The sequence below is a fragment of the Oncorhynchus mykiss genome, chromosome 15 (genome assembly GCF_013265735.2).
Source record: "Oncorhynchus mykiss isolate Arlee chromosome 15, USDA_OmykA_1.1, whole genome shotgun sequence".
NCBI lineage: Eukaryota > Metazoa > Chordata > Actinopteri > Salmoniformes > Salmonidae > Oncorhynchus > Oncorhynchus mykiss.
The window spans coordinates 25,717,353-25,853,639 of record NC_048579.1 but is presented as its reverse complement, the minus strand read 5'-3'; the positions used below and the strand labels follow the sequence as shown (position 1 = coordinate 25,853,639).

Sequence of the window (136,287 nt, the reverse complement as noted above, 5' to 3'; positions counted from 1 at the left end):
TTTTAATTAAATACATTTCCCTGAACTTGGCCAATTTAACAATTGGAAAGATAAAGTAACAACCCAATTCTAAACTTCCAGGTAGTTGATATAAATTGGTGGCGGATAAAGTGAGATACATTTGACAATTTAAATTATGATGAATAAGCCTTCTGCAAAGTTAAGTAAGTTATAATGCAATCCATTTTTTTATCTTGCGAAAAAAAAGGAACAGTGTTCCTATGGTCACTGTGATATGCTATCTTCATTCAGGTCTTTCTGTGAGAAGTACCATGTAACGGAATTCTTCGTCCTCCTCTGACGAGGATTATGAAATGTCGGACCAATGTGCAGCGTGGTATGTGTTCATGATGTTTATTTTACTGAACACTGAAAATACAAAATAACAACGTGAAATAAACGAAAACTAAAACAGAAACACTAAACAGAAAATAATCACCCACAAAACACAGGTGGGAAAAGGCTACCTAGGTATGATTCTCAATCAGAGACAACGAACGACACCTGCCTCTGATTGAGAACCATACCATACCAGGCCAAACACAAAACCACAACATAGAAAAAAGAACATAGACTACCCACCCCAACTCACGCCCTGACCAAACTAAAACAAAGACATAATAAAGGAACTAAGGTCAGAACGTGACATACCAGTAGGCCTACACATTAATACACATGGGAAAACCATGAACATTTAGTATGGAAACACACAATTCAAGTTTTTATATAATGCCCCTTGTGGATTGAAGACATGAGGCTGCTTGGCATTGTAAACTCTGACATCAACACAAGACTGTTGGTTCACAATGGGTTTGAAGTAGCCTGAGTGCCAGTCTGTTTGTGCTGTCATGCCAACTCCTTGTCACATTGTCACGCCAATGAGCAATGGGTTTGTCAAGAGCACAAACAGATCTGGGATCAGGCTAGGTATGAAGTGATACTGACTTTTAACCATTGGAATGTGGACCTTTACCGGCATAAGCAAATATCTGAAAAAGATCAAGATAGAGCATTGTGACTTCTTCTCCTTTGGAGCGTCATCCCATTTTCGCTGGAGCGATGTCCTATCTTCTGAATGATACGGTCGGCGATGGTTTGTTGTTGGCTGAAAGCATTCTTCTTCCTGGATGGACAATACACATATTCACACATATTTACAGCGTTTAAGTACTACACAGAATTACAGGTTTTCTACTCAGCGTTTAAATACTACACAGAATTACAGGTTTTCTACTCAAAGACAGCAAATATATGGTAAACAATTAAAAGGGCATAAATACACTGTCAAAATTGTGTAAATGGACAAAGATCGGCAAATGTTATCAACAAATGTAATCAACAATATTTTATTGCCAATTCCTCACACTCAGTAGTTATTACGGTTGATTGTCTGTATCACTGACAAAGAAAGGAGGAGGATTGGGTGTTAATTAAGACCTTAATTACTAACATATTCCAGACTATTCAGGTAGTCTAGCAGTTAAGTCACTCTGGTTAAGAACATCTGCAAACAATATTCACTTGTGGTGTACAAATCATGACTTTATGAGATATACCTTTTTCTTTTTTTTTTACTTTGACCTCAACAACTAGGGAGAACAGTTCCTGTATGTTTGGCCTCATGATTGGACGGCAGTGTAGGTTGGCAAGGTTAGGGAATCCAAAGGATGATGAGTGTAGAGGGAGACTGGTGCCTCAGCAGCACTCACCCATGCACAGAATCTTCTGCATAGCGGAGAAGATCTTGATCACCGTCTCTGGCTGTCTGTTAGAACCCAGCTCACTGATGATCATCAACTTCTTTATCTCTGCAACAAAGAAATGAAACACACATTGTCTATGTTTGTATTAGCTTGTGCAATATCTGTTAGATGCTATACCTAAGAATAATGATAAAATTATGTTCTGTTTTCGAATACTGCTGCAGTCTGGGTATTACGCATAAGGCGCCTGCCTAGGGACTTTCTCCTGTCCCAGCTGTAGGCACACTGGGAGCAGTGACATCCAAGTGATAAAACATCACAAAAGTGTGTGGTGATGCCCAACTCGCCGCAGAAAAAACATCTCCTATAGTCAACCTTTTAAACCAGGGCTTCACAATCTTGGTCCTGCGGCCCCCGCTGGGCGCAAGTCTTAGTCTTAGTACTATACAGCTGATTCAAATAATCAAAGCCTGATGATGAGTTGGCTATTTGAACTAGCCGTGGAGTGGTAGTGATAGGGCAAAAACCAAAACTTGCACCCAGGGGGGGGGGGGGGGGGGGGCCAGGGCCGAGTTTGGGAAACCTGCTTTAAACAACGCTCAAGACGCTGCCAGACCGTTGGTGGAGTGGGAACACACACCGCTAGGTAACCCTTGCCCCTTGCTGATATATGCCAGAGGGATAGCCTCCACTATCCAGTGGGAGAGACGATGCTTAAAGAGCACCCTGCCAGGAGCTGGATTAGCGAAACAGACAAAAGGATGGTTACATAACTGGATAATCCGTTCAATATACGTTATTAAATCTTGCACCAGACACAGGGCATGTCACCTCTGTTGCTCTTCAGAAGCAAAAGGAGAAGCAAAAGGAGAAGCAAAAGGAGGAGGCGAAAAGATAAATACCTCAAAAGCGAAGGGCCTGAAGGACATAGCCATGAATTTCAGGGTGAAAGACGAATATGGACACAACTTCACCTTAGTCACTCAGGGGCGAACTGAGCACAGGAAGGGTGTACAGGTAGGATCCAACACGTTTAGCCAAGGGCAAAGCAATGCGCAGGGAGGTTTAACGGGTAGGTTTAGTAGGAGAGGATCTTCAGATCTACCGACTCCACCTCCTCCAGAGGCTCAAAGTGGGCCTCCAAAACCAAAATCTCTGGCCGGCCTCGCTTGCTAAACCTGCGCAACGGGAGTTGCGAAGGATTCCTGCCTAAAAGCCCTCCAGGCGCTCCCTCTCCAATGTGAGCTAAATCAGAATCACTGGTGTTAACACATAAAGGAGGGTTTGAGGCCATTGGTTTCCCGCCAGAGCGGGCACTCTGGTCCCTCATCGAGAAATATATACGACACTGCAATTTTTCTCGCAATGCAATAAAGATCTATGTTTGCCCCCCAAAAAATGTCCCATACCTGGGTGTAGTCTCCACTCCTGAGAGAGAGGGTCCCACCTGGATTAAATATCTGCACCCGAGTTGAGTCAACTGGGGACATGTGTAGCCCAAAGCGAGAGCATGTGCGCACTGCTCCCCAGCAATAGGGAGCTAGCCGAGGTTAGGAGGGAGCAAGACGAAGTATCCAAATACCCATACTACCCATGCAACAAAAAAAAGTTTTATAGTATGTGACATTTCGAAAATGTAGTATACATTAAATGCCATGACGTCATACTAATCTAATTTCGGCTTTGACAACAGCGGATCAATTAGATATGGGGATGTGCTAGCGGAATTAACCAATAACGCGAAACAACGCAATTGCGCATAACGCATTCTCAGTATGAAGAAATGTGCTGAACAAAAATACAAAAGCAACATGTAACAATTTCAGAAATGTTATTGTGTTACAGTTCATATAAGACAATTTGAATTAATTAATTAGGAGTGGTATACAGATATGCATCTGCTGGTCATAAACTCAACAAAAATAGAAACGTCCTTGCACTGTCAACTGCGTTTATTTTCAGCAAACTTAACGTGTAAATATTTGTATGAGCATAACAAGATTCAACAACTGAGACAAAAACTTAACAAGTTTCACAGATATGTGACTAACATAAATGGAATAATGTGTCAAGGAACAAAGGGGGTCAAAATCAAAAATAACAGTCAGTATCTGGTGTGGCCCCCAGCTGCATTAAGTACTGCAGTGCATCTCCTCCTCATGGACTGCACCAGATTTGCCAGTTCTTGCTGTGAGATGTTACCCCACTCTTCCACCAAGGCACCTGCAAGTTCCCGGACACTTCTGGGGGGAATGGTCCTAGCATTCACCCTCCGATCCAACAGGTCCCAGACGTGCTCAATGGGATTGAGATCCGGGCTCTTCGCTGGCCATGGCAGAACACTGACATTCCTGTCTGGCAGGAAATCATGCCCAGAACGAGCAGTATGGCTGGAGGGCAATGTCATGCTGGAGGGTCATGTCAGGATGAGCCTGCAGGAAGGGTACCACATGAGAGAGGAGGATGTCTTCACTGTAACACACAGCGTTGAGATTTCCTGCAATGACAACAAGCTCAATCCGATGATGCTGTGACACCATATTAGTTAAAGCAACTCAATAGTCAACATAGCTTATATAACTAAAGCATTAGTAAACCCGCTACAATCCTGCAGTACAGTTTAGTAGGCAGTTTAACTGTTACACCGGCAGGCCCTGGTGGCATTACATTTGTAAAACCTTGACTTGGAGAGTTCAAGTGTTGGATAGTCATAGCCAGCTAGCTAACATAGCATCCCTCTGTTTGAGGCGGGTGTTTGAGTAGGCTAAACTAGCTAGCTGCATTTGCTAGCTAAGTAAGTGAAACAAATGCAAGAAATATAGCTAGCTCTCTCTCTCTCCCTCTTGCTCTTCCTTCATTTTTGAAGAAATTAATCTGTTCAAAACTGTTCAACTATTGTCTTTCTCTTGGAGTCAACAACTCATCACATGATATGCAGTGCTAGCTAGCTGTAGTTTATGCTTTCAGTACTAGATTCATTCTCTGATCCTTTGATTGGAGGGACAACATGTCAGTTCATGTCAGTTCATTCTGCAAGAGCTCTGATAGGTTGGAGGATGTCCTCTGGAAGTTGTCATAATTACTGTGGAAGTCTACGGAAGAGGGTGAGAACCATGAACCTCCTAGGCTTTGTATTGAAGTCAATGTACCCAGAGCAGGATGGAAGCTAGCTGTCCTCTGGCTAAACCATGGTGCTACCCTACAGAGTGCTGTTGAGGCTACTTTAGACCTGTAAAACAGTGTGTTTTAATAAATTATTTGGTGACATGTGAATGTATTTTGTACAGTTTTACCTAAAAAGGATCATATTTTTTATGTTTCACTATATTTATTTTAATGTAAATCACTGAGGAGGATGGTCCTCCCCTTCCTCCTCTGAGGAGTCTCCACTGTCATAACCCCACCGCCACCATTCACAACGTTGACATCAGCAAACCGCTCACCCACATGACACTCACCCACATGATGCCCGCTAGGTCTGCAGTTGTGAGACCGGTTGGACGTACTGCCAAATTCTGTAAAACAACGTTGGCGGCTGCTCATGGTGAAGAAATTAACATCCAATTCACTGGTGATAGCTCTGGACATTCCTGCAGTCAGCATGCCAATTGCACGCTCCCTCAACTTGACACATCTTTGGCATTGTGTTGTGTTACAAAAATTAACATTTTAGACAACTAAGCTAGGCTATTTAATTGGGAAGATGCAGTGGTGTTCAAATGTAGGCTAAGTAGTTTTTGTTCTCCGTAAAATGATCACAAGTATTGCATCACAGGCTACATGTTTGGTTTTTTTTAACCCAAAATGGATTACTGTTTTCTCATTAAAAAGTGTTTATTGTTTTATTGGCCTTAGTCAGAGCTTTTAAACTAAATACTAAACCATCTTTTGATTTCTGATTGTGTCGGTACCGGGGACTCGGAATGTGTCGGTACGGGGGACTCGGGATGTGGCTATGTTATTGATGTCATGTTAATCAGGTCTTTTTATTTGAACATATGGATTGTTTTAGTTTTTTAGGCTAGAATACCTAGCTATTTTATTATTGAATGTATGGCTCAAGCCTTAGCAGTAACTCTGATCAAATTCCTAATGTTCAGTGCTTTAGTTTATTATGTTGCTGTCAATTGTATAGAATTTGTGATGTAACCAACTGTCCATGTTTTTCAGTGCAATATGCTTTTAATTTGAACATTTGAAAAGTTTTGGTCTGTGTACTAGGTTATCTGATTTATTTTGTACTGTATATGTTACAGCACTTTGGTTTCACTAATAAATATGTTTAAATGGAAGCAAATTATCTGTTTCTGTTTCAGTTCTTTTTAAATAGGATGGATGGGCTAGATGGTCTAAGGCCGTTATTCTGAACTGGGGGGGTCGCAACCCACATAGGTGTCGCGGGAGGATTTTAAGGGGTTGAGGGACTTGTGCATGAAAAATCAAATCAAATCAATATTATTTTGAAAGGTAACCGTAGCACCGATACTATATTTTGAAAGGATACCGCAAGTACCCCTTATTGTTGTTGACTTTCCACGTGCAGTGCGTCGGCAGTTGTGAAATGTCTAGCTAAATTCGGACAGAGGGTTTTCGCGCTGCACTTTGACCAATACAATAACGGGCGTAAGAATTAAGAATTCCTAATGATAGTTGTTTTTTCAATTTTAAACAGGTATGTGTTACAGTTCATTAACATAATTGGACTGGTATGTGTTACAGTTCATTAACATTATTGGACTGGTATGTGTTACTGTTCATTAACATTATTGGACTGGGATGTGTTACTGTTTATTAACATTATTGGACTGGTATGTGTTACTGTTCATTAACATAATTGGACTGGTATGTGTTACAGTTCATTAACATTATTGGACTGGTATGTGTTACTGTTCATTAACATTATTGGACTGGGATGTGTTACTGTTTATTAACATTATTGGACTGGTATGTGTTACTGTTCATTAACATAATTGGACTGGTATGTGTTACTGTTCATTAACATTATTGGGCTGGTTTTGATTTCATGTTCTGAGTCTGATAATTTATTACACCCCACTCCTGAACTGGTCGCCTAATTTAATGGCTTCTTCTCTTGAATTGATAATAAATGTTTTCTCAGTGAATTTTTTTAAACCTTTATTTAACTAGGAAAGTCAGTAAAGAAAAATTCTTATTTACAATGACGGCCTAGGAACAGTGGTTTAACTGCCTTATTCAGGGGTAGAATGACAGATGTTTACCTTGTGAGCTCAGGGATTTGATCTTATAACATTTTGGTTACTAATCCAATGCCACCCCAGGTGACATGGCTGTGTAATGACTTCATTAACACCATAATTGAGACAGAGTCTATTTTGCAAGTGAAACCTGCCCAAGAAGGCAACTGCAATACAACATTATAAAATGTAATCAACAATAGTCCATAATATTGGGTCGTCAAATTTGGGTTTGACGACCCAAATTTGGGTCCCCATGCAAAACCAGTTGAGAGCCACTGGTCTACGGTATAGGGCCAATGTGATAGTCTGCCTATAACCATCCTGAGTAGGCCTAAAACTCCATTCCTATTCTATTTAATGTTCAAAGAAATTAAACAAATTAGAAATTAGCTACTATAAGTCTGGTTAATACGATGCATGTCTGTTGAATTTGGAAAAATACACCCACACTCAGCCCCGGCCCACCTACTCAGACATCAGGAGCCTGTCGTTGAAATTCAACACTAAGGACTCAAAGTCAAAGTAAACGAAGCAATCTTTATTTAACATGCAGAGAGGTTCACAAACTCAGTACAAGCATGATGAAAACTCGGAAAGGGGGCGTTCCCTATCAGTCCTTTTATACTGCTACACAAACAAGTTATAAGCATGATTTACATTATTCATTATTGACGTTGGTTCCTGCATGTGACTGACTGATACCTCACAAGGCTTCTTCCCTCAAAGCTGAGACCTTGTATCACTTATCTAGTCCCAAAACAATATTCTGGGCATAATGCCAAATTGCTTGGGAGTGCTATTGTGGTTTCCTCCTTTGTGCAAGCAATCAGTCACTCACATGAACCCAACCAAGACAAGTTATTACAAAAGCGTCTGTCGTGATACATCTCAACCCATGGGAGCCCCCTCACAATAGAAGAGGGTCCCATCGATGGGCCATGGCCCACACAAAGCAACCGGCTTAGGCTGCGCGATGAGTCAAGGTGAGTGGCTAGCCCTCAGTGCTGGAAGGGCCGCATCAACATTAGCCCCAGGGAACGACTTCTATCACAGAAGCCATCACCCCCAGTAGGAGTAGGCACTGTTGAAAACACATTGTGTGACCAAGACGAAATTTGGCTAAGCAGAGCCGGAACCCGAACACTCTCCATATGGATAAAAAAGCTTTATAAGCGAGTGTCTAGCTCGAGACCCAGAAGCGGAATGCGCTGAGTTGTTGCGTGTATCCCAAAGTCACTGTTCGCATAATCCAGGGCCACACTGCGCATGCGCGCCATTGGTCGGAGCGGAGCGTGAGCCTCCCATGTAATGCCATCTGAAGAGGCGGTACGCCACCTTGTGGATAGAGAGATTGGAAATGGAAAAATAACCATCATTCTTGACAACCGTGGAGAAGCGACACTTTTCATCTTGGAAAAACTGTGTTTATGTGCCACCTGGGGGTACTGTTGTAACAACTAGCCTGTTGTCACAATGTTATCATGGAGGTTACCCTACTGACCAGCCATAGGCAGCCTACTGGCGACAAAGTGCCTTGTAACCTAGCTGGGAATGGGACAGACAGATCTGAAAAATAGACCCCTTCTGTGGTAACAGACAGGGGCAATTCGTAATCAACTCTAATTCCAAGGAATAAAAAGCGCAGAGCTGGAGGAAGACAGCTCATTTCGGGGTTCATATGAACCACAGAGACTGTGTATGGGAAAACAACAGGGTCGTGTCCAACCCTGCTAGTTCCCTCGACTCTGCTACCGACGACAAATCGCCTACAGGGTCCATAACCTGTATCACTAGACACCTACTTTATAGGGATTGGTGAGCTACAGGCAGGAATCAGAAATGTATCCCAGTAATGCGCCACCTATGGGGAGGGTTCCCCTGTGGACAGAGAGTGAATGGCCCAATGTATTACTCATACCCTGGGAAGATTGACAATGTGAACACCACGGAATGCATCCAATGACCCAAACCATCTCCGCTACCCGCAACTCAGACTCAGCTGTGGTATGGGCATCCAGGAGAGATAGTCGGAATCGGAACCACCAAGCCCCAAAAGAATGCCACACAATTGCCAACAGAACCTGTGCCGTGGATTAGTAGGGGAACAATGCCAGCTGTCCGCTAGTCTCACAAAGTGATTCGACCAAGGGCACCGAGCCGAGACATACAAGACAACAATTTTAATTAATTGGGGCATTGCCGCGAACCTGAACCTGGTTAGCCTTCATTGTTTCGGTCGCATTGGCCATCTTACTTTTTGGTATAGCCAGGCCAAGACATTCTAAGAATAACAAATTGTTTGTGATACGGAAACTTATGAGAGCCATACAAACTTCCGTACACAACATTCAGGCGGTGAGCACGCTCTACCACTCTTAGGGATAGTTTAGTTGGCGCCATGTTTGACAGTCTTGCGTTCCAATTGTTTATTTTAGTGGCGTGAATCGTTCCTGTTCACAACAAGATGAAGAGAGGAATAATTTAAGGAATGAATCCAAGCCTGTCAGGCGTGATTGTAGATCCTTTAACTGAAGTTGCGAGAGTGTGACTTCCCATAGTATGATGTACTGACGTTGACTGGTGGAAAGGGAATCGCCACCGTGATAAGACACTGTAATAAATGTAACACTTACAGAGTGACATTTTAGTGCAGTAAATACTGTAAACCTCATTTGATTTTGAATTTTAGGGGAAAAATATATATATAAAAAATATTTGCATAAATGTTGAATTTGGCTTTTACAACTATAGCCCATAGAAACATATTGAATCATTTACCATGTTCTACATTGTACAATAATAGTGAAGACATCAAAACTCTGATGTCTGAAACTCTGAAAAAAAGACATGGAATCATGCAGTAAAAAAGAAAGTGTTTTGTAACGGTTTTCTTGTGTCGAAGGAGAGGTGGACCAAAACGCAGCGTGGTTATTATTCATGGTTCTTTAATAAAGAAACTATACATGAATAGACTAACAAAACAAGAAATGTGAAAAACCTAAACAGTCCTATCTGGTGCAAACACAGAGACAGGAACAATCACCCACAAACCCCAACACCAAACAGGCTACCTAAATATGGTTCCCAATCAGAGACAATGACTAACACCTGCCTCTGATTGAGAACCATATCAGGCCAAACATAGAACTAGACAAACTAGACACACAACATAGAATGCCCACTCAGATCACACCCTGACCAAACAAAACATAGAAGCATACAAAGCAAACTATGGTCAGGGTGTGACAGTGTTAAACAAATCAACATATATTTTAGATTCTTAGTAGCAACCCTTTGCCTTGATGACAATTTTGCACACTCTTAGCATTCTCTCAACCAGCTTCACCTGGAGTGTTTTTCCAACACTCTTGAAGGAGTTCCAACATATTCTGAGCACTTGGCTGCTTTTCCTTCACTCTGCGGTCCAACTCATCCCAAACCATCTCAATTGGGTTAAGGTCGGGTGATTGTGGAGGCAAAGTCATCTGATGCAGCACTCCATCACTCTCCTTCTTGGTCAAATAGCCCTTACACAGCCTGGAGGTGTGTTTGATGATTGTTCTGTTGAAAAACAAATGATAGTCCCACTAAGCACAAACCCGATGGGATGGTGTATTGCTGCAGAATGCTGTGGTAGCCATGTTGGTTAAGTTTGCCTTGAATTCTAATATCAGGTATCAAGGCAAGACCCAAGTGCAGACTGTGTGAAGTAGCAATGTTTGTTGTAACAACAGGGGCAGGCAAACGACAGGTCAAGGCAGGCAGGGGTCGATAATCCAGAGTAGAAGCAAAGGTACAGGACAGCAGTCAGGCTCAGGGTCAAGGACAGGCAGAGTGGTCAGGCGGCGGGTACAGGGTCAGGACAGGCAAGGGTCAAAAATCAGGAGGACAAGAAAAAGAGAAGCTTGGAAAAGACAGAAGCTGACAGGACAAACACTGGTAAGCTTTACAAACAAGACAAACTGGCACAGACAGACAGAAAACACAGGTATAAATACCCAAAGGATAAGTAGGGAAGATGGGCAACACCTGGAGGGGGTGGAGACAAGCACAAGGACAGGTGAAACGGATATGGGTGTGACATCTAAATAAATCACAGACAGTGTCACCGGAAAAACACCCCACGCCATCACACCTCCTCCTCCATGCTTCACGGTAGAAATCACACATGCCGAGATCATCCGTTCACCTACTCTGAATCTCACAACGACACACCAGTTGGAACCAAAAATATCAAATTTGGACTCATCAGTCCAAAGGACAGATTTCCACTGGTCTGATGCTCGTGCTCGTATTTCTTGGCCCAAGCAAGTCTCTTCTTCTTATTGGTCTTATTGGTCTCTTAGTAGTGGTTTCTTCTCTTAACTTCCGGCGCCGACAGAGATGGCCGCCTCGCTTCGCGTTCCTAGGAAACTATGCAGTTTTTTGTTTTTTTACGTGTTATTTCTTACATTAGTACCCCAGGTCATCTTAGGTTTCATCACATACAGTCGAGAAGAACTACTGAATATAAGATCAGCGTCAACTCACCATCAGTATGACCAAGAATACGCTTTTCGCGACGCGGATCCTGTGCTCTGCCTTACAAACAGGACAACGGAGTGGATCCCATGCAGCGACCCAAAAAAACGACTCCGAAAAAGAGGGAAACGAGGCGGTCTTCTGGTCAGACTCCGGAGACGGGCACATCGTGCACCACTCCCTAGCATTCTTCTTGCCAATGTCCAGTCTCTTGACAACAAGGTTGATGAAATCCGAGCAAGGGTAGCATTCCAGAGGGACATCAGAGACTGTAACGTTCTTTGCTTCACGGAAACGTGGCTTACTGGAGAGACGCTATCCGAAGCGGTGCAGCCAACAGGTTTCTCCACGCATAGCGCAGACAGGAAAAAACATCTTTCTGGTAAAAAGAGGGGCGGGGGCGTATGCCTTATGACTAACGTGACATGGTGTGATGAAAGAAACATACAGGAACTCAAATCCTTCTGTTCACCTGATTTAGAATTCCTCACAATCAAATGTAGACCGCATTATCTACCAAGAGAATTCTCTTCGATTATAATCACAGCCGTATATATCCCCCCCCAAGCAGACACATCGTTGGCTCTGAATTAACTTTATTTGACTCTTTGCAAACTGGAAACCATTTATCCGGAGGCTGCATTCATTGTAGCTGGGGATTTTAACAAGGCTAATCTGAAAACAAGACTCCCCAAATTTTATCAGCATATCGATTGCGCAACCAGGGGTGGAAAGACCTTGGATCATTGTTACTCTAACTTCCGCGACGCATATAAGGCCCTGCCCCGCCCCCCTTTCGGAAAAGCTGACCATGACTCCATTTTGTTGATCCCTGCCTACAGACTGAAACTAAAACAAGAGGCTCCCACGCTGAGGTCTGTCCAACGCTGGTCCGACCAAGCTGACTCCACACTCCAAGACTGCTTCCATCACGTGGACTGGGACATGTTTCGTATTGCGTCAGACAACAACATTGACGAATACGCTGATTCGGTGTGCGAGTTCATTAGAACGTGCGTTGAAGATGTCGTTCCCATAGCAACGATTAAAACATTCCCTAACCAGAAACCGTGGATTGATGGCAGCATTCGTGTGAAACTGAAAGCGCGAACCACTGCTTTTAATCAGGGCAAGGTGTCTGGTAACATGACCGAATACAAACAGTGCAGCTATTCCCTCCGCAAGGCTATCAAACAAGCTAAGCGTCAGTACAGAGACAAAGTAGAATCTCAATTCAACGGCTCAGACACAAGAGGCATGTGGCAGGGTCTACAGTCAATCACGGACTACAGGAAGAAATCCAGCCCAGTCACGGACCAGGATGTCCTGCTCCCAGGCAGACTAAATAACTTTTTGGCCCGCTTTGAGGACAATACAGTGCCACTGACACGGCCTGCAACGAAAACTTGCGGTCTCTCCTTCACTGCAGCCGAGGTGAGTAAGACATTTAAACGTGTTAACCCTCGCAAGGCTGCAGGCCCAGACGGCATCCCCAGCCGCGCCCTCAGAGCATGCGCAGACCAGCTGGCCGGTGTGTTTACGGACATATTCAATCAATCCCTATACCAGTCTGCTGTTCCCACATGCTTCAAGAGGGCCACCATTGTTCCTGTTCCCAAGAAAGCTAAGGTAACTGAGCTAAACGACTACCGCCCCGTAGCACTCACTTCCGTCATCATGAAGTGCTTTGAGAGACTAGTCAAGGACCATATCACCTCCACCCTACCTGACACCCTAGACCCACTCCAATTTGCTTACCGCCCAAATAGGTCCACAGACGATGCAATCTCAACCACACTGCACACTGCCCTAACCCATCTGGACAAGAGGAATACCTATGTGAGAATGCTGTTCATTGACTACAGTTCGGCATTCAACACCATAGTACCCTCCAAGCTCGTCATCAAGCTCGAGACCCTGGGTCTCGACCCCGCCCTGTGCAACTGGGTACTGGACTTCCTGACGGGCCGCCCCCAGGTGGTGAGGGTAGGCAACAACATCTCCTCCCCGCTGATCCTCAACACTGGGGCCCCACAAGGGTGCGTTCTGAGCCCTCTCCTGTACTCCCTGTTCACCCACGACTGCGTGGCCACGCACGCCTCCAACTCAATCATCAAGTTTGCGGACGACACAACAGTGGTAGGCTTGATTACCAACAACGACGAGACGGCCTACAGGGAGGAGGTGAGGGCCCTCGGAGTGTGGTGTCAGGAAAATAACCTCACACTCAACGTCAACAAAACTAAGGAGATGATTGTGGACTTCAGGAAACAGCAGAGGGAACACCCCCCTATCCACATCGATGGAACAGTAGTGGAGAGGGTAGCAAGTTTTAAGTTCCTCGGCATACACATCACAGACAAACTGAATTGGTCCACTCACACAGACAGCATTGTGAAGAAGGCGCAGCAGCGCCTCTTCAACCTCAGGAGGCTGAAGAAATTCGGCTTGTCACCAAAAGCACTCACAAACTTCTACAGATGCACAATCGAGAGCATCCTGGCGGGCTGTATCACCGCCTGGTACGGCAACTGCTCCGCCCTCAACCGTAAGGCTCTCCAGAGGGTAGTGAGGTCTGCACAACGCATCACCGGGGGCAAACTACCTGCCCTCCAGGACACATACACCACCCGATGTCACAGGAAGGCCATAAAGATCATTAAGGACATCAACCACCCGAGCCACTGCCTGTTCACCCCGCTATCATCCAGAAGGCGAGGTCAGTACAGGTGCATCAAAGCTGGGACCGAGAGACTGAAAAACAGCTTCTATCTCAAGGCTATCAGACTGTTAAACAGCCACCACTAACATTGAGTGGCTGCTGCCAACACACTGACACTGACTCAACTCCAGCCACTTTAATAATGGGAATTGATGGGAAATGATGTAAATATATCACTAGCCACTTTAACCAATGCTACCTTATATAATGTTACTCACCCTACATTATTCATCTCATAGGCATGCGTATATACTGTACTCTATATCATCGACTGTATCCTTATGTAATACATGTATCACTAGCCACTTTAACTATGCCACTTTGTTTACATACTCATCTCATATGTATATACTGTACTCGATACAATCTACTGTATCTGCCTATGCTGCTCTGTACCATCACTCATTCATATATCCTTATGTACATATTCTTTATCCCCTCACACTGTGTACAAGACAGTAGTTTTGGAATTGCTAGTTAGATTACTTGTTGGTTATTACTGCATTGTCGGAACTAGAAGCACAAGCATTTCGCTACACTCGCATTAACATCTGCTAACCATGTGTATGTGACAAATAAAATTTGATTTGATTTGATTTGATTTTCAGCAATTCGACCATGAAGGCCTGATTCACGTGGTCTCCTCTGAACAGTTGATGCTGAGATGTGTCTGCATTTATTTGGGCAGCAATTTCTGAGGCTGGTACCTCAAATGAACTTATCCTATGCAGCAGAGATAACTCTGGGTCTTCCTTTCCTGTGGCATTCTTCATAGCACTTGATGGTTTTTGCGACTGCACTTGAAGAAACTTTCAAAGTTCTTTACATTTTCCAGATTGAATGACCTTCATGTCTTAATAAAGTAATGATGGACTGTTGTTTCTCTTTGCTTTTTTGAGCTGTTTTTGCCATAATATGGACTCTGTCTTTTACCAAATAGGGCTGTCTTCTGTATACCACCCATACCTTGTCACGGCAAAACTGATTGGCTCAAACGCATTAAGAAGGAAAGAAATTCCACAAATTAACTTTAACTTCTTATGGCTGCAGGGGCAGTATTGAGTAGCTTGGATGAAAGGTGCCCAGAGTAAACGGCCCGCTCCTCAGTCCCTGTTACGAATATAAGCATATTATTATTAGCATTGAATAGAAAACACTCTGAAGTTTCTAAAACTGTTTGAATGATGTCTGTGAGTATAACATAACTCATATGGCAGGCAAAAACCTGAGGAGAAATCAAAACAGGAAGTGAGAAATCTGAGGTTGGTAGGTTTTCAACACAGTTCCCATTGAAATCCCCTTGAGATATGAATTAAGTTGCACTTCCTAGGGCTTCCACTAGATGTCAACCGTCTATATAAATATGAATGAGGCTTCTACTGTGTTGTGGGACTGAATAAGAACAGAATGAACAGGTGTCTGGCAGTCAGCCATTTTCTGGTCATGCGCATTCCAGATGATATCCACTTGCATTCCGTTGCTCCTCAAGACACAAAAGAATTCTCCGGTTGGAACTTTATTGAAGATATATGATAAAAACATCCTAATGATTGATTCTGTACTTAGTTTTAAACGTTTCTTCAACCTGGGTTTATAACTTTTTAAAGTTTTTGTCCGAAGTAACGCTCGACCAGAACGAGCGTTTGGATATGTATACCAAACACGCAAACAAAAGAAGGTATTTGGACATAAATAACGGACATTATCGAACAAAACAAACATTTATTGTGGACCTGGGATTCCTGGGAGTGCATTCTGGTGAAGATCGTCAAAGGTAAGGGAACATTTATCATGTCATTTCTGGTTTCTGTTGACTCCAACATGGCGGCTAATTTGACTATTGTTCTGAGCGCCATCTCAGGTTTTCTTTTTCCGTAAAGTTTCTTTGAAATCTGACACAGCGGTTGCATTAAGGACAAGTATATCTATAATTCCATGTGTATATCTTGTATTATCATCTACATTTATGATGAGTATTTCTGTTGAATCCATGTGGCTATCCAAAATCACTGGATGTTTTTGGAACTAGTGAATGTAACGCGCCAATGTAAACTCAGATTTTTTTATATAAATATGAACTTTATCAAACAAAACATACATATGTATTGTGTAACATGAAGTCATATGAGTGTCATCTGATGAAGATCATCAAAGGTTAGTGATTCATTTTATCTTTATTTGTGCTTTTTGTGACTCCTCTCTTTGGCTGGGAATATTGCTGTTTTTATTGTGGTTTGGTGGTGACCTAACATAATCGTTTGTGGTGCTTTCGCCGTAAAGCCTATTTGAAATCGGACACTGTGGTGGGATTAACAACAAGACTACCTTTAAAACGGTATAAAATACATGTATGTTTGAGGAATTTTAATTATGAGATTTCTGTTGTTTTTGAATTTGGCGCCCTGCACTTTCACTGGCTGTTGTCATATCATCCCGTTAACAGGATTGCAACAAGGCACACCTGTTAATTGAAATGCATTCCAGGTGACTGCCTCATGAAGCTGTTTGAGAGAATGCCAAGTGTGCAAAGCTGTCATCAAGTTAAAGGTTGGCTACTTTGAAGAATCTCAAATTTGTAAAAAAATATATATATATAAAAAATTGGTTACTACATTATTCCATATGTGTTATTTCATAGTTATTTCATGTCTTCACTATTATTCTATAATGTAGAAAATGGAAGAAAAAAATGTTTTACAGATATATAACCCCTTTTTGGGTACGCACAATGCTACGTCCATACTTCCATTTATTTTTTTCAGATGAACCCCGTGACACTTTTGGGGGTTGAATCTCCCCTTTCCATAGAGTGGTCATAATAGGCCAAACCGTTCAGACGCTACAGATGTGTCCATGAGAAGACCGATATTTGGGATGTCTCATGGTCTGACAAACACAGCTGTAGCTCGGCCACCACCCACAACAGATGCGGAAGGTTGCCATAGGCGAATTGAGACGCAGCCAATGCAAAAAAACAGACATCTCTATTTTAAATTGACAGATTTTGATGGAGATTATTTTATTATGTTACTTAGATAGATGAATCGGTGAGTCAATTGACTAGGGGGATAATCATTCAGCATGATTTAAAAAATGTGAACATTTCCTACAACAATATGCATTATAAGGGGACAATCATTTAGCACGAGTATAGTAAACTGAGCAATACATAAATAGTTGCCTCTTTATTTTTTGAAATGTAACCTTTATTTACCTAAGCAAGTCGGTTAAGAACAAATTCTTATTTACAATGACGGCCTACCCCGGACTACGCTGGGCCAATTGTGCACCGCCCTATGGGACTCCCAATCACGGCCGGTTGAGATACATCCTGAAATTAAACCAGGGTCTGTAGTGACGCCTCTAGCATGGAGAGGCAGTGCCTTAGACCACTGCACCACTCTTTGAAGAAACGTTTCAAATTAAATCATGATGCCAGATTATGTAGGGTTTATGGTAAATGTTGCACTTTGAACAGCTCTTTTCACTATGAAAATGTTGAGAAAGATAGGGCACAAAGGGTTGACTATTAACAGGCAATATCCACCCTGTTACAATAAGCACTGTTGCAACTGCTATCAGTGATTGGGCTTACCATTAGTAACAAGCAGGAATGGTTTTAGAATTGTTCACTTAATGAATTGCATATTAATTTAATTGTATCAGTTATAGGTGTGAACTTTGTCGTGGAAATTTCCTCTATTTACCAAATCATGAGAGCAAACCACACACAAGTCAGAGTTAGTTATCAAAGTCCATCTTTAATTATATGAGCTCTATCACAACCCTGTGACTCTCAGATCAATTCAGTGTCTATCAATGCATTCTCTGAGAGTCCCTTACACATTGCAACTGAGATCCTTTATAGCAGAGACACACAGAGCCAGACAGCATAGGCATAATTTATCGTTCAGCTTTGTCTCCTAAACTATGTTCTTTTCTCAAACTCAGAACCATAAACAAATCCTCCATATACAGAGCCATATATCAAATCCATCCTATCTTGACAAGATCACAGAGACACACTGACTGGCTCACAGACATTGTGGAGCCAAGAGATACATGCTTGACCTCTCCCCTTTCTCCGGCCCAAGTAACTTAGTCTTGACATAGAATAGATACTGCAACCCCGCCACAGTATCATACATTCTGATGAGAAGTTGAGAAGTAACTTACAAACATATGATGAATATAAAACATCTTACCTATGTTACCAACTAATTCTGATTATTCCCCAACAACTTACCTGTTTATTGACAGCAAAGCCAATGGACACCGCTACAAATGGAAACCTTAACATTCATAGCGAACCATCAACACAATATCTAATGACAACTAATATCTGACCAGTAGCTACAGTATCATATGTTACAAAGTTCTAAAAGATAGTAGTGGCTATAGAGAGATCTTACCAATGTGAAAAGTTTGTGGTGCCATCCACAGGGTTGATGATCCATTTGCAGTTGTTTGTATACACAAAGGCCACTCCAGCTGCTACTGACTCCTCTCCAATATAGATGATCCACAGAAAGACGGGGAAATAATACATAAAAAAAACTAACATAACGGTGTGTGGGGAACTTCTCCTTGACAGAAAGGATGATGATTTTCTCCACCTTATGGTCTGTCTGGGTGACGAGATCTATAGAGGAGCTCTTCGTCATGATCTTCACCTTGTTCTGTAGAGCACCCTTGATAACCTGACACAGAGAATCATCAGCACACAGGGCTCTAAAGTGAGACCATTTTGGTCTCATCTGCTCCTAAATATTTGTGCGAGTGCCTTTTGAATTTTAACAATGGTAAGCCAACATTTGTCTGGACTTTTATTACCATGACTGATCAAAACACGTTTTATCATGGCTCTCTCTTGTCCCTCTGCAGCATATGAGCATTTTGAGCAATTTGGTGAACAATTTGTTTGGAACATCAAATCGCAATAAAATGTCAGCATCGAATCGCAATGCATATAGAATTGTTCGAATCACAATACATACCATTCAGTCCCTGGCCATTTCCAGCCTTAATTAGTAGAAAGAAAACAGATTGTTTCTAGTGCAAACTGAAAATAGTGTTTTTACACAATGTAGAATCATAATATTCCACAAAGGAGTTTGTAATTCAATCAACCTTTTAGATTTTTAAATAAGCAGTGTCTTTAAAGGATTATAAGATTCTAGGGCACAGCATGTGTTTCAAAAGTAGATAGAATTCATGTAGGCTTTATCTAACAGAATGGCGCTGGAATGTATAGCGGTCGTTTTACGGGCTCCTGACAAATTCTTCTATGTTGTGTTTTTTGTTGTTGTTGCTGATCTTAACTTTTTCTTAAAACATAACGTTTCCGCCACCGTTTTCATTTAACCGAAAAGAGCTTCGGGACATCAGAACAGCGATCACTAACCGCGATTTGGATGAAGATTTCTACTTCAATGAGTCGACTGCGCAGGACATACTGCTCACCCCGGACTAGACCCTAATGACCAACAACTGGAAGAGAAAGAGACAGCGATAAAGAAGCTGACGTGCAGGCACCCTGTTGAAACTACGGCGCCAAGTAAATAAACCCCCAATGTCCTCTGTTCTGTTGGTGAATAAACAACCACTAGAGAACAAACTGGACAAGCTCCGTTCGAGACTATCCTATCAACGGGACCTGAAGAATTGTAATATCCTATGATTCTCTGAAACTTGGCTGAACAAGGACATGGATAATGCACATCTAGCTGTTTTTTCTACATATCGGCAGGACAGAACTGCAGTATCGGGTAACATCAAGGGGCGGGGTGTTTTACTCTTTGTTAACAGCTCGTTGTTATTAAGGAAGTCTCAAGGTGCTGCTCACATGAGTTAGAATACCTCATGATAAGTTGTAGACCATACTATTTATATTTTTCATAGCTGCCTATTGACCACCACAAACCCCACTCAACGAGCTGTACAGGGCCATAAGCAAAGAAGAAAAGAAAATAAGAAATGCTCATCCAAAAGCGACGCTCTTGGTGACCGGTGATTTCACAGTTTTTCTCAATTGCTAAAACACTAAAAACCCATTGGCTGAGCAAAGTTCTCAGTTGCCTGGACTCATTTAGCTAATTATGCAGTCTGTTGTCAATACCTTAAACCATTTCACATGGTAAAACACAATTTGGAGATCTCACTTAGACATTTCAGCAAAACTCTAAACACATTCTCATTCTCAAAACACATTCGTCACTCTAATGCACATGTCATCCATACTGGTAAACACAAGTGGCAACAATCGAATACAAATAGAGAACACATGTAATTGATTGAACACAACCACTCAAAATTTATTTAACCTGTTTCAAATGATGCGACACGACCAATATAAGCCAGTTCAGAGAGCAAACAGGTTGTTGAAGGTGGGAATGAGAAAGTCTGAGAATGGATAGAAGAAGCAAGGTGGGCGACGAGGAGGAGGAGGGCAAGAAAGGGGAAGAGGAGGACGAAGAGGAAGACAAAGAGTGGAAATATCTGATGAAATTCGAGCAACCGTTATAGACCATGTTCTTGTCCATGGACTGACAATGAGGGAGGCAGGACTTAGAGTGCAACCCAATTTGAGCTGATTTTCTGTGTCCACCATAGTAAGGACATTCAGAGAAGAGAACAGGTACAGGATACTACTGTATTTTTGCAATTGCAAATTTACTGTACTACACTATATGCAGCTGTTTCAATAGACATTTGTAAAGTTAATCACTGTATGTATTGTACTGCATGAATATGTTTTGTAACTGCACAACTACTTTTTGTAGAATTGCAAGGCTGCCACATGCAGGTGGAAGGACAGCTATATTCACTCGGGAGCAAGAGGCCGTTATAGTTGGCATGGTCCTTCAAGATAATGCAATACGACTCAGAGAAATCCAGGAAATAGTGATACAAGACAACACACACTTCCAGGGAATCGACAGTGTGAGCATTTCCACAGTTGACCGTGTCCTCCATCGTTAAAGGATGCGAATGGAACAAGTATACAGAGTACCTTTTGAGCGCAATTTACCAAGGGTGAAAGAATTGCGAGCTCAGTATGTGCAAGTAAGTGTACATTCAGAAACATTTACTGTAATCCAGATTGTCTACAGTACTAACACATACTATGTGAATGACATTACTCTTCAGTACATACAATGTATGTGAATCAGAAGCCTAATTGTACTCTACAGTATAGCACTGTATCTGTACGACTTACAAAATCCTACATACAGTATATTGTATTTCTACACAGACAATATTTGACTTGGAATCCTTGGACAGACCCCATGAGTTCATCTTTGTCGATGAAGCAGGCTTTAATCTAACAAAGAGGAGAAGGAGAGGCCGAAACATGATTGGACAGCGGGCCATTGTTGAAGTCCCTGGTCAACGAGGTGGCAATGTCACAATCTGTGGTGCTATCAGCAACCATGGTGTTTTACACCACCATGTTACACTCGGGCCATATAACACCCAGCACCTTCTAAGATTTATTGCCAATCTAAGATATATTTTATTTGAGCAGCAGGTTCAAGAGCAGCAGGATCAAGAGCTAAATGAGAATCCCATTCCCACCTATGTGATAGTGTGGGACAATGTCAGTTTCCACCGAGCTGCTCAGGTAAGGGAATGGTTTAACATCAATGGGCAGTTTATGAACTTGTACCTCCCTACATACTCTCCTTTCCTGAATCCGATTGAGGAGTTTTTCTCCTCTTGGAGATGGAAAGTGTATGATAGACAACCCTACACCAGAGTAAATCTGCTGCAAGCCATGGATTTAGCCTGTGGTGAGATAGGTGAAGACTCATGTCAGGGCTGGAAACGGCACACAAGAGGCTTCTTCCCCCGTTGCCTCAGGAGGGACAATATTGCTTGTGATGTCGACGAAGTGCTCTGGCCTGACCCAGCTCAAAGACAAGAAGAAGCACATTGATCACATGTTTACTCCTTTGATTTTTGTCCCTTTTAGTATTGTATACTGTAGTACAGTGCATTGTAGGCTGTATACTGTGCAATGGACAAATTGTATGGCCCTGAACATTGTGCTTTCCATTTATTAACAATACTGACTGCTCAATAGATTTTGACTGGTTGCAGGTTCATATCAACAAAGAACAAGAATTACAGTATCACAGAGACAAAGGACAAGTTTGTGAGATGCAGGGTACAGTACTGTAAAAATAGGGGTACAAGGAGGAGGAAGAACAAAAAACAAAATTGCAAAGAGCAAAGCAGAGTAGTAATTTCTGATCAATTTTGAGCTACTATGATAGAACATGTTTTCGTTCATCAAAAGACTGTAACGCTTTTCGTTGGTGGAAGGAGAGGAGGACCAAAATGCAGCATGGTAAGGTAAGTGTTAGTCATGTTTTAATAGAACAAACTGAACACTACACAAAATAATAACGAAGAGAAAACGAAACAGTTCTGCCAGGTGAACAGACACTAAACAGAAATTAAACACCCACAACCAAAATGGGGAAAACAGGCTACCTAAGTATGATTGTCAATCAGACAACGAACGACACCTGCCTCTGATTGAGAACCATACTAGGCCAAACACATAGAAATATAACAACCTAGAAAAAAGAACATAGACTACCCACCCCAACTCACCCCTGACCAACCTAATACAAAGATATAAAAAAGGAACTAAGGTCAGAACGTGACAAGGACAATGACGGAAAATATGATTTTTTTTTTTTATTCAAAATTTACTTCTCCCTAGGAATTGAATGTTTTGAACAATGTGTTTTCTATTTTTCGGTGTATTGTTTACTGACTGCTTGAGAGTGTATATCATTTTGATTACGTGTTTATGATTTGAGAGCAGTGTTTGATTTTAAACACAGGTAAAACTGTTTTGAGGCGAATGTTTCATTTTGCGAGAGGAGTCAGAGGTTATGTAAATACTGCTTGAAGATGAGGTTTTGTGTTTAATGTTTTCAGGAAATGGAGCAATGTTTCAGCAATTGTGTTTTAGCAATTGAGAAAAACTGTAATACAGGAAAACTGAAATCTGTCTTATCTAATTTCTACCAGCATGTCACCTGTGCAACTAGAAGCTACAAAACTCTAGATCAGCTTTACTCCACACACAGAGACGCATACAAAGCTCTCCCACGCATGCAAATCTGACCATAACTATCTTCCTGATTTTTGCTTACCAGCAAAAACTCAAACAGGATGTACCATTGACGTGCGCAATACAGAAGTGGTCCAATTAAGTGGATGCTAAACTACAGGACTGTTTCACTAGCACAGAATGGAATATGTTCCAGGTCTCATCTGTTGGCATTGAGGAGCATATCACATCAGTCACTGCCTTCATTAATAAGTGCATCGACGACGTCATCCCCACAGTGAAGTTCAAATACTTAGGTTGGAGTCATTAAAACTCGTTTTCTAACCACTCCACAAATTTCTTGTTAACAAACTATAGTTTTGGCAAGTCGGTTAGGACATCTACTTTGTGCATGACGCAAGTCATTTTTCCAACAATTGTTTACAGACAGATTATTTCACTTATAATTCACTGTATCACAATTCCAGTGGGTCAGAAATGTACATACACTAAGTTCACTATGCCTTTAAACAGCTTTGAAAAATCCAGAAAATTATGTCATGGCTTTAGAAGCTTCTGATAGGCTAATTGACATCATTTGAGTCAATTGAAGGTGTACCTGTGGATGTACTTCAAGGCCTACCGTCAAACTCAGTGCCTCTGCTTGACATCATGGGAAAATCAAAAGAAATCAGCAAAGACCTCAGAAACAAATCGCAGTCTGCCCCCAAGTCTGGTTCATCCTTGAGAGCAATTTCCAAATGCCTGAAGATACCACGTTCATCTGTACAAACAATAGTACGCAAGTATAAACACCATGGGACCATGCAGCCTTCATACCGCTCAGGAAGGAGACGCATTCTGTCACCTCGACATGAATGTACTTTGTTGCGAAAAGTGCAAATCAATCCCAGAACAACAGCAAAGGACCCTGTGAAGATGCTAGAGGAAACATGTACAAAGTATACATATCCACAGTGAAACGAGTCCTATATCGACACAACCTGAAAGGCCGCTCAGCAAGGAAGAAGCCACTGCTCCAAAACCGCAATAAAAAAGCCAGACTACGGTTTGCAACTGCACATGGGGACAAAGATTGTACTTTTTGGAGAAATTTCCTCTGGTCTGATGAAACAAAAATAAAACTGTTTGGCCATAATGACCATCGTTATGTTTGGAGGAAAAAGGGGGAGGCTTGCATGCCAAGAACACCATCCAACCATGAAGCACAGGGGTGGCAGCATCATGTTGTGGGGGGGCTTTGCTGCAGGAGGGACTGGTGCACTTTACAAAATAGATAGTATCATGAGGTAAAATGACGTGGATATATTGAAGCAAAATCTCAAGATATCAGCAAGGAAGTTATTAAAGCTTGGTTGTAAATTGGTCTTCCAAATGGACAATGACCCCAAGCATACTTCCAAAATTGTGGCAAAATGGCTTAAGGACAACAAAGTCAAGGTATTGGAGTGGCCATCACAAAGCCCTGACCTCAAGCCTATATAATTGGGAAGAACTGAAAAAGCTTGTGCTAGCAAGGAGGCCTAGAAACCTGACTCAGTTACACCAGCTCTGTCAGGAGGAATGGGACAAAATTCACCCAACTTATTGTGGGAAGCTTGTGGAAGGCTATCTGAAATGTTTGACCCAAGTTAAACAATTTAAAGGCAATGCTACCAAATACTAATTGAGTGTATGTAAACTTCTGACCCACTGGGAATGTGATGAAAGAAATAAAAGCTGAAATAAATAATTCTCTCTACTATTATTCTGACATTTCACATTCTTAAAATAAAGTGGTGATCCTAACTGACCTAAAACAGGGACTTTTACTAGGATTAAATGTCAGGAATTGTGAAAAACAGAGTTTAAATGTATTTGGCTAAGGTGTATGTAAACTTCCGACTTCAACTGTACATATCCCAACCAGAGGCCATGGATTAGAGGGAACATCCCCACTGAGTTAAAGGCTTGAGCTGCCACTGTCAAGGAGCAGGACACTTACCCTGATGCTGATAAGAAATTCCGCTACGCTCTCCGACGAACCATCAAACAGGCAAAGCGTCAATGCAGGACTAAGATTGAATCCTACTACACCGGCTCTGCTTTGTAGATGTGGCGGGGCTTGCAAACTCTCTCGAATTACAAAAGGAAACCCAACCGAGAGCTACCCAGTAATGCAAGCCTACCAGATGAGCTAAATGCCTTCTTTGCTTGCTTCAAGACAAGCAACACTGAACCAGAATGCTGAGAGAATGTTCCTTGATCTTTGCTAAAGTAAGGTCCCTGGGACTAAACATCTACCTCTGCAAATGGATCCTGGACTTCCTGATGGGACGCCCCCAGGTGGTGAGGGTAGGCAATAACACATCCACCAAGCTGACGCTCAACACGGGGGCCCCTCAGGGTTAATACTTTTATTATTATGTTTTTTACTTTTCTATTATTTCTCTATTTTTTTATCTCTGTATTGTTGGGAAGGACCCATAAGTAAGCACCTGTTGTTTACAAAGCATGTTAAAGAATAACATTTAATTTGATCTAAATCCATTTTTTTTTTAATCTGCTTTTCTGGTGCTCCTGAATTTGAGATTGTGATACTAACTTTTTTAAGTTGGGAGCACCAGTGCTATCTATGAACAATTCCAATTTAGCACATCACTAAACACTCAACATAAATACAGATACCACTACACACTCAACATGGTAGTCTTGGCTATCCCATGTCTCCATTTGGTTATGTCCCAAATGGCACCCTATTCCCTATTTAGAGCATTACTTTTGATCAGGAGACTAGGGTGCTATTTAGACACAAGCTTATAACTTTGAGCTTCTAGCCAACCTATGTTAATTGGTATGAGGTTGCAGATTTCCCTTGAGGACCACAAAGGAAACTATACCACCAATGATTGTACTTATCATGTTGTGCTTTTATGGGTTTTGAAGTGGTCTTGGAGGAATTTACATACTGTATCACATGTTCAGAAGGCTATGTACCCAAGTGGAAAAAAATATTTTAAAAAAATGATATACTTACATCATACTTTATTAACACATTTTAATATATTTAGAATTCTCTCAATTGAACTTTTTTAAATACATGTAATGTCAATTTTATTTGTATTTTATTAGCAATTAAAATACACTTATAATTATCTAAATTGGGAAACTTTTGTATTTAAGTATATTCTTAGTTTTTTTTAGATAAAGAGCAAAATGAATATACTTTGAATTACACTAAAATGGTATTTGAATGAGAATTTCTGTATTTTTCTTTGCAATAAAAAGTGTATTTACATTGTGTTTTCAGTATACTTTTACAAATACACTTCTACTAATTAACCACATCAGCTGTTGTAATTAGCCATGTAAAAGGTTAAATTTATTGACAAAGGCATTTTCTCAATCAACATTAACATGCTATTTACAAAGCAGTTGACCCCAGGGCAGTAATTTGCAATTAACACGTTTGAGAACTGTGCACCATTGGTATTTCACACTTTAGTTGTTCACATTATGGTAATAAATTAACATTTAAATAACATTTGTAATTAAAAGTACATTATTCAGTTTGAAAATTAACATCAAAACATTTGAGTAAGCTAAATATGAGGAACTGTCACGATCGTCGTATGGAGTAGACCAAAGCGCAGCATGGTATGTGTTTATGATGATGTTTTAATTAAAGAAAGCACTGAACACTGAATACAAAACAATAAACTAATAACAACCGTGAAGCTATAATAAGAACTGTGCTGACACAAGCAACTAACATAGAGAATCACCCACAAAATACCCACAGAATACGGCTGCCTAAATATGGTTCCCAATCAGAGACAACGATAGACAGCTGCCTCTAATTGAGAACCAATCTAGGCAACCATAGACATACAATTTACCTAGAATGGACCCAGCCCCATAAACATACAAAAAACCCTAGACAAGACAAACACATACATCAACCATGTCACACCCTGACCTAACCAAATTAACAAGGAAAACAAAGAATACTAAGGTCAGGGTGTGACAGGAACAATATATTATAAATCAAAACCTCAGCTGCAGAAAGTTGCTGGGTAATATGCAAATGTTTGTGCTCATTCGCTTTTGAAAATATACTTCTTGGGCATTTACAGTTTTTTACAATTGCCTACACATGATTTCTGAAACTATGGCTCCTTTTCTCTAGACTCTACACACAAAACCCCAACACACACACACACACAACATGCAAAACCAAACACTTCATTCAAAACTATTTTAACTCTACTCAAAATTTTGTTTTTGCATCAAAACTCTACAGACAAACCATCAAATGATTAGCTCTTATACACGCCAACTACACACAGATGTGACAAATGTAAAACACTACCATCTTGTGTTTTTTGCATGTGCAGTGGAGTCCTCAGCAGTTTGTACATGTATGTGCACAAATATATACATTACGTGTGCATATTCAGTATATATTTACACTATAAACAGAAATGCAAGGGGGGGAAAAAATCTAATGCATTTCTTTCTCAAAACATTGTATTTTCATCCTGAATCCTGGATGAATAGTAACAGACAAAACAAATACAGTTAGAAGATAAATAAATAGGCTTGTCCTTGTCCTCTTCCCCCTTGTCCTCTTCCTCCTCTTACTCTCACTCCTCTTCCTCTAACTCGCTCTCCAAAATTGGCCTCCATTGTTGTCCAAACCAAGAAAGCCAACTGAAGCCTATTTATAGTGCTCAAGCCCTGATTTCTAAGTGAAGAAATTAGCTATAAGTGTTTTTACACGTGAGCACTGGGTGCAGGTAATCGGTAAATGAGTGTGGCATTTGGAATGAGTGTTTTCCAAACAAAACACAAGACCTGTTAGTTTTGATTGATGTGTCTATGTAGAGAACTGTGTTTTACAATTGCAAACTGAGTGTAAAGCAGATAATGGTTCTTGCAGTTTTGCAGACTTGGTCTGAAGATCAAGTACATGAGTTAATGGTTTCACTGAGTGTGCCTCAAGTACCACTTTTAGTGTGTAAGCGATTGTAAAAATAAAAAAAAACTAAGTTAGATACTTTTTGATAATATACTGAAGTCTATTTTCTTAAGATATTAAATAATATACTCTCAAGGAAGCATGTTGACTCCTTATGTGGAATAAACAAACATTGTCAACTTTTTCTGCACTCTTCTGAACAGGAATTGAGAAAGTACTTCAAAACATATTGTTGGAACTCAAACTACTTTGCCTTGCAAAAGTATTCATTCCCCTGGAATTTGTTCACATTTTATTGTTACAAAGTTGGAACAATCTACACAAAATGCTCTAATGTCAAAGTGGAAGATTTCTATAAATGGTTTTGAAAAGATTGATAGAAATTTAAATAATGAAAATATGGTCGTTGCATAAGTATTAAACCCCCTGAGTTAATGCATGTTAGAAACCCCTTTGGCAGTGATTACAACGGCTTTTGTAAGAGCCAATTTATGCTTGATCCGACAAATGTTGCGGTCGGAGGCACCGTATGGATGGTGTGATGCAATTGCAAAGCCTCTGGAGGCACACAAAGGCCAAACTGAGCTCCGTACTGCATCACCGTGCACCTCTCAAATATTGTAACAATGCGAAGGGCTCCATATAGCTCCTTATCGGCATGATTGGTTGACGGTAGGTGAGGGCGGGAGGTTCTGTATAAACACCAACTCACTTCCTTGACAACTTCCTTCACAACAGCTCTGATCAGCTCCGTAAAGCACAAGAAGTATAAATGCCCTGACTTCTGCAGAGGCTGAATCACTGTAAATGCTGCACGGCCAATGCACACTACAGATTAACCATACCAACGTGTGTTGATCAAAAACAACTTGATCTGTGGAAGCAATAGTCCCATTGAGATTTAGATGTAATTTACAAGGCAGCCCTGCATACACACAGCACATAAATACAACATAATACACATATTGGTCATAGTGATTCAGAAATATCATTAAAACAGGTTAATATGCCCCACCAACATTAGACAACTATACAGAAAGCACTTAAATTGCTGAATTAAGTAAATCAAATCAATGATGAGAGTATAGTCAGATTAACTGATACCTGGTGGTGTAGCAGGAACATCAGAGTATCGTGAACCAAGAGGTTCAAATCCCACGTGAGGACATGTTGAATAATAATGACTGTATAAATGAACATGCACAATGAAATTATACATGTCAAAGTGTGTGAAATATGTATGTTAAAAGCACTGTGTGTCTGCCCTTAACACAGACAAAGAGCTATGAATGGATCAGTTTATTCACCAATCAGGGCCTTGATTTGCTTGGCGACAGAAACAAGGCATTTTCCTAACCCACAGAAAGCTGAAAACATGAATGTTCTTGCAACGTTCCTATGAAGCGTGTCTAGAACATTAATATCTTATATTCTGAGAACATGGCAACAATGTTCTGCGTATGTTTGGTGGTACGTTGATGGAATATTCTCCTAACCGTCAAAAAACAAAAGTAGCATCATATGATGCAAAATGCATCATACAGGGATGATTTCTGTATTTTGAAAGTCACATATCTTGAAAACCTGATTGCGGACTAATGAAACAACTACCAAAACATAGTTTTTTAGGTGGAGTTTTCCTGTAAAGGAATGGCCTCTTGGAAACAGTCGTTGCACAGCACTGGAACATTCCTATGAAAACGTTAGTGAGACTTAAGGGAACGTTCTCTTATGTTGTGGTAACATTTGTTGTTTGCTGGGCTGTGTGTGATGGTGAAGTCCTTGGTGTATTCCCTTCCCTTCCTACAGGGGATTATTTGAATCACCTAGGAGATGTGCTCTGCAGTGGTTTTACTGATGGCTATGATCAGCATCCTGGACATCAGGTCAAATGGTCCTCCAGGGTAGGAGAACAACAAAATATAAAGATGTTATAGCAAGTGGTCTGCAAGTAAAGCAAGTGCAACAGTGTTTTACTCACTTGGGAGAACTTTAAGATGGTGGAAATATTACTAAGATCAATAAAATTATTTACTCACTGGAGGCCTTGATCATGTACCATCTACAGTCCACACTTCTTCACAGAGGCCCGCCACTTCCTAGTTACAACTCAATGTCCAATATGTACTATCATAGTCGCAGTGCATAGTGACTCACCTCAGATGTCTATGACATGACTCACCTGAGGTGTCCATAATGGTACCCCCGGTTTCTCTAATGATGGCAGCTCCTCCAGCCATGTCCCAGCAGTGGATGCTCATGTGGGAGTAGGCATCAGCCGCCCCGCACGCCACCAGGCATATGTTGACTGGCGAGCGGATGCTATGGTAGTGTAGTGTAGCTGTGGGACAGCTTGTAAGGGATGACGTTAGAAAACTAATTTCTCACACCCGTGCCTGCTTGCAAGACTCTGCCCGGGACCCTGAGAAACTGATATAAGGCAGAGCCGAGAGCACAGGCAGGTCTTGGTGGGGTAGTTGTGCTTTGATGAACATTGGGCTTGTAGCCTTTGCTACTATCTGCATTGCACTCAATTTAACGGGGATGTTGTTGTTCGCTGCTGGGTAGGGCAGCCGGCGACGAAGACAGGTAGTGAGGGGGAATTTGGGGATCCAGATAAGATAGTGCTAGGAGTGCGAACCATCTCCCCGGCTTTTGGGAACAGACCATGTTCCATGTTGTAGCATGCTCTTGGACATGCAAATTATTTATCTAAGCTGCATGTGTTGGTAAACAGAGCGCACTGTGAGTGTAGTGCACTCCTCATTTTTACATAATTAATCAGGGTAAAACCTACGGTGATCAACCTGAATCCGAGTATAGCCTAGTTGTCGTTCCTGTCCAGTCCAGTCCAGTTTTTCATTGGGTTAGGCCTGGTTTGCAGTGAAGTAGTAGTAGAACCTTGGATGTTCAGTTCTCCTTAGCCATATACTTCACTAGTCTGTAGTGTCACTTTTAAGGGCGTTATTGCACTTAATAGCCTGTGTGCCTTACACCTTCTTCAGTTCAATGCAGCACTTCTGATTGGGTTACAGAGATTGCAGGTATTTACTAGGTCGCCTAGCATTGCATGCACACTGTTTTATGAAACGGTGTAGTTAATAAAGATCATTGTTTGCTGGCAGCTGTAGACAATGCCAAACTCTATCCCAGTTAAATACATAGCATGGAGAGGTTGACTTGAAGTGCAAATTTTCTACAAAGTCAAAGTTTCTACTACAGAAATAAGCCAACAAAGCCTGTTGAACTCCTGCTACAGATTTAATACTGTGTTATTATTGTGTTATAAATCTCATGATGTTCTCAAACACAGCAAAACTTTACATCACACCAAAACGAAGACACAGACGGGAATCTCATTCGCACAAAACTGAAAACGCGAACCACTGCTTTTAATCAGGGCAAGGTGACATGGAAACATGACCGAATACAAACAGTGTAGCCATTCCCTCCGCAAGGCAATCAAACAAGCTAAGCGTCAGTATGGAGACAAAGTAGAGTCGCAATTCAACGGCTCAGACACGAGAGGTATGTGGCAGGGTCTACAGTCAATCACGGACTATAAAAGGAAAACCAGCCCCGTCGTGGACCAGGATGTCTTGTTCCCAGATAGACTAAACAAATTCTTTGCTCGCTTTCAGGACAATACAGTGCCACTGACACGGCCCGCTACCAAAACCTGCGGGCTCTCTTTCTCTGCAGCCGACGTGAGCAAAACATTTAAACTTGTCAACCCTCTCAAAGCTGCAGGCCCAGACGGCATCCCCAGCCGCGTCCTCAGAGCATGTGCAGACCAGCTGGCTGGTGTGTTTACGACATATTCAATCAATCCTTATCCCAGTCTGCTGTCCCCACATGCTTCAAGAGGGCCACCATTGTTCCTGTTCCCAAGAAAGCTAAGGTAACTGAGCAAAATGACTACTTCCGTCATCATGAAGTGCTTTGAGAGACTAGTCAAGGACCATATCACCTCCACCCTACCTGACACCCTAGACCCACTCCAATTTGCTTCCCGCCCCAATAGGTCCACGGATGACGCAATCGCAATCACACTGCACAATGCCCTGGACAAGAGGAATACCTATGTGAGAATGTTGTTCATCGAATACAGCTTAGCATTTAACACCATAGTACCTAGTACCCTCCAAAATCGTCATCAAGCTCGAGACCCTGGGTCTCGACCCCGCCCAGTGCAACTGTGTCCTGGACTTCCTGACGGGCCGCCCCCAGGTGGTGAGGGTAGGTAACAACATCTCCACCCCGCTGATCCTCAACACTGGGGCCCCACAATGGTGCATTCTCAGCCCTCTTCTGTAGTCCCTGTTCACCCACGACTGCGTGGCCATGCATGCCTCCAACTCGATCATCAAGTTTGCAGACGACACTACAGTGGTAGGCTTGATTACCAACAACTACGAGACGGCCTACAGGGAGGAAGTGAGGGCCCTCTGAGTGTGGTGTCAGGAAAATATCCTCACACTCAACGTCAACAAAACAAAGGAGATGATCGTAGACTTCAGGAAACAGCAGAGGGAGCACCCCCCTATCCACATCGACGGGACAGTAGTGGAGAGGGTAGAAAGTCTTAACATTACGGACAAACTGAAATGGTCCAACCACACAGACAGCGTGGTGAAGAAGGCGCAGCAGCTCCTCTTCAACCTCAGGAGGCTGAAAAAAAATTCAGCTTGTCACTAAAAACACTCACAAACCTTTACAGATGCACAATCAAGAGCATCCTGTCGGGTTGTATCACCGCCTGGTACGGCAACTGCTCCGCCCATAACCGTAAGGCTCTCTGGAGGGTAGTGAGGTCTGCACAACTTCTATCTCAAGACTGTTAAACAGCCATAACTAACACTGAGTGGTTGCTGCCAACATACTGACTCAACTCCAGCTACTTTAATAATGGAAAAAATGATGTAATAAATGTATCACTAGCCACTTTAAACAATGCCACTTCTTATAATGTTTACATACCCTACATTACTCATCTCATATGTACAGTGGGGAGAACAAGTATTTGATACACTGACAATTTTGCAGGTTTTCCAACTTACAAAGCATGTAGAGGTCTGTAATTTTTATCATAGGTACACTTCAACTGTGAAAGACAGCATCTAAAACAAAAATCCAGAAAATCACATTGTATGATTTTTAAGTAATTACTACAATTTGATTTGATTTGAAAGAAAATCCTAAATGTGTTAAGGCATCAAATAAGTGAACTCCTATAGGAAGTAAGCACATGAGAATTCCAATTTCTACTAAATTCTAATTTTCCTCCAACCCTTGAGGTCACTCCAGGAAGGCTATAGCTGCTCTGGTTATGAGGACATCAGATGCTTTCATCGTATGCAAGACTACAATGCCTAGCAAAATAATCCAGACCCCTTGGTTTTCTTCATGTTTTTATTGTAGAGGAGGATCAAAATTGATTTGTCATTTTTTGTAACCCAAAATATTATGTAATGTCAAAGTGGTAGGAAAATTGTATTTTTTTATTAATAAAACCTGGACAGGAAGATCACCTCAGTGACTCAACCCACTCAAGTGACGCACCCCTCCTAGGGATGGCATGGAAGAGCACCAGTAAGCCAGTGACTCAGCCCATGTAATAGGGTTTGAGGCAGAGAATCCCAGTGGCGACAGGTGAACCGGCCAGGCAGAGAGATCAAGGGTGGTTCATTGCGCCAGTGCTTTTCCGTTCACCTTCACACTCCTAGGCAAGGTTTCTAATCAAATGTAATTCAACTTAAAAAATACAAAACAATTCAACCAATAAATAATCAAGCCAACTTAAATTAATCAAATCAAAAGAAAAACAAACTTTTACTAATAAACAACAAACAAATGCATTTGTACAAATAACAATCATCAGTCTGTCCATTTGTCAGTCAGGTTTGTTCTGGTGGAGTGGTTGATGGTGTGTTTGTGTCTTTGTGTGAGGTAGGGGGAGGGGTGGGGTCTGAGCTGGCAGTTGCTGGATGAAGGTGGCAGTTGTGGTTGGTCTGGGCTGTGTCCAGGGTTGGTGCTGGTGTTGGGACTGGTACTGGGATAACCTGGGTTAGAGATCATGCTGATACCAGGGCTGGCAAACCAGGGGTTGGTGCTGGGTCTGCAGATGGGAGGAAGGACAACCTGAGGAGCAAGCAGACCTGCAAGGGAGACCTAGAACCGGAGGTCAATTGTGGCACTCCCCTGTGGACTGCTCGCTCCGGGTGAAGGTCTGGTGTTTGGTCCCTCTGCCTTGTCTGGTGGTCTGTTGCTGGAAACCGGGATCTGGATTGGTGCTGGGTCTGCAGAGAGGAATGCATTCAACCCAAATGTGTTTTCTGCATTTAACCTAACCCCTCTGAATCGGAGAAGTGCTGGGGGCTGCCTTAATCGATGTCCACGGTACCCGGGGAGCAGTTGAATGGGTTAACTGTCTTGCTCATGGGAAGAATGGAATATTTCTTTCACCTTTTCCGTCTTAACTGCTCAGCTACCTGCCACATTCTACAGTGTTTAACTGTTGAAATTTCAGAAAATACTTAACATGTACAGTAAAACACATTTACGGCATTGTACTGTGCATTCTATTGTTTAATGATTGAAATGACAGAAAAGTTTTAGTGTAACAAGCCACATGGGAATGACATAAAACCTAAGGAACATTGCTACGTGTAAGCTCCTATTTCTCCTTTTCTATTATGAATCATTTGCAAGGTGTTAACAAAATTGTTCTCAATAGAAATGGATCAATGTCAAACATTTTAGACATAACCTAGCTAGCTCGCTAATGTTAGTGCCAACAACAAGCATGCTACAGTATAAGGTCTTCCCAGTACTGCACTGGCAAAATCAACAAGGACTCACAACAGCTAGCTAGTGACCAGGAACCACCCTATATACAGTGCCTTGTGAAAGTATTCGGCCCCCTTGAACTTTGCGACCTTTTGCCACATTTCAGGCTTCAAACAAAGATATAAAACTGTATTTTTTTGTGAAGAATCAACAAGTGGGACACAATCATGAAGTGGAACGACATTTATTGGATATTTCAAACTTTTTTAACAAATCAAAAACTGAAAAATTGGGCGTTCCATTGGTCCATAAGTGAAATCTCCACTCACCGAGATCACTGATCTCTGCCAAACTGTCTCTCCTGAACCTTGACAGTACGAACTGGCCATGACAGACCCAGCAGATTCGGACCAGATCCGCAATGCTGTCTCCTCTTGAGGAGCCACCATTAGAAGGCACGAGGAGTTGCTTCTTGGTCTTATGGAAGGGTTACAGACCTTGGCCGATTGCCATGAATGCGCATTGAACACATTTCTGGAGCAATTCCACGGGTTGTCTGTCAAGCAGCCTACCACAACGGTAACCCGGCTAGAAGCACGGCCTCCCTCTGCCACCTCGGTTTCCTGAGAACCCCGTTTACCTCCCCCGGAACGCTTTACTGGAGAGTCGGGAATCTGTTAGGCGTTTTTCGTGCAGTGTTTTCTCATCATCGAGCTGCAGCCCTCCTCCTTCCTGGGCTACGGCTGTATGGGAAAAACAATTGGCCGTATGCTTCAGTCTGGAGGAGTTCAAGGCGGAGGTGAAGAAGGTTTCGATTCTCCATTGTCCGGGAGAGAGGCTGCCCGGAAGTTACTCCAGCTCCAACTCCCAGGGTGTGGCAGACTATGCAGTGGTTTTCGATACATTGGCAGCTGAGAGTGCCTGGAACCAGGAATAGTAGTTCAACACGTTCCTGCATGGATTATCAGAGGAAGTGAAGGACCCACAGACAGCCCGGGAACTTCTGACGGATTTTGACTTGCTCATTGCCTTGAACATCTGAATCGATGTGTGGCTACGGGAGGTTTTCAGTAAGGCCCGGGCCACTTCACTCCCTCCGCACCGACCCTATGATTGCGGGATCAACTTTCTTCCAGGCACCACACGGCCCCGGGGACGACTGTACTCTCTGTCGGGTCCGGAGACCAATGCTATGGAGACCTACATTGAGGTTACATGGTGCAGGGTGTATGCGTCCATCTGCCTCCCCCGCTAGTGCAAGGTTCTTCTTTGTGGAGAAGGACGAAACCCTGCGCCCGTTCATCGACTACTGGGGCCTCAATGACATCACGGTGAACAACCGCTACCCTGGTTAATGAGGTTCTCCGCGACGTTTTGAACCGGTTCGTATTTGTCTACCTCGACGACATCCTTGTTTTCTCCAACTCAGCCCAAGAGCACGTGCTCCACGTCCGACAGGTCCTCCAGCACCTCCTGGAGAACCAGCTTTTTGTGAAAGCGGAGAAATACGAATTTCATCGCTCCACCATCCCCTTTCTTGTTTACATCATCACTGCAAGGAATGTACAGATGGATCCCAGGAAGGTGAGAGTGTGTGGTGGATTGGCCCCAGCCTACGTCCAGAGTTTAGCTGCAACGTTACCTGGGATTTGCCAACTTATGGCTTTATCATTGGTTACAGCACCCTGGATTCCCCCCTGTCTGCACTCACCTCTTCCAAGGTTACGTTCACGTGGTCCCCAGCTGCTGACCGGGAGTTCCGGGACCTCAAGCACCACTTCACCACAGCTCCCATTTTGGTTCATCCTCACCCGTCCTGTCAGTTTGTGGTGGAGGCCGATGCTTTGGATGTTGGAGTGGGGGCTGTCAAATCAAATCAAATTGTATTAGTCACATACGCCAACTACAACAGGTGTAGACCGTACAGTGAAATGCTTACTTATGGGCCCCTAACCAACAATGCAGTTTAAAGAAAAATACTGCTAAGAATAAGAAATAAAAGTAACAAGTAATTAAAGAGCAGCAGTAAAATAACAATAGTGAGACTATATACAGGGGAATACCGGTAAAGAGTCAATGTGCGGGGGAACCGGATAGGTAGAGTTATTACAGTGACTATGCATAGATGATAACAACAGAGAGTAGCAGAGGTGTAAAGGGGGGGAGCATTGTAAAAAGTCTGGGTAGCCATTTGATTAGGTGTTCAGGGGTCTTCTGGCTTGGGGGTAGAAGCTGTTTAGAAGCCTATTGGACCTAGACTTGGGGCTCAGGATGCTCTTGATGGTGCAGCTGCAGAACCTTTTGAGGATCTGAGGAACCATGCCAAATATTTTCAGTCTTCTGAGGGGGAAATAGGTTTTGTCATGCCCTCTTCACAACTGTCTTGGTGTGTTTGGACCATGTTAATTTGTTGGTGATGTGGTCACCAAGGAACTCGAAGATCTCAACATGCTCCACTGCAGCCCCGTCGATGAGAATGGGGGCGTGCTCGGTCCTCTTTTTCCTGTAGTCCACAACCATCTCCTTTGTCTTGATCATGTTAACCTCTCTGGGGTAGGTGGGATGCTACCGTCCTACCAGGCCAACATCCGGTGAAATGGCAGAGCTCTAAAATTCTAAATACACCATTCGTAATATTAAACATTTATGTAAATACAAGTATTTTACATCATTTAAAAGATTAACTTCTTGTTAATCCAGCCGGTGTTTCAGATTTCAAAATGGCTTTACGGCAAAAGCATATTGTCTGAGGACAGCGCCCTGCACACAGAAGTATTACTTGCATTTTCCAACCAAGCATTAGCGTCACGAAAGTCAGAACAACAATAATAACAAGAACAATCAAATAAATCGCTTACCTTTGAAGATCTTCCTCTGGTGGCAATGCCAAGTGTCCTAACTAGACAGTGAATGTTCGTTTTGTTTGATAAAATCAATTTTTATAGCCTAACACAAAACATTTGTAAACCGCTCGCGTCGTGATTTCCGTCTCATTCAACTTTGGACGAAACATTTGTGCTATCAAATATTATTAATTTGGGATTTTTTAAAGAATTTCTTATTTTGTTTGCAATATATAAAAATATCATTAGTAATGAAATGTGTAATGAAATGTGTAAAGTACACATTGGCTATGCAGTGTGTGTGTGTGTGTGTGTGTGTGTGTTATATTTTTTACATTTATTTTACATAAACATGGAATGGAACAGCACTTTGTGTGTGTTCTCTGTACTCTATATAATACATATCTGTATATTTTACGTGTTGATACAGGGCTCATACGTGAAAGTATTGTTACTGATTTTTTAAAATATTATTCACATTGGCAGTGATTCTGATTATGAGCCGCCAATGTCTAGGTGTCCATCTCCCTCTGAAGCTGGTTCATCCAGCCGGATCCCTGCTGTCTCCGGCTCCACACCTACCCGGCCATCTAGAGGTGTGAAGTCAGTGACAAAGAAGCGGAGGTGAAGAAGAGAGAAACCTGCAGACAGAGGGCCAGAGAGGTCGTTGGCACTCTGTGTTAGAAGATGATGTGGAACCAATTCCACCAGTTTTTAGACCCAAAAGGCAGCCAGGACCTCAACTAGACATGACTACAAAGTACAGCCCCCTTCAACCTTTTCAACTGTTTTTCAACTCGTCAGTTGTTGATTCCCTGGTGTCAAACACCAATAAGTACGGGGCTAAGAAGCTGGAAGTAAAGAAAGAGGTATGGAAGCCCATTTCCATGTCAGACCTTTTCTGCTACCTTTCAATGGTCATTTACATGGGGCTGGTGAAGTTGAAAACTCTAAAGGGACTACTGGAAAACGTCAGCTCTCTATCAACTGCCTTTCCCCATCACTGTCATGTCTTGTAAAAGGTTTCTGACTATCTCACGGGCACTTCACATCAGTGACCCAGAAGTTGATGGGGAGAATGACAAGAAGAGAGGCACAGCAAGGCACAGAATTTCCACAAAATTCAGAGTGTTTCCTTTCAAATGATACCAAGAATATGCATATCCTTGCTTCTGGACCAGAGCTACAGGCAGTTAGATTAGGGTATGTCTTCAGGTGGAAATTGAGAAGGGGGGATACCCCAAATAAGTTAAGGGAGAGGTTGTTGTCCTGGCACCACATGGCTAGGTCTCTGACCTCCTCCCTATAGGCTGTCTTGTCGTTGTCAGTGATCAGGCCTAACACTGTTGTCATTTGTAAAATTAATGATGGTGTTGTAGTTGTGCCTGGCCGTGCAGTCATGAGTGAACAGGGAGTACAGGAGGGGACTGAGCATGCACCCCTGAGGGGCCCCCGGTGTTGAGGATCAGCATGGCGGATGTGTTGTTACCTACCCTTACCACCTGAGAGCAGCCTGTAAGGAAGTCCAGAATCCAGTTGAAGAGGGAGGTGTTTAGTTCCAGGGTCCTTAGCTTATTGATGAGCTTTGAGGGCACTATGGTGTTGAAAGCTGAGCTGTAGTCAATTTTATCCAAGTGGGAAAGGGCAGTGTGGAGTGCAATAGAGATTGCATCATCTGTTGGGGCGGCATGCAAATTGGAATGGGTCTATGGTTTCTGAAATAACGGTGTTGATGTGAGCCATGACCAGCCTTTCAAAGCACTTCATGGCTACAGACGTGAGTGCTATGGGTCGGTAGTCATTTAGCCAGGTTACCTTAGTGTTCTTGGGCACAGGCACTATGGTGGTCTGCTTAAAACATGTTGGTATTACAGATTCGGACAGGGAGAGGTTGAAAATGTCAGTGAAGACACTTGCCAGTTGGTTAGCACATGCTCGCAGTACACGTCCTGTAATTCAATCTGTCCCTGTGGCCTTGTGAATGTTGACCTGTTTAAAAATGTTACTCACATCAGCTGCGGAGAGCGTCATCACACAGTTTTGCAGAACAGCTGGTGCTCTCATGCATGTTTCAGTGTTATATATGTCTTGAAGCGAGCATAAAAGTAGTTTAGCTCATCTGGTAGCCTCGTGTCACTGGGCAGCTCTCGGCTAGGCTTCCCTTTGTTGTCTGTAATGGTCCGCAAGCCCTGCCACACAAGCGTCAGAGCCGGTGTGGTGCGATTTGATGTTAGTCCTGTATTGACGCTTTGCCTGTTTGATGGTTCATCAGAGGGCATAGCGGGATTTCTTATAAGCTTCCGGGTTATAAGCTTCCCGCTCCTTGAAAGCGGCAGCTCTAGCCTTTAGCTCAGTGCGGATGTTGCCTGTAATCAATGGCTTCTGGTGGGTTATGTACGTATGGTCACTGTATGGTCACACAGCTCATTCAATGCTGTCTTAGTGCCAGCCTCTGACTGTGGTGGTATGTAAACAGCCACGAAAAATACAGATGAAAACTCTCTAGGATGGTAGTGTGGTCTACAGTTTATCATGAGATACTCTACAGTACCTCAGGCGAGCAATAGCTCGAGACTTCCTTAGATATCGTGCACTAGCTGTTATTTACAAAAATACATAGTCCGCCACTCCTTGTCTTACTAGACACCTCTGTCCTGCCGGTGCAGCATATAACCAGCCAGCTGTATGTTGATAGTGTCGTCGTTTAGCCACATCGCCGTGAAGCATAAAATATTATAGTATTGAATGTTTCGTTGGTAGTTTAAACTTCTGCATAGGTCATATATATTTTTGTCCAAAGACTGCACGTTTGCTAGTAGAATGGAAAGAAGTGTGGGTTTAATTGATAGCCTACGAATTCTCAGAAGGCAGCCCGCCATCCGGCCCCTTTTTCTCCGCCTCCTCTTCACGCAAATCACAGGGATCTGGGCCTGTTCCCGAGAAAGCAGTATATCGTTCGCGTCGGCCTTGTCAGACTCATTAAAGCAAAAAAGTGTTTTGCCAGTCCGCGGTGAGTGATCGCAGTCCTAATGTCCAGAAGTTCATTTCGGTTATAAGAGATGGTAGCGGCAACATTATGTACAAAATAGGTAAAAAATAAGTTACTAACAACGCAAATAAACAAACAAGAAACACAATCGGTTGGGGTCACGTAAAACTTCTGCCTTCTCCGGCACCATCTCAATCCCCTGCAGCGTTCTGCCCTGGTCCTCGAGTTACATCCCTGCACCTTCTTCTCCCATTGCCTCAATGCCACGGAGAGGAATTACGATGTGGGGAATCATGAGCTTCTCGTGGTGAAGACGGCGTTACAAGAGTGGAGAGACTGGTTGGAGGGGGCGGGACATCCGTTCATTGTGTGGACGGATCACAGGAACCTGGAATATCTCTGCACTGCCAAGCGTCTCAATTCCTGGCAAGTTAGATGGGCCCTGCTTTTCAACTGGTTTCACATTGTCACACCGCTATAGCCCCGTGGCTACACACCCGAGACTATCCTTCCCACCTCGTGCCTGGCGATGGCACTCAGCTGGGGAATAGGGAAGCAGGTCCATGAGGCGCAGCATTCCCAGATAACTGGATGTTTGTACCTGACGCTGTCCGCCACTTCAGTCCTGGAGTGGTCCCACTCCTCCAGGGCTACCTGCCATCTGGGCTCCCGTTGGGCCCTGACTTTTGTGCGGCAATGCTTTTGGTGGCCTACCATGGTTCCGGGCGTTCATTGTTCATCGCCGCCTGTATTACCTGTGCACAGAACAAGACTCCTCGGCTAGCTCCGGATGGTCTCCTTCAACCACTGCCTGTCCCTCACCGTCCCTGGTCTCACATATCCCTGGACCTTTTCACGGGTCTCTCCCATCTGAGGAAACACCCCTATCCTGACAGTAGTAGATCGGTTACCCAAAGCTGCCCATTTCATTCCTCTTCCCAAGCTACCCTCTGCAAAAGAGACGGCCCAGCTCATGGTGCAGCACGTCTTCCAGATCCATGGACTCCCAGTGGACATGGTCTCTGACCGGGGGCCTCAGTTCTCATCCCGGTTCTGGAAGGCATTCTGCACACTCATTGGTTCAATGGCCAACCTGTGCTCCGGGTTCCGAGATCTGCCCCTCTGGGTGGAGTCCCGCAAATTTCCCCCATTTTATCAAACCTTTCCCATCTTCTGTTGCTACCTACCCTCCATATGCAGACCACTTTTCATGTGTCTAGGATTAAACCTACAGTGCCTTGCGAAAGTATTCGGCCCCCTTGACCTTTGCGACCTTTTGCCACATTTCAGGCTTCAAACATAAAGATATAAAACTGTATTTTTTTGTGAAGAATCAACAAGTGGGACACAATCATGAAGTGGAACGACATTTATTGGATATTTCAAACTTTTTTAACAAATCAAAAACTGAAAAATTGGGCGTGCAAAATTATTCAGCCCCCTTAAGTTAATACTTTGTAGCGCCACCTTTTGCTGCGATTACAGCTGTAAGTCGCTTGGGGTATGTTTATCAGTTTTGCACATCGAGAGACTGACATTTTTTCCCATTCCTCCTTGCAAAACAGCTCGAGCTCAGTGAGGTTGGATGGAGAGCATTTGTGAACAGCAGTTTTCAGTTCTTTCCACAGATTCTCGATTGGATTCAGGTCTGGACTTTGATTTGGCCATTCTAACACCTGGATATGTTTATTTTTGAACCATTCCATTGTAGATTTTGCTTTATGTTTTGGATCATTGTCTTGTTGGAAGACAAATCTCCGTCCCAGTCTCAGGTCTTTTGCAGACTCCATCAGGTTTTCTTCCAGAATGGTCCTGTATTTGGCTCCATCCATCTTCCCATCAATTTTAACCATCTTCCCTGTCCCTGCTGAAGAAAAGCAGGCCCAAACCATGATGCTGCCACCACCATGTTTGACAGTGGGGATGGTGTGTTCAGCTGTGTTGCTTTTACGCCAAACATAACGTTTTGCATTGTTGCCAAAAAGTTCAATTTTGGTTTCATCTGACCAGAGCACATTCTTCCACATGTTTGGTGTGTCTCCCAGGTGGCTTGTGGCAAACTTTAAACGACACTTTTTATGGATATCTTTAAGAAATGGCTTTCTTGCCACTCTTCCATAAAGGCCAGATTTGTGCAATATACGACTGATTGTTGTCCTATGGACAGAGTCTCCCACCTCAGCTGTAGATCTCTGCAGTTCATCCAGAGTGATCATGGGCCTCTTGGCTGCATCTCTGATCAGTCTTCTCCTTGTATGAGATGAAAGTTTAGAGGGACGGCCAGGTCTTGGTAGATTTGCAGTGGTCTGATACTCCTTCCATTTCAATATTATCGCTTGCACAGTGCTCCTTGGGATGTTTAAAGCTTGGGAAATCTTTTTGTATCCAAATCCGGCTTTAAACTTCTTCACAACAGTATCTCAGGCCTGCCTGGTGTGTTCCTTGTTCTTCATGATGCTCTCTGCGCTTTTAACGGACCTCTGAGACTATCACAGTGCAGGTGCATTTATACGGAGACTTGATTACACACAGGTGGATTGTATTTATCATCATTAGTCATTTAGGTCAACATTGGATCATTCAGAGATCCTCACTGAACTTCTGGAGAGAGTTTGCTGCACTGAAAGTAAAGGGCCTGAATAATTTTGCACACCCAATTTTTCAGTTTTTGATTTGTTAAAAAAGTTTGAAATATCCAATAAATGTCGTTCCACTTCATGATTGTGTCCCACTTGTTGTTGATTCTTCACAAAAAAAATACAGTTCTATATCTTTATGTTTGAAGCCTGAAATGTGTCAAAAGGTCGCAAAGTTCAAGGGGGCCGAATACTTTCGCAAGGCACTGTATATCTCACAGCCCTTTGACTCCTGTTTCCACCTTAAGGTTGGTTGCCAACTGCCATATAAAGTCCAAAAAAGATGAAGCCTGAAGGAGGAGAGATTACTAGAAGCAAACTCGGTTGACCCTTTTATCTGTGGATTAATTGTCGGAGTAGAGGACCTTTTGCATTTCAGATTTGCAGCTGTAATTGCTGCAAAAGGTGGCTCTACAAAGTATTGACTTTGGGGGGGGGGGGGGGGGGGGGGGGTGATTAGTTATGCACGCTCAAGTGTTCTGTTTTTTTGTCTTATTTCTGGTTTGTAATACAAACCCTCCAAAAATCCATGTTAATTCCAGGTTGTAAGGCAACCATAATAGAAAAATGCCAAGCGGGTGAAAACTTTCGCAAGCCACTGTAGGAGAGATGTGCGCAAACATTTGACAACAAGAAAAAGACAAAGTTCTCACACATAGATAGAAAGTTCACGGTAAAAAAATTATCATGCGTGAAAGCAATTTGTAGTCGTAGAAAAAAGGCTCGTAACCATAGTAAACTATTTCTATAAATCGCTGGCAGCCTCTCGTTCGGCCATGTTGATGTCTGCCTTTCAACGCTGCAGAAATTATATTATGGTAACCATAAATAACCCTAGCCCTAGATTACTCTATTTGCAACACTATTGCGGTGTACACCCGTTCATCAACCAAATAGTTGAATTAGCTGGCCAGTGTGATAGCACCACTAAATGTGAAGGATACTGTATGGCATACACTAAGTGATTGTAATCCATCCGCTGTCTCATGTTGCACAGACGATGAGCATCAAGGAGACAGGTATTTCTGAGGCTTCTAACCATTTCTCCAGAGGCATGCAAAAGGTAGAGGGGAGGTGTAGGAAATGGGATCAGACATTGTAACAGTGCTTCAGTCCCTCTCCTCACCCCAACTTGGGCTTGAATCAGGGACCATCTGCACACATCAACAGTAACCCTCAAAGCATCGTTAACCATCGCTCTGCAAAAGCCACAGCCCTTGCAGAGCAAGGGAAACAACTACTTCAAGGTCTCAGAGCGAGTGACGTCACCGATTGAAATGCTATTAGCGTGCACCGCTAACTAGCTAACCATTTCACACCCGTTACACTCACCCCCTTTGACGACCTCCTTTTCCGCAGCAACCAGTGATCAGGGTTAACGGCATCAATGGGATCAACTTTTATGTGATCAACTTTTTTTTTACATGACTACAAATTGCTTTCTATGTGTGATAACTCAGTCTTTATGGCAGTCATTTTACTTAAGACCCCTGGAAATGACCTGAATATCTGCAGTTATAAAAAATTATAATGCAATATATTGATTTATAAATAAAATGAAAAGGTGTTTGTGGATAGCGAATTGCATTTGTGGATTGCGATTTACATTTGACATGCTATTGAGCCCATGCCTGTCTCTCACACACAGTTCTTTCTGAAGAAACTAAACCAACAGCACATAGAAAGGAACATTGGAACATGGAGACAGATATTTTACTGAATATATAAATGTGAAGCTTCCGGTTGGCGTTTCCAATCACTACCAAATATAATGGTGAGAGGAAGCCCAGTGACCAGCAGTGGGAGTAGATGGAGCGAGAAGGATTTTTGTGCCGAAATTTAAATTTGTTAATTTTCTTATTGATGAAACATTTGATCTCAATACAGTTTTCGGTTTCCAAAACTCAAAAGGCACTCGCACATCTGAGCAATCTATTTTGCTGGTGCATGGTAACAGTTGAATAAAATTAGAAAAAAGAAGGAACCTGCACACTGCTCTTTAATAAGCTTTACGTATCGGCCTCACGGCCTTCAGAGCTTTTGTGAGTTTTTTAAATTAGCACCCTTATGTAGACCTTGCCCCACCCACATCCGTTCCACTCATCGAATGGGGTTGGAGTCGAAGGGAAAAAAATAAGTACTACCAAATATAACAATATGCATTTCATAAATATTCTAATAAAGTGTCTACATAAGACGTATTAAACACGTCAGTAAAACCACAATGTGGACATCGACCTACCAAGCAAGTTTTCATAAACCATTGGGTACAACACAAGAAAAACATCAGAATAATCTGAAATAGGGGCATAATTCATTTTGAAATTAACATAACATACATAGGCATTTCACCAATAAAAGACCTTTAGGAAATCATGTCTGGAGGGTGAAAATCCAAAAACATTATCTTTTGCTCAGCGTATTAATGATATCACCTCACCTGTCTGATATCTTAACTTTCTCTATGCCACAAAATCTAAAAAGGTAGAAATGTAATGTTTTAGGACATGCATCCTCAGAAGGATTAGCCCCTATTTTTCAATTGCGCCTAAAATGACATACCCAAATCTAACTGCCTGTAGCTCAGGCACTGAAGCAAGGATATGCATATTGGTACCATTTGAAAGGAAACACTTTGAAGTTTATGGAAATGTTAAAGGAATGTAGTAAATATAATAGATATGGTAAAAGATAATACAAAGAAAAAAACAACCGTTCTTTTGTATCATTATCTTTAAAATGCAGGAGAAATGCCATAATGTATTATTCCAACCCAGATGCCATTTAGATTTTGGCCACTAGATGGCAGTGTATGGGCAACGTTTTAGACTGATCCAATGAACCATTGCTTTTCTCTTCAAAATGTTGTAGCAAGACTGCCCAAATGTGCCTAATATGTTTAATAATAACTTTATGTTCAAAATTGTGCACTCTCCTCAAACAATAGCATGGTATTTGTTAAGTTGTCTAGGTGTTATAATTATTTTAGCTCTGCCCAAACTTGAAAACGGCTTGCTCAACACGTGAAGGATGCAAAGGGACAACTCAATTCCTTTTTAGTGTTTTATTATGGTTTTGATGCCATTGTTGAAACAGTTGATTTGTTGAATAAAGTAGTTGAATGACAGAGGAATAGGGAATAGGTTGATAACCTTGAACAGAGAATAAACATGCATTATTTTACACAATAAACAATGCATGACACAGCAACAAAGCATGGCTTTGAAAAAAGTAAACGTTTAAACAATTTAATCTAGCACTTCAAGCAATTACTTCTGCAGTCAGAAAATATCCACAAAAAAGAAGTCACCACTCCTACCAGTGTACATGTAAATTGTGCTAAGCACTGGATGCAACATAATAAATAACTCCAAACATTACATACCAGTTGCGTCTTTAGGGTTGAACAATGAGCTGTTTGTATGTTGAGGACCCAAGCAAAGCTAAGCCCAAACATTTTATACCCATGCTTATCTGCCAGGTGCGCATGTAAAAGTAGTCCCTCCAGAAATCCTGGCTCAATTTTTGAGTTCCACCTGTGTTTTTGGGTTATCTGCCCTCTTGAGGCCTGGAGTTCTTTAAAGGAAGGATGTTTTGAGTGTTCTGTTTTTTGACGCAACAGTATTCTTTCACTATAATAGCTACTGTAAATTGGACAGTGCAGTTAGATTAACAAGAATTTAAGCTTTCTGACAATATCAAATATGTCTATGTCCAGAGAAATTGCCTTACTTACAACCTCATGCTAATCGCATTAGCCTATGTTAGCTCAATCGTCCCATGGAAGGGACACCGATCCAAAAGAAGCTTTAAAATGTACTGCGACTGGATAATACCTCTCGTTTCTCCTAATTTAACTTTTCTGTTCAATGATTCTCTGTTTGAGAGAACGAAAGGTTTTACCTAGAGTTGAAGTTGGAAGAAATACACTGCTCAAAGTAATAAAGGGAACACTAAAATAACACATTCTAGATCTGAATGAATGAAATATTATTATTAAATACTTTTTTCTTTACATAGTTGAATGTGCTGACAACAAAATCACACAAAAATTATCAATGGAAATCACATTTCTCAACCCATCGAGGTCTGGATTTGGATTCACACTCAAAATTAAAGTGGAAAACCACACTACAGGCTGATCCAACTTTGATGTAATGTCCTTAAAACAAGTTGAAATGAGGCTCAATGATGTGTGTGGCCTACACATGCCTGTATGACCTCCCTACAACGCCTGGGCAAGCTCCTGATGAGGTGGCGGATGGTCTCCTGAGGGATCTCCTCCCAGATCTGGACTAACGCATCCGCCAACTCCTGGACAGTCTGTGGTGCAATGTGGCGTTGGTGGATGGAGCGAGACATGATGTCCCAGATGTGCTCAATTGGATTCAGGTCTGGGGAACGGGTGGGCCAGTCCATAGCATCAATGCCTTCCTCTTGCAGGAACTGCTGACACACTCCAGCCACATAAGGTCTAGCATTGTCTTGCATTAGGAGAAACCCAGGGCCAACCACACCAGCATATGGTCTCACAAGGGGTCTGAGGATCTCATCTCGGTACCTAATGGCAGTCAGGTTACCTCTTGCGAGCACATGGAGGGCTGTGCGGCCCCCCAAAGAAATGCCACCCCACACCATGACTGACCCACCGCCAAACCGGTCATGCTGGAGCATGTTGCAGGCAACAGAACGTTCTCCACGGCGTCTCCAGACTCTGTCACGTCTGTCACATGTGCTCAGTGTGAACCTGCTTTCATCTGTGAAGAGCACAGGGCGCCCGTGGCGAATTTGCCAATCTTGGTGTTCTCTGGCAAATGCCAAACGTCCGGCACGGTGTTGGGCTGTAAGCACAACCCCCACCTGTGGACGTCGGGCCCTCATACCACCGTCATGGAGTCTGTTTCTGACCGTTTGAGCAGACACATGCACATTTGTGGCCTGCTGGAGGTCATTTTGCAGGGCTCTGGCAGTGCTCCTCCTGCTCCTCCTTGCACAAAGGCGGAGGTAGCGGTCCTGCTGCTGGGTTGTTTCCCTCCTACGGCCTCCTCCACGTCTCCTGATGTACTGGCCTGTCTCCTGGTAGCGCCTCCTATGCTCTGGAGACTACGCTGACAGACACAGCAAACCTTCTTGCCACAACTCGCATTGATTTTCCATCCTGGATGAGCTGCACTACCTGAGCCACTTGTGTGGGTTGAAGACTCCGTCTCATGCTACCACTAGAGTGAAAGCACCGCCAGCATTCAAAAGTGACCAAAACATCAGCCAGGAAGAATAGGAACTGAGAAGTGGTCTGTGGTCACCACCTGCAGAACCACTCCTTTATTGGGGGTGTCTTGCTAATTGCCTATAATTTCCACCTGTTGTCTATTCCATTTGCACAACAGCATGTGAAATGTATTGTCAATCAGTGTTGCTTCCTAAGTGGACAGTTTGATTTCCCAGAAGTGTTATTGACTTGGAGTTACATTGTGTTGTTTAAGTGTTCCCTTTATTTTTTTGAGCAGTGTACATTTAAACTCAGTTTTTCACAATTCTTGACATTTAATCCTAGTAAAAATTCCCTGTCTTAGGTCAGTTAGGATCACCAATTTATTTTAAGAATGTGAAATGTCAGAATAATAGTAGAGTGAAGTATTTATTTCAGCTTTTATTTCTTTCATCACATTCCCAATAGGTCAAAAGTGTACATACACTCAATTAGTATATGGTAGCATTGCCTTTAAATTGTTTAACTTGGATCAAACGTTTCGGGTAGCCTTCCACAAGCTTCCCATAATAAGTTGGGTGAATTTTGGACCATTCCTCCTGACAGAGCTGGAGTAACTGAGTCAGGTTTGTAGGCCTCCTTGCTCACACACAAGCTTTTTCAGTTCTGCCCACACATTTTCTATAGGATTGAGGTCAGGGCTTTGTGATGGCCACTCCATTACCTTGACTTTGTTGTCCTTAAGCCATTTCTCCACAACTTTGGAAGTATGCTTGGGGTGATTGTTCAATTGGAAGACTCATTTGCGACCAAGCTTTAACTTCCTGACTGATGGCTTGACATGTTGCGTCAATATATCCACATAACTGTTCCCCTCATGTAGCCATCTATTTTGTGAAGTGCACCAGTCCTTCCTGCAGCAAAGCACCCCCACAACATGATGCTGCCACCCCCGTGCTTCAAGGTTGGGATGATTTTCTTCGGCTTGCAAGCCTCCCCCTTTTTCCTCCAAACATAATGATGGTCATTAGGGCCAAACAGTTCTATTTTTGTTTCATCAGACCAGAGGACATTTTTCCGAAAAGTACGATCTTTGTCCCCATGTGCAGTTGCAAACCGTAGTCTGGCTTTTTATGGCAGTTTTGGAGCAGTAGTCTGGCTTTATTTATCGCGGTTTTGGAGCAGTGGCTTCTTCCTTGCTGAGCGGCCTTTCAGGTTATGTCGATAGAGGACTCGTTTTACTGTGGATATAGAAACTTTTGTACCTGTTTCCTCCAGCATCTTCACAAGGTCCTTTGCTGTTGTTCTGGGATTGATTTGCACTTTTCGGACCAAAGTGCATTAATCTCTAGGAGACAGAACTCATCTCCCTCCTGAGCGGTGTGAAGGCTGCGTGGTCCCATTGTGTTTATACATGCAAACTATTGTTTGTATAGATGAACGTGGTACCTGCAGGCGTTTGGAAATTGCTCCCAAGGATGAACCAGACTTATAGAGGTCTACAAAACAAATTCTGAGGTCTTGGCTGATTTCTTTTGATTTTCCCATGATATCAAGCAAAGAGGCACTGAGTTTGAAGGTGGGCCTTGAAATACATCCACAGGTACACCTCCAATTGACTCAAATGGGGTCAATTAGCCTATCAGGAGCTTCTAAAGCCATGACATCCTTTTTTGGAATTTTCCAAGCTGTTTAAAGGCACAGTCAACTTAGTGTATGTAAACTTCTGACCCACTGGAATTGTGATGCAGTGATTTGTAAGTGAAATAATCTGTCTGTAAACAATTGTTGTAAAAATGACTTGTGTCATGCAGAAAGTCTTATCCGACTTGCCAAAACTATAGTTTGTTAACAAGAAATTTGTGAAGTTTTAATGACTCCAACCTAAGTGTATGTAAACTTCCAACTTCAACTGTACATAGCACAGCCCACATGGACATTTAATAATGTAGATAACATGGGTGGTGGAGCACGTAATAATTTAATTTATTTGGAAACGTTTTCCTGTATGTGGATGGCAGAAATATTCACACTTCATCATATTGTTGCACTGTGCAGAACCTCCGCATTTATAGCTACCATTCGGAAGAGGGCTTAATAGAGCCTGGCTGATTTTCTTTTGCGGCTGGCAGTTGGCATGGACCAATTTATTGCGTACATTGTGACCTCTCCTATATACAATAAGTGGTGGATTCTTAAATTCAGCCTGCAAAGCTGGGTCCGATGATAAAACATGCAAGTGTTTCTTGACAGCATCTCCCACTTTCCGCGAGTTCAAAGTATATGTGGTTGTGAACATTACAGAGTGTTCGTTAGCGCTAGTGGGTCTTTTTTGTAGCAGTTCATCTTGTGTTTTCCCCAATGCCAAATTAAGAGCTTCATCCACACATTGTGGAGAATAGCCTCTTCTTAGAAACCTATTGCGCATCTCCGCTGCTTTTTCTAGATAGTCCTCTGTGGAGTGGCATATACTGTATTGTGCAGTCTGAAAAACTGGCTTCTTGTAAGTCAGGGTGGAAGCTGTCCCCATGTAATAGAGTGTTTCTGTCCGTTACTTTTCTATACAGAGTTGTAAACAGGGTTCTAGTCGATTTCTCAGTCCACATATCAAGGTAATGAACACGTTTAGTGTCACATTCAATAGTGAATTTGAGATTGGGATCCATGTCATTGAGTAATGTCATTCGATGCGTGGAACGGATGTGGGTGGGGCTAGGTCTACATAAGGTCTACATAAGGGTGCTAATTTAAAAAACGTACAAAAGGAGATAGTATTGAGTCGAGGGTCATGAAGTGTCGAGAAAGAAAGGGAAAATGGAGTCCCTAGAGAAAGCAAGAACAAGATTGGTGTCAGGAATGGAGCAGCAGTATTATCATAAGAAGACGTGTACTTGGAAAACGGAGGAGGAGTAGAGGGAAAAAGAGAGGGAGAAGATCAAATCAAATCAAATTTATTTATATAGCCCTTCGTACATCAGCTGATATCTCAAAGTGCTGTACAGAAACCCAGCCTAAAACCCCAAACAGCAAGCAATGTAGGTGTAGAAGAGCCCTATGAGAGAGAGGGAAGAAGCGGGTAAGCTTGAGTCAGATAAAAATTATGGAAAAAAAGATGGTTTGTCAAATAAGAATGGTAGAAGGTGTACACAGAGGGAGCTGAAGACAGGAGGAGAAAGGGAAGTGAATTAAGGTGAAGTATCAGAGGTGGTATTTGCAGTAAAGTTAGACCGAGGTATGCACTGAGGATCAGGATGAAGAAGAGTCTGACAGTAGGAGTGAAGTTTATGGAAAAAGTGGACTCTTGCCTTTTGGCTGATCCATTTGTGGTTTCACAGTGGGTGAAAAAAGTGTTGGGTCATGTGGAATCGGTGAGGTTAACTAGAAGTGGTCTAGTGCTAATTGTTTATGTTTCTATTGGGCAGAGGAAGAATGCGCTCAAAGTAAAATGAATTGGGGTAAGAAAAAATAATTGTTTTGTTCTGAAGAAAAGGGCACCAATGAAAGGAGTGTTAACCAGGGTGGCAATAGATATAAAAGTTGCCTAGCTGAGGGCAAAGATTTCCGGTGTATGTGATGCTCGTCATTTGATGCAACGTGGACAGGGTGGCGAGAGTTGGGGAAACAGAAGATTCTTTGTCTGTTCTTTTGAGTTTTGAAGTTGAGTCTTTCCCTGACAAAGTGAAGTTAGGATATATAAGTTATGAGCGTATGTTCCGAATACATTAAAATGTCACAGGTGTCAAGCTTATGGGCATGTGGCAGCAGTGTGTATAAAGGAGGGTCCAAGGGGTGAGAAATGTGCAGAAGGGCATGAGACAAGGGAATGTGTAGTATTGGGGAAAGTAGTGGAATGTGTTAATTGTAGGGGTGCCTATGGAGCTGGGGATCAGAAATGTCCCATGCGAGAGAAGCAGGTTGTAGTTTCCAGGGTTACAGCATTGAAGAAAGTAGAGGAAGGGGTTAAGGGGGAGGAGTGGTGAGAGTAGTAGAGATATACCAGTACAGAAGGTGGTATGAAGGTGGCCAAAAGGTGATATAAGTTTCAGTAAAATGGGATTTTTAGCATTTATAGCAATGGTTATTAATTGTACTGCAGGGATGGATCGGAAGTCTCAGAAAATTGAGGTTGTGGTGGCAGCTGCATAGCGGTATTTAGGTGTGCAAGACTTGACAGCAGAAGAACTACAGGGTGTGTTAAGTGGTGATGTCCCATCTTTTCAGGATGATGGCATGAGGTAGGAATACATTAAATGTAATGGAGTTGTACTCCAGTCTAGTAGGTGGCGGTAATGCAACAAATTGGATGCCAACCACCGTTAAACATCATAGAAGAAGAAACTCACAAACGCTCTGACGAAAACCGTGAGGCGGATACGTAAACTCAAATACACATGGTTAGCCGATGTTATTGCGAGTGTATCGAAATGCTTAATAAAGAGCAGTGAAACTATCAGGAACTGTGTGCGGGTTCCTCCTTTTTTCACTGTTTCCAAAACTAAAATATGTTACGAACAGAGTAGATTTTTTTGTTGTAGACTTTACCCTTTGCCAACGTTTCTAAAATCTCGTTCTTTAGAAGGAGTGCAAGTGCGAATTGAGTTATTGTACACGTTCACTTCAGAGTCGTTTACTAACGGAAATACGGAAACATATGCTAGAACGCGCCAATAGGCTCTCGCTAGCTCGTGTTTGGCTCCGCCCACCTCGTTGTTTGTTCTACCCTGACGTTGGAAACTACAGACAGTGGTCTATATTTTGGTACGCTAGCAGTACAAGAAACAAAACCAACAACTGCGCTGTAGCAGTACAGTGACGTGTTTTATTAAGAATGAACCGGAAATATCGTTCGTTAGTAACCTGCAGTGACTCAACTACTGTGGCTCAAACTATTGATATTTTGAATCAGAAAATAATTTAATTGTCTAATCTGTGTGGGTTTACTGAATCCGGTGAGAATTCCCTGTGTACAGAGTTACTGCAAATTATGTATTGGTAACTGGGATCAAGATGACCAAGGTAATCCTGACCAGATATGCTTCCAGTGCAGAGAGACCTACACCCCAATACCTGTACTAAACACAAACACAAGTTTGATGAAATTGAAAAAATAAAGAAGACTGGATTGCAAACGGATGACACTGGATCTGGAAACATAGTCATATACTGAGGAAACATACTGAGGAAATACTCAGCAAACATATGCTGAGAAATCAGCACCTGGTTAACAAGAAAAAGGTATGGATAATAACGTTTTCCTGTCTGCAGTGACTAAACTACATGGAGTATAATTGAATGTTTCACAGTATGAAATTAGCCTACGTGTACATTGTACTTTACATGTCATGTGAGTTCAGTGAATTACACAGGCCCCTCCCATCTACCAGAGAAGGCAAATACACATTTCTATCTATCACAATATAACATTCAGGAAGAGTGTATGTTGTAATACCACGGTAGTTATTGCCTCAATACCAGTGCGTGTTTGTCCACAGATGAAGATGAGTGGGACCAAGAAGACATGCAAACAAGAAACCCAGTCACCAGCTCACTCTTCCAGTGGACAGGCTGTGGAAAATCAGAAATTGGTAAGTCCAGAGTTTATATGTACACAGTAGGTACATGTGTGTTCAGTGATTCCCTCCTGATTAAATTGTTGGTGATATCATACTGCCCCCTAATTGTTTCTCTGACCTCCTTACCCTCTTTAACTTTGATGTCTGTCACTGCCTCACCTGTCCCCCAATTTATAACTTGAAGAAGGAGTTTCAGGATCCAGAGCCAGAGAAGACACAGGAACTGTATGCTCAAATGGATTACATCCTGGATAGGGTAAATCAAAACAACTTCCAGCAATCGATGTTGGCAATTACTGAGTTCACCATTAACACAGAGGCCAGACTGAAGGGCATCATTCACCTCATATATGAGAGGGCCCTGGCACATCCTACCAGGTCTGCGACCTATGCCAACATCTGCCACTGCCTCATGGGGGTAAGTCTATACAATTCTCCATCTTTGTCCATCATCATCTTTCTCCATCATCTTTGTCTGTTTCTCAGAGGTGATTGCTATTTTTTGTCAAATGCCAGTGACCACATACCAAGAACAGCAGGAAATCATACATATTGTGCTTTTAACCTGCGTTTTTTTTTCTCCCTTCTGCATATCTTCCTCCTCAGCTTAGAGTACCCACCGCTGCCAAACCAGGAGTGACAGTAAATTTCCGCAAGCTGTTTCTGAACCGAGTCCAAGCAAACTTTGAGAACATGGCGAGAAACGGTTGCGAAATCTTCCGGCAAAAACAGGAAATGGTGGATGCCATCACCAAGGTAGCACATCCATCCCTTCAGACACACTGACGACTACATTATAGACCAACATTTTGAAACATCTTTTTGAGATATTCTAATCTGATCTAAATTATATTCATTTTTCTGTATGATTTTAATGCTTTGATGTGCGATTGATTATGTTGCCCTAACTGTGCATTGGTAATACACTGCTCAAAAAAATAAAGGGAACACTTAAACAACACAATGTAACTCCAAGTCAATCACACTTCTGTGAAATCAAACTGTCCACTGATTGAAGCAACACTGATTGACAATACATTTCACATGCTGTTGTGCAAATGGAATAGGCAACAGGTGGAAATTATAGGCAATTAGCAAGACACCCCCAATAAAGGACTGGTTCTGCAGGTGATAACCACAGACCACTTCTCAGTTCCTATGCTTCCTGGCTGATATTTTGGTCACTTTTGAATGCTGGCGGTGCTTTCACTCTAGTTACCACATGAGACGGAGTCTACAACCCACACAAGTGGCTCAGGTAGTGCAGCTCATCCAGGATGGCCCATCAATGCGAGCTGTGACAAGAAGGTTTTCTGTGTCTGTCAGCGTAGTGTCCAGAGCATAGGAGACGTGGAGGAGGCCGTAGGAGGGAAACAACCCAGCACTGCCAGAGCCCTGCAGAGCCCTGCAAAATTACTCCATGAGGGTGGTATGAGGGCCCGACGTCCACAGGTGGGGGTTGTGCTTACAGCCCAACACCATGCAGGACGTTTGGCATTTGCCGAGAATACCAAAATTGGCAAATTCGCCACTGGCGTCCTGTGCTCTTCACAGATGAAAGCAGGTTCACACTGAGCACATATGACAGACGTGACAGTCTGGAGACGCCGTGGAGAACGTTCTGCTGCCTGCAACATCCTCCAGCATGACCGGTTTGGCGGTGGGTCAGTCATGGTGTGGGGTGGCATTTCTTTGGGGGGCCGCACAGCCCTCCATGTGCTCGCAAGAGGTAGCCTGACTGCCATTAGGTACCAAGATGAGATCCTCAGACCCCTTGTGAGACCATATGCTGGTGCGGTTGGCCCTGGGTTCCTCCTAATGCAAGACAATGCTAGACCTCATGTGGCTGGAGTGTGTCAGCAGTTCCTGCAAGAGGAAGGCATTGATGCTATGGACTGGCCCGCCCGTTCCCCAGACCTGAATCCAATTGAGCACATCTCGCTCCATCCACCAACACCACGTTGCACCACAGACTGTCCAGGAGTTGGCGGATGCTTTAGTCCAGGTCTGGGAGGAGATCCCTCAGGAGACCATCCGCCACCTCATCAGGAGCATGCCCAGGCGTTGTAGGGAGGTCATACAGGCACGTGGAGGCCACACACACTACTGAGCCTCATTTCAACTTGTTTTAAGGACATTACATCAAAGTTGGATCAGCCTGTAGTGTGGTTTTCCACTTTAATTTTGAGTGTGACTCCAAATCCAGACCTCCATGGGTTGATAAATTTGATTTCCATTGATAATTTTTATTTGATTTTGTTGTCAGCACATTCAACTATGTAAAGAAAAAAGTATTTAATAAGAATATTTCAATCATTCAGATCTAGGATGTGTTATTTTAGTGTTCCCTTTATTTTTTTGAGCAGTGTATATTGTGGTGCTAGTCCCTTCAATTGATAATTGGAACATGGTTTGTTATCTAACTAGTAACAATTTGTATAGTTTAACTTGTTAACTTTCCTTATTCCTTCCAGGAGGAGGAGCGCCAGCGAGTGTGGGAGGAGCTGGAGGAGGCCAAGACCGAGGAGCGGAGGCAGTCGCTAGGCAATATCAAGTTAATGTGTGAGTTGTTCAAGTTGAAGATGCTGACTGAGCACGTCATGCATGACGTCATCGTACAGCTGCTGAAGAACCAAGATGATAACTCTCTGGAGGGTCTCTGCACATTACTCTACACCATCGGCAAGGACTTGGACTTTAAGAAGGCCAGGGTACAGCATTTTTTTCTGTCCATCTGTCTGTCTGTTTTTGAACAAAATAAAAACATTCAATTTTTTATCCATGACGGCAAAATTAATGGCATTGCATCAATGGCATTTTTATTCCACATTTTGGGATTGATCAATCCAATAGATTCAGATCTATAAATCAGTCAACTACATTCACTTGGCCTGTCTATACTTCCACAGCCCAGAATGGATCAGTACTACAACATGATTGTGAAGATTATGAAGAATAGGACAACCTCCCCCAGAATCACAAGCATGCTGCAGGATGTGCTGGACCTCCGAAAGGTATGACCATTTATTTGTCTACCTCTTTAAACACCCATATCTACCCTCTTAGTTGTTTAATTTTCTTGTTCTAGCCTATTAAACCCATATTATGTAGTTTATATGCATCAATTGTAGGAATTACAGTTCTATCAATTCTATAATATTACAGATTATTGCATTGCCAAAATGTAATGTTTTAGATGAGTGATGTAATGTTTCTGTTGTGTGTGTATTTTTCTCTCCAGAAAGAAACGGCCCAGCTTGGTGAGTTGGTGGAAAAGATGGAGAAGACCGGGCTGCAAGCTGACAATGATGCTGAGAAACACACGGGACCTGGAGACACAGAACCTGTTTTGCGTCCTCACTATAAGTCATTAGCCATGAAGAATCAGAAGCTGATCAGCACATCTATACCACTACAGGAGAACACATGTCCTCATCATGATGATAAGCTGAAAGCTGAAGACTCAGCTGCTGCTCGGGGGGCTACCAAAAAGGTGTGGATGGGATACCATTATAGGCTTAGTATAAGAGGTACATAGATATGTGGCAGGCTGTTAATTGAAATGCATTCATGACTACCTCATGAAGCTGGTTGAGAGAATGCCAAAAGTGTAGAAAGCTATCATCAAGGCAAAGGGTGGCTGCTTTGAAGATTCTCAAATATAAAATATATTTTGATTTGTTTAACACTTTTTTTTGGTTACTACATGATTCCATGTATGTTATTTCATAGTTTTGATGTCTTCACTATTATTCTACATTTTAGAAAATAGTCCAAATTAAGAAAAACACTGGAATGAGTAGGTGTGTCCAAACCTTTGACTGGTACTGTATCTATCAGAAAGGGATGTGGTTTGATCCATTGTGTGATGTCAATTACAACTATCTGTATGTTTGTCCACAGAAAAAGGTGAATGTGCAGTTGACATGCCAACAGATAATCCAGGAGAGAGAGGAGGAACTACAGAAACTGAGACAGGAAGTGGAGTCTCTAAAGGTGAGACATTAGCTGACTGATGGAGTCATGGATAACTGCACACATGTAGTGTGTCTGAAAGTGGTCATGTCAACAGAAGTGGGAGGATCAACAGAAGTGGTTGTATGGAAAGTGAATCATCTAATTGGGCAGATTTGTAGCCACTCAAGACCATTTTGCGTGGCTGATTGGGCTGCACGATGAGTCGATTGATGACAACTGTAGCATTTTGGCTAAGCCTAAACCTGTTCCTAACCTTAACCTCATTCTCCTAACCTGACACGTTAATTATTCTAACCTGCCACGCATTTTAGCTAACCCTAACCCTTTTCCTAACCTTATCCTCATTCTCCCAACCTGACACTTTATTCCTAATCTGCTACGTTAGTTCTCTTCACCTGCTATGTAAACATTAAGCTGGTCTAACGGATAGTGGAGCACTAATGTTAGACCCATCGCAGTTGGTCCACACACTTCTTTTGCAACGCCCACTTTCAGAAACACTCCCAAGTATGCAGTCACCCACACTGTGTGATGAGCTGTTTTAGGGCTCGTCTATGGGTGAATCTCAATTGTGTTTGCTTTTTTTATTTGCATTTATTTCTGGTAACCAACATGCATGCAGTGCAAGTTTCCAGACCTCTTGACATTTTCCACTTTTTGTTACGTTACAAACTTATTCTAAAATTGATGAGTTTTTTCCACTACCCTATAATGACAAAGAAAAAAACGCTTACATTTTTTGGGGGGGTCATTTATAAAAAAGTAAACTGGAAATATCAAACCCTTTACTCAGTACTTTGTTGAAGCACCTTTGGAAGCGATTGCATCCTTAAGTCTTCTTGGGTATCATGCTACAAGCTTGGCACACCTGTATTTGGGGAGTTTCTCCCATTCTTCTCTGCAGATCCACTCAAGTGCTGTCAGGCTGGTGACCGATGTGGTAAACACCTCAATGTTATCAGATAACGGGTGTTGCAGCGATGGGACAAGACTGTAACTACCAATTTGATAGTACGAAATTGGGGAGAAAAAGGGGTAAAAAGTACCAATAATAAACACAAAAATCACTGACCACAAGAAGCGCTGCTTCTGGATGTGCATTTTTTTGTTTGCTTATTGCTCTATACAGCTTGTTGAGTGCAGTCTTAGTGCCAGCATTGGTTTGTGGTGGTAAATAGACAGCTACGAGGTATACAACTTAGAGGAGCAAAAACTAGAGACTTGCTAAACAATAGAGATCACGCACCAGCTGCTGTTAACAAAGAGACACACCCCCATCCGCTAGTCTTACCCGAGGCTGCCGTCCTGTCTAGATGATGCATGGAGAAACCCACGAGATATCTCTTATCCATGTCCTTGTTCAGCCAAGACTCCGAGAAACATAGGATATTACAGTTCTTTAGGTCTCGTTGAAAGGATAGTCTCAAACGGAGTTCATCCAGTTTGTTCTCCAGTGACTGCACATTCGCCATCAGAACAGAGGGAAATGGCAGTCTATTTGTTCGCCGACGTAATCTCATTAGCATGCCGCCTCGCCTGTCTCTTTTTAGCCGCTGCTTCCTCTTTCAAGTCCCAGGGATTAGGGCCTGGTACAAAGTAAGAAGAATGTCTAGAGCTGCTGACTCGTTGAAGTAGACATCTTCATCCAAATTGAGGTTAGTGATCGATGTTCTGATGTCCAGAAGCCGTTTTCGATCATAGGAAACATTATGTAACAAAAAGTTAAGATCAGCATTAAAAAACACAAATTATCAGTATTTGTTAGGAACCTGTAAAACGTCAGCTATCCCCCGGGGAGTATGCAAGTCAATACTTGGGGGAAGTGCTGGGGAAGTGCTGAGTATTCGGGACGCAGACAATGCTTACCAAAGTTTCTGAGCCAAATGTCTCAACAAGATGCCTCTTTCTCTCTCTGTCTTTTGATAGTGCTTATCACAGGCTACAATGGAGGACAGTGAGAGGTTCTTCACCAAGCTGATTGAGACAAGGTGCTCAGAGGTGAGAGAGGTGATCCAAGCTAAAGAGAAGGAGATGGTGAGTGAGGCTGAGGGACTCCTACAAACACTGGAGCAGGAGCTTGATGAGCTGAAGAGAACCGAAACAGAGGGTAGACAGCTTCCACACATAGAGGTCTACCCCCATTTCCTACAGGTAAAATCAATAGCGCTCGAATAAAGTGCTACATATGTTTACAAGCACATTTGAAGTGTGTAAAGTTTGAACACTGACATTTTATAAGGGGAAATGTTTGGATCAGTTTTGAACAAAGGTATTTATTTTCTCTGTATTGGTCAGTCAATATCATTCAGCACTTATACTATAGACAACTTCAGCTGGGGATAAACACCCATTTGGGAATACAGGAATACTTAACCCTATATCATCATTTACACTAGACCTCTTGTTTTGGATTGTAGAACACAACCTGGAAAAGGAAATCAGAATGTTGAAATTATTTGCGTTTGATTCAAAATTTAAACCAGGTATCTACGATAAAACATTTAAGGAATGCGCTGAGAGCGGCATGACAGCATTGTGTGCCATTGTAGAGGATGGAGAACTCTGTTTTCATTCCAAGGAGAAATGTGGGATGGAAAACCAAGATTTCTTCAGATACTTACAGTTAATGGACTATTTAGAAAAAGAGAAAAAAAAATGACAGAGCCTTCTTTCATACCACGTATGACTATCCATGTGATTCGAAATGCATATAAACAGGCAATGTCGAAGACAACCTCTTCACTGTGTCATGATCTGATACACTCAACTCGTTATATTAAAGAAAAATGGGGAAAGGAACTGAATAAGGACATCTCAGAGGAAGACTGGGACAATATATGCAGTACCCAACATACAGTGCATTCAGAAAGTATTCAGACCCCTTGACTTTCCACATTAGGTACATTTACAGCCTTATACTAAAATTGATTACTGTTTTTTCCCTCATCAATCTACACACAATACCCCATAATGACAAAGCAAAAACAGGTTTTTAGGCATTTTTTCAAATGTATTAAACATAAAAAACAGATCACATTTACATAACTATTCAGACCCACTACCCAGTACTTTGTTGAGGCACCTATAGCAGCGATTACAGCCTCAAGTCTTCTTGGGTATGACGCTACAAGCTTGACATACCTGTATTTGGGGAGTTTCCCCCATTCTTCTCTAAAGACCCTCTCAAGCTCTGTCAGGCTGGATGGGGAGTGTCACTGCACAGCTATTGTCAGGTCTCTCCTTTGATGTTAGATCGGGTTCATGTCCCGAAGCCACTCATGCGTTGTCTTGGCTGTGTGCTTAGGGTTGTTGTCCTGTTGGAAGGTGAACCTTCACCCCAGTCTGAGGTCCTGAGCGCTCTTCATCAAGGATCTCTTGATGACTTTGCTCTGTTAATCTGTCCCTCGGTTCTGACTAGTCTCCCAGTCCCTGCCTCTGAGAATCTTGTTTCTCATGGTCTGAGAGTCCTTTAGGTGCCTTTTGACAAACTCCAAGTGGGCTATCGTGCCTTTTACTGAGAAGTGGCTTCTGTCTGGCCACTCTACCATAAAGGCCTGATTGGTGCAGAGATTGTTGTCCTTCTGGAATGCTCTCATCTCCACAGAGTAACTCTGGAGCTCTGTCAGTGACCGTCGGGTTCTTGGTCACCTCCCTGACCAAGGCCCTTCTCTCCCGATTGGTCAGTTTGGCCAGGCGGCCAGCTCTAGGAAGAGTCTTGGTGGTTCCTAACTTCTTCCATTTAAGAATGATGAAGGCCACTGTGTTCTTGGGGACCTTCAATGCTGCAGATATTTTTTTTGTATTCTTGCCCCGACACAATCCTGTCTCGGAGCTTTATGAATATTTCCTTCGACCTCTTGGCTTGGTTTTTTCTCTGACATGCACAGTCAACTGTGGGACCTTATATAGACAGGTGTCCAATCAATTGATTTCACCAAAGGTGGACCCTAATGAGGTTTTCAAACATCTCAAGGTTGATCAATGGAAACAGGATGCACCTGAGCTCAATTTCGAATCTCATAGCAAAGGGTCTGAATATTTGCTAAGAAAAATTTAAACCTGTTTTTGCCTTGTTATTATGGGGTATTGTGTGTAGATTGAAGATGTTTTATTAATTTAATATATTTTAGAATAAGGCTATAATGTAACAAAATGTAGAAAAAGAAAGGGGTCTGAATACTTTCTGAATGCACTGTACCTCTTCAAACTCAAGAACATGGAGAGTTCTGTTGGAGAAACAAGTCGTTTATTATCACTCCTAGAATCAAAAGTCAACAGCTAACTATACAACAGCCATGCTGGCAGCTGTGTGGCTATGTAGATGCCAACCCCAACCATTTTTTTTTGTCCCAGAGAATGTGATGGGCAGTCACAAATACTTGTTAAAGGCACCTTGCTCCAAGTAAAAAAGCCATTACCAGGAACTGGTATAAAGTAGAAGCCCCAAAATTATAATCCAAGATATCTTTAATATGGAAAGCTTGACATACATATACCTTAAGACTCCAAAATCCTTTATTTGAAATTAACTGGGAGAAATTGATATCATTCACAAACCAGGAAGACTTGATTAATTAATATCTTGTGAACCTTTAGTTCATTGTTTTGATCTGTTTTTGATGAACTTTTTTGAAAAGGTATTATAAATATATATTTAAACAATAATATAGTAAACTTCTATCTCTGCTCACTACATATAACTATTTATATGAACACCTTATATGTTGACCTTTACCATGTTGCGGTGTATTAAGAAGTTTTTCTGAAATGGGTTTGTGGTATATCTGATGTCCTGCATGTTTCCTTGTCTGTTTGTAGAAATTGCCCAGCATCACTGAGGCTTTTGAAGAAGTGAGGACATGTGCCTCTGAAATGCAACAGAAATTTGAAGATTCCTCCAAGTTGCAATTTGTGGAGTTTTCTAAATCAGGTGCTTATTTTAGGTCTGCAAAATTCCAGTATTTTTCCCAACATGCCCATATTCTCCAGAAATCCTGGTTAGAGGAATTTAGATTCCCTGCTTATTCCTTCCTTATACAGGGAATCTTCCAACCTGGGAATATTGGTTACATTTCTGGGATTTTTGCAACCCAAGGCCTACTATTTCTGTGCACAAGCCAAATTCCTTCATACATTAACACTTTTTTTTCTCTATTTCTTTCAACAGTTGAAGAAAGTCTGGGACCATACAGTAAGTACCCAGCTAGCACAACGTTCTGAGAACCATATGTTTCTTAGATCGTGGTGAGAGCGTGGTTGTCCTATGGTTAGTTTGCGTACAACCTTCCCACCACGTTCTGGGAATGGTGCAGATTACCCAACTAGCACATAATGTTCTGAAAACCATATGTTTCTTTGGTGAGAATTTCAGTACTTCATCTTAACATTTCCTACAGGTTTCCTCATGGTTCTATTTCAAATAATGTTCTCAAATTGTTCAGAGAATGTTTTAAGAAACAACGTTTTTCTGTGGGAATTTCAGTACTTCATGATAAAGTTTTCTACAGGTTTCCTCAATGTTCTATTTAAAGTCATGTTCTCAGAACATTAAGAAAACTTTCTATAAAAAAAAAACACAAGAAAACATTAGTAACATTTAAAAAAGTTTCTAAGAATTTTATTTAAAAACATATTTCCTATCTTGTTAAGTGCGTTCATGTGTGTTGGCCGCACCCACTAATTGGCCACACCTGATTTTGATGAGTGCTTGTTCCCTTTGAATGTGGTCTGTTTAAATAAACTAAAATGAACAGTTTTGTGTGAGTAAAAAAAACATGGCGTGATAGCTCCGTCGTGGTGGCAATGTGGACTAATTCCAAGATCATAGGTTCAAGTCTCACTGACGGCATACCACAATTAAAAATGTGTTTGCATGATTAAAGCTTAAGCAAAATAATGTCCATGTGTCCTATCTATGCTTGGAATTAAAATCAGTTAAATAAAATTAGCAGTGTTGAAACATTCTCAGAACGTTATTTAATTACCTATAATTTTAGTTCTCAGAATGTTAATACCACCTCCCAGGAAAACTTTCAGGGAAACATAGTAAAACGCTCTCAGAACCTCCTTGAAAAAATGTATGTACGTTCCCTGAACAGGCTACGTTTTCACTTCCATTCAATACTTTGGGAGAAGTGTGGAGAATTTTTAAAAACGTTCAGTTTTACCAGTGGGAAGCCAAAAACGTACGTTCCCACAACTTCCAAGGAACCAAATGTGCTAGTTGGGTAGTACCATCACAGCACAATTACTGGAATAAAGTGAAGGACCTAACATACAGGACTGACATACAACCTCCTCTTTCTTCTTGTTTTAATTTCCTCTCTCTCTTTCTCTCTCTTCTCCCTCAGCTATCAGTTCACTTAGCACTAGCAGACAGGCAGTGGAAGAAAAGGACTTGGTAAGATCTGGTCAGATTAATATGTACATGTGTAATACGCTCCTGGTTGAATAACGATGGAGATAATATCTGTTGGTGATGCTGCCCCTTTATTATTTAACTCTGCTTACTCCCTCTTCTGCCCCCTTAACTTATTACTTGAAGCAGGACCTTGTGGACCTAGAGACAGTGAAGACAGAGGAAATGTATGAACAAATGGATAACATCCTGACCAGCCTGACTCCCAAGAACTTCCATCAGTCAATGAAGGTAGTGAGTGCATTCACCATTGACACAGAGGACAAACTCCAGAGCATCATTGACTCTATATATGAGAGGGCCATCTTAAACCCTACCAGCGCTGAGGTCTATGCAAAGGTGTGCAACCAACTCAAGGGGGTACGTATGCATCTGTACAAGTCTCCATGTGTGTATTTGTGTTTGCCTGTCACCAATAGCTGTTTATTGTTTTTAATACAATTTTACCAGCTCTTAGGGCAACATACACTGAGTGTACAAAATATTAGGAACACTTTTTCCATGACAGACTGACCTGGTAAAAGCTACAATCTTTTTACTTGTTAAATCCACTTCAATCAGTGTAGATGAAGGAGAGGGAAGGATTTTTAAGCCTTGAGACAATTGAGATGTGAATTGTGTATGTGAGACAAAACATTTAAATGCTTTTGAACGGGATATGGTAGTAGGTGCCAGGCGCACCGGTTTGAATGTGTCAAGAACTGCAACACTGCTGGGTTTTTCACGCTCAACTGTTTCCTGTGTATTGAGAATAGTCCACCACCCAATGGACATCCAGCCAACATGACACAACTGTGGGAAGCATTGGAGTCAACATTTTCAAGTATTGTGGTGGCAACATGTTATGGGTGTGCTTGTCACCGGCAGCAACTGGGGAGTTTGTCAAGATCAAAATGCATTTGAAAGGTTTAAGGAAAACCCGCCATAGTCTTCTACAAACTTAACCATGGGATAGAGTTCCCTTTTAGTGGGACAGTTAAGCACATTTTAATGCAAAAAACACACCAATGGCTTTCCAATAGGTATTGAGTGTTTCTGAGTGGTACAGTATCAACCCCCTGACTTAAATCTGCTTGAAAAATATATAGACAAGGTTTGAATATTGCTGTCCATCAATGATTCTCAACCAAATTTACTGAGCTTAGCAATTTTGACTAAAAACAATGCCCTAAGAGTTATGTAATGTTTGTAGAATCTTATTCAAAATGATTCACAGCTGTAATGGCTGCAAAAGGTGCTCCCACCAAGTATTGGGCTAACTCTGCGGTGTGAAGACATACGCAATCAATATTTCTTCACATTACAATTTTTATTAATTTGTCTTTCATTTTGAAAATGGGAAGTAGTTTGTGTAGATCTGTAGGAAGAAATCCAGATTTTTTTAAACCCTTCTGTTATTTGAAGGCAGCAAAAATGTGAAGACTGTGTGCAAGGGGTGTAGACCTTCACTAGTGACTGTATATCTACCAAATAAGTATCCAATACAGTAATGTAATAGTGGTCAATGTTCAGAATCTAATCCGAAATAATTCAAATCTAACTCTCTCTCTCGCTCCATAATCGGATAACCCGTTAATTAGTTTTTGTCTCCTACATATCCTGCCCTTTCAGCTCAAAATACCTGGAGTGACAGTAAATTTCCGCAAGCTGCTGCTGAACCACTGCCAGAAAGGCTTTGAGAAGGATAATAGAAGGATCTTAAAAGAAAAGCAGAGGGAACTCGACACCACCACTGAGGTAGCACCTCATACAGCAACATTTCATCTTCGAGATGTCAAAATCCACATTACATCAACTTTATTTCTCTTCATAATACCTTATTATTTTATAAACAATTGTAATTGATTAACTTTACATTGATATTACATTTAAAGTATTCCCTTCAACTGATCATTGTAACACTTGTACCTTGTTTAGTCCAATGCAATTTGTATTAGTACAAGGCAGGCTGAACAGACATCCTGATTTCCTTCCAGGAGGAGGACCGTCAGCGACTGATGGAGGAGCTGGAGGAGGCTAAGGCAGAGGGGCAGCGGGAGTTGCTAGGCAACATCACATTCATCTGCCATTTGTTCAAGTTGAAGATGATGACCGAGGGCCTCATAGACTACTGCATCGTAAAGCTAATAAAGGATGGAGATGATGATTCGCTAGAGGGTCTGTGCACAATACTCTTCACCATTGGGAAAGACTTGGACTCTGAGAAGAACCAGGTCTGTCTGTCTGTATGGATTTATTGAGGTGCGTCTGTTGTTTAAGTCAATAGCATTCACTTAGCCGGTCTATACTTCCACAGCCCAGAATGGATGAACACTACACCCAGATTAATCTGATACAGGAGAGAAGGAGGACCTCCCCCAGAATCCGCTATATGCTTCAAGATGTGCTGGACCGCAGAACGGTATGACCAGCTACCCCACAACCTCCACTACCTGTTATGTTTGTTCTGTGTCTTTGGTTGTCTGTCTGTCTCTCTCTCTCTATTTCTCCCCCTCCCTCTCACCTATTCTCTAATATTTTAAAGCACTGATATTAGATTCTTGTTCAAGTCTGATGTAATGTTTCACTCACAATTCCACTTTCTCTCTCCAGCTCCATTTGTACAAGGGCCAAAAGGAAGACCATTGAAGACCAGGACCATGTGTTTTTACAATTCCTCTGTCCTGTGTCTGTGTTCTTTTGCCCATCTTAATCTGTTTTCTTTTAATTGGCCAGTCTGAGATATGGCTTTTTCATTGCAACTCTGCCTAGAAGGCCAGCATCCCTGAGTTGCCTCTTCTCTGATGTTGAGACTGGTGTTTTGCGGGTACTATTTATTGAAGCTGCCAGTTGAGGACTTGTGAGGCGCCTGTTTCTCAAACTAGACACTCTAATGTACTTGTCCTCTTGCTCAGTTGTGCACCGGGGCCTCCCACTCCTCTTTATATTCTGGTTAGAGACAGTTTTCACTGTTCTGTGAAGGGAGTAGAACACAGCGTGTCTGATGCTCCAGATACTCAACTAGTCTAAAGAAGGCCAGTTTTATTGCCTCCTTAATCTGCACCACAGTTTTCAGCTGTGCTAACGTAATTGCAAAAGGGTTTTCTAATGATCAATTTGCCTTTTAAAATGATGAACTTGGATTAGCTAACACAACGTGTCAATGGAACACAGGAGTGATGGTTGCATATAATGGGCCTCTGTACGCCTATGAAGAAATTCCATACAAAATCAGCCGTTTCCAGCTACAATAGTAATTTACAATATTAACAATGTCTTTACTGTATTTCTGATCAATTTTATGTTATTTTAATGGACCAAAAAAATTGCTTTTCTTTCAAAAACAAGGACATTTTTAAGTGACCCCAAACTTTTGAACGGTAGTGTATAGAGTCCAATCACAAGAACTGAACATAGCCTGTGGTACACTCCTACTCTGTTGGAATGAGCGACTGGTATCTTTGTCCTTGCCGTTTTGCATTGAAATGCATGTTTCTTGTGGGTTACCAGGTTTCAATTCAACCTTTTTATGCAAGTATAGTACAGATGTAACTCCCGAGGGTCGCAGCGGTCTAAGGCACTGCATATCAGTGCTAAATGAGTTACTACAGACCCTGGTTCGATTCTAGGCGTTTCACAACTGGCCGTGATTGGTTGTTCCATAGGGCAGTGCGCACAATTGGCCCAGCGTCGTCCGGGTTAGAGTTTGGCCGGGGTAGGCCGTCATTCTAAATAAGAATTTGTTCTTAACTGACTTGCCTAGTTAAATAAAGGTTAAATAAATAAAAATAAAAATGTAGGATCTTAATTTGAGGCATTGTTATAGCGGAAAGATAATCCTGCAGCAACAGTAAATGTGGATTATAGTGGATGTTTTTTGTTGGAGTTGCTGCATTTTACGTTAGGGCAAATCAAGTCTGACATTTTAAAGTGGAAATTACAAACTTTAGAAAGCTTTTTAAACCTTGAATATGCTACAAGTTTGCACTGACTGCTATGCAAGAAATTCACTTATGCACTTAAATATAAGAGTACAAGCACAGAGGTGATTGGCATCTGTGTTGGCTCTAAGATAATTTACCACTTTAACTAAGGCTGTCTCTGTGCTGTGGTGGGCCTGAAAACCAGATTTGGATTTTTTCAAAAATGAAAAAAATTGATTAACTATAGATTGTACTTTAGATATGCAATTAAAAAACTATTTTAAAGGTGGTGGGAATAGGATCGAGAAGGCAGATGTTGCCAGGCCAGCTCATGGCTTAAGTTCTGATATCACTTTCCTGAGCATGTCTGTGTCAACCTGGGAAAATGAATCCATCGTGCCTTTGTGTGGTTGGCTAGGGCACATATCAAACTTCTCATCAGGTCTTGCTAAATGAAAGCTTGATTAACTGGCCCGGTGAGCTTGGCAGATGTTGCCGGGCCAGCAGGCAGCCCTGGATGTTGACCGCTGCAGTCTCTTTAGCTAATCCACTCCCTGCACTCTGTCATGTGCCAAAGAAAAAACACCACCTGCAGGAGAAGACACATTTTGTGCCCAGTTATCCCTCTCATTTCGCCTCTTCCACATTTCAGTTAATTATTATAGCTTCTGCCTTGGGCCAATCAGTGTAATTTTGTAAATGCTGGATCTCTATCGCAGGATGTATTATTCACCCAAGTTTTGTCGAAATTGGGCCAGTGGTGTCTGAGATCGTGTGTGACTAACGTTCAGATGGAGACCGATCCGCAGTCCCCTTCTCGGTTTCATCATGGGGGACAATAACCATCATATCGAAGTAAACTTGGAGTCACAACATGACATGCTGTCTGGTCCTCCCACTATGACTCGGGAAAGCATTGAAGTTTATTAACTTCATGTAGGTGAAAGTGCGAGGTGATGAACTTGATGCTCCTTTCCAATCAACATCCAGGGTCTTATTCTGACATGATGATCGATGCTTGGCTGTTTTTTGACAAATATCTCTTTTTGGCAAATAATAATCTCATGTAGGCTAAACCCCCACTGTATCTTCGAGCGGTTGGCTACAGTAGATACCACAGTGGGCACATTCGCTCTATAACGCAACATATTTTGTGGGAAAATCATCAGTAGAGTTGAAAATGCAATGGAAACCCATTTTACTTGTATTTTTCATTTGGTACATGCAGGAATTTAACTGCAAAAGTTGTATTTATGTGCACTATGTCATCACCCACAGCCTTTTATCGGCAACAAGTCAATTTGATGGAAACATCTCTGGTGGGAAAATGCAAATATTTAGAATATTTGCATGAAAATCTGTGCCAATTGAGTGGAAACCTAGCTTGTGTTGTAATATGACTTATTTCTACTTTAATATGCTTACACATAAAGTACCTGATGATATAAGCATAGTGGATACTGTGACTAGTCATTTACAGGGGTGACATCAGCGTTTATACAGATTAATTACAGGCATCGGTTCCAGAATGAACTTTCTAGTTCCATCCTTTAAAAATGATTTGCCAGGTAAGACCATCTGATAAAACAGTAGTAGTTCCCTTTAAGCTATTTTGGCAACACCTCTACACAGTAGAATTGGATAGAGGGCAAACTTGCCCCCAAAGTTTGTTTTAGCATGGACTAGTCAATTGGCTGGGACTTCCTATGGTATTTTTTTGTATCTTATTAGTATCCCCATTATCTGTTGTGAAAGCCGCAGCTATTCTCCCTGGGGTCCAGGGGCCGGATTAACAAAACTTTAAGAATACGTTTCTTAACTGTCATTTTTTCCCCCCTTATCTTCGGACTGAAGAAGAAAGTTAAGCAAAGTTGCTATTCCTCAATAAAATTGTTAGAAATGTTCTTAAAGTTTTACCTAAGTTTCTCCCTAAGAAAAAAGTTCAGAAGAAATGGTATTCTTGAAAATAATGCTTTATGATTTCTTCTTTTGAAATGTACTTAACTAGTCTTGAGACGAATAGGTACTTTTGTAACCATTCATGTTACAAAAGAAACAGTTGGCTTCAGGATATTTAAATACAGCAATAATACAAATTAAACTCGCATTATCTGGCTAGCTAGATATTAACAATATATTACAATCCTCTAAGTGTTAAATAGCTGGCGCTATCTCGTCAATTTGCAAAGAAGAACTTAGCTAACGATGTTAACGTTAGCTATGTTGGCTATAATGTCTTTACACGTTAGCTAGCTAACGAATTTAACAATCACGCAGTCCCTCTACCACCATCTCTATGATGGATGACACCTTCTCCTCCAGCTGGTCCACATGAATGGTCTCTCAGCTCCCTTCTTAGCAACCGACTTGATGTCGGAACACTTCTTTTTTTACTGCATCACTGTCCCTTGCCATACCCCTGATGGCAGAGACAGACTCGGTCACTCGCCCATCCTCTCTTTTTGGTCTCTGCAGTGAACCTGCAGTTATCAAGTCTCCCCAACAGCAACCATTTCCTGCCTGCTATTTCCTCCACCATCACTTACAGCTCTTGTTTACTGAAGATTGTATTGCGCTTTCCTTGGTTACACATGTTTGGTTTTGATGTACAGTAGCTAACGTTAGTCGGATGGCTATGTGTGAAAAATGTTTTTTTGTTTGTGTGTGAAGGGTTCGCGAGCCAACTAAAACATTTTATTCTCGAGACAAAGAAAAAAAATACATTTAATAAAATTGAAATATCAACACTTTATTATAGTGGGCCAAATCCTATCATCCCTGTCACATAGACGTATTTATTGGTTTCAAGCACGTCACTAATGTCAATGCCACATGAGAAGATATTTACGAAGTTCCTAAGAAAACTACACATTTCAGAGAACAGTTTGAGGAATTACATTTACGAACTACAGTTGAAGTCGGAAGTTTGCTTACACTTAGGATGGAGTCATTAAAACTCGTTTTTCAACTACAAACTATAGTTTTGGCAAGTCAGTTAGGACATCTACTTTCTGCATGACACAAGAAATGTTTACCAACAATTGTTTAAAGTTTATTTAACTTCAATCACAATTGCAGTGGGGGAAGTTTACATACACAAAATTGACTGTGCCTTTGAACAGCTTGAAGAATTCCAGAAAATTATGTCATGGCTTTCGAAGCTCCTGATGGGCTAATTGACATAATTTAAGTCAATTGGAGGTGCACCTGTGGATGTATTTCAAAGCATACCTTCAAACTCAGCGCCTCTCTTTGCTTGACATCATGGGAAAATCAAAAGAAACCAGCTAAGACCTCAGAAAAAAAGTTTTAGACCTCCACAAGTATGGTTCATCCTTGGAAATAATTTCCAAATGCCTGAAGGTACCACGTTCATCTGTACAAACAATAGTACGCAACTATAAACACCATGGGACCACGCAGCCTCATACCGCTCAGGAAGGAGACACATTCTGTCTCCTAGAGATGAATGTACTTGGGTGCGAAAAGTGCAAATCAAACCCAGAACAATAGCAAAGGACCTTGTGAAGATGCTGGAGGAAAGAGGTACAAAATTATATATATCAACAGTAAAACGAGTCCTATATTGACATAACCTTAAAGGCCGCTCAGCAAGGAAGATGACACTGCTCCAAAACCGACATAAAAAGCCAGACTACGGTTTGCAACTGCACATGGGGACAAAGATCGTACTTTTTGGAGAAATGTCCTCTGGTCTGATGAAACAAAAATAGAACTGTTTGGCCCTAATGACTATCATTATTTTTAGAGGAAAAGGGGGGACGCTTGCAAGCTGAAGACACCATCCCAACCGTGAAGCACGGAGGTGGCAGCATCATTTTGTGGGGGTGCTTTGCTGCAGGAGGGACTGGTGCACTTCACATAATAGATGGCATCATGAGGTTGGAAAATTATGTGGATATATTGAAGAAACCTCTCAAGACATCAGTCAGGAAGTTGAAGCTTGGTCGCAAATGGGTCTTTCAAATGGACAATGACCCCAGGCATACTTCCAAAGTTGTGGCAACATGGATTAAGGACAACAAAGTCAAGGTATTAGAGTGGCCATCACAAAGCCCTGTCCTCAATCCTATAAAAAATGTGTGGGCAGAACTGAAAAAGCGTGTGTGAGCAAGGAGGCCTACAAACCTGACTTATTGTGGGAAGCTTGTGAAAGGCTACCCGAAACGTTTGACCCAAGTTAAACAATTGAAAGGCAATGCTACCAAATACTAATTTGTGTATGTAAACTTCTGACCCACTGGGAATGTGAAGAAAAAAATCTAATCTGAAATATATCTCTACTATTATTCTAACATTTCACATTCTTAAAATAAAGTGGTGATCGTAACTGACCTAAGACAGGGAATTTTTACTCAGTTTTTCACAATTTCTGACATTTATTCTGAGTTTAAATGTATTTGGCTAAGCTGTATGTAAACTTCCGACTTCAACTGTATCTTATGAACTTCTTATTATCTTTCTTAAGCAGCTTCTTAATTTTTTTCGTAAGTAATGTTTCGTGAATCCGGCCCCAGGACATGAACAGTTCAAGAACAGATTTACATACATTTAAAAATGGCACACACAACCTACATGTCAATACATACACACAAAATATCTAGATAAAATAGGTAGAGGTGTTGTGCCGTGAGGTGTTGCTTTATCTGTTCCATGCAATAATATCTCTTTATAATAATACTGTAAGCTTTCTTGAATTTGTTCTGGATTTGGAGACTATGAAATGACCCCTGGTGGCATGTTTGGTAGTGTAAGTGTGTCAGAGCTGTGCGTAAGTTTTCTTATAAAAAGAAACGATGCAGTCAGTCTCTCCTCAACTCTTAGCCAAGAGGGACTGGCATGCATAGTATTTATATTAGCCCTCTGATTACAATTAAGAGCAAGATGTGCCTCTCTGTTCTGGGCCAGCTGCAGCTTAACTACATGACCACACGATTGGACAATAATCAAGATTAAGACAAAACTAAAGCCTGCAGGACTTGCTTTGTGGAGTGTGGTGCAAAAAAAGCAGAACATGTCTTTATTGCAGACATACCTTTCCCCATCTTTACAACCATTGAATCTATATGTTTTGACCATGACCGTTTACAATCTAAGGTAACACAAAGTAATTTAGTCTCCTCAACTTGTTCAACATCCAAACCATTCATTATGTCGTGACGTGACTATTCATTAATGTGAAGACTTATATCAAATCAATTCTCTTTGTAATTATTATTATTACGTGATTAAACTAATGTAACATTAATTAACTAAGAAGTCGGGGCACCACGGGAAAATGTTGTTTGAAGAGTTACTATTTCCCTAATTTAACTCTGTTCAGATATTTTCATATCTTAGCGATTACAGTCACTTATTAATGTACTATTACCTCATCAGCCATTCTGAATGTCCTAATTTCTTCTAGTCTGCATGAACCCTACTTTATTGATGAATCAGCGATACACAAGTTGGCTCAATTATTTATTTACTAACTAATTAAACAATTACAGAATACACAAACACACAATATCATTATACAGTAAATAGTCCCTAGAAGTCTAACAAAGCAGGACAGTTTCAAATCAAATCAAATCAAATTTTATTTGTCACATACACATGGTTAGCAGATGTTAATGCGAGTGTAGCGAAATGCTTGTGCTTCTAGTTCCGACAATGCAGTAATAACCAACAAGTAATCTAACTAACAATTCCAAAACTACTGTCTTGTACACAGTGTAAGGGGATAAAGAATATGTACATAAGGATATATGAATGAGTGATGGTACAGAGCAGCATAGGCAAGATACAGTAGATGGTATCGAGTACAGTATGTACAAATGAGATGAGTATGTAAACAAAGTGGCATAGTTTAAAGTGGCTAGTGATACATGTATTACATAAGGATACAGTCGATGATATAGAGTACAGTATATACGTATGCATATGAGATGAATAATGTAGGGTAAGTAACATTATATAAGGTAGCATTGTTTAAAGTGGCTAGTGATATATTTACATCATTTCCCATCAATTCCCATTATTAAAGTGGCTGGAGTTGAGTCAGTGTCAGTGTGTTGGCAGCAGCCACTCAATGTTAGTGGTGGCTGTTTAACAGTCTGATGGCCTTGAGATAGAAGCTGTTTTTCAGTCTCTCGGTCCCAGCTTTGATGCACCTGTACTGACCTCGCCTTCTGGATGATAGCGGGGTGAACAGGCAGTGGCTCGGGTGGTTGATGTCCTTGATGATCTTTATGGCCTTCCTGTGACATCGGGTGGTGTAGGTGTCCTGGAGGGCAGGTAGTTTGCCCCCGGTGATGCGTTGTGCAGACCTCACCACCCTCTGGAGAGCCTTACGGTTGAGGGCGGAGCAGTTGCCGTACCAGGCGGTGATACAGCCCGCCAGGATGCTCTCGATTGTGCATCTGTAGAAGTTTGTGAGTGCTTTTGGTGACAAGCCAAATTTCTTCAGCCTCCTGAGGTTGAAGAGGCGCTGCTGCGCCTTCTTCACAATGCTGTCTGTGTGAGTGGACCAATTCAGTTTGTCTGTGATGTGTATGCCGAGGAACTTAAAACTTGCTACCCTCTCCACTACTGTTCCATCGATGTGGATAGGGGGGTGTTCCCTCTGCTGTTTCCTGAAGTCCACAATCATCTCCTTAGTTTTGTTGACGTTGAGTGTGAGGTTATTTGGTTATAACACAGTGGCGAATTCAGAGAGGGGAGGAAGGGAGACAAAGTAGTTACTCTATCGGACGTTGGGAAGCTACGCTCACGAAATACAAAATCTGAAGCACTCTAATAACCGCTCATTTGAAAAAAGAGTATGCAATTTATGTATTTACGATTGAGCTGTCCTTGATCGTCCAAATCCTTTGGTCACGGAGATGTTGAGTGTACAACTCTGGTTCGGCCTTTAGTCTGCTTGGTCTATAGAGTGGTAGATTTCTCAACCATTTGTAACGTATTCAGCTGGTGCTGCACGTAACTGGTCTAATATGTTAATTCTTCAGCGCGTCCTTTTAAACACTTGGGGAAAAAGGGCGTTCCATTACATTTTGCATAATCTCTGTGCTCACGTGGGTGTGGTTACTGACTTGGTAAACTTGACATGAAAAAACATTTTCTCATTTAGAAGACTTAAATCACATTTCTATCTTTTAAAAGGTATTAAGATACTTAGTCATTCATTTTAAACAACATTCAGATGCATACCTCATAATTGAGAAGTGTAGACAGAGGTACAGTCTACATCTGGTTCTACCGTCTTTCATGATGTCACAACATCAAAAATTAATTTGACATGAGGTTTCTTCTAGTATCCACTGAACATTTCCACATTCTCAAAAATGTAAATATTGTTGCCTAGCCGGCACCCCCGATCTCCATCTCAGGACTGGAAAGTCATGACAATTATCAGATTCAACTGAGGTCTCCCGAGTTGCGCAGCGGTCTATGGCACTGCATCTCTGTGCTAGAGGCATCACTACAGACACCCTGGTTCAAATCCAGGCTGTATCACAAATAAAATAAAGCTTAGGGAATGATTTGTACCAAATACAATTCTCTTAATTTTAGAGATGTGGCATGTCATTGGTAAAAATATAAAAAAAAGTAGAGGGCCTAGAGAACTGCCCTGGGTACACCACATGTTTGACATTTAGAGAAGCTTCCATTAAAGAAAACCCTCTGAGTTCTATTAGATAAATAGCTCTGTCACATAATTTCTCAATTTACAATGTCAGCTAGTCAGATGTGCAGCCAGACTTATTAGCCACTCCTTTTGCCCCATCTCTTTCAACCATACCGTTTTTCAATTCCTCATCGATCCATGGAGCCTTACAGTATTTTAACAGGTGCATGTTTATCAATAATTGGAAGAAGCTATTTCATAAATTCATGAAATGCAGTGCCTGGATGCACCTTATTGATCACATCAGATCAACAAATATTTTTTACATCATCTACATAAGGGTCACAGCAACATACTTTATATGATCTCTTGTACACTATTTTAGGCCCAGCTGTTGGAACTTTGGTTCTCCTAGATATAGCCACTATATTGTGATCACTGCATCCAATGGATATGGGTACAGCTTTAGAACAGAGTTCTACAGTATTTGTAAAAATGTGACCTATACACGTGGATGATCTTGTTCCTGTAGTGTTTGTAAACACCCTGGTAGGTTTAACCTGAACTAGATTACAGGCATTGGTTACAGTGAGAAGCTACCTCTTGAGTGGACAGCTTGATGAAAACCATTCAATATTCAGGTCCAAAAGAAAGTAGACCTCTCTGTTTACATCACGTACACCATCTAGCATTTCACACACATTATTTAGATACTGACTTTTAGCACTTGGTGGCCAAACACTGTTAACACTTGACATGGGTTAAGGCATGGTTATTTGAATCAGCTGTGTACTGCTAGGGCAAAAACCAAAATGTGACCCAAGTCGGGCCCCAGGACCAAGTTTGGGAAACCCTAGGTTAAGGAAGGATCACACAGAAAATAACATCCAGATCAGCAGGAAGTATCAGCCTATGAGCAAACGTTCCAAAAAATGAAGGTGGCAGTGAATCACCAACCTTGGCTTAATGCCTGTTCAAACAACACAATCCAGGTGGCAGTATGCACCCTTTCAGTTTGTTTAGCGAGTGTCAATTAACTAATAGAAATAGAAGACAAAAAAATGTACTACTTTAACATGGAGATAAGCCTCAATGGTGCTGCCCATGCTGTCACAGAAGCCATAATGGCAAAGGTGTACCCTCTATTCAACTATGTTCTACACTTGCAGGTAAAGGCCGCTCTCCCACTGACTCATTGGGAAATTTTCAGAAATGTGCCAGCGTGGTTTTACTCAATACCCCATGTTGATCTTAGCCTGATTGAAGAAAGGAAACAGTGGTGTGAAGAAGATAATGTAGGAACAGTACTGGATCAATATATTAGTAATCAGTTGTATTATTATTGTCTTGCAGTGTTTACAGATGATTCAAAGGATCCCACAGGAGCAGGTGTATTAATTCCTGACTTTAATTAATGGAAGAGACTAACATGATTTATCTGTCTATGCGATAGAAGTGGTTGTGATAATTGTTGGATTGCCATGGATAGAGAAGGTGCAACCAAGAAGAGTAGTAATATGTTGGGACTGCATCAATTTGATGTAGTTTAAGATCTATAAAGTCAGAACATGAGAATTTAGGATTATAAATAATGCTGCTGTTGTTGGGGTTATTGGAATTGGTATTGAAATCCAGTTATGTTGGATTAGGGCTCATACAGGAGTGTATGGAAATGATATAGTGGATATAATATCAAAACGATTAGTGAAAAATAATATTGTGGATATACAGGTGCAGTTGGGTAGAGGGGAAATAAAAACATTGATTCTGAAAAATTGGTTAGATTGCTGGCATAGACAATGAGATGAAAGTAGAATGGGCAAAAAAATGTATAGTACAAGGAAATCTGTACGGGATATAATGTCATATAATGGAGATGAAAGGGAGGAATTGATGTTGTGTAGGTGAGATTAGGGTTTACGGGATTTAATTCATCTTTGAAATTGATGGAATCATGGTACTGGAATGTGTAATGGCTGTATGGTAGAGGAAACGGTTGAACATGTATTATTATTTTTTGAAATGTATGACGTAGAAAGTGAGATGTTGTTTGAAAGGGTTAGAGAGGTTAAATAAAGGTTAAATAAAAATATATATAAAGAGAGGTTGGACGGACATGGGGAGTGGCTGGTATTTTGTGTGGGGGTGATGGGAGTGATGAGGTTTGTTGGGAATTTTATTTTATTAGAAATGTAGGGTTAGTTAAGAGAATATAATGTTATAGTTACAAAGAGCTCCCGAGTGACGTAGCGGTCAAAGACACTGCATCTCAGTGCTAGAGGCGTCACTACAGACCCTGGTTCGATTCCAGGCTGTATCACAACTGGCTATGACTGGGAGTCCCATAGGGCGGTGCACAATTGGCCCAGTATCGTCTGGGTTAGGGTTTCGCCGGGGAAGGCCGTCATTGTAAATAAGAAACTGACTTGCCTAGTTAAATAAAGGTTAAATAAATAAAAGATAGGTTGTGACTGAACTCACACTCCAGTACAGTAGGTGGCGGTGTATGCACCTGCCAGTTTGTTGTGAAGAAGAACTGTTTCAGAGAAGTGAAACTGAATGTGACTATTCTCAGTGTTTTTAAGGACAGTGACCATGGCAGAGGCCTGTATTTCAGTGTCCCTGGATGAGTTTAGTTGCTCAATCTGTCTGGATTTACTGAATGATCCGGTGACTATTCCATGTGGACACAGCTACTGTAAAGTTTGTATTAAGGGTCACTGGGATCAGGATGATCAAAAGCTTATCTACAGCTGCCCTCAATGCAGACAGACCTTTACCCCAAGGCCTGTCCTGAGCAGAAACAACATGCTAAATGAACTAGTGGGGAAACTGAAGAAAACAGGACAAGAAGTTTCCCCTTCTCTGCCGTATGCTGGACCTGGAGATGTGCCATGTGACATCTGTACTGGTAAACAACACAGAGCAGTGAAGTCCTGTTTGGTGTGTCTGGCCTCGTACTGCGAGACTCACGTTCAGCTCCACTATGAGTCAACAGCGTTGAAGAAACATAGTCTGTGTAAAGCCTCCACGCAACTAAAGGAGAGGATCTGCCCTCACCATGGCAAACTGTTGGAGGTCTACTGCTGCACTGATCAACAATGCATTTGTTATCAGTGTGCTATAGATCAACACAGAGGTCATGAAACTGTTGTAGCTCCTGCTGAAAGGGCAAAGAAACAGGTATGCCCAACTGCCAGAAAGCTTTTGTCTTTCAGTGTAATCTTGTTGTTGTTGTTGTCGTCACAGCATTAACACTATCAAATAGGGTTTAATATGTATATTCACAGGAACAGGTGAGGAAGGTACAAAGGGAATGTCAGCAGAAAATCAAGAAGAGGGAAACTGTGATGCTGGACCTGCAAAACATGATGAGTTCTGTCAAGGTAAGTTTTGACCTGGAAAATATGGAAACATTAAAGGACAAAACACATCGCAAAGAGAAACGTCTAAAAGCAGAGGGTGGCTGCAGTGTGTCAGGATATCAACAGAAAATCATGTAATGAATTCTAATGTACTAGTCAAAGCTTTTAATGAACTGTTCGTCAGCACAGGCTGTTGTCGGTAAACATGTCAGGGGCATTTCTTGGCTCATTTCCGGGTGGCTCTCCTGTAGTTAGATTAGCAGAGAAATGAGTCACTCAACCTGTTTCTCACTGTGGGCAACAGGTTCATGGAGCTCAAGTAGAGCCATATTTTCAATGCTAAAATAAAACCACAGAATGTTTTCAGGAATTATTCAAATTTACAACCAGATAAGTTGTGAACCGCAACAATGTAGGTTGTAAACAAGTACATTACGTTAGCGGTTTCAATTACATTTCTACTTTCTGAATTCCCTATCAGTGCTCTGCACAGGAAGCTGTGGTGGACAGTGAGAGGACCTTCACTGAGCTGATCCGCTTCATTGAGAGAAGAAGCTCTGAGGTGAGAGAGATGATCAAAGCTAAGGAGAGGGATATAGTGAGCGAGACTGAAGGACTTCTAGATACACTGGAGAAGGACAATGTTGAACTGAGGAAGATTGATGCCAACATTATACTGCTGACACAGACAGAGGATCACATCCATTTCCTCCAGGTACTGCAGCATTAGTAACTCTCAGAACCATAGTAGAAATATATGGTTCTGGTAACTATGCTCCTCTGTAATTTTCATGTACACAGAAATATTTATGTTTTCTCTCTATGTACCATCCTGCATCTCTCTTTTATTTCTGTTTGAATCTAGAGCTGCAAGTCTCTGTTCGCCCCCATTGGATTTGAAGACATACCTAGGATTCCTGTTGGTCATGAAGTATATTTTCAGAAAGTTAAGATGTCCACCTCTACACTGAAAGAACAACTAGAGGATGTCTGCTCAGAGGAACTGGGGAAGGTCTCTGAAGCAGGTACTTATTAAATATGACTCAATGTGCCTCTTAATGGATTGTTCTGTGTAGAAGATAATTCCATTCTCTTTTTCCTTATGTCTTCATCTAGACAGCTGAGGATGTGTACAGTATATTCTATAGGTAGCAAAGCTCAGACAGTGAAAATGTACATTGTCTACAGTCTCCACTAGGAAACATTGATGTATTTGTTTTTCTGCTCTCTGTCTCTCTCTACTTATCTCTCTCTCTCTCTAATCTTTGGATCTGGTCTAGATATAACTGGCAATCTTGGCAGCGAGGATTCAGTAGAACAGAACCTGGTAAGTTCCTACTGTAGTTGTGTTGTAGTACCTTCTAAAAGGAATATTGACAGTGATATTTTGCCATGTCACCCATATCTCTCCTAAAGGGCTTGAAGGAAACCATGCAAGCTGAAGATCCACAGATGCAGAAGCTGTTTGTCCCTATGGGTCACGTCCTGGACAGGCTGACTCCTAAGAACTTCAGGGAGTTGATGGTGGTAGTGACTGAGCTCACCATTGACACAGAAGACAAGCTGAAGGGCATCATTGACCTCATATATGAGAGGGCCATTGCACACCCTGCCTGCTCTGTGGTCTACGCCAACTTGTGCCGCTGCCTAATGGGGGTAAGTCTGCAACTGTGTTTGTGCCCGTCTCCCGTTGTCTTAGCTCTTGTTTGCCAAGGACCACTTAAAACATTGATTCACGGGCATTTTGACTTTTGTAACATCCTTTTTACTCTTCAGCTCAAAGTGCCAACGTCATGTAATCCGAGAGTGACTTTGAATTTCCGTAAATTACTGCTGAATCGATGCCAGTCTGAGTTTGAGAATAATACATCTGAGCTCTTTGGAGGAAAGCAGAAGGAGCTGGACACCACCACCAAGGTACAATAACATATTTTAGGGAGTAGCTTAAACTGACATCTTGTGACCTTGGAAAGAGGTCTGGATCTCTTGGTTTAACAACTAAGGGGTTGGATTGACAGTTGCTAGTTCCTAGCCCTGGTTGTGATTACCCCCTGGTTTCCCTACAATATGTGTGTCATTAAAACAAATGTTCCTTGGTTACTCCATAGACAGAACACACTTAACACATATTTGATATACAGTATATGACATCGGAACTTGCTCCTTACATTGCAGTGGAAATAAATTGTGTTATTCCCAATTAAATTCCCATAAAGTGCTTAAAAAAACTCTGATGCAGCTTGTGAAGCTTGTCCAAACCTTCCAGGGGGAGGTCAGCCAGCGACTGGAGGAGGAGCCAGAGGAGGCCAAGGCCATGTGGTGCAGACGGTCTCTAGGCAACATCAGATTCATTTGCGAGTTGTTCCAGTTGAAGATGCTTACAGAAGCCATTATGCACAATTGCATCGTAAAGCTTGCAAAGGACGGCGACGATAACTCTCTGGAGTGTCTGTGCATAATGCTCCCCACCATCGGCAAGGGCTCAGAGAAGTTCAGGGTACAGCGCTGTATTGATTTATTGATGTGATCTGTTATATTTCTATGAGTACAGTACAGTGCATTTTAATTCCAAATGATTGGATAGATCAATCCAATAGATTCAGATCTACAAATCTGTCAACTACATTCACTTGGCCTGTCTATACTTCCACAGCCCAGAATGGATCAGTACTACAACGCGATTGTGACGATTGTGAAGAATAAGACAACCTCCCCCAGAATCCGCTATATGCTGCAGGATGTGCTGGACCTCCGAAAGGTATGACCAGTAATCCCTCAACCTCGTTTAACGTCTACATTAAAAAATGTTGTTTGCTTGCCTATTTGTCTTGCAAAAAAATAGCAAGCCATAGTACAGTTTGTATGCATCAATTGTAGGAATTGCAGTCCTTCAATTATTGTATTGCGTGATGACAAGAGTGATGTAATGTTTCTCTCTGTATGTATGTTTTCTGGTCTCTAGCTTCATCTGTAGTAGGGGAGAACATGTGCACAGGACAAGATGGAAACACACACACACACACACACATCAATATGTTATAAGAGTGAATACATGTATTGGATATAATTATTTGTGAAATTAAATATGATAATGTAAGACTATTTGCTGTTGATCTATACAATTAAACTGAAATTAAACATGTATTCCCTACAATATGTATATTACCCGAAAGTGTCTGTAGTTCTATATCAGAGTTCTGTGTAACCTGGTTTACCAATATATCAGCAGAAATAATGATTTGCATGAAACAGACATTAATATATGTGTTCATTTGACCAGGTAAATTGGCTGAGAGAAACCACAGTCTATTTTACAGCAATAACACGGGGGAAGAGTTCTAGGGGAGAGGAGAGGGGTTATAATCTACAAATTATAATTATAATCATGCAATTTTTATTATACTGTATGTGATGGAAGGATCAACTTCCTGGTAATGTACAGTCGTGGCCAAAAGTTTTGAGAGTGACACAAATATTAATTTTCACAAAGTTTGCTGCGTCAGTGTCTTTAGATATTTTTGTCAGATGTGACTATGGAATACTGAAGTATAATTACAAGAATTTCATAAGTGTCAAAGGCTTTTATTGACAATTACATGAAGTTGATGCAAAGAGTCAATATTTGCAGTGTTGACCCTTCTTTTTCAAGACCTCTGCAATCTGCCCTGGCATGCTATCAATTAAGTTCTGGGCCACATCCTGACTGATGGCAGCCCATTCTTGCATAATCAGTGCTTGGAGTTTGTCAGAATTTGTGGGTTTTTGTTTGTCCACCCGGCTATTGAGGATTGTCCACAAGTTCTCAATGGGATTAAGGTCTGGGGAGTTTCCTGGCCATGGACCCAAAATATCGATGTTTTGCTTTTGCCTTATGGCAAGGTGCTTCATCATGCTGGAAAAGGCATTGTTTGTCACCAAACTGTTCCTGAATGGTTGGGAGAAGTTGCTCTCGGAGGATGTGTTAGTACCATTCTTAATTCATGGCTGTGTTCTTAGGCAAAATTGTGAGTGAGCCCACTCCCTTGGCTAAGAAGCAACCCCACACATGAATGGTCTCAGGATGCTTTACTGTTGGCATGACATAGGACTGATGGTAGCACTCACCTTGTCTTCTCCAGACAAGCTTTTTTCCGGATGCCCCAAACAATCGGAAAGAGGATTCATCAGAGAAAATGACTTTACCCCAGTCCTCAGCAGTCCAATCCCTGTACCTTTTGTAGAATATCAGTCTGTCCCTGATGTTTTTCCTGGAGAGAAGTGGCTCCTTCTTGACACCAGGCCATCCTCCAAAAGTCTTCACCTCACAGTGCGTGCACTCACACCTGCCTGCTGCCATTCCTGAGCAAGCTCTGTACTGGTGGTTCCCCGATCCCGCAATGAATCAACTTTTTAAAATTAATTTTACCTTTATTTAACTAGGCAAGTCAGTTAAGAACAAATTCTTATTTTCAATGACAGCCTGTTCAATAACTGCCTGTTCAGGGGCAGAATGACAGATTTGTACCTTGTCAGCTCGAGGGTTTGAACTTGCAACCTTCCGGTTACTAGTCCAACGCTCTAACCACTAAGCTACCCTGCCACCCCAGGAGGTGGTCCTGGCGCTTGCTGGACTTTCTTGGGCACCCTGAAGCCTTCTTCACAACAATTGAACCGCTCTCCTTGAAATTCTTGATGATCCGAAAAATGGTTGATTTAGGTGCAATCTTACTGGCAGCAATATCCTTGCCTGTGAAGCCCTTTTTGTGCAAAGCAATGATGATGGCATGCGTTTCCTTGCAGGTAACCATGTTTGACAGAGGAAGAACAATGATTCCAAGCACCACCCTCCTTTTGAAGCTTCAAGTCTGTTATTTGAACTTAATCAACATGACAGAGTGATCTCCAGCCTTGTCCTCGTCAACACTCACACATGTGTTAACGAGAGAATCACTGACATGATGTCATCTGGTCCTTATGTGGCAGGGCTGAAATGTAGTGGAAATGTTATTTGGGGATTCAGTTCATTTGCACGGCAAGTAATTGCAATTCATCTGATCACTCTTCATAACATTCTGGAGTGTATGCAAATTTCCATCATACAAACTGAGGTAGCAGACTTTGTGAAAACTCATTTTTGTGTCTTTCTCAAAACTTTTGGCCACGACTGTATGATTGAAACAGAGTACAAGGCTGGGATGGGGATTGAAACCATAACTCGCATACAAACAAGACAATTAACACCATCTCCTGGCCACTAAGTGATACTGCACACACCGTATGTTGATTGGCAATCCACCCCTTTTCCAGCCTTAAAATAAATATAAGTAAATTCAAAAATCTTATCTTTATGTATTCATATGATATATGTGTGCTCGCCCCTGTCCCTGCATATGGTAAGTGTCCTTCCCCAGAGTCCTTTTCCTGCCCTCTGTGTGGAGACAGTAATGAGAGTCATGCGGGCCATCTGTCTGTGGCAAGAAAAGGCCTAGTTTATTCCCTCAGACCAGCTCTATGGGTTGGGATAGGGCTGTGTCTGTCTTGGGAGCCCAGCCCCTCAGGTTTCTTAGTTGCCAAGGGAGGAGGGTAATGTCCACTGCACAACCCCAGGACACTGCTACTGTGCAGGGAGGGACATGAACACCACTCCTACGGACATCCAGATGTTGTGGAGCTAACTGTTCATCAACTCATCAATGTTTGTGTCCCTTCTTATGTAGTGGTAAGCACTTCTTGGTCTTTGGCTGGTTTTTATGTATTCGTTTTTGGACTGAGTGTTTCTATTGAATATGTTTGACATGATTACTGATTTATTACCATGTTATTGTTTCCTGTTGATTTATTCTAATCGTAGGTAAGGTATTTGTGTTGAGTTGGTGAGTTTGAACTGTACTTTACTTCATGAGTGATAAGAAAATGGATGATTGGCTTTTAACAAAAAAAATGACCAAAACAAAAAATATCATTCATCAGTAATGCCTGCCTTATTTTGAGTGTGTGTGCTTGATGGACTGTTTACCCTTACATCTACTGTAAACAGCTGAAAGACAACCACCTTTATGACAGGACACAAAGACAGTGGGAAGAGACAGCCACATTCCCTTAGCTGATTAGATTTAACAGGCAACAAACCCAGTGTGTGTTCTCTTGAGAGTAGTGAGAGACGCAAGGAGCTCTGCCAGCCACTTGTAAACACTGTTACTCTACTAACCCAACTCATAAACCCTATCTCTAACTAAAGTCATACCCTCCGACATACCCTACCAACACCAACTCCTCACTATTACACACACTGACCAGAATCTTACCTGTTTGTATGTCTTTCTGCAAACTTCTAGTGGTTGACCTCTCTCCCATTGCACAAATGTGCTTCCTAGTAGTATAGTGTGAAATTATAATTAGAGTCACATTTGGGATAACACATGGGTTGTCTCTTCCTTTACCTCACACTTGAGGTCACCAAGCATGCAAACACCCACACACAGAGAGAGAGAGAGAGAGAGAGCATGAAATTATAATAACAGTGTCCCCCCTCTTGCACACTGCTGCTATTCGCTGTTTGTTAGTTACCTATGCATAGTCACTTCGCCCCCACCTACATGTGCAGATTACCTCAACTAGCCTGTACCCCTGCACACTGATTCGGTACCGGTGCCCCCTGTATATAGCCTCGTTATTCTTATTGTGTTACTTTTTATTATTACTTTTTATTTTAGCCTACTTGGTAAATATTTTCTTCTTCTTGAACTGCACTGTTGGTTAAGGGCGTGTAAGTAAGCATTTCATGGTAAAGTCTACACTTGTTGTATTCAGGGCATGTCTCAAATAAAGTTTGATTTGATTTGGTCTCTTCATTGACTTCACACTCGTGATGTCAATTGATGTCACCAAGCACGTGCACACACATACACACACGTCGTTACTCTCACTCACTATTTCTTTCTCTATTGACAGTGACAGGGCCTAACTCTGAAAGTAAGAGGGGTCTGGGGCGTACCTTGGAGAGCTCCATCCATGAGCTCTGAACACCATGACCTTTCAGAAGTCTTCGTCAACCTCTAGCATATTCCACATGCTCATATTATGTGAGTTATTTTCAATAGTACCTCCATAACCTGAGTGAAAGAACACCTTTGTAGACATTGATGAATACATTCAAAGAGGTATTGTACTTGTGTTATTTTCTTTCATCAGGGTTTGTCATTGTCCTGTTTTGCACTGATGGTTTGACAGCTGGGATGGGGACGACACCTAACCTGAAACACATTGTGATTGGTCGATGTTACAGCTACATAACACTAGTTTGGCCTAATTCCAGGTAAAGTGTGGGTAAGACATGAAAAAGTAGGCAGTTTGACCGACTTAGTGTCTTGACAAATCAAATGTATTTCTAACATAGAATCCCTTACGGAAAACCACATGATTTCACATGTGGAAAATAACCTGTTTCACATGTGGAAAATAACATGATTTCACATGTGAAAAAGTGTTTGTGGAACATAGGCAAAATAGCCACCTTTTATAATAAAGTATTGCAGGCTAACAATAAAATACAATTGCTTACAGTTGCCAAAGAAAAATCAAATCACATGTATTTATTTAGCCCTTCTTACATCAGCTGATATCGCAAAGTGCTGTACAGAAACCCAGCCTAAAACCCCAAACAGCAAGCAATGCAGGTGTAGAAGCACGGTGGCTAGGGAAAACTCCATAGAAAGGCCAAAACCTAGGAAGAAACCTAGAGAGGAACCAGGCTGTGAGGGGGGGCCAGTCCTCTTCTGGCAGTGTCGGGTGGAGATTATAACAGAACGTGGCCAAGATGTTCAAATGTTCATAAATGACCAGCATGGTCAAATAATAATAATCACAGTAGTTGTCGAGGGTGCAACAAGTCAGCACCTCAGGAGTAAATGTCAGTTGGCTTTTCATAGCCAATCATTAAGAGTATCTCTACCGCTCCTGCTGTTTCTAGAGAGTTGAAAACAGCAGGTCTGGGACAGGTAGCACGTCCGGTGAACAGGTCAGTGTTCCATTGTTACGGTGCGTGAATGAGGACCCAAAAGCGAATTAACATAAACAGAGCTTCTTTAATTACCAAACATAGGTAGGCTCAGACGGACCGGCAGATTCCGACAGGACAAGACAAGGTTACAGCAAACATGACGACAGTCTGGTTCAGGCATGAAACACAACAAACAAGAATCCGACAAGGACAGGAGCAGAAACAGAGAGAGATATAGGGACCTAATCAGAGGGAAAAAGGGAACAGGTGGGAAAAGGGGTGACGAGGTGGTTAGGAGGAGACAAGGCACAGCTGGGGGAAAGAGGGGGAGAAAAGGTAACCTAACAACGACCAGCAGAGGGAGACAGGGTGAAGGGAAAGGACAGAGACAAGACACAACATGACAGTACATGACAGTACCCCCCCACTCACCGAGCGCCTCCTGGCGCACTCGAGGAGGAAACCTGGCGGCAACGGAGGAAATCCTCGATCAGCGCACGGTCCAGCACGTCCCGAGAGGGAACCCAACTCCTCTCCTCAGGACCGTACCCCTCCCAATCTACGAGGTACTGGTGACCACGGCCCCGAGGACGCATGTCCAAAATTCTACGGACCCTGTAGATGGGTGCGCCCTCGACAAGGATGGGGGGGGGGGGGGGGAAGACGAGCGGGGGCGCGAAGGACGGGCTTGATGCAGGAGACATGGAAGACCGGGTGGACGCGACGAAGATATCGCGGAAGAAGAAGTCGAACTGCGACAGGATTAATGACCCGAGAAATACGGAACGGACCAATGAACCGCGGGGTCAACTTGCGAGAAGCCGTCTTAAGGGGAAGGTTCTGAGTGGAGAGCCAAACTCTCTGACCGCGACAATATCTAGGACTCTTAGTTCTACGCTTATTAGCAGCCCTCACAGTCTGCGTCCTATAACGGCAAAGTGCAGACCTGACCCTCTTCCAGGTGCGCTCGCAACGTTGGACAAAAGCCTGAGCGGAGGGGACGCTGGACTCGGCGAACTGAGATGAGAACAGCGGAGGCTGGTACCCGAGGCTACTCTGAAAAGGAGATAGCCCGGTCGCAGACGAAGGAAGCGAGTTGTGGGCGTATTCTGCCCAGGGGAGCTGTTCTGACCAAGACGCAGGGTTGCGAAAAGAAAGACTGCGTAAGATGCGACCAATAGTCTGATTGGCCCGTTCTGCTTGACCGTTAGACTGGGGGTGAAAGCCGGAAGAGAGACTGACGGAAGCCCCAATCAAACGGCAAAACTCCCTCCAAAATTGAGACGTGAATTGCGGACCTCTGTCCGAAACGACGTCTGACGGAAGGCCATGAATTCTGAAAACATTCTCGATGATGATTTGTGCCGTCTCTTTAGCAGAAGGAAGCTTAGCAAGGGGAATGAAATGAGCCGCCTTAGAGAACCTATCGACAACCGTAAGAATAACAGTCTTCCCCGCTGACGAAGGCAGTCCGGTGACAAAATCTAAGGCGATGTGAGACCACGGTCGAGAGGGAATAGGAAGCGGCCTGAGACGGCCGGCAGGAGGAGAGTTACCGGACTTAGTCTGCGCGCAGACCGAACAAGCAGCCACGAAACGACGCGTGTCATGCTCCCGGGTGGGCCACCAAAAACGCTGGCGAATGGAAGCAAGCGTACCCCGAACGCCAGGGTGGCCGGCTAACTTGGCAGAGTGAGCCCACTGAAGAACGGCCAGACGAGTAGGAACGGGAACGAAAAGAAGGTTCCTAGGACAAGCGCGCGGCGACGGAGTGTGAGTGAGCGCTTGCTTTACCTGCCTCTCAATTCCCCAGACAGTCAACCCGACAACACGCCCCTCAGGGAGAATCCCCTCGGGGTCAGTGGAGGCTACTGAAGAACTGAAGAGACGAGACAAAGCATCAGGCTTGGTGTTCTTAGAGCCCGGACGATAAGAAATCACGAACTCGAAACGAGCGAAAAACAGCGCCCAACGCGCCTGACGCGCATTAAGTCGTTTGGCAGAACGGATGTACTCAAGGTTCCTATGGTCAGTCCAAACGACAAAAGGAACGGTCGCCCCCTCCAACCACTGTCGCCATTCGCCTAGGGCTAACCGGATGGCGAGCAGTTCGCGGTTACCCACATCATAGTTACGTTCCGACGGCGACAGGCGATGAGAAAAATACGCGCATGGGTGGACCTTGTCGTCAGAGAGGGAGCGCTGAGAAAGAATGGCTCCCACGCCCACCTCTGACGCGTCAACCTCGACAACGAACTGTCTAGAGACGTCAGGTGTAACAAGGATAGGAGCGGATGTAAAACGATTCTTGAGGAGATCAAAAGCTCCCTGGGCGGAAACGGACCACTTAAAGCACGTCTTGACAGAAGTAAGGGCTGTGAGAGGAGCTGCCACCTGACCGAAATTACGGATGAAACGACGATAGAAGTTCGCGAAGCCGAGAAAGCGCTGCAGCTCGACGCGTGACTTAGGGACGGGCCAATCAATGACAGCTTGGACCTTAGCGGGATCCATCTTAATGCCTTCAGCGGAAATAACAGAACCGAGAAATGTGATGGAGGAGGCATGAAAAGTGCACTTCTCAGCCTTCACAAAAAGACAATTCTCTAAAAGGCGCTGGAGGACACGTCGAACGTGCTGAACATGAATCTGGAGTGACGGTGAAAAAATCAGGATATCGTCAAGGTAAACGAAAACAAAGATGTTCAGCATGTCTCTCAGGACATCATTGACTAATGCCTGAAAGACAGCTGGAGCGTTAGCGAGGCCGAAAGGAAGAACCCAGTATTCAAAGTGCCCTAACGGAGTGTTAAACGCCGTCTTCCACTCGTCCCCCTCCCTGATGCGCACGAGATGGTAAGCGTTACGAAGGTCCAACTTAGTGAAAAACCTGGCTCCCTGCAGGATCTCGAAGGCTGAAGACATAAGAGGAAGCGGATAACGATTCTTCACTGTTATGTCATTCAGCCCTCGATAATCTATGCAGGGGCGCAGAGACCCGTCCTTCTTCTTGACAAAAAAAACCCCCGCTCCGGCGGGAGAGGAGGAGGGGACTATGGTACCGGCTTCAAGAGCTACAGACAAATAATCTTCGAGAGCCTTACGTTCGGGAGCCGACAGAGAGTATAGTCTACCCCGGGGGGGGGGGGTGGTTCCCGGAAGGAGATCAATACTACAATCATACGACCGGTGTGGAGGAAGAGAGGTGGCCCTGGACCGACTGAACACCGTGCGCAGATCGTGATATTCCTCCGGCACCCCTGTCAAATCACCAGGCTCCTCCTGTGAAGAAGAGACAGAGGAAACAGGAGGGATAGCAGACATTAAACATTTCACATGACAAGAGACGTTCCAGGAGAGGATAGAATTACTAGACCAATTAATGGAAGGATTATGACAAACTAGCCAGGGATGGCCCAAAACAACAGGTGTAAAAGGTGAACGAAAAATTAAAAAAGAAATGGTTTCACTATGATTACCAGAAACAGTGAGGGTTAAAGGTAGCGTCTCACGCTGAATCCTGGGGAGAGGACTACCATCCAGGGCGAACAAGGCCGTGGGCTCCTTTAACTGTCTGAGAGGAATGTCATGTTCCCGAGCCCAGGTCTCGTCCATAAAACAGCCCTCCGCCCCAGAGTCTATTAAGGCACTGCAGGAAGCTGACGAACCGGTCCAGCGTAGATGGACCGACAAGGTAGTGCAGGATCTTGAAGGAGAGACAGGAGTAGTAGCGCTCACCAGTAGCCCTCCGCTTACTGATGAGCTCTGGCCTTTTACTGGACATGAAGTGACAAAATGACCAGCGGAACCGCAATAGAGACAGAGGCGGTTGGTGATTCTCCGTTCCCTCTCCTTAGTCGAGATGCGGATACCTCCCAGCTGCATGGGCTCAGCACCCGAGCCGGCAGAGGAAGATGGTAGTGATGCGGAGAGGGGGGCAACGGAGAACGCGAGCTCCTTTCCACGAGCTCGGTGACGAAGATCAACCCGTCGCTCAATGCGAATAGCGAGTTCAATCAAGGAATCCACGCTGGAAGGAACCTCCCGGGAGAGAATCTCATCCTTTACCTCTGCGCGGAGACCCTCCAGAAAACGAGCGAGCAAAGCCGGCTCGTTCCAGCCACTGGAGGCAGCAAGAGTGCGAAACTCAATAGAGTAGTCTGTTATGGATCGATTACCTTGACATAGGGAAGACAGGGCCCTGGAAGCCTCCTCCCCAAAAACAGATCGATCAAAAACCCGTGTCATCTCCTCCTTAAAGTCCTGATACTGGTTAGTACACTCAGCCCTTGTCTCCCAGATTGCCGTGCCCCACTCACGAGCCCGTCCAATAAGGAGAGATATGACGTAGGCGACACGAGCAGTGCTCCTGGAGAAAGTGTAGGGCTGGAGAGAAAACACAATATCACACTGGGTGAGGAACGAGCGGCATTCAGTGGGCTCCCCAGAGTAACACGGCGGGTTATTGATTCTGGGCTCCGGAGATTCGAAAGCCCTGGAAGTGGCCGGTGGATCGAGGCGGAGATGGTGAACCTGTTCTGTGAGGTTGGAGACTTGGGTGGCCAGGGTCTCAACGGCATGTCGAGCAGCAGACAATTCCTGCTCGTGTCTGCCTAGCATCGCTCCCTGGATCCCGACGGCTGAGTGGAGAGGATCCGAAGTCGCTGGGTCCATTCTTGGTCGGATTCTTCTGTTACGGTGCGTGAATGAGGACCCAAAAGCGAATTAACATAAACAGAGCTTCTTTAATTACCAAACATAGGTAGGCTCAGACGGACCGGCAGATTCCGACAGGACAAGACAAGGTTACAGCAAACATGACGACAGTCTGGTTCAGGCATGAAACACAACAAACAAGAATCCGACAAGGACAGGAGCAGAAACAGAGAGAGATATAGGGACCTAATCAGAGGGAAAAAGGGAACAGGTGGGAAAAGGGGTGACGAGGTGGTTAGGAGGAGACAAGGCACAGCTGGGGGAAAGAGGGGGAGAAAAGGTAACCTAACAACGACCAGCAGAGGGAGACAGGGTGAAGGGAAAGGACAGAGACAAGACACAACATGACAGTACATGACATCCATAGCCGCAGGCAGAACAGTTGAAACTGGAGCAGCAGCACGGCCAGGTGGACTGGGGACAGCAAGGAGTCATCATGCCAGGTTGTCCTGAGGCATGGTCCTAGGGCTCAGGTCCTCCGAGAGAGAGAGAAAGAAAGAAAACAATTTGAAAGCACACACTTACTTTACCAGTAGAAATACTTTTTTGTTGTTGTTGATATTTTCAGCTTTAAGTGAATTCATACTTTCTCATCTTTTGGACCCAGTCATTCGTTCGCTTAGTTTGATATTTATGGACGCGACCCAGCCATTCGTTTTATATGTTCCATGGCAACGTTCTTATCCCTTGCTTGTTAGCTAGCCAGCTAGCTACGGCTAACACAGTCACAACCTTTGCAGGTAGAGTAACAGCAAAGTAGCTGTTTTCTGTTGACATTCATTTGGGTACATCCATAACAATGATAACAATGGCTGATTTTGCCAGGCATAGGTAGAAAAGTTTTCCTTCTCGTCAGAACACTCAACACTTCATAATGAGGAGATCACATTGTATATCCAACACTAGGCTAGAAATTTAAACAATTGTTTGTTGCTAGCAAACCTGCCTATATGACAGCCAAATTAAAAAATATCAGTTGCTGATAACAGCTGATCAAACTAGAAACATGGAAGTACTTTACAGCATAGCGCCACTTGCGTCATGACTGCAACAGTAGGGACCAGATACATTCTTGTTCATCACTCACCACGTTAAGTCATCAGACGCTCTCCCCCAAAAAATATGTCTCTGCAAAAACAAATCAATGAAAGTCTCCTAGCAAAGTTTGTTCCTCGTAGGACCTGCATTTACAATGTATCTTATTCCGTTTTCTGTGGTTGTTGGTTTAGCATTCTGTAACTTTTTAGCAAGTACGGTCTGCATGTGTAGGCGCTTATTGCATCATGATTGCAAGGTGCCCCGATATATTTTCGAACTTTCCAGGTACAGTGCCTTGCGAAAGTATTCGGCCCCCTTGAACTTTGCGACCTTTTGCCACATTTCAGGCTTCAAACATAAAGATATACAACTGTTTTTTTTTGTTGTGAAGAATCAACAACAAGTGGGACACAATCATGAAGTGGAACAACATTTATTGGATATTTCAAACTTTTTTAACAAATCAAAAACTGAAAAATTGGGCATGCAAAATTATTCAGCCCCATTAAGTTAATACTTTGTAGCGCCACCTTTTGCTGCGATTACAGCTGTAAGTCGCTTGGGGTATGTCTCTATCAGTTTTGCACATCGAGAGACTGACATTTTTTCCCATTCCTCCTTGCAAAACAGCTCGAGCTCAGTGAGGTTGGATGGAGAGCATTTGTGAACAGCAGTTTTCAGTTCTTTCCACAGATTCTCGATTGGATTCAGGTCTGGACTTTGACTTGGCCATTCTAACCTGGATATGTTTATTTTTGAACCATTCCATTGTAGATTTTGCTTTATGTTTTGGATCATTGTCTTGTTGGAAGACAAATCTCCGTCCCAGTCTCAGGTCTTTTGCAGACTCCATCAGGTTTTCTTCCAGAATGGTCCTGTATTAGCTCCATCCATCTTCCCATCAATTTTAACCATCTTCCCTGTCCCTGCTGAAGAAAAGCAGGCCCAAACCATGATGCTGCCACCACCATGTTTGACAGTGGAGATGGTGTGTTCAGGGTGATGAGCTGTGTTGCTTTTACGCCAAACATAACGTTTTGTATTGTTGCCAAAAAGTTCAATTTTGGTTTCATCTGACCAGAGCACCTTCTTCCACATGTTTGGTGTGTCTCCCAGGTGGCTTGTGGCAAACTTTAAATGACACTTTTTATGGATATCTTTAAGAAATGGCTTTCTTCTTGCCACTCTTCCATAAAGGCCAGATTTGTGCAATATACGACTGATTGTTGTCCTATGGACAGAGTCTCCCACCTCAGCTGTAGATCTCTGCAGTTCATCCAGAGTGATCATGGGCCTCTTGGCTGCATCTCTGATCAGTCTTCTCCTTGTATGAGCTGAAAGTTTAGAGGGACGGCCAGGTCTTGGTAGATTTGCAGTGGTCTGATACTCCTTCCATTTCAATATTATTGCTTGCACAGTGCTCCTTGGGATGTTTAAAGCTTGGGAAATCTTTTTGTATCCAAATCCGGCTTTAAACTTCTTCACAACCGTATCTCGGACCTGCCTGGTGTGTTCCTTGTTCTTCATGATGCTCTCTGCGCTTTTAACAGACCTCTGAGACTATCACAGTGCAGGTGCATTTATACGGAGACTTGATTACACACAGGTGGATTGTATTTATCATCATTAGTCATTTAGGTCAACATTGGATCATTCAGAGATCCTCACTGAACTTCTGGAGAGAGTTTGCTGCACTGAAAGTAAATGGGGCTGAATAATTTTGCACGCCCAATTTTTCAGTTTTTGATTTGTTAAAAAAGTTTGAAATATCCAATAAATGTCGTTCCACTTCATGATTGTGTCCCACTTGTTGTTGATTCTTCACAAAAAAATACAGTTTTATATCTTTATGTTTGAAGCCTGAAATGTGGCAAAAGGTCGCAAAGTTCAAGGGGGCCGAATACTTTCGCAAGGCACTGTATCTGGTTTTAATGTCCATTCTAGAATTCCCTTTTAACCAATCAGAAACGAGTATTCAATAATGCTGTGGTATGTTTCATTATAAACTGGGTGGTTCGAGCCCTGAATGCTGATTGGCTGACAGCCATGGTATATCAGACTGTATACCATGGGTATGACAAAACATTTATTTTTACTGCTCTAATTACATTGGTAACCATTTTATAATAGCAATATGGCACCTTGGGGGTTTGTGGTATATGGCCAATATACCATGGCTAAGGGCTGTATCCAGGCACTCTGCGTTGCGTCGTGCTAAGAACAGCACATACCACACCCCCTTGTGCCTAATTGCTTAATTATAAACTGAGTGGTTCGAGCCCTGAATGTTGATTGGCTGACAGCCATAGTATATCAGATCGTATACCACTGGTATTACAAAACATGTATTTTTACTGCTCTAATTACGTTGGTGGGCAGTTTATAATAGCAATAAGGCACCTTGGGGGTGTGTGATATATGGCCAATATCACACAGCTACGGGCTGTGTCCAGGCACTCTGTGTGTGTGTTTGCCTGTGTCATGAACGCTGAGTGCAAACTGCTTCAGTATATTCATTTAATTGACCCTTCATTTTCATTGGAATGATCACAACGGTGCAATGCAAGTGCTCATAAAACATAAAAGTTTCACTGTACCTCCATTACTGAGTAAGAAATGGGGTTCACAGTCACAGTCAATACATCCTTCGCGTGTGGGTTTTCGTCAACCTCTAGCAATGAGCCTTCAAAGTACTTCCTGTTTCGGTACGGAGTTATGGTGGTTACTCTTATGACTCTATCAAAGCAGGCAAACTTTGAAGCAAGTCTGAAAACATGGTTACAGTAGCTAAAAGAAGTGTGCAATACGTACAAACGTACAATGAAGGACAATAACCTCAACCTCAAACCAGACGTCAATTTGTTAAAAGGACATGTCATCTCGCCACCTTCCACTCCGATGTAATTATACCGCGAATCAATCACATCAGTGGCCATGCAAAACAAACACAAAGCACCTACCATTTCACGAATGCATATATACAGTTGAAGTCGGAAGTTTACATACAGCTTAGCCAAATGCATATAAACTCAGGGTTTCACAATTCTTGACATTTAATCCGAGTAAAAATTGCCTGTCTTAGGTCAGTTAAGATCATCACTTTATTTTAAGAATGTATAGCAGAGAGATTGATTTATTTCAGCTTTTATTTCTTTCATCACATTCCCAGTGGGTCAGAAGTTCACATACACCCAATTAGTATTTGGTAGCATTGCCTTTAAATTGTTTAACCTGGGTCAAATGTTTCGGGTAGCCTTCCACAAGCTTCCCACAATAAGTTGGGTGAATTTTGGCCCATTCCTTCTGACAGAGCTGGTGTAACTGAGTCAGATTTGTAGGTCTTCTTGCTCACACACGCTTTTTCAGTTCTGCCCACAAATGTTCTATAGGATTGAGGTCAGGGCTTTGTGATGGCCACTCCAATACCTTGACTTTGTTGTCCTTAAGTCATTTTGCCACAACTTTGGAAGTATGTTTGGGGTCATTGTCCATTTGGAAGACCCACTTGCGACCAAGCTTCAACTTCCTGACTGAAGTCTTGAGATGTTGCTTCAATATATCCACATAATTTTCCTGCCTCATGATGCCATCTATTTTGTGAAGTGCACCAGTCCCTCCTGCAGCAAAGCACCCCCACACATGATGCTGCCAACCCCGTGCTTCCCTGTTGGGATGATGTTCTTCGGTTTGCAAGCTTCCCCCTTTTACCTCCAAACATAACGGTGGTCATTAGGGCCAAACAGTTCTATTTTTGCTTCATCAGACCAGAGGACATTTTCCCAAGAAGTACAATCTTTGTCCCCATGTGCAGTTGCAAACCATAGTCTGGCTTTTTATGGCGGTTTTGGAGCAGTGGCTTCGTCCTTGCTGAGCGGCCTTTCAGGTTATGTCAATATTGTACTCGTTTCACTGTTGATATTGTCACGCCCTGACCTTAGAGAGCCTTTTTTATTCTCTATTTGGTTAGGTCAGGGTGTGACTTGGGTGGGCAAATATATGTTTCTATTTCTTTGTTGGCCTAGTATGGATCCCAATCAGAGGCAGCTGTTTATCGTTGTCTCTGATTGGGGATCATACTTAGGCAGCCCTTTCCCCCCTTCAGTTGTGGGATCTTGATTTTGTTAGTTGCTCTGCAGAACTTTACCCTCGTTTTTGTATTTTGTTGGATTTTTGGTGTTCATTTTAAACAAAAATACAGTTGTTCGCCAACCACGTTGCACCTTGGTATCATTCCAACAATAGGTGTAACAGATATAGATACTTTTGTACCTGTTTCTTCCAGCATCCTCACAAGGTCCTTTGCTGTTGTTCTGGGATTGATTTGCACTTTTTGCTCCAAAGTACGTTCATCTCTAGGAGACCGAACATGTCTCCTTTCTGAGCGGTATGACGGCTGCGTGGTCCCGTGGTGTTTATACTTGCGTACTATTGTTTGTACAGATGAACGTGGTACCTTCAGGCGTTTGAAAATTGCTCCCAAGGATGAACCAGACTTGTGGAAGTCTACAATTTTTTTTCTGAGGTTTGGCTGATTTCTTTTGATTTTACCATGATGTCAAGCAAAGAGAAACCGAGTTTGAAGGTAGGCCTTGAAATACAGGTACACCTCCAATTGACTCAAATGACTCAAATGATGTCAATTAGCCTATCAGAAGCTTCTAAAGCCATGACATCCTTTTCTGGAATTTTCCAAGCTGTTTAAAGGCACAGTCAACTTAGTGTATGTAAACTTATGACCCACTGGAATTGTGATACAGTGAATTATAAGTGAAATAATCCGTCTGTGAACAATTTTTGGAATAATTACTTCTGTAAGTAGATGTCCTAACCGACTTGCCAAAATTATAGTTTGTTAAAAATACATTTGTGGAGTGGTTGAAAAACTAGTTTTAATGGCCCACCATGTCTGTCATAGCCTCACAGGCAGAGAGAGAGGGCTGTATTGGAGAAGCGTGAGTGATGTCTCTGTACTTGTTGAGAACGAATATGTCACAGCTAAGATGAATGCACTCCCTCCTGTTAGAGAGTGATGGGTTAGCAACATAATGCGTGAGACTTAATGAGGAATTACAACACTGCTACATCTAGCACCCTTTTGGACACTGCGATCCATCCATTTCCTCGAATCATAAATCTAATCAGGGCGTGAAAACAGAGGTAACCGATGTCTTCGATCATAAAAGTTTAAAGGAGGCAGTGTAATTGGTAGTGCATCATAAAGCTTTGGGCTCTGCACGACTTCCTGTGACAGATAATCCCTCATTATACTCCCTTTCTCTGGGAGTTGGACTGTGCGTGCGCGCCCTTGGGCCTTATTGCTTAAATAACTTGTAGAAAATACACTTTATGACACTGTCATGAAGTATTATGACCATCCTGTGTCGTTTTACTTGATTCTGTCAAGAATTATGACCACCATAATCATATAAGCCAGATAGGCCTATCACGAGCATGGCCATATGTCAGTCATCACTCAAAGATAGTGTCTTGTCCTGCTCCTGAAATTTGCTCCTGCATTCATCCCAGTCATCAGCAACAGAGCATTGGGGTACAGTAGGTACATGTCTGACATCAATGTGTGCACAATTACAATAATTTAATATGGTACATTTCAGAAAATGTTATATAACTTACACATTAAGTTTTCAAGTAGGCTATGGTGTAATCTGCAATGCTTCACCTTGTGTGGTAGGTCTTGTGGGATTTGACACTCTTATGTAGGTGTCATAACCAGCCTTAAAATAATACATGTCACAACAGGCCTAAATATGTGTCACGACAGTGTTATGACTGTATATTGACAGGTTAGTCAGTTGTACAACTGAATGTATTCAAATAAAATGTGTCTGAATCAGAGAGGTGTGGGGGGGCTGCCTTATAGTACAGCAGAGCTCGTGTCCGACTCCAGACCCCCCCCCCCCAACTGAATAGATAAGAGCATATCATGGGCGCACTGATTACAAAACAGAGCTGAGCTCTCTCCATGCAGAGTGGGAGCCGTTTATAAATATCTCATGTTTTTTTCTCTCCCCTACCTCAATCACATTATCATTTAAATCAATATTGAAAAAATTGTTTAATAGTTTTTTATTGCAACAACACAAATTCTTCCACTTTGTCCATCACAACCAGGGATTTGTGCAGCACCTCCATTACATGTATAATTGGATAGGGGGGCGCTGGAGGTCAGGGTCACCCCAGATAGCATATGAACAAGTCATAAGCAATGGCAAAATGTGTAGAATTGAAGGAAATTAGCTTTAATGGTCGCTTTTTGGGCACAAAAAACAGTCCTCATGCACGCCACGACCGACGTAGGTAGTTCGTTAGCTAAGATAGCTACTTGTAGCTAGCCAGTTTCTCCTCCAGTGTGTGTTGAGGTCATTTCACAGGATTTGGTTTTGGATGAAGATGAAAGCTTGAGAGATCGGTAAGAAATTGCACTTCTGTAGCCAAATATCTTATTCATACCTTTTTTAAGCATTAAATGACCTGGTATGATGGTGCATTGATCAGTTATACAGTTTAAAGCCATTATTATTTTTGGGGGGGCAAAAGTAGACCTTTAAAGTAACTGTCCAGTGTTTCCCGATTTCTATTAAATTTGACCTACAATTAATTAATCCTTAATATAAGTGAAATTGTTTTACCTCCACATTTTTTTTAATTATGTATGTTAAAAAGTAACTTTTCTGTGTTGGAATGCTGTGGGCATACCACAACAACAGAATGGTGAGGGTGTATACCGGTCATTAAATATATTAATGCAAGTAGACCACTGATAGGCCAGCTCATCCTCCTCAGGAGGATGACATCATCCTCTATGAGGAAATAGCAAGCAGTTTTTAAATGGTCTGTTTGAGATGGGTTTTTTTATCTCGAATGTATGCTTTGGCCACAAATGCGAAAAAAGGGTAAGTCATTATTTGGGTGTGAGTTAACAGAATATTAACTTTTAAAAGTTAGATTTTCACTGGACAGTCACTTTAAAACTGCAATATTTTCTCATCCTCATGGCAAAATGTGAAGAATAATATGAGATCAGCATTAAAACAGCAAATTTCAATCTCTGCCCATTGTCAAAATGTGTAGAATTGCATGGAATTAGCTTAAACACTGCACATTTCTCTTTCACTCATAACATTTTTAGAATAACATTTTAAAACGGAAAATGTATCTTTCTGTGGTTGGGGGTCTTCCACTTATCCTTCCACTTATTTTCAAAATACCCCTTCATATACCCCTCAAAATACCAATCAACAAAGGCATAATAAGGGTAGAATTGCAGGAAATGTCTTTTTTTTTTTTTTAAAGGACCCTCGGTCCCCCCGTTTACAGTTTGCCCTCCCATTGTACTTACAAGGTAGTGAACTGTACCGAGAAAAAGGTACTGCAGAAAAGATTGTCCTTCTGGAAGGTTCTCCCATATCCACATAGGAACTCTGGAGCTCTGTCAGAGTGACCACCGGGTTCTTGCTCACCTCCCTGACCAAGGCCCTTCTCCCTCGGTTGCTCACTTTGGCCAGGTGGCCAGCTCCAGGAGGAGTCTTGGTGATTACAAACTTCTTCCATTTAAGAATGATGGAGGCCACTGTGTTCTTGGGGACCTTCAATGCTGCAGAAATGTTTTGGTACCCTTCCCCAGATCTGTGCCTCAACCCAATCCTGTCTGGCTGTAATCTCTGCCACATGTGCTTTAAAAAAGTGTGGAGTAAATGGTCTGAAAACTTATGTAAATGTGATATTTAAAAAAAAATGTATATATATATATATATATATATATATATATATATATATATATATATATATATATGTATATATATATATATATATGTATATATATATATATATGTATATATATAGATATATATATATATATATATATATACACACACATTTGCAAATATTGGTGGAATGGAAGGACATGCAGCAGGACATTTCAGGTTGCTAGCGACCAAGAGGTTTTAATTAAGTTCAAATCCTAGTTAAGGCTGTGTCCCAAGTGTGGTCACAGTTCAAAATAAAACAATGTTTTTTACACTAATTGAAATCAGAATAGAGCAGCATAATGTAATTTTATAGAAATTAGACATTCAAAATATTGTACATACTTTTGGAAAAGTGCAAAAATGTATTCTAGGCCATATGTACAGCCAATCTCCATTATGTCCACAGACCTGGTGACGCAGCAGGTACTTCAGGTTGCAACCAAAAAGTTGTGCAGTTAAGTCCCAAGTAATCAAGAGGACCATGACACGTATGTTTTAAAAATGTTCTTGGGGATGGCCCAGGAACAAACCAGAATCTAACTAAAACCTGCACGGGACTATGACTGTTTAAATTGAATTAATGGAAATTAAGCATTTTAAAGTAAAATATTCTCAATGGCATTTAACACCTGGGTTATCACATGTGTTCAAATGTCATGTGTAGTTTCATGTCATCACATGTTTTTTGCATCCCCATGTTGTCCATTTATTTCACATGAGATCATGTTGTGACATGTTATCACATTAAAGTCACATAAAATCACATGAGATCATGTGATTACGTGAATTTCGTGTGTTTTTTTTGTAAGGGATCTTATTTCATTATATGCAACATGCTCTCAACATGACATATTTTTAAAAAATGTTATCTATGATTAGATATACAGTACCAGTCAAAAGTTTGGACACACCTACTCATTCAAGGGTTTTCTTTATTTGTACTATTTTCTACATGGTAGAATAATATTGAAGACATCAAAACTATAAAAACACATATGGAATCATGTAGTATCCAAACAAATCAATTTTAGATTATTCAAAGTACCAGCTTCACCTAGATTCTTCTCAACCAGCTTCACCTGGAATGCTTTTCCAATAGTCTTGAAGGAGTTCCAACATATGCTGAGCTGCTTTTCCTTCACTCTGCGGTCCAACTCATCCCAAACCTTCTCAATTGGGTTGAGGTCAGGTGATTGTGGAGGCCAGGTCATCTGATGCAGCACTCCATCACAATCCTTCTTGGTCAATTAGCCCTTACACAGCCTGGAGGTATTTTGAGTCATTGTCCTGTTGAAAAACAAATGATAGTCCCACTAAGTGCCAACCAGATGGGATGGCATATCACTGCAGAACACTGTGTGCTTTAATTGTAAATATATCACTGACAGTGTCACCAGCAAAGAACCTCCACACCATCACACTTCCTATTCCATGCTTCACGGTGGGAACCTCACATGCAGAGATAATCCGTTCACCTACTCCGTGTCTCAGAAAGACAAGGCAGTTGGAACCAAAAATCTCAAATTTGGACTCATCAGACCGAAGGACAGATTTCCACCGGTCTAATGTCCATTGCTCGTGTTTCTTGGCCCAAGCAAGTCTCTTCTTATTATTGGTATCCTTTAGCAGTGGTTTCTTTGCATCAATTCGACCACGAGGGCCTGATTGATGCAGTCTCCTCGGAACAGTTGATGTTGAGAGGTGTCTGTTACTTGAACTCTGTGAAGCATTTATTTGGGCTGCAATCTAAAGTGCAGTTAACTCAAACAAACTTATCCTCTGCAGCAGAGGTAATTCTGGGTCTTCCTTTCCTGTGGCGGTCCTCATGCGAGTCAGTTTCATCATTGAGCTTGATGTTTTTTGTGACTGCACTTGAAGAAACTTTAAAGATCCTGGAATTTTATGGCTTGACTGACCTTCATGTCTTAAGTAATGATTGGCTGTCATTTCACATTGATTATTTGAGCTGTTCTTGCCATAATATGAACTTGGTCTTTTACCAAATAGGGCTATATTCTGTATACCACCCCTACCTTGTCACAACACAACTCAGCTCAAAAGCATTCAAAAGGAAATAAATTCCACAAATGAACTTTTAACAAGGCAGATCTGTTAATTGAAATGCATTCCAGGTGATTACCTCATGAAGCTGGTTGAGAGAATTCCATGAGTGTGCAAAGTTGTCATCAAGGCAAAGGGTGGCTACTTTGAAGACTCTCAAATATTAAACATATTTTGATTTGTTTAACACTTTTTTGGTTACTACATGATTTCATATGTGTTATTTCATGGTACATGATTCCATATGTGTTATTTCATAGTTTTGATGTCTTCGCTATTATTCTACAATGTAGAAAATAGTAAAAATAAAGGAAAACCCTGGAATGAGTAGGTGTGTCCAAACTTTTGACTGGCACTGTAGGTAAAAGTGCTGTGTGTGTTACTGTAGATATGACTGTGAGGAGATCTGGAGGGAGTTTGAGGAGGCTGTAATGAGGAAGTCTCGCTGTAACGTGAAGGTTAAGGACTACAAAAGGATGTTCCATGCCACACCACAGACTCTGACATGTGGTAAGGTGAGTATCACCATGGCAGCTCTGGATTCTTATCCGAGACAGGTGGGACTTGATCCTAGATCAGCATTCCTACCCTGTGACAATTTATGAGTACGGGCCCTGAATCCTCTGAGGATGTAACTGACTGTGTTGTGTTTTTGAGTATCTTTGATTTCTTGAGTATCTAATGTATGATTCCTCTGAGATCTAGTATCTGGTTTGTGCTTGTTGCCCTCGTGGTTTTTGTAGTTGCTGTTCTGGAGTAAGACCAGGGAGCTGATACACAGCTATGCAGCTGCAACACGTCGTTTTTGGACCCTGGAGGACACGCTGGTGGGATACATGTTCAATGACCTCATCTGGTGCGGACAGGAAGAGAAAGACAGAGGTAGGATTCATCATGATCTGAGAGAGCAAGAGCGAGAGAGAGAGAGAGAGAGAGAGAGAGAGAGAGAGAGAGAGAGAGAGAGAGAGAGAGAGAGTTATGATTCCCCTCTTCACATTGTTCCCAAAAGAACTGAAGGAACAGTTGTTCCAGTGGGCGCCAAGCCATCACTCCAAAGCTCCTGATTTGGAGAGAGGTCACAATTATGACAGGCTGGGGCTCTGTGGTTGACCACAGATGTAATGTTTGGGTCAGTGCTTACAGGAAGTTTAACAGAGTGGGGGATATCGCACACATAGGGTGTTATGTGGCGCAGCTGTACCACAACACCATGTGTTACACCCCCATCTTTGTGGTAAACTCTTCCAATTTTGCACCGGAGAGATCCCCCCCCCCCCCCTGCTCTGCACATGAATCAAACAAGGAGAATGACTTTGCTTTTTTTTTTTGAAGGATAATGTAATCTTCACAGCAGATGTCATTGACTTTGTCTCTGTGGTGGTTGTTCTATGTAAAAAATGGCTGTCTCTCTCTTATGAAGCTCCTTCATGTGTTTCTCTTTGTTAGGCTTTGATTTCAACTCTTGCCCAGACTGGTCAACGTGTGTTCACCATCCTGTCTATTCCTTGTGGAGACAAGCCTCACAAAACGTAAGCTCACTCACAAAATGGTAGCCTAAATGACATGAATGCCACTAATCTCACGGCAATATTTTTGTAGTAGGGATATGCCTTGTGATTTTGTGATACTGGGTGACTGCATGACATGTCTACTGTATATTGTGGACTATGTCTGGCTATGATGGCCTCATCTCTGTATTTTTGCCAGTTTGCTGCAGCGGCATGTGGCAACATCACAGTGCTGCTCAATGGATCCATAGAGAATGCTTTCAACAGGAAAAGGTAAGGCAAAGACATGACAGCCACTGACAGTACATAGTGGTCTAACAGGGGTAGTGATTGTTTCACTCTGGTCCTTTTCATCTTGTTCTAGCATGTTTGGGGGTGTGGAGCTGGACAGCCTGAACCCCAGAATGGTGGATCATGTCAACATCAAGGTGGTGGCCAACCTGGAGGGACCCTTCATGTGAGAATGACTGGGAATGCGTCCCAAATAGCACTCTATTCCCTACATAGAGCCCGTTGGGCCCTGGTCAAGAGTAATGCACCACATTGGGAATAGGGTGCCATTTGGAACGAACCCTAGGTAAACACCCAAGTTACGAACTGGGCATATCTTTCAATATCAACACAAAATAAGTTTATCTATGCAAATGTCATGCAAATGATGTTATTGTCAAGTTGCATCAGATACAAACGGTTTGTCTACAATACACCAACCTTTAGAAATACTGTATGTTATGTACTTTATGTATCCTCGTTCTCTCCTCCTTTAGAGAATCCTGCACTCAGGGTTCCATTGTGGATTTGATCAATGTCCTACAGACCAGAGGGTTCCGCTGGACCTGCACAGACAGTGACCTGTAAGTCACATCACCTATACATCACTTCTTCCTTCACTAAAACACAATTTGTTTTGAACATTTCAGTAACTTTCTAGTTTTCGGTATGCTTGCTGAAAACTAGAATGCTTGCTGAAAGCAAAGCAAACTTTTGACACTGTTCATACTTATTATTATTATTATTTGCCATCTGCTGGAACCTCTAGCGCCAAAACCGTAAAAGCTACCAACACCAAAGCAATTTTAAACGTCCAGACTACCACCGATTGTCATGTGTGCTCCCTGTCTGGCCTCTAGGTCACCAGGCTGCTCATTATGGCCACACCTGTCACGCGCATCAGCACATAATGACACTCACCTGGACTCAATCACTTCCCTGATTACCTGCTCTATATATGTCACTCCCTTTGGCTCCTTCCCCAGGTGTCGTTGTTTCTGTTTCAGTTTCATGTCTGTGCGTTGTTTGTGTTTCTTGTTTTGTATTATGTTTAGTTCGTTTATTAAATTGTTCACTCCCTGAACTTGCTTTCCGACTCCCAGCGCACACGTTACAGAATGACGCCTCACCAAAGGGAAGCATCAGAGAGTTTTTTTAGTTTTTGTGTTGAGGTGATGTCTGGTCCGGGAGTCAGAACCGGCGTTACCTGGGAGGCCTCAGCCGGTTTGTAGGATTCCCATAACTCGGCGGGTTCGACGGGTTCCCCTGCCTTTGCTGGCTCGACGGGTTTCCATACCCCAGTGGGATCGACAGGCTGTGGTGCCTCAGCGGGTTCGATAGACTCCTATGCCTCAGCGGGCTCGATAGGCTCCCATGCCTCAGCTAGGTGAACAGGTTCCCGTGCCTCGACGAAGGCAGCCAGGGAGGCCTCAGCCGGCTCATCAGGTTTCTTGCGCCTCAGAAGAGGCGACCGGTCCGCTCCTGATCCCTGGGATCGTCCCTGTGGTTGGCGTCCTGCGGCTAGAGCCTCACGCCGGGGTGGGGGTAATGTCACGTATGCTCTCTCCAGTGCTTTAGGTCGCCATGCTCCCGTGCCTCTGCGGGATCGACAGAGTAACAGAGTTTCTGGAAAACTTGGGAATTTTGGGAAAGTGAACAGAACCCTAAACACGGTAGAGTGCACATTGTTATTTTGAATCTTCATGTCTCCTCACAGAACTCTGATGATCCTCCAGTGCATCCAGAACCCTCAACAGTTCTCCTGCCTGCCCTGTGCTAACAGCCTACTGCACAGACAGAGGCCACATCTATAGATGGGTTACATCCACCCTAAAAATATTACCCCCATAGTAGGCTGTCACTTTTCAGTGCATTATACTCTATCCAAGTTGTCTTTAGATATACACACATTTTGCTGTTTGTTTACCATGTCTGTTGATTTTAACTGAAATAAAGACAGATTCATTATATTTATGTGATAATGACATCATCAAAACTGCTCTGTGATTGGTCCTTTCATAATGACATCATCATAGCCCTGCTCTCTGATTGGTCCCTAATCTTGTTTACTTATCAAACCCAGTTATTAGTCTATGTACTTTGACAATCAAGTTCTATTTTATCATGTATTCCAAAACCACTTGTTCACCTGTAAAACTGTGTACACCCAGCTCAGGGCAGACTTGGGATTTGTGCACACCAAACGATCACATTCACATTGATAAATACACATCTTTGCGTGAAAATGACCACAAGGCTATTTTACAGTCGGATTAGATTGTACAGTTGGTTGCTAAACGTGGGACAGACAAAGATTTTCCTCCGAGTTGGGCCTCTCGCTTCCTCTTACTCTCTGGGTTAGGTCAACGCTGATTGGCTATTACACTTTTTTTTTATCAAGGAATGCCAAATGCTGCTGGCTCCCCTTGCATTCAATGCTACAGGTGTCAACAATGTCATACTATTTTTCACCAGACAGCATCAGATGGGCTACACATACAGAGAGGGGTGTTGTTTTTATGAAACAGACACGAATGATACATTTTATATGATTTATTTTTTAATTATTGAAACATTTTTGGGGGAAGCCTGGCTTCCCTTGGCATCCATGAATACACACCACTGGCTTAATATTAAAGATTCAGACTTTTCTTGACAAATACCTCTTCGAGGAACATGCCAAAATGATAGAAATATCATATTCTAAATCAGCTGACGATAGCGAACAAGTTACACCCCTTGTTTTTGCTGTTCATTTTCGTAAAAAACAAGGTCAGGGTACTTAGTGGAAGCCGGCTAGTGATGGCTATTTAACAGTGTGATGGCCTTGATATAGAAGCCAGCTTTGTTGTACCTGTACTGACCTCGCCTTCTGGATGATAACGGGGTGAACAGGCCATGGCTCGGGTGGTTGATGTCCTTGATGGTCTTTTTGGCCTGAATACTGCCAACTGTTATTGATTCAGGGGCGTCCTCTGTACAATCTACGGCAATTAGTTAATATTTTATGATTTTGGTTATTTTCTATGAATGCAAATGGGCTTTAAATACAAAATTCTTCCTTAAAACTCCAATAGCTTCCACCCCATATTACTTTCGTTAATACAACCAACTATTGGTTCAGGGACCTCTTCCCTTACCATTAATGCAGAGAGAAAGAAAATAGAAAAATTATAGAAAAGTAAAACATGTCAAAATAAAAGTTATAATAAATACAATAATGAGTAACGATAACTTGGCTATATACAAGTGCTACCAGTACCGAGTCGATGTGCAGGTGTACGAGGCAATTCATTGTCGGCTCCAATTATGTTGTCCTGAGTTGTAGCTGGTGACCCTGTCAACGCTCACCTCATGCGGCATGCTGCTGCTCCTGCCTTCTTCCCTTCTTCTCTCCCATGAACATACCCTGAAACCTGTGAGCTAACTTTTAGGCTAAGTAGTCGAACAGTGGAGTCAATTTGATAGATTGATACAGAAAAAATATGTTTTTAGTCATGGAAAAAGTTTCTAGTGCGAAGTGTGGAGATGCGCCTCTTGCATGAGTACTATTTCTCAAAACGTAATAGTTGTATTCCGCTCAAGTTTGAGATTAGAAAGACAATTGTGGCTGTATTACATACTTTGAAATGTTCTTCTAGTACAGTGCCTTGCGAAAGTATTCGGCCCCCTTGAACTTTGCGACCTTTTGCCACATTTCAGGCTTCAAACATAAAGATTAAAACCTTATTTTTTTGTGAAGAATCAACAACAAGTAGGACACAATCATGAAGTGGAACGACATTTATTGGATATTTCAAACTTTTTTAACAAATCGAAAACGGAAAAATTGGGCGTGCAAAATTATTCATTACCCTTAAGTTAATACTTTGTAGCGCCACCGTTTGCTGCGATTACAGCTGTAAGTCGCTTGGGGTATGTCTCTATCAGTTTTGCACATCGAGAGACTGAAATTTTTTCCCATTCCTCCTTGCAAAACAGCTCGAGCTCAGTGAGGTTGGATGGAGAGCATTTGTGAATAGCAGTTTTCAGTTCTTTCCACAGATTCTCGATTGGATTCAGGTCTGGACTTTGACTTGGCCATTCTAACACCTGGATGTGTTTATTTTTGAACCATTGCATTGTAGATTTTGCTTTATGTTTTGGATCATTGTCTTGTTGGAAGACAAATCTCCGTCCCAGTCTCAGGTCTTTTGCAGACTCCATCAGGTTTTCTTCCAGAATGGTCCTGTATTTGGCTCCATCCATCTTCCCATCAATTTTAACCATCTTCCCTGTCCCTGCTGAAGAAAAGCAGGCCCAAACCATGATGCTGCCACCACCATGTTTGACAGTGGGGATGGTGTGTTCAGGGTGATGAGCTCTGTTGCTTTTACGCCAAACATAACGTTTTGTATTGTTGCCAAAAAGTTCAATTTTGGTTTCATCTGACCAGAGCACCTTCTTCCACAGGTTTGGTGTGTCTCCCAGGTGGCTTGTGGCAAACTTTAAACGACACTTTTTATGGATATCTTTAAGAAATGGCTTTCTTCTTGCCACTCTTCCATAAAGGCCAGATTTGTGCAATATACGACTGATTGTTGTCCTATGGACAGAGTCTCCCACCTCAGCTGTAGATCTCTGCAGTTCATCCAGAGTGATCATGGGCCTCTTGGCTGCATCTCTGATCAGTCTTCTCCTTGTGTGAGCTGAAAGTTTAGAGGGACGGCCAGGTCTTGGTAGATTTGCAGTGGTCTGATACTCCTTCCATTTCAATATTATCGCTTGCACAGTGCTCCTTGGGATGTTTAAAGCTTGGGAAATATTTTTGTATCCAAATCCGGCTTTAAACTTCTTCACAACAGTATCTCGGACCTGCCTGGTGTGTTCCTTGTTCTTCAAGATTCTCTCTGCGCTTTTGACGGACCTCTGAGACTATCACAGTGGAGGTGCATTTATACGGAGACTTGATTACACACAGGTGGATTGTATTTATCATCATTAGTCATTTAGGTCAACATTGGATCATTCAGAGATCCTCACTGAACTTCTGGAGAGAGTTTGCTGCACTGAAAGTAAAGGGGCTGAATAATTTTGCACGCCCAATTTTTCAGTTTTTGATTTGTTAAAAAAGTTTGAAATATCCAATAAATGTCGTTCCACTTCATGATTGTGTCCCACTTGTTGTTGATTCTTCACAAAAAAATACAGTTTTATATCTTTATGTTTGAAGCCTGAAATGTGGCAAAAGGTCGCAAAGTTCAAGGGGGCCGAATACTTTCGCAAGGCACTGTACATGCTACAGAATTAGACATCTTTGGCGATTTAAGTTCAAATCTGTTTCCGACAATCCGACAATTACTGTGTGGGTCTATAGAAAACACATTTGAAGGCCAACATTGTGAAAAAAGACATTGTGGAAAAAATCATCAATCGTGTAGCCTATATTCAACCAAAAAAACCATAGAATCATAATATCCTAAGAATACTTCAAGAACCACAATAATTTTGCATTTCAATTTCAGAAAATCTGCAACAGAAATTAGGCCTCACAAGTTGTGTTATCATTGATATGGATTTGATCATATTCATTATTATACAGTGCCTTCAGAAAGTATCCAGACAGACCCCTTGACTTTTTCCACATTTTGTGTTACAGCCTTATTCTAATTTATTTTTTAATTTTATCCTCAGCAATCTACCCACAATACCCCATTATTACGAAGCGAGAAGAGGTTTTTTGAAAATGTTACACATTTATTACAATTAAAAACAGAAATACCTTATTTACATAAGTATTCAGACCCTTTGCTATGAGACTCGAAATTGAGATCAAGTGCATCCTGTTTCCATTGATCATCCTTGAGATGTTTCTATAACTTGATTGGAGTCCACCTGTGGTAAATTAAATTGATTGGACATTATTTTGGAAGGCACACACTTGTCTATACAAGGTCCTACAGTTGACAGTGCATGTCAGAGGAAAAAACAAGTAATGAGGTCGAAGGAATTATCCATAGAGCTCCGAGACAGGACTGTGTCGAGGCACAGATCTGGGGAAGGGTACCAAAAACTTTCTGCAGCATTGAAGGTTCCCAAGAACACGGTGGCCTCCATCATTCTTAAATGGAAGAAGTTTGGAACCACAAAGACTCTTCCTAATGCTTGCCGCCCGGCCAAACTGAGCAATTGGGGGAGAAGGGCCTTGGTCAGGCAGGTGACCAAGAACCCAATTGTCATTCTGACAGAGCTCTAGAGTTCCTCTGTGGAGATGGTAGAACCTTCCAGAAGAACAACCATCTCCGCAGCACTCCACCAATCAGGCCTTTATGGTAGAGTGGCCAGATGGAAGCCACTCCTCAGTAAAAGGCACATGACAGCCCCCTTCGAGTTTGCCGAATGGCACCTAAAGACTCTCAGACCATGAAAAACAAGATTATCTGGTCTGATAAAACCAAGATTGAACTCTTTGTCCTGAATGCCAAGCGTCATGTCTGGAGGAAACCTGGAACCATCCCTACGGTGAAGCATGGTGGTGGCAGAATCATGCTGTGGGGATGTTTTTCAGCAGCAGGGATTGTATAATTGTGTGTTGATTGACGAGGGGAAAAGGATTTAATCCATTTTAGAATAAGGCTGTAACATAACAAAATGTGGAAAAAGTGAAGCGGTCTGAATACTATCCAAATGCACTGTAATTCTGTGGACCTAATTCAGATAATGCATGTCATAACAAGATGTCTAGTGCTTCAAGACTTCTCCTCAACCCTCTCTCACTCTCTCCCCACCCGCAAAATTTCAGTTGCATCTGGTGCCATAGGCTACACTTGTCTGTCCATTGTGCATATAAACCAATATCTTGCCTACTCTATCTGCACTGATTGGTTAAGTATCCTAATTTAATTAGCTAAAATTCAGAAAAAAACGGTTGATTTGAAAGGTTAAAAAGGAAAAGCTATAAGCTAGTACTTTGTTTTGTTTCGAATTGGTTCAGAACTTTATCTTGCTGGTTGGAACAGTGGCAACTGAACGAAAAAATGAGTGCTTCTGTTCAGAACTAAAAGTTTGGATTTGTTTGGAAAGTTTGAAAAATAATGTTGGTTCCAACCCCTGCTTTTCGTAGTTGTTTAAATAAAAGAAAAACAAATATAATGGTGAGCGGCGTTAACCCTTTCCTTTCAGAGTTCATCTTGGAACCTCCTTAGTTGGTGAGGTTTCTTGCAGGAGCCTACCGTTCTTGCCGAACTGAAACATTTGGATTTGAATATGAATGGACAGCAGTTGCAGGCAATTAACTTCATTTTTTATTTTTTTAAATCTCCGACATTTAAGGTAAGGTTTGTCCCTTGTTTGATCTAAATTGATATTGTTTCATGATGATACCATCTACCTTTTCATATTTGTGAAAATGGACACAATTCAATGGTTATCAATCAACAAAGAGGTCAGGCTAGCTGTACTGGGTGCAGATGACTGAACTGCTCACTTTTGTGTCTGTGTCTGCAGGTATATAGACGAGGAGGCATACAAAGGTATGTCAATTGGTATTGGTATGTTATGCAGATCAAATGTACCATCCTCCTCCCCTACCTCTTCAATGAAAATCACATGGGCCTCTACATTATGGACAAGGTACGTGTATGACAACCATTATTGAAACAGTTTTTTTCATTCACATTCACCAGAAAAACCAAGGTATGAATACTGTTTTATTAAACATTGTATAATTGCTATTTTTTGGATTCACAGACTTCACCCTCCCTACACCTCTGATGAATATAACAGGAAACCTGTTCGATCACCATACACTGCAAAATCATTCTGGCTATGGATAAGGAGAACATCAACACATTAACATCAACACGACAGAGGATATACCCATTGGACTTGGGGCTCTGCTGGGAGTTTGCCTCATATTTAGATGTTTTTATTCTGCTTTGCCACTAAAAATCATAAACACTGACAACTAAAATATTGTGTTATTGTTGTTTTTTATATGCATAGTATTATTATTAATAATAATAATAAAAGGGGTGGGGGGGTAGTTAAAAAATGCACCCCAAAAGGTTCTTCAAAAGGTTCTTTGAGGATCCATTAAAAGGGCTTCTTTGAAGAATCATTTTAAAGGGTTCTTCGAAAAACATATATTTGTTCCCTAGAGTTTCAATTTGAAGAACCCCTAAAAGATACTCTAAGAACCTTTTATTTTTAGTGTGGAGGTCTGAGTGGATTTGACAGGTGAAAATCAATATGTCAATAGCTCCAACTTGCCCTCTGATAGGCTAGGTGGAAGTTTCACCGTACAACCAACTCCTTTCTGATCTACATTAGGGAATAGATTCTGACATTGTCCTCTGGAAGATGCTGTCTTTCGGAAGGGGCTTTAAACAGGTGTCTTGACTCTCTATTCATTGAAGATAGCTTAACATGATATGCCTACTTCTCGTAAGAGAAGAGGTGCTTGTCCCATTGTCCTGACTAATTTAGACCCATTCCCAATTTGGACCCATAATGGGCTCCTGAATATGGACCCATAATGGGCTCCCGAATATGGACCCATAATGGGCTCCCGAATATGGACCCATAATGGGCTCCCGAATATGGACCCATAATGGGCTCCCGAATGGCGCTGCGTTCTAAGGCACTGCATCTTTGTGCTAGAGGCATCACTACAGACCCTGGTTCGATTCCAGGCTGTATCACAACCGGCCGTGATTGGGAGTCCCATAGGGCGGCGCACAATTGGCCCAGCGTTGTTAGGGTTTGGCCGTAGTAGGCCGTCATTGTAAATACGATTTTTTTGTTAACTGACTTGCCTAGTTAAATAAAGCTTAAATAAATAAAATACAAAATAAATGTAATCATTCCCTTGATAAGTAATTAGCTCCTTATTCCACTCTATTTGCCCTATGCAACTAAAACCTGTTTTGGCCACTAAAAATAGATTATTCTCATTCATAAGCCTATAATATAATGTCAAAACCATATCAATGATGACATAACAAGGGTGGCCTAATTTCTGTTGAAATACAAAATAAATGTGGTTTTTGAAGTATTCTAAGGATATTATGATTCTAAGGTTGAATATAGGCTACATGATTGGTGTTTTTTCCACAATGTTTTTTCCACAATGTTGGCCTTCAAATGTGTTTTCTATAGAACTACACATTAAGGATAGGTTGCTGCTGTTGTCGGAAACAGAATTGAACTGATATCGTCAGAGATGTGTCTCTAATTCTGTAGAATATACTAGAATTAGATTTGAAAGTGTGTAATGCTGCCAAAGTTGTCTTTCAAATCACAAACATAATCTGAAGAGAACTGTCACGTTTTGAGAAATAGTAGTCATGCATGAGGCGCATCGCCACACTTCGCACTAGAAACTTTCCATTACTGAAAAATATATTTTCTGTGAAAGTGTTATTCGTGCTTAATTTACAAATATAACCTTTTCAAATTGACTCCATTGACTTCGATGACTTAGCCTACAAGTTAGCTCACAGGTTTCAAGGTATGCTAATTGGGAGAGAGGAAGGGAAGAGAGCAGGAAGATCACCTGCTGAGTGAGGTTCTCATCGATAGGGTCACCCAGGACAACATAATTGGAGCCACCAATTATGTTGTCGAGAGCCACAACTGGCGGCTCAAGCGTTAAAATAAAAAAAGTACCAGCTTTAATTGTGATCAAGAATCAAGTTGATTTGCCATTGTAGGTGTTACAATCTGGTTCAGTTACTGCCCCCGTCCCCCCGGGGTCCCCCGTCCCCCTCGGGGGTCGCACCCCACAATTCGGTAAACGATGACTTAACAGGTAATTAGACAATTCAAAGGTAGCCTATAGAGACAAGGTTGTACAACCTGTGCATATGTTTATTAAACTTAAAATTGCGTATTAAATATTTATATTGATGGGCGACACCTGGAGGGGGGTGGAGACAATCACAAAGACCGGTGAAACAGATCAGGGTGTGACACAACTCTTGTGTTATTGTCATTCTTCACTGGGGCAAATACTTATTAACCCCTCCCCCTGAAGGATTGACTTGAACCCGCCCAGAAATGTAATCATTGTATGTGCATATTCATTGTAGCCCTATACTTGGTTTTGCACATTGGAAATATTGGAAGATAGTGTCACGACTCCGACCGAAGGACACTCCCCTTCCCGTTCGGGTGGCGCTCGGCGGTTGTCGTCGCCGGCCTACTAGCTGCTACTGATTATTTCCTCCCCCTCCTTATGTGTTGATTGTGTGCACCTGTTTTGAGTTAGGTAGTAGGCTTTATTAGTCAGCCGGCCCGCAGGGTTCCTTGTGCGGGATTAATTATTGTGATCGTCTGTTTGGTGTACTTGTGTGCACGTCTATTGGGTTTTGTGTTTTCCCATTTTGTGGGTTTTTCCCTGGACAGTTTAAGTCCCCCTGTTTGGGGCATTTGTTTGTTCAGTACGCCCTGTGTTTTTGTGAGGGTTGGCTTATGTTCAGCGTTTATCAGTGCATTAAAATAGCACTCCCCTGAACTCTCTGCTTCCTGCGTACAGTATTATTCAATTGCAGTCTGTGCAAGAAATAGTGAAAAAAGGATCACTGTCATGTAAAACTGTGTTTCCAACCTATCATGAACGCGCCATCAGTGACATTACCCTATGTGGTTTTAGATATTCATGTAGAATCATTCAAATGAAAAATGGCAATTCTAATGGGTGTACTATGGAGGAGGAAGGTAAGTGACCTCAAATCTAGTGATTTTAGATGTATGTGTCAATTGGACTGGAAGCTTGAACTGTACGTGAATATATAATATATATGTATATAAATCCTCCCCTTTGATTTTCTACAAATATTATATATATATATAATATGATAAATATTTGTAGAAAATCAAAGGGGAGGATTTTTTGAAAGTAAATAGCTTTGATAATAGAGGTCAGGAAACACACAGCACGTATCTGTAGATCTCTAGCACATGTGGATCGGAAGCTATTAAAATGATGATTATGACGGAAATATTAATTAATGGTCAGGGAACTTTAAAATGGGAATTCTAATGGGTGTATCATGAATCAGTGACTTACAAGTGATTTTAGCTCTCTAGCCCATGTTAGTAAGTTATTATAGATTGTGTAAGAAAGGTGTGAGAAAGATCATTGGCTATTTATGTTTTTTGACCTTGTAGTTTTACATAAAACCATAAGAAATGAACAACATCACGTTTTAATGTAATTGTTGTGGGTAAAAAAAACAAAATTGGTTGAAGATCTCTATATAATTTAATTAAGACAAAAACACATTTTCTGTTAACACAGTGTTCTGCTGAATGTACTTTTAAGACAGTCCCTTGGCTTCAAGTGCATATTATTCCACAATTGAAACCAAGGTAAAGTCACTTTTTGAAAACAAAACGAAACAAAGAAAACGAAGGCTTTACCTCGCTCTCTATTGTCATCTGATTCTAGACATATCACTCTAATCATGCTCGGACCTTCCTTCCATCAAAGAGGTATTTACGAGCAAACACCGAATATCAAACCAATATCCAAACTGACAACAAATGTATGGCAGTCACCGAATGGCAAATCAAGGGTTGTAACTTGTTCTCCATCACCGGCTGATTCAGAATGTCATTTCTATCATGCACGTTCCGTTTAACAACGGCGGGAAAAAGTACTCAATTGTCAGACTTGAGTAAAAGTAAAGATACCTTAATAGAAAATGACTCAAGTAAAAGTGAGTCACCCAGTAAAATACTACTTGAGTAAAAGTCTTAAAGTATCTGGTTTAAATGTATAGTGGTGGAAAAAGTACTGCATTGTAATACTTGAGTAAAAGTAAAACGTACAATAAAATTCTATACATATAATTCCTTATATTAAGAAAACCAGATGCCACAATTTTATAGTTTTTTGTTTTATTTATGGACAGATGGGCACACTCCCACACTGAAACATAATCAACAAATTCAGTATTTGTGTTTTAGTGAGTCTGCCAGATCAGAGGCAGTAGGGAATATTGATAGGCGCTTGAATTGAACCATATTGCTGTCCTGCCTGAGCATTCGAAATGTAACGAGTACTTTTGTGTGTCAGGGAAAATGTATGGGAGTAAAAAGTACATATTTTCTTTAGTAATGTAGAGGAGGTTGTGATACAGCTTGGATTTGATCCAGGGCGTCTGTAGTGACGCCTCAATCACTGAGATGCAGTACGGTGCGTCGCAGTAGAGGTATTCGCGTGGTAACGTCGTAGCATACTGTCCCTAAGGCCAACTCCGAAAATAGAACTCAGAGCACCGACGGTGTTGAAGGCAATAGGTTATACCACTGGCACAACACAAACAAAAACAAACCACCTTTGAGCGCCGATTTCACAGTCTTAACAAGGAGTAGCCATGGAGCATGAAGGATCGCACCGTTTTGCAAGGAAAAAGCGAAGGACTCGCCTCTGGCTAATCATGGGTCTCTGTGCAGTACTTTCACTTGTCGTTATCCTCGCTATTTCTCTGGGAGTAGTGCACAGTCACGCACTGTCTAGTTCCAGCCCATCGAGTGAAAGCCTAAAAAAAACGATTATTGACAAATGCGAAGCATTTATACAGAACAACAAATCTTCAAGGTGAGACACTTTTATTATATTTATTTTGCACATATAATTTACATTTTTAGCTTATTGTTAAAAGTAACTCAAACTTCAGGTTAACTCATTTTTTGCAGCAGCTTATTCCATTGCCATTGCCATAGTTGAATAGAATTACATGTAGACTCAAGTGTATTTATGATGTAGCCTCCCTGTCTGTATGTGAACCTGCATTGTTTTATGACACAGGTGGTTGTGGATTTGCCTTGTAACAACAGGTTGGCTAGCTTGTTCAAGCTCGGCTCTGATACTCTCTCACTGTTCCCCATCTGGCTATAATACAGTCAAGACAGCTTAACACAATGAGTGAACAGTTAAAACAGTTTAGTTTTCTCCTATTCAGTAACCATTTCTCAGGGAGCTAGCTATTCCTTCCTCAATCAATGATTGGCCATATTTGTATTTGTATGATAATGCAGTAATACTATTATTTGTCATTCCTGTGATTGTTCCAGTGCAAACAACTGTCAAAAGATATGGAGTGCATTTCAGCAAGCATTCGTGGGGAGGGACCCATGTAATGTACCGATGGAGGCCTATGACCCCCTTATCCATACTGTGATCCAGGATCCTGTCTGTAACAGGGTGAGATATCCACACACGCTCTCTCACACACCACTCAAATATATTAATATGTTTTGTTTTATTGACAGCTGCAAGTAAATATATATCTATATATTTTTTTACATTTCATTGCACCACCAGATGTTGTTTTGGAGCAAAACAAAGAAAATAGTGCATGACTTCACAGAGAAGCGAGATTGCTTCTTGACCCTCGAGGACACACTAGTCGGCTTCATCATGAATGGACTGACCTGGTGTGGCAAGGAGGAGAGCAATGGTAAGACTCAAATGGAGCTACACACCATCAGTCTGTACATTTCCATTCATTTTATTTTTTATTTAACCTTTATTTAACTAGGCAAGTCAGTTAAGAACAAATTCTTATTTACAATGACGGCCTACCAAAAGGCAAAAGGCCTACGGGGACTGGGGCTGGGATAAAAAATAATAATAATATAATAATAATAATAAATAGGACAAAACACACATACGACAACAGAGAGAACACTACATAAAGATAGACCTAAGACAACCACAGAGCAAGGCTGCAACACATACAGCATGGTAGTAACACAACATGACAACAACATGGTAGCAACACAACATGGCAGCAGCACAAAACATTATTGGGCACAGACAACAGCACAAACGGCAAGAAGGTAGAGACAACAGTATATCATGCAAAGCAGCCATAATTGTCAGTAAGAGTGTCCATTATTGAGTCTTTAGATGAAGAGATTGAGGTGAAACTGTCCAGTTTGAGTGTTTGTTGCAGCTCGTTCCAGTCGCTAGCTGCAGTGAACTGAAAAGATGAGCAACCCAGGGATGTGTGTGCTTTGGGGACCTTTAACAGAATGTGACTGGCAGAATGGGTGTTGTAAGCAGAGGATGAGGGCTGCAGTAGATATGTCGGATAGGGGGGAGTGAGTCCTAAAAGGGTTTTATAAATAAGCATCAACAAATGATTCTTGCGACGGGTATACAGAGATGACCAATTTACAGAGGAGTATAGAGTGCAGTGATGTATCCTATAAGGCGCATTGGTGGCAAATCTTATGGCCGAATGGTAAAGAACATCTAGCTGCTTGAGAGCACCCTTACCTGCTTATCTATAAATTACGTCTCCATAATCTAGCATGGGTAGGATGGTCATCTCAATCAGGGTTAGTTTGGCAGCTGTGGTGAAAGAGGAGTGATTACGATAGAGGAAACCAAGTCTAGATTTAACTTTAGCCTGCAGCTTTGATATTTGCTGAGAGAAGGACAGTGTACCATCTAGCCATACTCCCAAGTACTTGTATGAGTAACTCTAAACCCTCAGAGGTAGTAATCACACCTATGGGGAGAGGGGCGTTCTTCTTACCAAACCACATGACCTTTGTTTTGGAGGTGTTCAGAACAAGGTTAAGGGCAGAGAAAGCTTGTTGAAAACTAAGAAAGCTTTGATGTAAAGTGTTTTACACAAAATCCAGGGAGGGGCCAGCTGAGTATAAGACTGTATCATCTCCATATAAATGGATGATAGAGATTCCTACTGCCTGATCTATATTGTTGATGTAAATTGAGAAGAGCGTGGGGCCTAGGATTGAGCCTTGGGGTACTCCCTTGGTGACAGGCAGTGGCTGAGACAGCAGATGTTCTGACTTTGTACACTGCACTCTTTGAGAGAGGTAGTTAGCAAACTAGGCTAAAGACCCCTCAGAGACACCAATACTCCTTAGCCGGGCCACAAGAATGGAATGATCTACCATATCAAAAGCTTTGGCCAAATCAATAAAAATAGCAGCACAACATTGCTTAGAATCAAGGGCAAGGGTGACATTATTGAGGACCTTTAAGGTTGCAGTGACACATCCATAACCTGAGTGGAAACCAGATTGCATACCAGAGAGAATACTATAGACATCAAGAAAGCCAGTCAGTTGAAGTTTTTCCAACACTTTTAATCAACAGGGCAAAATAGAAATAGGCCTAGGATTAGCTTGATCTCCCCCTTTAAATAAAGGACGAACCGTGGCTGCCTTCCAAGCAATGGGAACCTCCACAGAGAGGAGAGACAGGCTTGGCAATGATAGGGGTAGCAACTTTAAAGAGTAAAGGGTCTAAATCATCTGATCCAGATGTTTTTTTGTGGTCAAGTTTAAAGAGCTCCTTTAGTACCTCGGACTCAGTGACCACCTGCAGGGAGAAACTTTGTAGCAGGGCAGGCGAAAAATAGGGAGGAGTGTTGGGGCTAGTCACATTAGAAGGGGTGAGAGATGAGGAAATGTTGTACGGGCAAGGAGGCATGGCTGAGTCAGATAGGAATCCTGACTTAATGAAGTGGTGATTAAAGAGCTCAGCCATGTGCTTCTTGTCAGTAACAACCAGATCATCAACATTAAGGGACATGGGCAGCTTTGAGGAGGAGGGTATATTCTCCAGGTCTTTAACTTTTTTCCAGAACTTATTGGGGTAGACCCACAGAGAGAGAACTGCTCCTTAAAGTAATTAAATGTGCTTTCCGGATAGCCTGAGTGCACTTATTTCTCATTTGCCTGAATGAGAGTCAGTCAGCCTGAGTATGCGTGTGCCGAGCCTTTCGCCAGCCAAATGCAATTCTTGAGGTGGAGTAACTCTGCAAGATCATGGTCAAACCAGGGGCTGAACCTGTTTTTAATTCTAATTTTATTTATGGGGCATGTTTGTTAACAATACCATTGAAAATATTTTTTAAAAGGAGGTACAAGCGTCTACGACAGAGGGGACCAAGCTGATTCTATACCATTTTACAGAGGCCAGTTCTTGAAGGAAGGCTTTCTCATTAAATTTATTTAGCAAGTGTCTACGACAAATCAGGACAGGTCGTTTCACTGAGCAGCCATTATGAACACAGGCTGTGATATAGTGATCACTTAGGTCATTACAGAAACCATCAGTCTGATACCTATCAGGATAATTTGTGAGGATAACATCAAGGAGAGTAGCCTTTTCTGGGTGTTTGGAGTCATACCTTGTGGGATTGGTAATAATCGGAGAGAGATTTAGGGAGTCCCATTGCTTTAGGATTTGGTCAGGTGGTTTAAGCATGTCCCAGTTTAGGTGACCTAGCAGGACAAATTCAGACTTAGTGTAAGGGGCCAGGCCGGTGCTGATGGAGGACGATATCACCCAGCAACAGTCAACAAAGAGCAATTTGAAAGTTTAATGCTTAAAACCAGCAAATCAAATTGTTTGGGGACAGACTTGGTGGAGACAACCAAGCACTGAAGGTGATCGTTGGTAAAGATTGCCATTCATCCAAATTCAGAAGATCTGTCTTGCCAAAAAAAGTTATAACCAGAAAGGTTAACATAAGTATTCAAAACACTCTCAGTAATGACCAACACATCTGGATTGGAGCTGTGAACCCACAGTTTCAATTGATCCATTTTAGGTAATAAGCTTCTAGTGTTAACGTGAAGAAAACCCAGGCTCTTACGAGAGCAGAAATCAGTGAAGCAGATATCAGAGCACAAGTCAGAATTGGGGCTAGCAACAGTAGATGGCCCAGGGTGTACATGCACATTTCCAGATATAAACATCAAGAATACAATCAAGGCACGGCAGAGGACAGGGAGATCTCTACAGTGTTGATTTATGACATTTGAATGTGCATTAGATGGCAACATGATCAGCAATTTAATCAGGTAACATGAATAAAAGCCTGCGAGAGGTGGTTAGAATAGGATGGGAGACCAAAAGTCTGTGTAACCAATAGAGAGTCAGAGTCCCGATTGTGGGAACAAACATACTCTGTCCCAAGGTTGGGTAAACAAAAAAGTTCATAGTCAACAAAGCATGCAGGAGTCATGACGCAAATAGCAAAATGCACAAGAAAATAATATAATGTATAACGACTTGGGGCTAGCCATTGTAAGTTCAGAGTCACTCGCCCCAACAGTGCATGTGTGCTGGAGGTGAGCGAAAGCTCGGGAGAGAGGGGGGAGTGTGGTGGGGGTACCTGTACCAGACAGGGGGAGACAGGCCAGGGCAGATGGTGATCAGATCGCCAGGTGGAATCCAAGCAGCAGTGCAGCAGGCAACTGGAGTAGGTGTCACACCCACATAACACAGTGATAGCCATAAACATGTCAAGTACAGTGTGCTATGTCAGATCTATGTCTAATCTAAAAAAATGACAGCTAATAGACCATAAATGTACAGTATAAACCACTAATGTACTGGTTGTTTTTAGAATGCATCCCAAATGGCAATCTCTTCCATATATAGTGCAGAGCTCCACTCCCCTCTGTATGTATTTGGACAGTGAAGCAAACGTTTTAAATTTGGCTCTATACTACAGCTTTTTGGATTTGAGATTAAATGTTTCATATGAGGTGAAAGTACAGAATGTTACCTTTTATTTGAGGGTATTTTCATACATTTCTGTTTTACCTGGGCCCCTCATTTGAAGAAGTCATAAGTATTTGGGCAAATTCCCTTAGGATATTAAAGTGTGTGTGTGTGTGTGTGTATCTCTGTCTGTCTGTCTGTCTGTCTGTTTCTTTCCTCAGAAACGTTCACCACAGGGTGCCCAGGCTGGACAGACTGTGTCAACAACACAGTTCGTTCATTCTGGAATCGGGCCTCAGCAGCAGTAAGTTCTTTTCAGATTGTTAGTGAGCCAGCTATGGCCAAGGTGCTTTGAAATCTTACACCTACCAGCCATGAATACAAAATGCATGGATCAAAATATACTGATATGAATTAGATAGCCACAAACCAATCCAAATTCAGTCTGTGATTGTGATGGGGAGCAGAGGAAAGGGTTTCACTGTCTTAACTGTTCATCAATTGGCCTTTGTGTCTGTCTCCATGGAAACACATTTCTTAGCTCTCCCCTGATTGGACAATGTCCTACATGGCGATGGGATATAGGCTACACACTTTCATGCAGTTACACTGCGGAATTCAGGACAGCACAACACATGTTTGTGTTGAATTTTCTATTCATAGACAGTGAAGTTCACGATATAATGTCTGAATAGATTAGTGTAGGTGTGGGGGAGAATTCGTTGTTTTTCTAAATCTGTGAGTTATGAGGGTTGCAGAATATGGGTCAGCAGTGGGAGTGAGTGACCTGTTAAAAATGAGTAGGATTCACTGGAATTTCGCTGGAAATTTGCTGGAAATCTAAGCTTGTTGTTTCAAACTGATTTTGCAATTCAAGTGTTATTTTCCTTCGCTGTGGGTGTTACTTCCCTTGCATGGACATTATATTAGTCTTTCCCTGTTAGTTTGCAGATGCCGCATGTGGTGATGTCACAGCCATGCTGAATGGATCTATTGCCACTCCTTTCAGCCCCACCAGGTAAGGTGCAATGACTGGGTCCTAAATGGCAACCTATTCTCTATAAAGTGAACAACTTTTGACCGAAGACCTACTGTATGGGCTCTGTTCAAAAGTAGTGTACTATATAGGGAATAGGGTGTCATTTGAGACACATTCATGTGTTTGGCCTGGCCCGTCTCCAATAATAACACCTCAGCACAAAAATGTGATAGTCTTATCAAGAAGTTTCACTGTGCAATGGTATGTGTTATTTCAACTGATTCGTGTAGTGATATTCTCTGCTCTGGAAAAATACAAATACTCACAGATATGGCGGTCATGACATTTTGGCAGCCGGTGATAGTCAAGCAAATAACTGCCGGTGTCACAGTAATTTACCTTTAATGAACATGAACACATTTACCATCTCCTGGCTTCCATGCATAGCCTTCAAAGCCACTGATGCAGACCTTTGGAACATCTACATTTTAAAAAGTCTAATAAAAAACCATCACAATGAATCCATTATTTATTTTAGAAGAATAAATGTAGTCTGTTTCAGAAGAACAGAATAGCATACTCTGAGTTAGGCCCTGATCTGGTAATGCCGTATGGCTGTGCGCTACACTAGTTCATTTAGCAGGCAAGATTTGCTTAGAATTTCGTGGCATTATTTTATAGTATGAAGAATACAATTGAACATAGCTGAATAAAATAGAAAGGATATTTTCTCCAAAGTATTTGAGGGAGTGCGCACATCCGGTTAATGTTTTTTGAGCGGTTAACAAAAAAGCAGGTACTCATATATGCTTAATTTAGAGGTACTTATGTAACTTTAGCTGTGATACAAACTTTGGGCTATATGTTTACATTTTTAATACATTTTAAGGCTGCATGATCAAATCAAATCAAATTGTATTTGTCACATGCACCGAATACAACAGGTGTACCTTACAGTGAAATGCTTACTTATACAGCCCTTAACCAACAATGCAGTTTTAAGAAAAATACAATTAAAAAAAAGTAAGAAATAATTCAACTGCAGCAGTAAAATATCAATAGCGAGGCTATATACAAGGGGTACCGGTACAGAGTCAATGTGCGGGGGCACCGGTTAGTCAGGGTAATTGAGGTAATATATACATGTGGCTAGAATTATTAAAGTGACTTATGCATTGATAATAACAGAGAGTAGCAGCAGCGTAAGAGGGGGGGGGGGCAATGCAAATAGTCTGGGTAGCCATTTTAATAGATGTTCAGGAGTCTTATGGCTTGGGGGTAGAAGCTGTTTAGAAGCCTCTTGGACCTAGACTTGGCACTCCGGTACCGCTTGCCGTGCAGGTAGCAGAGAGAACAGTCTATGACTAGGGTGGCTGGAGTCTTTAACAATTTTTAGGGCCTTCCTCTGACACCACCTGGTATAGAGGTCCTGGATGGCAGGAAGCTTGGCCCCAGTGACGTACTGGGCTGAACACACTACCCTCTATAATGCCTTGCGGTCGGAGGCTGAGCAGTTGCCATACCAGGCAGTGATGCAACCAGTCAGGATGATCTCGATGGTGCAGCTGAAGAACATTTTGAGGATCTGAGGACCCATGCCAAATCTTTTCAGTCTCCTGAGGGGGAATAGGTTTTGTCATGCCCGCTTCATGACTGTCTTGGTGTGCTTGAACCATGTACTTTTGTTGGCGATATGGACACCAAAAACTTGAAGCTCTCAACCTGCTCCACTACAGCCCCGTTGATGAGAATGGGGGCATGCTCAGTCCTCCTTTTCCTGTAGTCCACAATCATATCCTTAGACTTGATCACGTTGAGGGAGAGGTTGTTGTCCTGGCACCACACTGCCAGGTCTCTGACCTCCTCCCTATATGCTGTCTCGTTGTTGTCGGTGATCAGACCTACCACTGTTGTGTCATCGGCAAACTTAATGATGGTGTTGTAGTCGTGCCTGGCCGTGCAGTCATGAGTGAACAGGGTGTATAGGAGGGGACTGAGCACGCACCCCTGAGTGGCCCCCCCGTGTGTAGGATCAGCGTGGCGGATGTGTTGTTACCTACCCTTACCACCTGAGGGCAGCCTGTAAAGAAGTCCAGGATTCAGTTGTAGAGGGAGGTGTTTAGTTCCTGGGTCCTTAGCTTAGTGATGAGCTCTGATGGCACTATGGTGTTGAATGCTGAGCTCTAGTCCGTGAATAGCATTCTCACCTAGGTGTTCCTTTTGTCCAGGTTTGAAAGGGCAGTGTGGAGTGCAATAGAGATTGCATCATCTGTTGATCTGTTGGGGCGGTATGCAAATTGGAGTGGGTTTAGGGTTTCTGGGATAATGGTGTTGATGTGAGGCATGACCAGCCTTTCAAACCACTTCATGGTCGGTAGTCATTTAGGCAGGTTACCTCAGTGTTCTTGGGCACAGGAACTATGGTGGTCTGCTTGGAACATGTTGGTATTACAGACTCAGACAGGGAGAGGTTGAAAATGTCAGTGAAGACACTTGCCAGTTGATCAGCGCGTGCTCGCAGTACACGTCCTGGTAATCCGTCTGGCCCTGCGGCCTTGTGAATGTTGACCTACTCCCATCGGCTACGGAGAGCGTGATCACACAGTCATCCAGAACAGCTGATGCTCTCATGCATGCTTCAGTGTTACTTGCCTCGAAGTGAGCATGGAAGTAATCACTGGGCAGCTCTCGGCTGTGCTTCCCTTTGTAGTCTGTAATAGTTTGCAAGCCCTGCCACATCCAACGAACGTCGGAGCTGGTGTAGTACGATTCGATCTTAGTCCTGTATTGATGCTTTGCCTGTTTGATGGTTCGTCGGAGGGCATAGCTGGATTTCTTATAAGCTTCTGGGTTAGAGTCCCGCTCCTTGAAAGCGGCAGCTCCATGGCTTCTGGTTGGGGTATGTACGTACAATCACTGTGGCGACGACGTCATCGATGCACTTATTGATGAAGCCAGTGACTGATGTGGTGTACTCTTCAATGCCATCAGAGGAATCCCGGAACATATTCCAGTCTGTGCTAGCAAAATAGTTCTATAGCTTAGGATCTGCTTCATCTAACCACTTCTTTATTTACTTGTGCTTTCTGCTTTAATGTTTGCTTGTAAGCAGGAATCAGGAGGATAGAATTGTGGTCAGAGTTGCCAAATGGAGGGCGAGGGAGAGCTTTGTACGCGTCTCTGTGTGTGGAGTAAAAGTGGTCTAGAGTTTGCACATTTAACATGCTGGTAGAAAGGAGGTAAAACAGATTTAAGTTTCCCTGTATTAAAGTCCCCGGCCACTAGGAGCGCCGCCTCTGGATGCGCATTTTCCTATTTTCTCATGGCGGTATACAGCTCATTGAGTGCGGTTTTAGTGCCAGCCTTGGTCTGTGTTGGTATGTAGACAGCTATGAAAAATACAGATACATTTTTTTTCTAGGTAGATACTGTGGTCTCCAGCTTATCATGAGATACTCTACCTCAGGCGAGCAAAACCTCAAGACTTCCTTAGATATCGTGCACCAAATGTTGTTTACAAATATACATAGGCCCGCCACCCCTTGTCTTACCAGATGCTGCTGTTCTATCCTGTCGATACAGTGTATAACCCGCCAGCTGTATGTTATTCATGTCTTCGTTTAGCCACGACTCGGTGAAACATAAGATATTTGTAAAGGAGTGTGTATTTGGCTGCAGGGAAGTCAGGCTAGGAGAGCAGAAATGCGTAGCAAACGGAGCCCTTGATTGAGGCTAACAACACACGGCACTCAGAAAACTAAACACACACGGGTTACAATAACCCGGCGCAAACCAGCCTGGAGTACACATACATTTACACATAACAATTCCACACACAGACATGTGGGGAAACAGAGGTTTATATGCAAGACGAGTAATGAGGGAAAGCAAACCATGTGTGCAGGAAAACAAGACAAAACAAATGGAAAATGAAAGCTGGATCGGCAATGGCTAGAAGACCGGTTACGCCGAACGCCGCCCGAAACAAGGAGAGGAACCGACTTCGGGGGAAGTCGTGACAATATTACAGTTTTTAATGTCCCGTTGGTAGGATATACGTGCTTTTAGTTTGTCCAATTTATTATCCAATGATTGTACGTTGGCCAATAGTACGGATGGCAAAGGCAGATCGTCTGCGGATCCTCACAAGGTACCTCGATCTCTTTCCGTGATACCTCTTCCGTCTTTTACTCCTGCGAATGACGGGGATGAGGTCCTGTTCGGGTGTCTGGAGTAAATACCTCTCGTCTAACTCATTAAAGAGAAATTCTTCATCCAGTTCAAGGTGAGTAATCGTTGTTATGATTTCCAGAAGCTCTTTTCGGTCATAAGAGACGGTAGCAGGAACATTATGCACAAGATAAGTTACAAAAAAACAAAACAAAACAAAAAAATAGTATGGTTGGTTAAGAGCCCATGAAACGGCAGCCATCCCCTCTGGCGCCATCTACAGAAACTACATCTACAGATGAGACTAATGATGATTTGAAAAAAGTTGCATGAAAGGCATGAGCTTTGCTTAATTTTTTTATGTACTTCATCAGTCTCTCATTCACAATTTGTCAAGCGCTTGATAATGTCTCGAATTTCCCTGCGGCATCCCCTTTGTGTGGCCGTTAAATCATGCCTTTTGCGGACGGTGGCCGTTGCGCCCTTGGGCTGAATATAATAATTCCCTTCTCCCGGCTGGGCGCACCAAAGTATCTCGCACTCACATGGCTCTCCGTCACTTGATCAGGTCTTTCTCACAGGCGACAAGTGAAGACAGACACATCGGGGACGCAATTGCGCGAGTCCTTATCCTATTCCGAGGCACGTATTGAAGATATTGGAAGAACTGTTCACATTTACTTTTCGCCAGCCAACAAGATGAGTAGGCCTAACGAACAGCAAAAGCACCAGCCTATGTCAATCTACTATCCCCCATGGTACAAAAGTTATCCTATTCTATTCTGTGTGAGAAATACATATTCCAAACATAGTCTGGGATAGTTGTGGGATTCGATAGATCCCAAATTAATACAACCACTGGCATCAAAAAACATGTTTTAAGTAGGCTGTCGCAACAGATCATAACGTTTAGCTAAAAATGTTGATGAACTATTATGCTATTTATAGCACATTATAAGCACAGCAATGCACACACACGGCAGTAGGCTATAAGCGTGAATGTTCCATTAGCAGGAAAACACCATTCTCAAAAGTGACTGCAAATTATGCATGTAACGCTTTTATTATAAAGGTGCATTTTTATGGTGAAAACGATCTTGCCCAAACTTGAAACTCACACGCTGCATATGTATGCCAGTTAAACTGTAACCCGCTGTAAAGCACGTTTGGTAGGCTACTAAGGACCATCAGCAGCATCAGAGCTTGGAGAAGCTTAAATACCATGACTAAACGGTCACGTGGAATTTGACTGCATTCATGACTTGTGAACGCCGGTGGAGCAGGAATACCGTCACCCTAACAGCCGTACTCACAGACAACCAAGCCAAAACATAATTTTACCACAGCTGCCATTTCCACCAAAATGTAGAACCCCTCTATTGCCACAACACTACGCATGTTATTAGTAGACTGTTATATTTTTGTTTGCTTAAGCAATAGTGCACCTGCGTAGTTGATTGATTTCATGTAAATTCAGACCTTTACACATTTCTATGTTTGTCTTTTATGTGAAGTATTTTTGCCACCATCGAGGTGAAAAGGTTCAAAGCTGCCAAAGTGAAGAGCCTGAGTGTTGTCCTGGTGACCAAGGAGAATAAGGGGTAAGCTTTTTGTCCAGACAAACTGACGTGTGTGCGTGTGTGTGCGTGTGTGTGTGCGTGTCTGATTGATTTGTATGTCTTTCATAATCACTGCACAAATGTCTGTTTCTATATAAGATATATGTAGGCTTTATGTTTCATGGGATATTATGACATATTATAATTGTTTCATGTTTTTCTCTGCTAAAGGACAACCTGTGATGATCCCTCCTTACAGGACCTACAGAAAGAGATAGAGCCAAAACTCAAGTATAATTGCAAGGCGGTTCCTGAGTAAGTGAGGAGGTTACAATATAACTCTATTGATTACAACAAATATATTGTGTGAGTGTGTACACAGAAATTTCTCCAGTGTTAAAAAATGTGAAATGAACACTGAGAGTGTTAAATCAACACTGAAAGTGTTGTCTGTGGACCCATATATACACTGTAACAGTGTTAAATGAACACACTGATTAGTGTAACGCCTTATTCAGATATTCCATAGAGTGCCTTTCGAATAAATTGTAGTTAACACCCATGGCTGTATTTGTTAGTGATAGAGACATGGTTGTTGAATTCATCCATTTTCGATCCTATGTTATTGTAATTTTTTATTTAACAAAATACCATACACTACAGGTCGTAAGTTTTAAAACATCTACTCATTCAAGGGTTTTTATTTATTTTTACTATTTTCTACAATATAGAATAATAGTGAAGACATCAAAACTATGAAATAACACATGGAATCATGTAGTAACCAAAAAAGTGTTAAACAAATTTAGATTTTAGATTCTTCAAATAGCCACCCTTTGGCTTGATGGCAGCTTTGCACACTCTTGGCATTCTCTCAACCAGCTTCACCTGGAATGCTTTTCCAACAGTCTTGAAGGAGTTCCCACATCTGCTGAGCACTTGTTGGCTGCTTTTCCTTCACTCTGCGGTCCGACTCATGCCAAAACATCTCAATTTGGTTGAGGTAGGGGAATTGTGAAGGCCAGGTCATCTAATGCAGCACTCCATCCCTCTCCTTCTTGGTCAAATATCCCTTACACAGCCTGGAGGTGTGTTGGGTCATTGTCCTGTTGAAAAACAAATCATAGTCCCACTAAGCCCAAGCCAGATGGGATGGCGTATCACTGCAGAATGCTGTGTAAAGTAAAGATGGACTGTCATTTGTCTTTGCTTATTTGAGCTGTTCTTGCCATAATATGGACTTGGTCTTTTACCAAATAGGGCTATCTTGATGTTATTTTAATGGACAAACAATTTGCTTTTCTTTCAAAAACAAGGACATTTCTAAGTGACCCCAAACTTTTGAACAGTAGTGTACAGTAGCTACAGGTAGCCATGTACTCACTCGGCTCGGTCAGAGCAGTAATTATTAACATGAGGATGATGAGCTACCACTACCGGCTATGGCTAGCTAATTAGCTATTATTTAGCTATTATTATGACTGTATTCCCCAATATTTGCTCAAATTAAAACCTAACATGTAGCCTACCTAGCCATACGGTAGATACTACTACCGCTGTAGACAAAGATCCCAACGTGTGTCTACTACATGACGTTGAACAGCGGACCTTGGAGGTGAGGCAGTTTTGTAGCAGCAGCATAACTAGACCATTTTTAAATTGTAAAGTTAGGCACATGATGACTTGGACACAATTAAATACGTACTCTATTTGATATGCATACTATTAAAATGTTTTTTCTTTCAGTAGTGGATTTTTAGGATGCTAACCTTTTGTAGGAGTGAACATTCAACCTAAAATTCCCTTTGTTTACTCACTTCCTAGTGCCTACAGAACCCCAGGTAGGCAGGATCTCAGCAGAAAGCTGTCAGACAGACTCTGATGCAGAGGAGAGCAGGGAGGAGGAAGAGGAGTTGCAGAGTAGCAGCAGTGCCAGTGAAGGAGTGACAGAAGAGATTGAACAAGCAAGAAATAAGGGAAATATATGTATGAACAGATTCAAAGTGAGGAAGATGAGGTTTTAGATGATCCAGCACTGTGGCCAGAGAAGGTACAATACCATGAAAGATAAGCTATTGTTTGCAGACTAGCCAACAGGTGTGGTGAGGAGACAGAACTGTATAAAATCATGCCCCCAGACTCGGAAGGCAAGCCATTCCCCAGTTATTTACAGTACAGTAAGTCAGCAAACGGAAGAGAAAAGGTGCAGAGAGACTGGCTTATTTATAGTAAGAGTGTAAAGGCATATTGCATTTCATGTGTTCTTTTTTTCTCATGAGCAAAGTAAACCATCACCCAGTTCTCTGAATAGTAAGGATGGCTATAAGATATCATCAGTGAAATGGTGGAGAATGTATGACAACTACCAGAGCATAAGGATGGTGTGTCTCACAAGAACTGTTACTGGAAATGGAAAAATCTGTAGCATACCATTACAACACCTACATGTATAGACAGTCAGCTGCAGAAACTAATTCAGTCAGAAATGTATAAAAACAGAGCACTTCTAGAAAGGAATTTGGATGTGACACTGTACTTAGCATCTAGGAATCAGCCATTCCGGGGCTATTGTTGTGACAGAAGAGATTGAACAAGCAATCTTTATGATGTGCATACTGGACATTACCTAGGCTTACTTGAACTGTTATCAAACTATGACCCGCTATTACATGAGCACTTACAGAAAGTCAGGGACAAAAAGAAAGGAGCACGACTGACTCTTTACCTCAGCGCTGAGAGCCAAAACGAGTTCATAGGAATATATGGTCAAAGGGTTTTGAAAACAATACTTTATGAAAGAGAAGATGCAATCTATTCCTCTGTGAAATGTGAAGCAACTCCAGACATTTCCCATTCTGAGCAAAATGTATTATTGATGAGATATGTACACAAAGATACAAGTCCAAGGATCAGTTGAATGGGAAATAATTGAACATTTGATTGAATTTAAGGACTGCTAGAAAGACAGGCAGTGAAATTTCGGAAATGATTTTGAGTGCATTGGAAGAGCATGGTATTGACACCGCAGATTGCCATGGTCAAGGCTATTATAATGGTGCAAATGCTGTATGTCAGGGGAAGTGAAGGGAGTTCAAGCAAACACACTGCAAAATAATCCACTGGCCACATACTCACAGTGTGCCTCCCATACTCTTAATCTTGTGGGTGTACGTGCAGCTCAGTCGTGTCCAGAAGTATCAACCTTTTTTGGCTGTGTGAATCGTCTTTACAATCCGTTCAGTTCCAGCCCAGAGCGATGGACCATTCTCAAGGAAAAGACTGGCTGCTGTCTTAACCGCCTTTCAGACACACGATGGTGTGCGCATATTGCTGCTGTCCAACCAGTGGCAACTCATTTACCTTCTATCATCAAGGCCCTAGACATGCTTCTTGCTACCTGCAGCCTGACAAATGAAGCCAAATCTGAGGCAAAAGGTCTGAAAAGCTACTTCATGTCTTTCAAGGCAATCTTCTTGCTCACTTTCTGGGTTTATTGAGAATAGAAGCCTAATTCTTCAGTCAGGAAATATTTCTCTAGACACTGAATCAGCTCACATTAAGGCACTACAGGAAGAAATAGAGGCTCTACGTAAACAATGGGACACTCTTCTGGCAGAAGCCTCCATGGTGGCAAATGAAATGGGTGTAACTACTCAGCTTCACAGTGAACAGAGGAGCCACCAGAAAAAAAAGAAAACGTTTCCCTGATAAGACTGAAGATGACATAGCAAATGAAAAGAAGTCAGACACTGGATTTTGCAACACAATGTTTTATGTGGCTCTGGATAGTATAATCAGTCATTTGGACACGATTGCACACAATTGCAGCTATATGCGAGTTTTCACTAATACTTACATTTAGGAAAATGACTGAAAACCACATTTGTGTATCTTACCACAAATTGAGAAACAAGGGCGACATCTAAAGAGGATATGGTGCTACTTTTTCAGATGGTCTTTCTCCTGTAAAGCTCCTAAATGCCATCCACAAGATGCAGCTACAGAGCATTTTTGGAGAGGTGTGCATTGTACTGTGAATCTTCTGTACAATGACCTGTAACAGTTGCTTGAGGTGAACGTGCCTTCAGTAAGCTGAAACTCATAAAGCACTACAATGTGCCAAGACAGGTTGAACAGCCTTGCCATCCTTTCAATTGAAAACCAGTTAGCTAGAAAATGAAACTTTAAATACATTATAAATGAGTTTGCCCACAAGAAGGCTTGACGCTGGGGCTCTTGGTGCAGTGTAACCTCTGAGTTTTGTTTACAGGGAACAAACACAAAGACAAATGCCTTAACATGTTCTACCCAAGCCTGCCCGGGGATGGTCAAAATACTGTTTCAGAGTATTTTTTGCTATGGTAAATCTCCTGTTGAAGTTACTCAGGAATACCCACATAATGTCTTGACGCTACAGTTGTAGTTTCACAGATGCTTGTTCTCCGTAGGTACCACATTTATGCCTGCAGTCCACATAGTTCAGGAACATTTTTTAATGTGGGGTATGTTATTTAGGCATATATTTAGAAATGATGCATAGGGCAAAAGAGGGTTAGCCTTGTTTATAATAATTGGTAATAAATGATTTAATCTGAAACATGGATCATTGGTAATTTCTAAATTAAAACGGACTACAATACCATATATTAAAAAATAAGACACCAAATGTGTAGTTATGTATAATAAAGCATTAAACAAAAAACATGACACAGACAGGTTTTGTTAACATTAGGAACCAAAATTGTTTGCAATACTGTTAATATAGGCAAAGGATGAAGGTGGAACCTAGAATCTGCACAATTGTAGTACAGAGCAGCAGAAGCTTATAGTTAGTACATTTAATAACACATATTGTTAGTACGTTATTTTAATCTGAAACATTCGGATTTCTATGTTAGGGGAAATTAACATGTATTTCTTTAGCAACATCTCTGGTGGACATTCCTGCAGTCAGCATGCCAATTGCACGCTCCCTCAAAACTTCTGACATCTGTAGCCATGTGTTGTGACAAAACTGCACATTTAGAGTGGCCTTTTATTGTCCCCAGTGTAATATGTTGTTTGATCAGCTTCTTGATATTCCACACCTGTCAGGTCAATGGATTACCTTGGCAAAGGAGAAATGCTCACTAACAGTGATGTAAACAAATTTGTGCAAAACAATTGGGAGAAATACACTTTTTGTGCATCTGGAAAATTAGTTTTCAGCTCATGAAACATGGCACCAACACTTTACATGTTGCGTTTATATTTTTGTTCTGTGTAGTTTAGGTGCTTTAGGTACTCATAGCTTAGTTTTCCCAATCCTGGTAGTCATTCTGAATACAGGTTGCGGGTGATAAAATATTTCCAAAGTTGGATATCCCCACACTGGTTGGATTCCAACAGGAGTTACACATCACCTTGCAAGACAGTACAACAAAACTTCCAGGCCAGAAAACCATTATATTACTTGAGAAAAAAAGATTTTGATTTGTTCCTAAAGGGGTACAAACACTTGTCACTATAGTTGTACCCTTTAAGGTCATCCTTTTTACCACAAAGGGATGTGTATGAGTTTCAGGCCCCTGTATTAGAGGAAAACTAGGCTCTCAAAATCAAGCCGTATGGTAGGTACTGTGATCGTAAAAAAAAAAAAAAAAAGATGACAACATATTTCTTTAGGTCTCACTTGGTGAACTCCGTAGGACAGAAAATGGATGAATGAAGCAGCCATGGGTGGTAACTCTACAATTTACTTGAAAATGCAAAGCACTCTTGGAATTATTTGAATACGACTTTACACTAAGCAGTGTGTTCATTTAACACTGTTCCGTTGTCTATAGGGGTCCACAGACTCAGTGTTAATTTAGTTTTTGTTAACACTGGAGCATTTGCTGTGTGTGTGTGTGCATACGTGTGTGTTTATGTATGCAGATTTGAAGCAACATTAAAGACACCTCTCACTCTCCTCAGGTCTAAGATCCAGGACTGCATTTCCCACCCAGACACAGCTTGTGGCGCCTGCTGGTAATACTGTCCAATCAGCAGTGACCAAGGCGTGGTCGTCAAGAGTATAAATGGATATTATTCCATCATGGAACCATGAACTAATATTTGAGCTGTCATCAAGCAGCCCCAGGCCTACCCTGATCGGCATAGCTTCCATTCTTTACAGAAGTTCTTACAATTTAATCATTTCCATAGTACCTCCTTTTATCTTAAATGACAATTGCACCCTTTAGCAACCTAATTTTCATTATCTCCAGCACAATAGAACTGATGAGATTTGTGGTGACGTGGAGAGAAAGAAAACACTCTCATTGCAGGTTTTGAAAATCACTGTTTTTCTTACTAATTAAAAAATAAAGCTGCAAGTTGGAACCAAATATGGTTCTTGAGAGCGATACCATAGGGGAACCATTTTCATGGGATGGTTCTTTGAAGAACCATACAAAAATTCGGCACTCCAGGACCAGAATTTAAAAGCCCTTCTGTAGGTTTTTAAGCCTTATTTGCATATTTCCCAGGGTGCCTTTCACATTTAAAAAAAATCCCAAGTGTGCCGGGTAGGCGGAGTGTTCCAATTGATCACCATTTAATGTGTCCAAAGGTACAAATCCGCCTTCCCGGCGGGCCCAGAGAGCAAATGAAGTGCACTATAAGCCTAACGCTGGCCAATCGGATTTCTCATAGCAGGTGTAAAAAAATAAAATAAATGCTACAGCGAAGTTGATACTGTGAGATTTCAAAACTTTTAAAACCATGACTAGAGAGAGACTGTCATCGAATACAGCAAATACAGTTGAAGTCGGAAGTTTACATCCACTTAGGTTGGAGTCATTAAAACTTGTTTTTCAACCACTCCACAAATTTCTTGTTAACAATCTATAGTTTTGGCAGTCGGTTAGGACATCTACTTTGTGCATGACACAAGTGATTTTTCCAACAATTGTTTACAGACATATTATTTCACTTATAATTCACTGTATCACAATTCCAGTGGGTCAGAAGTGTACATACACTAAGTTGAATGTGCCTTTAAACAGCTTGGAAAATTCCAGAAAATTATGTCATGGCTTTAGAAGCTTCTGATAGGCTAATTGACATAATTTGAGTCAATTGGAGGTGTACCTGTGGATGTATTTCAAGGCCAACCTTCATACTCAGTGCCTCTTTGCTTGACATCATGGGAAAATCAAAAGATATCAGCCAATACCTTTT

The 136,287-nt window shown here is 42.0% G+C and overlaps 4 protein-coding genes and 2 long non-coding RNA genes across 11 annotated transcripts; 4 read left to right on the top strand and 2 right to left on the bottom strand.

Annotated features, from left to right (window-relative positions):
- Nucleotides 1-342: 342 nt before the first annotated feature.
- LOC118938913 lies at nt 343-1,820 on the bottom strand. The gene is made up of 2 exons (XR_005036308.1): nt 1,710-1,820; nt 343-1,123 (listed from the first exon to the last, which is right to left on the bottom strand). It is a non-coding gene; the product is annotated as an uncharacterized LOC118938913 (long non-coding RNA).
- Nucleotides 1,821-33,618: 31,798 nt separating this feature from the next.
- LOC118938912 lies at nt 33,619-46,966 on the bottom strand. 2 transcript variants are annotated; one of them, XR_005036307.1, is made up of 4 exons: nt 46,859-46,966; nt 38,327-38,489; nt 36,717-36,868; nt 33,619-34,515 (listed from the first exon to the last, which is right to left on the bottom strand). It is a non-coding gene; the product is annotated as an uncharacterized LOC118938912 (long non-coding RNA). The 2 variants fall into 2 exon arrangements; XR_005036306.1 differs by lacking the exon at nt 38,327-38,489 and having other exon boundaries at nt 46,859-46,960.
- A 5,421-nt stretch (nt 46,967-52,387) lies between these two features.
- LOC110489880 lies at nt 52,388-67,432 on the top strand. Of its 2 annotated transcripts, none has more exons than XM_021562837.2 (17): nt 52,388-53,917; nt 54,175-54,267; nt 54,440-54,673; nt 54,862-55,011; nt 56,730-56,966; nt 57,165-57,269; nt 57,497-57,748; nt 58,159-58,251; nt 60,160-60,384; nt 63,052-63,163; nt 63,401-63,424; nt 64,584-64,633; nt 64,781-65,011; nt 66,263-66,388; nt 66,628-66,864; nt 66,948-67,052; nt 67,244-67,432. In XM_021562837.2, exons 1-17 carry the CDS (start codon nt 53,882-53,884, stop codon nt 67,277-67,279), a joined length of 2,346 nt encoding a protein of 781 aa, XP_021418512.1. In that variant the 5' UTR covers nt 52,388-53,881; the 3' UTR covers nt 67,280-67,432. The 2 variants fall into 2 exon arrangements, with proteins under 2 accessions (XP_021418512.1, XP_021418510.1); XM_021562835.2 differs by having other exon boundaries at nt 52,391-53,917; nt 64,778-65,011.
- Nucleotides 67,433-78,698: 11,266 nt separating this feature from the next.
- Nucleotides 78,699-82,716, top strand: LOC110489878 (E3 ubiquitin/ISG15 ligase TRIM25). 3 transcript variants are annotated; one of them, XM_036944144.1, is made up of 10 exons: nt 78,699-79,369; nt 79,477-79,572; nt 80,033-80,266; nt 80,417-80,576; nt 80,832-80,878; nt 80,968-81,207; nt 81,328-81,468; nt 81,800-82,048; nt 82,205-82,309; nt 82,514-82,716. In XM_036944144.1, the coding sequence occupies exons 1-10, from the start codon at nt 78,782-78,784 to the stop codon at nt 82,523-82,525; spliced, it is 1,872 nt and encodes a 623-aa protein (XP_036800039.1). In that variant the 5' UTR covers nt 78,699-78,781; the 3' UTR covers nt 82,526-82,716. The 3 variants fall into 3 exon arrangements, with proteins under 3 accessions (XP_036800039.1, XP_021418508.2, XP_036800040.1); XM_021562833.2 differs by having other exon boundaries at nt 81,791-82,048; XM_036944145.1 differs by having other exon boundaries at nt 78,700-79,369; nt 81,818-82,048.
- Nucleotides 82,717-84,603: 1,887 nt separating this feature from the next.
- On the top strand, nt 84,604-106,951 carry LOC110489879 (ADP-ribosyl cyclase/cyclic ADP-ribose hydrolase 1). Of its 2 annotated transcripts, XM_036944146.1 has the most exons (10): nt 84,604-85,249; nt 86,482-86,612; nt 86,722-86,845; nt 103,502-103,628; nt 103,857-103,995; nt 104,560-104,642; nt 104,821-104,894; nt 104,986-105,078; nt 105,389-105,475; nt 106,609-106,951. In XM_036944146.1, the coding sequence occupies exons 2-10, from the start codon at nt 86,558-86,560 to the stop codon at nt 106,703-106,705; spliced, it is 879 nt and encodes a 292-aa protein (XP_036800041.1). In that variant the 5' UTR covers nt 84,604-85,249; nt 86,482-86,557; the 3' UTR covers nt 106,706-106,951. The 2 variants fall into 2 exon arrangements, 1 of the variants encoding a protein (XP_036800041.1); XR_005036073.1 differs by lacking the exons at nt 84,604-85,249; nt 86,482-86,612; nt 86,722-86,845; ... (4 more) ...; nt 104,986-105,078; nt 105,389-105,475 and adding an exon at nt 105,870-106,436.
- A 9,810-nt stretch (nt 106,952-116,761) lies between these two features.
- Nucleotides 116,762-135,868, top strand: LOC110489876 (ADP-ribosyl cyclase/cyclic ADP-ribose hydrolase 1). Its single transcript, XM_021562832.2, has 8 exons — nt 116,762-117,477; nt 117,954-118,083; nt 118,204-118,339; nt 122,598-122,680; nt 123,321-123,394; nt 129,040-129,126; nt 129,316-129,399; nt 135,040-135,868. The coding sequence occupies exons 1-8, from the start codon at nt 117,254-117,256 to the stop codon at nt 135,095-135,097; spliced, it is 876 nt and encodes a 291-aa protein (XP_021418507.2). The 5' UTR covers nt 116,762-117,253; the 3' UTR covers nt 135,098-135,868.
- The last annotated feature ends 419 nt before the right edge of the window (nt 135,869-136,287 follow it).

Excerpts from the sequence above, each read along its gene's own strand:
- LOC110489878 (XM_021562833.2), top strand. The coding sequence starts at position 78,782 with ATGGCAGAGGCCTGTATTTCAGTGTCCCTGGATGAGTTTAGTTGCTCA. Across the intron at positions 80,267-80,416 it reads ATCACATCCATTTCCTCCAG|AGCTGCAAGTCTCTGTTCGC; the intron begins GTACTGCAGCAT and ends GTTTGAATCTAG. Across the intron at positions 82,049-82,204 it reads AGGGCTCAGAGAAGTTCAGG|CCCAGAATGGATCAGTACTA; the intron begins GTACAGCGCTGT and ends ATACTTCCACAG.
- LOC110489879 (XM_036944146.1), top strand. The coding sequence starts at position 86,558 with ATGACCTTTCAGAAGTCTTCGTCAACCTCTAGCATATTCCACATGCTC. Across the intron at positions 103,996-104,559 it reads ACAGGAAGAGAAAGACAGAG|GCTTTGATTTCAACTCTTGC; the intron begins GTAGGATTCATC and ends TCTCTTTGTTAG. Across the intron at positions 104,643-104,820 it reads GGAGACAAGCCTCACAAAAC|TTTGCTGCAGCGGCATGTGG; the intron begins GTAAGCTCACTC and ends TATTTTTGCCAG.
- LOC110489880 (XM_021562835.2), top strand. The coding sequence starts at position 53,882 with ATGCTGAGAAATCAGCACCTGGTTAACAAGAAAAAG. Across the intron at positions 53,918-54,174 it reads ACCTGGTTAACAAGAAAAAG|ATGAAGATGAGTGGGACCAA; the intron begins GTATGGATAATA and ends GTTTGTCCACAG. Across the intron at positions 55,012-56,729 it reads TGGTGGATGCCATCACCAAG|GAGGAGGAGCGCCAGCGAGT; the intron begins GTAGCACATCCA and ends TATTCCTTCCAG.
- LOC110489876 (XM_021562832.2), top strand. The coding sequence starts at position 117,254 with ATGGAGCATGAAGGATCGCACCGTTTTGCAAGGAAAAAGCGAAGGACT. Across the intron at positions 118,340-122,597 it reads TGGCAAGGAGGAGAGCAATG|AAACGTTCACCACAGGGTGC; the intron begins GTAAGACTCAAA and ends TTCTTTCCTCAG. Across the intron at positions 122,681-123,320 it reads GGAATCGGGCCTCAGCAGCA|TTTGCAGATGCCGCATGTGG; the intron begins GTAAGTTCTTTT and ends TTTCCCTGTTAG.